The sequence below is a fragment of the Marmota marmota genome, unplaced genomic scaffold, assembly GCF_001458135.2.
Source record: "Marmota marmota marmota unplaced genomic scaffold, marMar, whole genome shotgun sequence".
Classification (NCBI taxonomy): Eukaryota; Metazoa; Chordata; class Mammalia; order Rodentia; family Sciuridae; genus Marmota; species Marmota marmota.
Genome location: NW_025999862.1, coordinates 522,482 through 644,491, shown reverse-complemented (window position 1 = coordinate 644,491; position 122,010 = coordinate 522,482). Strand labels below are relative to the sequence as shown.

The 122,010-nt window shown below is 36.6% G+C and overlaps 2 protein-coding genes across 6 annotated transcripts; both read right to left on the bottom strand.

The window, feature by feature from the left end:
* Positions 1-603: 603 nt before the first annotated feature.
* Pla2g12b (phospholipase A2 group XIIB) lies at positions 604-24,802 on the bottom strand. Of its 4 annotated transcripts, none has more exons than XM_015500507.2 (4): positions 24,429-24,802; positions 8,727-8,803; positions 4,780-4,945; positions 604-1,143 (listed from the first exon to the last, which is right to left on the bottom strand). In XM_015500507.2, the coding sequence occupies exons 1-4, from the start codon at positions 24,637-24,639 to the stop codon at positions 1,025-1,027; spliced, it is 573 nt and encodes a 190-aa protein (XP_015355993.1). In that variant the 5' UTR covers positions 24,640-24,802; the 3' UTR covers positions 604-1,024. The 4 variants fall into 4 exon arrangements, with proteins under 4 accessions (XP_015355993.1, XP_015355992.1, XP_015355991.1 ...); XM_015500506.2 differs by having other exon boundaries at positions 604-1,146; positions 24,429-24,800; XM_015500505.2 differs by having other exon boundaries at positions 8,715-8,803; positions 24,429-24,799.
* A 27,591-nt stretch (positions 24,803-52,393) lies between these two features.
* Positions 52,394-118,414, bottom strand: P4ha1 (prolyl 4-hydroxylase subunit alpha 1). Of its 2 annotated transcripts, none has more exons than XM_048809170.1 (15): positions 118,279-118,414; positions 104,213-104,320; positions 103,051-103,147; positions 101,365-101,516; positions 97,682-97,819; positions 88,698-88,937; positions 86,028-86,224; positions 83,085-83,261; positions 81,100-81,170; positions 66,342-66,441; positions 62,350-62,403; positions 58,854-58,919; positions 55,581-55,649; positions 54,690-54,786; positions 52,394-53,368 (listed from the first exon to the last, which is right to left on the bottom strand). In XM_048809170.1, the coding sequence occupies exons 2-15, from the start codon at positions 104,286-104,288 to the stop codon at positions 53,298-53,300; spliced, it is 1,605 nt and encodes a 534-aa protein (XP_048665127.1). In that variant the 5' UTR covers positions 104,289-104,320; positions 118,279-118,414; the 3' UTR covers positions 52,394-53,297. The 2 variants fall into 2 exon arrangements, with proteins under 2 accessions (XP_048665127.1, XP_015355989.1); XM_015500503.2 differs by lacking the exon at positions 81,100-81,170 and adding an exon at positions 79,706-79,776.
* Positions 118,415-122,010: the final 3,596 nt, after the last annotated feature.

Genomic DNA, 122,010 nt, shown 5'->3' with positions numbered 1-122,010 from the left:
GTGAGTGTGCTATGTTCTGAACAGCTGTTAAAAAAACAAAAAAAAAAAAACAAAAAACAGGCTTTGAGCACTGTGTGGTAGCTACTCAGGAGGCTGAGGCAGGAGGATCCTAAGTTAGCCTGAGCAACTTGGTGAGATCCTGTAGCAAAATAAACATTTTAAACCATGTGGCGGGGTTGTGGTTCAGTGCTAGAGCATTTGCAATCACCTGAGGAACATTTGCAAAACGCCAGTGTGTGGGCAGTAGCGCCAGAGAGTCTTTATTGGTGTGATTTTAATCCAGTCACAGCTGGGAGCTAGCTCACTCCCGCAGGTCGGAGGGTCTTCCTCCAGCTCTATCAAGTGCAACTGAGAACTTAGCATGACTCTCACCGCACTTAATACCCGGGGATACCAACAGGGGCGGCCACTGGAGGAAGAACTGGCACCTCAGAGCCCTAATTCCAGCTGGCCTTCATCAGGTAAGCCTCTGACCCCGTCCCCTGTTTTTCTCTCTTCGGCTCCAGTGGAAATCATGGTTGTCATTGGGGAACTTACCAGTATGGGTTCTGTTCTCTTCTAAATGAAATGGAAAGATAAGTGATAATGGAATTCATTCATCTCTTCAAGTTTTCTAAAAAGTACACTTTATTAAACGTGAGGTGCTGGCTGGCAACTGAAGCATGGGCCAGAGGAAAGTCATTGCTTTGCAACTGGTTGGACTCCCCCAAACTTCACTTAGGAATGTGATGATCAGGTCCAGGGATAGGAGGGTTTGCTTGTAGTTTCATTTTTAAGCTAAGAACTGAATTCCCAGGCACCCGTGCCTTGGCTGGGAGATCAGAGTTCAAGTGAAGAACAGTTTTCAGTCTCTCCACATCTCTTTCTCAATTTTCCTTGAGTGATTCAACTTGCTGTTTTCCTTTCTCCTGCTTTATGGTATCCAAACTGGTGGAAGAAAGGCTGACACACATCTACCACGTCAGCATCTCTGAGACTTGACAGCTGTGGGGTCACTCAGAACCAGGGAGGGATCAGCTCATGCTCATAATTCTTCTTTCTCCTCTTCTGCGCAGATGCAAGCTGCCCGTTGGCTATTCATAAAGGGTCGGCAGCCCAAGGTCCATACAGTATTGAACACGGTGTCAGCCAGAGAATCACAGGCTACTTGAAAAAGATGAAGAAAAATATAAAGGTGAACACGGAGGACTATCCCTAGTGGTATCATTGTGAGGGGACAATGTATTTTCAAAGATGACATGATACCCTCTGGGCTTCATGTCAAAGTGGGGGCAGTCATCTGAATACAGAATTAAAAGGAAAAGCATACATTTAAGAGAGACTTGTTGGGAGTTCATAACCCACTTGAATCAAAGTGTGAAATATGATATATCAAGAACTATGTAATGTTTTGAACAACCAACAATAAAAATTAAAAAAAAAATAAAAATAAAAGAGACTTGTTTTAGAAAAACAACCATCCATTCCAATAAAGCAGAAAACACTTTGAGATGTTAGTAATCGGAATCTTCAGTGCCACTAAGTTCACTGTTTCCCAAGATACTCCCTCAGATAACTACCATTGTTTCCTGTAGCTTTCCCTGTTCAAGTAAGTTCAATCATTCTCCTATTGAAAAACACTTGAGTGCATGACATGTCTGTCAGCCACTCTCTTAGGGGCCAGGGATACACAGACAAAAGGCATCATCCTCAACTCAAGGACCTCACCAAGATGTAGACAGGATGGGCAGGTCCACAGAGAGTTCCACTACACCATGATGAAAGTAACCCCAAGGCGGTGTGGGAGCCCACAGCAAAGGTCTCTAATCTTTTGGGGGCAAGGGTTATGAGGGAAGGCATCTCAGAGCAAGTTTCAACTTTAAGAATGATAAGGAAAATGAAGTCCTGATACATGCTTCAACTTGCATGAATCTTGATTGTGGAATTTACTACAATTGTATAGTAATAAAGACAGAGTGGCACTGACATGGATCAATGGAATAGAATTAAAAGTCTAGAAATAAGTCCTTACATTTATTATCATTTGATTTTTGTCAGAGTGCAAAGACCAATTTAATGTGGGAAAGAACAGTCTTTTCAACAAATGATGCTTTAACAACTGAATGTCCACATAGAAAAGAATGAAGCCAGGCCTTTTCTCATGCCATACACAAATATTAACTCAAACTGGATCACAGACCACAGCTAGAACAATGAATCTCTAAGAAAACACCAGTAAATCTTCTGGACATTGGGTAGGCACCCTTATTACTACACAGGACACCAAAGTACAAGTGACTAAAGAAAAATAAATAAGTTGAACTTAATCAAAATTTAAAACTTCTGTGCTGCAAATAATACCATCAAGAAAATGAGAAAAAAAATAGGAGAAAATATTTGCAGATCGTATCTGTTGAAGAAGAACTTGGAGAACTTTTATGACTCAATAATACAAAGATTAATAACCCAATTTAAAAGGGTCAAAGGATCTGAATAGACAGTTTTCCTAAGCATATAAGCAGTGGTCAGTAAGCACAGAAAAAGATGCTTGACATCATTAATTGCCACTGAGATGCAAATCAAAACCACAACGAGGGGCTGGGATTATGGTTCAGTGGTAGAGCGCTTGCCTAGCATGCGCGAGGACCTGGGTTCGATCATCAACACCACATAAAAAAAAATAAATAAACAAAATAAAGGTATTGTGTCTAACCAAAAAAAACAAATATTAAAAAAAAAAAAAAAACGGGGCTTGGGTTGTGGCTCAGTGGTAGAGCACTCGCCTCGCACGTGTGAGACCCTGGGTTTGATCCTCAGCACCACATAAAAATAAATAAACAAAATAAAGATATTGTGTCCATGTAAAACTTTAAAAAATATTTTTAAAAAACCTACAATGAGATACTACTTTACAAGCACTAGGGTCTATAATTAAAAAAAAAAAACAAACAGATAATAACAAATGTTGGTGAAGATGCAAACATTTATACATTGCTGGTGAGAGTATAAAATGGTGCAGTTATTTGGTAAAACAGTTGGCAATTCTTCAAATAATTAAACATAGAATTACTATATTACCCAGCAATTTCTCTCCTAGTTATATTCCCAAGAGAAATGAAAACATAGTTCCCCACAAAAGCTTGTACATCAATGTTCATAGCAGCAGTAGTTCAGCCAAAAGATGGAAATAACCCAAAGATCATTTGATGGGTACATGGATTTTTTTTTAAATGTTAAAGCCATACAATGAAATATTACTCAGCAATTAAAAAAGAATTAAATACTGATACTTTCTACAACATGGATAAACCTTGTCAAATGAAAGAAGTCAGTCATGAAAGACTGCATATTGCCTTCTTCCACTTATATGAAATGTCTGAATAAACAAATCTATAGAGTAGATTCTTGGTTGCCCTGAGCTGAGCAGGCAGTTTGGGGAGAGATCACTAATAGCTATGAAGTGCCTTTTTGGGGTGATGAATATGTTCTGAAACTTGTTGTAGGGCTGATTGCATAATTCTGTGAAAATACTGACAAGCATTTAAGTGAGGGAGTTGTATATGAATTATAGCTTAAAAAAGCTGTTTCGATACCACCAACAAATAGATGGTCAGGGTGTTCCAAGCAGAGGGGCAGAAAGGTTAGGGTCACCAACTCAAGTGGTTTGCAGTGGCAGCTGTCAGGAGAGAAATCCTGAATATCCAAAGTATTGGTGGAGGAGGTGAGCCAGGGCTGAACAGGAAAGTGCCACCCATCAAGAGAAGACTATTGAAAGACTTTAACAGGAGAGACAGGGTGGGAACATGTTGAGATGATCAGATTCACGTGCTATAAAAATAGTGCTGATCCCAGTGGATAGAACAGACTGGGGATGGGACGTAGAGACTGGGTTAATCTGCAGCAACCAGGCAAGTGGGATATCAAGGAGATATTTTTAGGAGAAAAAAATCAATAGGACATGGCTTGGAGGAGTCACTTGACCCGACCTGAGATTAACAGCAGGTTCTTTTTCACCCTTTGTAGATGCAGGCTAGAGTGACTGTCCCTTTTACAGGGCCCAATTAATTATTCACGGTTTCAGGTCCTTGCACTTTCAATCTAGGACTATACTCCAGACATCGATCCAAGAGTCTTTCTCCTGCTGGCATGCTCTGTGGTATGAGGCCAGCTTTATAAGCCTGCCTTTCAAACTTTACCATCTAAAACTATAAAATAATAATACCTGGATATAATGTCTTGGCTTCAGAAGCTGAGAGATTAAAACTAGGGAAATAAAATCACAGAGTCAGTGCTGGAAACGAAGTAGCTAAGTAGTATTTAAAAATAATGATTCTAAAATACGCAGAAGCCTTTACCCCTAAAAAAAAAAAAAAGTTTTCAAAAAATTCCTACCCTGTCAGCAAAATACATACGTATATAAAAGGGCTTAAAGCAAATCGAGTGGTCCTGTTAAGTAGCATGACTCTTTATATGGAAAATTATTTAGCAGTGGAATGGATAGCCCAGGCCAGTTGGGCAACTCCTCCTCCTGTCTTCAAGGGCAGACTTTTATTTCTCTGGGAAGGCTTTGGTGTGGTCCTGCCACCAGGAGCAGAGCCAGCAGCCCCTGGGCAGGACAGCAAAGCACTTTCGTGAACAAGTGCCCAGAATCTTCCCTCACCCTTCCTGCGTGGTCCTGTGTTCCAGAGAGCAAGCTCCATGAGCCCTGGCAATCTCTTTGAGTAAAGGGGGCCCTGGCCACCTCTCTGTGTGAAACAAGATCAAAACCCCGTCACCAGTGAATGTCCTTAAGACAACTACCTTCCACGTTGGAGACAAAGCCCAGGCTCCGTTTAAGGTCAGAGCAGATCGAGTGCAGGCACCATCGGAATTTTGCATCGCAACGATATTTGTTGGCACCGCAAGTGTCATAGCAGACGTCCAGCTGGTTGCAGCACTTGGTCATGGCTGGAATGCCCAAGTCCATCTATAAAAGGGAAGAAGAAAAAGAGAAGGACAAAAGTGCCACGTTTAGACCAAAGACCTTAGAAAACCTCACCCAGCTTGGGATTGATCCAGTTCTCAAATGTTGTTACATATTCAGATGGATTCAGAAACACCAACAGCCGGGTAGGACAGGCTGAGGGGCCCGGGCTGCTAGGTTTGGATTATTATTTGTTTGTTAGTTTAACCAACAACGCTGGGCCCATTTTTTATCTTTTTCTCTTGAGATGTCAGTAATTTTCAAGCCTGCAGGCAGCTACAGTGACGAAAATAGAAGCCAGAAGGAAAGTCAAGAGAACAGAGTCACTGGACCTCCAAATTCCATGAACACTTAGGTTAACATTTCCATCTAAGATTGTGCTTGAGAAAAGGAGTCCAAGACTAAGAAAGTATTAAAAAATTCCTCCATCAAGAGATCATCAGCCAATGAAATGCCACATCATGTATAACCATAAGAATGGGCTCCTAATAAGTTATACTCCATGTATGTATAATATATCAAAATATGCTCTAGAGTCATGTATATCTAAAAAGAACAAATAAAAAAATAAGGAACTTTGTGAATCAGAAAAACAAAAACAAAGAGCTCATCAGCATTTCTCAGGGACCCTCCCATACAACAAAGTGGACTGTGGTCAAACAACATTACGTAAACACACACACACACAGAGTGTTCCATAAACAACTCTGAATGTTGTGGTCTAAACTGAGTAACTAAGGTCATTGAATGCCACTCTAAGAGTTATGAAAAAGTAATTTATTTTTAGATGGTTTCAAAAGAAGATAGAAAGGATTTTTAGAGACGAGGACTGACTTAGGATACAGAAGATAGATAAATGAGCAGATCATATGAGAGCAAATCAATTCAGGTCTCAAACATCTTAGCAGGCAATAACGTGCGCGTATATGGGTGCATGTATACTTAAAAACCTTTTTCAGACTGGTGGGGTAGCTCAGTACTAGAGCACTTGCCTACTATGTGTTAGGCCCTGAGTATGATCCTCAGCACCACAAAATAAAACAAAACAAAACTTTTTTTTTTTTTTTTAATTAGGAAGAAGGTCAAGTTGGACTTCCAAAGTAACTAGTTAGATTTGATAAGGAATCTTGAGCAAGGAGGATTAAAAAAGTGACCTAAGAAGAGTAATCACTCTGTGGTGTATAAAGGATTGGGAAAAGTGTATCTTGATGTAAGTGGAGCATTTTAGAATCTTTTGCAGTTTTTCTAATAAATTAGACTTGGACTTGGATGGGAGCTGAGTAAATCTGGCTCCAGGGTATGGGTGAGGAGTGAATATCCAGTGATTATAGATCCTTTCCTCTAAGTTATATTTAAATGTTAAAAATTAAGGAGCTGGGGATATAGCTCAGTTAGTAGAGTGCTTGCCTTGCATGCACAAGGCTCTGGGTTTGATCCCCAGCACCAAAAAACAAACAAAAAATAAAAAAAAATAAAAATATTTTTAGTTGTAGATGGATATAATACCTTTATTTTATTTATTTATTTATATGTGGTGCTGACAATTTAGCCCAGTGCCTCACACCTGCCAAGCACTTGCTCTATCACTGAGCTACAACCTCAGCCCAAATGTTCTCTTATTTGAATTTTTATTCCATTTTCTATATCTAATGCAGCACAAGGACTTTAGCCATTAAAAATGCCCTTTTAAGCTGATAAACATTAAGAGTTAATCTAACACATTAGATGAGGCAAAGATCTGGGTGCTACAATTCTGGATAAATTCCCATTATCTGATACCTAAGGTAAAGGATTTTGCTGTCCCTCTCCCCCGAAACTAAAAATACATAAGATAGAGGCAGCTGTGCATTAGATGACTATAGTAACCATCATATAATTTGATTTAATTGGAGTTCTTGAACTAGTTTTAAATAATAGAGTGCATACCACTTGTTATTTTTTTCCACTTTAAAATTTGTGCATTATAGTTGTATATGATGATGGGGTTTGTTGTTACACATTCGTACATGCACACAATGTAACAGTACCACTTTGGCCAATATCACTCCCCAGCCCTTCCCACTCCCTGGTCCCTTTCCTCTACTAATCTCCCTTAGATTTTCATGAGATTCCCACCCCATACCTTTCTTTCCCTATACTCTCTAGTTTCCACATATGAGAGAAAACATATGACCCTTGACCTTCAGATTTGGCTTATTTTGCTTTATATAATGGTCTCTAATTTCATACATCTTCCTTTTAATTTTATTTTTCTTTACATCTGAATAAAACTCTTTATCCATTCATCAGTTGACAGACACCTAGGCTGGTTTCACAGTTTGGTTATTCTGAATTGTGCTGCTATAAACATGGGTATGCATGTATCAAGTATGGAGACTAATTCATTAGGATAAATACCAAGGAGTTATACTGCTTGTTTTTTTAGTCCTTAGTTTTATAAATAACCATGACTCATTTTCTACCTATTAAATTGATAGCCAGAAATGCATGGTTTCTGTAATATAAATATGTATTTGAAAGAATTTTCAAAGAAAATTTCTAAGAACATTGGTGTCCATAACTTTCTAATGGTTGTTGACAAGACTGGGCACCCAGGTTGTGCGGGACAGAAGGGATGGATATCTAAAGGGACACTTTCCCCAAGACATAAGGACTTATATGTTTATTAAGAAAATGTAGTCAATGGCAGTCAAAATTCTTTTTCTAACAAAATCAGTATATTAAGATGTGCTTCTGACATATAGATGAAAATCATATTGAGGAAAGGGGATTCTTTTATAATTTTATACAGGTGAGCAGCATTTTAATTAGAAGAATAAACATTATGCTGCTTAGAAAATTATTTCAAAGGAGCTGGATGTGGTGGTGCACACCTGTAATCTCAGCAGCTCTGGAATCTGAGGCAGGAGGATCACGAGTTCAAAGCCAGCCTCAGCAACTTAGTGAGGCTCTAAGTAACTCGGTGAAACCCTATCTCTACAAAAAAGATCTGGGGATGTGGCTTAGTGGTTAAGTGTCCCTGAGTTCAATCCCCAGTACAAAAAAAAAGAAAGAAAGAAAGAAAGAAAATTATTGCAAAATAAAATCTTTAAGTCAGTAGAAAAATAAAGGGTGGCCTTATTAAGACACAATGCAAACTCAGTTTATTAGGAAATCCCTCTAGCTACATTTTACATGAACTTCCTTTTCTATAGTGAAGAAGGTAGAAGTGCTCCTAAGAAGTCTTAAAGGAAACGTAGGGGGGGTCAACAGTTTGTGAAAGTATCAGTGATGTGCTAATAAACATTTAGCAAGCAGCTGGGGGTATGACTGCACATTTCTTTGATGTTAATACTCCAAACATAGCTGAGTTGACATTATCAATGTGAAATTAGTGGCTTGCAAAAGTCAGACTGATGTAATTAAAATAACCAGCTCTCAGTAGCAGTACCAGCACATCGCTGAAATGGCTCATTAATTTAATTTAAATAAGTCAAACTTGTCAGATCTATTTTAAATGATGTTTTGATACCCCAAGTGTGGGATGATGTTTTCAGTGGTGATTTCAAAGTACTAATCCACTATGAGAGGCTTACCTGAGGGACAGTTACCTCTGAGATAAGGAAATCAGATATCTTCTTTGAGAATTTTCTCCCTTCCCCCAGATCTAATTAAAAATACCTAATTATGTTGCTCAGTGAGACTTCATAAATGATCACTTCCATTAGCGATAACTCTTGGATTACTCTTAGTTAAACCCAATCAAGCAATATGTAATGTGGTCAGTACATACACTTTCTGGTACCTTGAGACCCAGGAAATAGGAGCTGCAGCCGTTGGGCTCCTGGGGTTTGTAGCCAGGTCTGGGCATTGGTGCCTTTCCTAGCAGGGGCAAGAGAGGAAAGAAGCAGGAAGAAATATTTAGAAATCAAACATTTGGGAACATTCTTTAGGTAAAGATTTTCTAAAAGCATATTCTGTTTTTCCTTTAAAAGTCATCGTTCCTCACCAGATATTCATATTAAATAGGTGGTGACAAGGATGATGTCATAAAAGAATAACCTTCAGAAAAATTCTCTGCTAATCCCAAGGAATTTTATGAGCACTTATTTAATAACAATTTTTAGTTCTAATGTTTCTCCAGTACATGACGTTGAAAGGCTTATGGCAAAAGCAAGCTAACTTCATGGTTTTAAATTCCTCTGGCTGCTGTACAACCACAGGCCTTTATGAGTGGAACACCAACTGGTCACATGCTCACGGAATCGGAATTTTAACAGTATTGCAAAAGCATTTAAGACTGACTTGATGGGCTGGGGTTGTGGCTCAGTAGTAGAGCACTCACCTAGCATGTGTGAGGCCCTGGGTTCGATTCTCTCAGCACCATATAAAAAATAAGTAAAATAAAGGTATTGTGTCCAACTACAACTAAAAAATAAGTATTGAAAACAAAAAGACTGACTTGAGGCCAGGAGCAGTGGCACATGCCTGTAATCCCAGAGGCTCGGGAGCTGGGGCAGGAGGTTCGTTGAGTTCAAAGCCAGCCGCAGCAGCTTAGAGAGGCCCTGAGCAACTCAGTGAGACCCTGTCTCTAAGTAAAATATAAAAATGGGCTGGGGATGAGGCTCAGTGGTTAAGTTCAATCCTCAGTACCAAAAAAAAGACTGAGTTGAAGGAAGTTTAGTAAGATTCCATAAAAATAGACCAAATGTTATAAATCAAAAAGCAAAGAAAACACCCAGTACAATATTTTAGGCATTTGAATCATTGAACAAAGCAGAAACAGTCTTTTTAAAAATTTTTTTAGTTGTACTTGGACACAATGCCTTCATTTTATTTATTTATTTTTATGTGGTACTGAGGATAGAACCCCGTGCCTCGCGCATGCTCAGAAAACGCTCTACCGCTGAGCCACAACCCCAGCCCCCAGAAGTCTTAAAGTTCTTCTTTCTTGGCTTCTCCTACATGGCTTTTGAGTTGTTCTGTGATCTTGTAAATGTGCAGAGAGAAGCTTTGTCACATGTGTCAGTGGTGATCATAACAGGTAAAAATAACCTTGACCTGAGGTGACCTCAGGACAATCATCTGCAATGAGCATTTTAACCCATTATCCCAGTAAGGAAAATGAAGATTAAAAAGTTGCATACTTATCTAAGATCATATAGTAAGTACGGGAAATAGGTATAAATTCAGATTTCCTGTTTGTCTCCAAAGGTTATATTCGCTACATCTCTGCCTCTTTAGGGGGGTAGGGAGTTACCAGGGATTGAGCTCTGGGGCACTCAACCTCTGAGCCACATCTCTGCCCTATTTTATATTTTATTAGAGAAAGGGTCTCACTGAGTTGCTTTGGGTCTTGCTCAGTTGCTGAGGCTGGCTTTGAACTTGAGATCCTCCTGTCTCAGCCTCCTGAGCGGCTGGGATTATAGGCCACTGCACCTGGCCATGTCTCTGACTCTTTTTAGGAGATGCAAGACTAAGCCCAAGACTGAGCAAACACCATAAGAATGAATTCTCAGAGTGAGGCACATGACAGGTAGGTTGGTTTTCTTTAATATTCTTCCACCAGGTATTTTATTTTAAATTATTCATAAACATATTTATGAAATATTTCAAAACTGAATAAAAAATCAGAGAAATAAACACTCATTTGCTCAGCATTATAAACATAATATACATTCACATTTGCCAACCTTATTTAAATTACGGCATGGGTGCAGGTTTGGGTACAGTTGAAGCCCCTTTGCACCAATCTTCCTATTTTAATTTTTAAATAATAAGTCTGTGCTTTTAAGTTGTTCCCTCCTTAATAGTCCTCAAAATTGTCAGGATTATTCTTGGACCTTCACTCTTGCATATGAAGTTTAAGAGTCAACTTAATAAATTATATAAGAAATATTGTCAAGATTTTGATTAAAAATCCATTGAACTTATAGATTAATTTGGAGACAATGGATTTTTTAGGATATTCAGTCTTCTAAACATGAGCATAGTACTGCCCTCTTTGCTGAGAGCCACAGCCAAGTCGGAATGGCCCCTGGCATTTTGCCAATAGTATTGGTTGACAGGCGAGGCATTACTATCTGTCTCAGCCGCTACTTTGGAGTTCTCCTGGGGATTCCCGGGGAGCGTGTGTGGAGTGTGCTGGTGGAGTTCAGAAATAAAGTTTGTTCCTGCTTCAGTGGCTCGTGATTTGTGCCCAGCCAGACTGCGGCACTCTTTACTTAATTCTTCCTTTAGTCCTTCAATAGAGTATTATGAATTTCTCCATATATCTATTTTATCTCTTATATACCTGTATTATTTAGAGCCTCACACAAGATAGAAAATCTCATCCACGGGCTGGGGCTGGAGCTCAGTGATAGAGCACTTGCCTAACATGTGCGAGGCCCTGGGTTCAATCCTCAGCACCACATAAGAATAAATAAATAAAGTGAAGGTATTGTGTCCGACTACCACTAAAAAATAAATATTAAAAAAATGTCATCCAGGAGTAAGGCTAATCAGGCTAGTATGGGAAATCTGTACTTTTCTGAAATCCAGGCTGCTTCTAGAGTTCTGGTCTACCAGCCTTAGTGTTTGTTGTCCTGGCTCTCCTGTCCAAGATGGCACCTCACTGCCCGCTCCATGTCCATATGACCAGCAACAGGGTAGAAGGAGTTAAAAGGGTCTAGTTCTTCTCTTTAATAAACACACTTTTGAACATTACACACGTCACTTCCTCCTACTTCCCTTTGGCTAGACCTTAATCAAATGGCAACTCCTAGTTGGAAAGGTGGGCTAAGAAATGAAGTCTTCATTCAATGTGAACAGCCAGGAACCTAGCAGAACACTGAGAGGAGGATCTTATTACTACAGAAAAGGGAAGAATGGATATTAGGGGACAATAAGAAGTTCCTGCTACAGTATGCTTGGGTATTTGATGCCATGGTACAACATGTGGTCCAAGATGTCCAAGATTGTGGTCCAAGTTGTCCCCAATGAGCCCCATGTTTTGGGGTTCATACCCTGTGTATTGTCACAGGATTGATTTGTGTGACTAAGAGAATATGGCAGAGTTGGAGGTATGTTGCTTCTAAGATAAGATTATAAAAAACTGTGGCCTCTTTCTTAGGCTCGCTCTCCCCCTGCCCCCCATCATCATCCACTCTGAGGGACAAGTCGTGGACAGCCATGTGGAAAGGCCATTTGGCAGAGAACGCAAGCCTCCTGCCCAATAGCCATATGAATTTCAAAGGAGATCCTACAGCCCCAGTCAAATCTTCAGAGATGGCAGGCTCTCTGGCATCATAACTACCACCTTAGGAGAAACTCGGAGCCACAGCTACCCAGCAAAGCCCCCAGAATGCTTGACCCTCAGAAATTGTGATATCATATTTGCTATTTTAAGCTGCTAGGTTGTGGGGTAACTTGTTACTCAATAATATATGACTATTACTGTGGTCATTATGATTTGGACTTTTTCATTACATTTTTTCTATGATTGCTTTATTGAAATATAATTCACATATCATGCATTTACTCATTTAATGTGTATAATTCAATGGTTTTAGAACATTCAGAGTGTGCAAGCATCACCACAATCTATTAGAACATTTTTATCATCTCAAAAGAGAAACACAGGGGCTGGGGCTGTAGCTCAGTGGTAGAGTGCCTGCCTCGCACATGTGAGGCACTGGGTTCGATCCTCAGCACCATATAAAAATAAATAAATAAGATATTTTAAAAAAAGAAAAGAAACCCAGTATTCATTAGCAATCCTTTTTCATCTCTCCCTGCTATAATAAACTTTCTCCCTCAATAAATGATCTGGTCATCTCACATAAACTACATCATACAGAATATGGCCTTTTGTTTCTAGATTCTTTCCCTTAGCATAATGTTTTCATGGTTTATCCACAAGACAGTTTCAGTACCTCATTTCTTTTTATTGCCAAAAATTATTCCATTATATAGATAGACCACATTGTTTATTCATTCTTCAGTTAATGGACATTCAGGTTGTTTTCACTTTGGGTTATTATGAATAATACTGCTACAAATATTTAGATACAGGTTTTAGTGTGGACATAAACTTCTTTTCTCCATAGGTGTGAGACTGCTGGATCATAAGGTCACTATTTAACATTCTGAGTTACTAACAGACTGTTTTCCACAGTGGCTACATTTTTACATTCCCACGAGCCATGTGTGTGGGTTTCAGTTTCTCTACATTCTAACACTTGTTGTTATCTACCTTTTTGATAATGGCCACCCTAGTGGGTATGAAGTGGTGTTTCATGGTAATTATTATTTGCTTCTCCCCAATGATTAATTATGTTGAGCATCTTTTCATATTCTTATTGGCCATTAGCATATCTTCTTTGGAAAAATGTTTATTCAAATCCTCTATCCAATCTATAATTGTGTTATTTTTCTTTTAACTATTGAGTTGTCAGAATTCTTTATATACATTGTAAACAAGAGCTTTTCAGATATATGATTTGCAAATATTTTCTCCCATTCTGTGTGGTATCTTTTTTTTCTACTTTCTTGATGAAATATATTTATTATTGAGATGAAATTCATGTAACATAAAAATTTCTTTGTGGGGGAGGTACCAAGGATTGAACTCAGGGGCACTAAACCACTGAGCCACATCCCCACCCCTATTTTGTATGTTATTTAGAGACAGGGTCTCACTGAGCTGTTTAGCACCTTGCGATTGCTGAGGCTGGCTTTGAACTCACGATCCTCCTGTCTCAGCCTCCTGAGCCACTGGGATTACAGGCGTGCACCACAGCACCCGGCAAAAATACATTTTAAAGTATACAATTCAATACATTCACAACATTGTAGAACCATTGCCTGTAATTCCAAACATTTCCATCACTCCCAAAGGAGACGTTGTAGCCATGAAGCAGTCATTCCCTTTCTCAGTCAATTTGGGGTGCTATAATAAAAATACCATAATAAATAAAAGTTTAGACTGGATGGCCTAAACAACAGAAATTTATTCCTCAAAATTCTGGAGGCTGGGGTTGGATCAAGGAGGCCAATTTTGAGGGAGTCTGGGAAGTTGGAGACTGTCCCCTGAGGGATTGAAAGAGCCCTTCCTCCACCCTTTACAAGAACCTGCCCTGGGAATGGGGTTGTGGCTCAGTGGTAGAGCACTCACCTAGCATGCACGGCACCGGGTTCAATCCTCAGCACCACATAAATGTAAAATAAAGATACTGTGTCCACCTAAAACTTAAGAATAAATATTTTTTGGGAAAAAAAAAAAAAAAAAGCCTGCCCCTGCTCCTAGGAATTGCCTCTCCCTACAGGGAGCTACAAGGTTGTTAATTAATGTGTCCTGGGCTGCTCCATCCTGGACTTCCCCCTTCAGCCCACTTGTCCCACCTTCTGGCCACCCCACTGAGCCATCAAGCATTGCCTGGGCCTAGGCAGGAAGGGTAGAGATAGGGGAAGAGAGCAGGAGAACAAAGGAAGCCTCGGACTTCTCCCTGGAGAAGTCTTTGTTACCCCTTTTTAAAATAAACCCTGCTTTATATGCTTAAAAAAAAAAAATCTGGAGGCTGGGAATTTCAAGATCAGGTGCCAGCAGACTCAGCATCTGAGGGAGGCCTCTTCCCGGTTTGAGGATGGCTGTGGTCCTCTTGTTGTATTCTCATGTAGTAAAGAGGCCCACTTTCTCTTCTAAGGACACTAATCCCATCATAGGGTCTCACTCTCATCCATACCTCATTACCTCCCAAAGGCTGTGCCCCATAATACAACCCCACTGGGGATTAGAGTTTGAACATATGAATTTGTCAGGGACAGGGACACAAATGCACTCCATAACATGCCTCATTTGCCCCTGTCCCCAACCCCTGGAAACCACTAATCTGCTTTCTGTCTCTGTGGATTATTTTTTTTTTTGGTACCAGGGATTGAAGGGGGAGGTCAGGGTGGGGTTACCACTGAGTCACATTCCCCAACCCCCTTTTTTAAAAAAGTATATTTTAGGGACAGAGTCTTGCTGAGTTGCTAAGGGCTTTGCTCAGTTACTGAGGCTGACTTTGAATTCATGATACTCCTGCCTCAACCTCCTGAGCCACTGAGATGACAGGCATGTGCCATCACACCCGGCAGTTTTATCTATCTTGATATTTCAAATAGATGAAATGGAACATGTATATTCTGTGCCTGCCTTCTTTCACTTAGCATAATGTTTTCAAAGTTCATCTATATTGTAGTTGTATTAGTATGGTTGACTAATATTCCATTTTATGACATTTACCACAGTTTATTAATTCATTAATGGACATTTGGATTGTTTCTACCTCTTGGCCATTATGAACAGTGCTGCTATGAAAAACTGTGTAAAAGTTTTGTTTACATATTAGTTTTCTGGCTGGGTAGTGGCTCAGTAGTAGAGCGCTCACCTAGCATGCGTGAGGCACTGGGTTCAATCCTTAGCATCACATAAAAATAAAATAAAGATATTGTGTCCACCTACAACTAAAAAATGAATATTAAAAAATATCAGTTTTCAATTATTTGGGTTACATATCTATGGAGCAGAATTTCTGGCTTGTAAAGTCTCTGTTTAACTTTTTGAGGAAACAATAGACTGTTTTCCATAAAAACAATATCACTTTTTTATTCTTACCAGCAGTGCACAATGATTGCAAGTTTTCTTTCTCTCTCTTTTTTTTTTTTTTAGTTGTTGATGAACATTTGTTTAATTTATTTGTTTTTATGTGGTGCTGAGAATTGAACCCAGTACCTCACACATGCTAGGCAAGTGCTCTACCACTGAGCCACAACCCCAGTCCACTGGTTGCAAGTTTCCTACAGCCTCATAATTTCACTATAGTGAACCTAGATGTGGAGTATTTCTCCTTATCCTGCTTGGAACAATCTGAAGACCTGAGTGTCTTTGAATTCTGGGAAACTTGTACCACAGCATAAATATTTTCTTTTCCTCTTTGTATTTAGTTTTTCCTCTTGGGCCTCTCTTTAAAAAAAAAAAAAATTTTGTTTTAATTAGTTATACATGACAGTAGAATGCATTTATGCACTTTGAGATATCATACACAGATGGGATATAATTTCTCATTTTTCTGAGTGTACATGTTGCAGAATCATATTGGTCATGCAGTCACATATATAGATACAATAATAATGGCTGTTTCATTCTACTATCTTTCCTGTCCCCACATCCCCTCCGCTCCCCTCCCATCACTTCCCTCTACCTAATCTAAGGTGATGATATTCTTCCCTAGTTGCCCTCACGCCCCCACCTCCCCCACCTCTCTTTACTACATGAGAATACAACAAGAGGACCACAATTCAATATTGTGAATTGGCATCCACATATTAGAGAAAACATTCGGCCTTTGGTTTTGTGGGATTGGCTTATTTCGCTTAGCATGATGTTCTCCAACTCCAACAGTTTACTGGCAAATACCATAATTTCAGTTGTCTTTAAAGCTGAGTAATATTCCATTGAGTATATATACTACATTTTCTTTATCCATTCATCTATTGAGGAACACCTAGGTTGGTTCCATAGTCTAGCTAATGTGAATTGAGCTGCTATAAACATTGATGTGGCTGTGTCACTGTAGTATGCTGATTTTAAGTCCTTTGGGTATAGACCTCTAGGGCCTCTTATTCAGAATGTTCAATCTTTTTCATCCTGTCCTTCGTGTGTCTTAATCTCTTTTTCATAGTCTTCATCTTTTTCGTATGTGCACTTTCATTTCTTCTCTATGTACTAGCAATCTTCATGAAATGCATTTTCTGTTTGACTTATTTTCTTTAAATTGGCTAATCCTGCTATTTAATTCATCCACGGAGATTTTTCTTTTAAAAACTGTAACTTTCATTTCTTAAGAGTACTATTTGATTCTTTTAAATTTGTGTGTTCATTTTCATTGAATTCTGTTAAAATCATAATTTCTATTTCTCTTATTTCTTTAATAACTTCAAATGTTCTTATTATAATATTATCTTCAATTCCTGGGATGCCAAGTCTCATATTTTTAGTGTCTATAGATTCTCTCACATGGGCATAATTTTTTAATAGGAGCTCATTTTCAGTAGGCTTGGTTTTCTGGGTGAATCGCTGTGTCCTGGGTCAACTAGAGAGTATTCCTCAATGCTTCTGTGGCCCCGAGAGGGCCAAGGTAGATGGGACATCAGTATTTATGTTAACTGTTTGGCTGGGAATGGTCACACCAGGACACTTGTACATTCTGTATGAATTCAGACTCCTCACATGTGCACAGACATGCCTGGGGTGGTGACATTTTGTAGGTATTCTTTATTCCACCTGCAGCCCCGAGTAGATGGGAGGCTTCCTTGGAACACTGGGTGGAGCTTTTGAAATCCCTTTTTTGGGGGGTTGGGGGGTACTGGGGATTGAACTCAGGAGCACTCAACCACTGAGCCACATCCCCAGCCCTATTTTGTATTTTATTTAGAGACAAGGTCTCATTGAGTTGCTTAGCGCCTTGCCTTTGCTGAGGCTGGCTTTGAACTCACTATCCTCCTGCCTCAGCCTCCCTAGCCAATGGGATTATAGGACTGCGCCACCACGCCCAGCTCTGTAATCCCTTTTAAACAGACTGGGCTGTGACTCAGTCGCTCAGCTCCCTGCAGGCTGTTGGGTTCCGCTTCCCCATATCACAGGTGAAGGTTACAGTTGATCAATAAAGTCCTGTGGTGTCTCCTGTGTTCCCCACTAAAAAAACCTGAGGGGGACAGTAGCTACGTCTCCTGTTCACCAGCTCAATTTTAATTCTCTTTGTTTGGGGGACTTGAATATTTCCCTTTACTTCATTCTAGTTTGAGCGTGTACTGTTTTGATGTTTCTTTTCAACCCAGTGTTTCTTGTTATTGGTAATGAACTTAATACTGGAGTCTGCCGGCCCACCAGCCATCCCAGTAGTACTGTTAAAGTTCTTGAGAAACGTCATTTGCCATTGATAATGCTATTAGCCTGCCATGTGGGGCAGGGGGCACAGGGATTGGGGGAATAGGTAGAGTATACTAAGCAATATTTATAATCAAATTACACACATGGAAACAACCACACCCATGCCACACAATTAAATGTGATTATTTCTTAGAAGTGAGACTACAGTGATTTTAATTTTTTAAATTTTTCTTCAGATTATTCTTTTACAAATAGTCTACATATATTGTGTTTATAGATACCAGGAAGAAAATTCTTAAGTTTTTTTTTTGTTGTTGTTGTTTGTTTTATTTTGTTTTTAAGACAGGGTTTCACTATTGTTGTTCAGGCTGGCCTCTAACTCCTGGGCTTAAGTGATCCTCCTGCCTCAGCCTCCCAGGTAGCTGGGACTACAGAAGGATCTACCACACCAGGCAGGAAGAAAAATTTAAACAGATAGACAAATATCTAAATTTGACAATGTGACGTCTTTTTAATAGCTTTGCTAGTAAAGGGCATTGGCAGCAGATTCCTACAGTTTCCTGGGCTAAGGCAGGAGGATCGTGAGTTCAAAGCCAGCCTCAGCAAAAATGAGGCACTAAGTACCTCGGTGTCCCTAAATAAAATAACAAAATAGGGCTGGGGATGTGCCTCAGTGGTCAAGTGCCCTGACTTTAATCCCCAGTAACTGCCACTCCCCCCCGCCCCCGCCAAAAAAGATAATGGAATGAAATTCCTATCTGGCCTACAGGTGGTGAAGGTTATTTTTATTATGTTTAATATTTTCTGTTAATATTTAATGTTAACTATAGGAATTCTACTTAAGAGAGAAGATTGTTAGTGTAAAAACAAAAGAGGATGGTTTGAGTCTAGGCAGAAATAATATACCAGATCCTCAAATTATAGTTTGAGTAGTTTACAGCTTGATGCTTTAAGTCTAAGCATCAATAATGTGCTATATCCACAACCTGCTTTTATTTTCTGGCTCAGACTGTTTACAGGAGCAGCGGGCTAGCAACTTGCAATGCTACTTTTGGGGTTGGCAAGTGATGGCTAAGCCCAGGCCACTGCCTGTTTCATGTAACCTGCCAACTCAAAGTGGTTTTTATATTTTTCAATGGTTGGGGGGTAAAGTCAAGACAAGGATAATATTTTATGACATGTAAAAGTTATATGAAATTCAAACTTTAGTGCCCATAAAGGAATTTTATTGGAACACAGCCACATTCATCTCTTATGTATTAGCTATGGCTGCTTTGACTGGAAAAAAAACAAAATGCAGACTGCTGTTATAATCTTGAAGTGAGGATGGTTTTGTAACCAAGACCTAGAACTCAGAGGCTGTAAAGAAAGAGACTTGATTTGATCTCATAAAATTTAAAACCTTCTGAATAAAGCGAAACACCATAAAGACTTGAAAGACAAACAGGAGGGAGGGTGGGGGCAGAGTTAGCCATGAAACCTGGGCTCTCCATCCAGCCACCCGCACCGCCTCCTGGGCCAGCCTTGCTCCACGCTGAAATGAACAGTAAAAACTTGTAGGGCTTTCCATCCAAGTCAAGGGAGTGACTGTGACCTTCCAAAAGGGTGCATCCATTCTCCCCACCCAGCTGGTTCCCGCAGAGGTGCTGGTGATGAAGCTCCTCAAGTGCTTCCTACCTCCAGAAGCACTTGAACTCAGCCTGACACACTGACAGATCAAAGCAGGTACAATGGACTCTGTGTTTCCATAGCTAAAATGGACTAAGCCACTGCATGAGGTGGGGTGACCCACTTGGCCTGTTTTGCCTGGGGCTGTCCCTGTTTAGTACTGAAAGACCCCCAGCCCAGGAGCTTCCAACCCCCTCTAACCTCAGCCAACTGGGAGGTTGGTCACCTTAGCACAGGAGCAATATATGTGCTTCCAAGGCTTTAAATCCCCTGGAGAATCTGTTGAAGGCTGTGAATTCATTCCGTTTAAAATATACGAACTCACACTTCATAAAAATTTAAGATTTCAGCAGATAAAACTGTCTCTAAAAATCAAAACAAAAAGGCTGACTTGCAACAAACTAAAAAACTTGTGGACCAAAGGGAACAATTAACAGAACTGAGAGACAATCTGAAGATTGGGAGAACATATTTGTAAGCCTTACATCCGATAAGGAGCTAATATCCAAAATATTAAAAGGAATCCAAACAACACGAGAGCAGGAAAACAAATAACCTGACTTGTGCATGGGAAAGGATATGAACAGACATTTCTCAAAAGAATGGTCAACAAGTACATGAAAAGATGCTCAGCCTCTCCAGTAAACAGGGAAAGGCAAACTAAAACCACAACGAAAGACTTAAAATGACTATTATAGAAAAGACAGTGGATACCAAATGTTGGTGAGGAGGTACACCATTGGTGAGGTTCCTCAGAAAACTGAAAGTTGAACTACCATATAATCCAGAAATCCTTCAACTGGTATATATCCAAAGGAATTAAAATTACCATGTTCCTTACAGCTTTATTCACAATAGCCAAGATATGAAAGCTAACAAAGTATCTATCAACAAATGACTGGATAAAAAATAAATTGGTGCATATGCATAATAAAATACTCCTCAGCTTTATAAAAGGAAATCCTGTCATTATTCACAACATGTGTGAAGCTGGAGGACATTATACTGAGTGGAATAAGCTAGAAAGACAAACAGTATATGATCTTCCTTGTATGTGACCTAAAAATAAAAATTGATCTCATAGAAACAGAGAAGAAAAGAGATGACCAGAGGTTGCAGGAGTGAGGTGTGGGGAGGAATGGAGACAAAGGAGATGTTGATAAAAGGGTACAAAGTTCCATTTATGCAGAAGGGATGGTTTAGTGATCTATGGTCCATCATGGTGACCATAGCTAATGACGATATACTGTAGATCTCAAACTTGTGAAAAGAACAGGTTGTTAATATTCTCACCATAAAAAATAAGTTGGTGAGGGGATGAGTATGTTAATCAGCTTGACTGAGTCTTACCACAAAATACTCATATATCAAAACATCATATTGTATTTCATAAGTAGACACTATTTGTCAACCAAAAAAAAATTTTTTTAAAGATTGATGTTTAAAGATACTTTAAAGATTTTTTCCCCCTTAGAACTAAATCTAAGAAGAATTCATTTCAAGGTCCTTTTATTAAAGTGTGACAGTGTGAACAGCATGTACAAGGCACAGAAACTCTGCTCCAACCACCCTTCTCCAGAGACCTTTGTAGGACAGAGAACATTTAAATTGTCATTGCTTCAAGGCACTTCTCCCCAGAAGCTGAGGGGATTCTGTTCAGCCACTGGGACTTGGGGAAGAACCTGAATGCAGTGAACCTGTTCGCTACTGTCTTTCTGATGATATTTATAAAATGTTTTGGATACCTACCATTCTCCATACATACCAATAATTCCTTATATACTATCTTTAACTCTCACAATAACCTTGTGAGATAGGTAATATTATTAACATTCTTTTAATTCATATGAGGAAACAGATTAAAAGAGTTAGGAAAATTGCCCAAAGTAACCAGCAATAGGACTTTCCTCCCAAATTCAAACTCATGAATTATTTGTTACTAGAATTTCTCAAAGTTTGATTCAAGGACCACTGTTAAAAGTGCAGCTCAGTGGTAGACCACATGCCTAGCATGTGTGAGGTGCTGGGTTCTACCCCAAACACAACCCCCCGCCAAAAAAAAGTGGGGCTCCAAGGTCCTACAACAGACCTACTGGAACAGAATATCTCTGGTGTAAGAAAAGAAATATATATTTTCAAAAATGATTCTCAAGGAGATCTTGTCTACTGGTAATAGATCCCCTTAATACCATCTGTGCCGTGTATGCTACTGAATCTCATCATATCTTTTTTAAATTTATTTTTTAATTGTAGTTGGACACAAGACCTTATTTCACTTATTTATTCTTATGTGGTGCTGAGAATTGAACCTAGGGTCTCGAACGTGCGAGACAGCGCTCTACCTCTGAGCCACAACCCCAGCCCTCTCATCATATTTATAGCCCAGTCCTTTAAGTACAATTTTTGTGTGTTGACATGGAAATGAATTGCTTTAACTACATGAAGTGTGGAAAGCTATGTGAACAAGCTACAATGGGCTGCCAGAATACAAACCCACCTTGACCTGCTTAAATAGTTTAACCTAGCCGCTGAAATTGTCTGGGAGTGACATCTTGGAATAGTGTGCTCTTTTACCTTGTCCTTTAGTCACCTTGAAAACGAATCTCCAGTTAAAATGCTGATGTCTGAGTCCAACCCACAGAAGTTCTGATTTAATTGGTTTGGTGTCAGATTGTTTAAAAAAAAAACCTCCCCAGCTGATTCTAATGTGTAGCCTGGTAGAGAACTACTGCTTCACACAGTGATAAGCACCTATCAAAAGTAACGTGTCTTTTTCTGGTACACTGTTGCTAAAATGTTCCTTCTGGTGAACTCGGTTATTAAAGCTGATTTTTTTTTTCTTCAGTGTGGACCCAGGACCTGCAGCATCAGGACCACTTAAGGTGCAAATCCTCCGAAACGCCAACGATCTGACCACACCCACCAATCAGAAACGTTAGGGGGTGGGGCCAACTGTTTAAATAAGCTCGGGGCAGGGGGTGTGGGACGCTTCCAGACAGCCGCAAACGTGGGAACCACGCTTCAGAGAGAGAAGCCTTGTGCACGAGGTATGTCACAAAGCAAACTAAAAAGGAACTGGGACACCGTGATTGGGTGTTACCTGTTGCTTGACTCAAAATCAACTTGGGAAGATATTCTGTCCTGTTTGGGCACAGTCTCCCGGGTCTCAGCTCCCTGGGGTTCCAAAGGCAACAAGACTTAAACCCCTGTTTTCCTAAGTGGCTTTCGGGCCTCTCTTTGAGCGGGTTCTGTTTTGCACAGAGTGAGCGCAGTTATTTGCCTTCTGTTATCTCTCTGTTGACTGTTCCCATCCCCCACCAGTTGCTGCTGACCTGGGCCGAGGCAGGCTAGAGGCTGTGCCACCAAAGTTTGATAAAATCTTTTGATACCATTTTGTTAGAAAGAAGAGGGTTTGGTTCTAGATATCCTAAAGAAAAAAAAAAAAAGGCTGTTATCTATTTGCTAAGCCACAGATATTAGTGAAAACACCTGTGTTGACTCAAATGCCTGGAGTGAGTTAACCCTTTCCTGCCTCATCAGTACAAACTGGGCGGGTGTAATCCAGACACCCGGCTTCTGCATTTTCAACCCACCTTGGATGAGTCTGTGGCTCAGGGTCCAGGTGGGTCCATGTACAGACCAGGCTGCTAGCCTGTGAAATTTTCACTGAAATAGTGTCCTTTTTAACCCTTGTGTCCCTATATGGTTAAAACTTCTTTACTACAAAACTTTGGGTCCTGAAGCAATGGTTAACCATTCTCTCACTTTTAAGTGTGTAAGGAAGCCTTCTCTCCTGCTAGTGGTGAATCCAAGTACGTAGCTGTTTTGTTTCTGGAAAGCCGGGTTTTATCTGTTGAGTGTTTGGAGAGAATATTTCTCAAGCCTGTTTTGTTGCTGGGCTAAATTATTGGCTTGCCATTGTCAACTCGAATCCCATGAGGAAACACTGGATAAATGACACCATCAAACTAATGAGACTGTAAACTCCAAAAGCATTCTCAGGCTGAGAGTACAGCTCAGTGGTAGAGCTGTACTTAGCAAGCGCAAGGCCTGGGTTCAATCTCCAGCACCACATTTAAAAACATTTTTCCTCCACTAATGAAATCACACCACCTCACCTGTGTGAGGCCCAGGGCTCTACATTCTGTTTCCCTTGCACTGAATGACTTCTGAGCAGAATCAAGGGAGGACTGGCCCCAGGGGCTCCTCTTGGGGAGCTTGATGTGTACCCTGGCTTTCATTCACCCTGTTTGTAACTGAGGCAAGAAAGGGGTAGCAGCTCCCACTGACCTACAATTCTGCTTCTGGTGCTTAGTTTGAGGAACAGCACCTGGAATCCCGCGTGGGCAGTAAGCCTCCCCAACCCCTGCGACCCTGGCTGACTGGGGCAGCAGTGCAGGGACCTCTACTTTGGGAGAGTTGGCAAATTGATGCCCAGAGGAAGGTGTGAACTGCAGCAGGGTAAGGCAGAATCTTTTCCAAGCTTTTAGAGCCACAGAATAAGTATCACTTCCTGGCAGAATTCCCTCCCAAGCTGCGGCTTGAGTTTTCATCTCTGAGAACTCCTCAGAGGCCCTCAGCTCGCTCTCCCCACTCCTTGCAGCCTTTTTCTGCCTCCCAACAAGCAGAGTAAGACCGCCCCTGGGAAGGTTTCCCTGATAAAATACAGGAAGCTCAGTGAAATTTGAATTCCAGATAAACCACAGATAATTTCCCCCAGAAGTAGATCTCAAATATTTCATTGGACGTACTTGACACATTAGTTGTTTATTTGAATTTCCGATTTCACTGGCTGTCCAGTATTTTTATTTGCTCAATCTGCAAACACCACCTAAGAGGTGGATAGTGGGTGACCGACTGCGGCCCGTTGGGGCTGCTGATGGGTCCCCCTGACCGCTTTTACAAGAAGAGAAACCGCCCACTTACCGTATCGGCACCTGTACTGACAGACTCCGTTCTTCCCTCCCAGCAGCTCCAGAAAGGAATCAAAGTAGCTGTTGACGGATTCGAAGCTGCCCCGGAGGTGCCGGAGGCCCCAGTCAGAATAGGACTCCTCTGCCTTGGGGCTGGGGTCGCTCTGAGCCAGGCCCCCTCCCAGGCTGAGCCATAAAACCAAGAAGCTGACGGCTGGCTTCATCCTTAGGTAGAAAGGTACCGAGTCCTCTTCTCCAGCCCCAGCCGGTGTCCCAGGAAGTCCAGGTCCTCAGCCCACCGGCCGGATGTGAGGCAGGACAGGAACGGGATTATCGGGCACTCTCAATCTGTGTGCTCCCCAGAGGTGGACTTTAAACACAGCTATGGAGGCTGGGATGAGATCAGGGCAATTAGAGGGCAAAGGTGAGGCAGTGGGAGGGCCTGTCTGAGGGATGGCCAGGGAGAGAGAACACTTAAAGTGGATGTCACAGCTGGGGACTGGGGAGATGCGTGCAGGAGCGGGAGCAGCCCTGGGGAGCCTGTTCCCCGGGTGGTGAACCTCTGTGAACCTCGGGGCCAGCCTCTTGACCCAAGAGCTGATTCCAAGGTCCTAGCCACACCTCTAAGCCAGTCACCTGGTCTCTGGGGAGATTCAGGAGGGTGTGTAAAGGGCCCGGGTGGGTTGACAGGGTCACCTTTACCAACAGTCAAGAGTGTGTGGCCCTAGGTGGTGTTCGATAGGACTTGGGATTGAGGCCTAGCTTCCCTCTTGGGATCTCAGATTTATAAATCTGCTATTTTGGCAAAGGTCCTAGATGAAGCCATGCCCGTGCTGGGGCATTGTGGTCACTATTTGCAGCACATTCTCTTTCTACTCATCAGTATTAGGTCATAAGATCCTGACATCTACCTATGGCCAAAGACTCGTTCTGGAGACACTCGGGTCTCCCAGGGGTGCTTTTTCTTTAAGTTACCTTACAGTCCAGGAGTATGGGCTGGGGATGTGGGTCAGTGGCAGAACACCTGGCCTGACATGTGAGGCCCTGGGTTTGATCCCCAGCGCGCACGCACACGCACACACACACACACACACACACACACACACACAAGCCCATATATTAACAAGACTATGAGAATCTAGGCTTTATGATTGTCAACTGAATCCTAGTGTTTTGGCATCATTTTCAGTTTAGAGTTTGCCTTTAGCCATGTGAAGAAATAACCATCTATAAGATCACTAGTCTGTAAACATGATAGTTTTTAATTTCTTTCTCAGTATCTGGAAAGCCCCTCAGAAAATAATGTGGTGTTGATTTACACATTCATATGTGCACACAATGTAACAATATAATATCTCTCCCCAGCACTTCATCCCTCCCTCCCCACAGCCCATTTCTTGGTCCCTTTTCTCTACTGATTTCTGCCCCTCCCGCCCCCTTTTTTAATTTCCAGGAGATCCATCCTTGCCTTCCTTTTTCTTTTCCTCTCTAGCTTCCCCTATGAGAGAAAACATAACAACCCTTAGCCTTCTGAGTTTATTTATTTTGCTTAACATGATGGTCTCTAGTTCAATCCATTTTCCTGCAAATAGCATAATTATATTCTTCTTTATGGCTGAATAAAATTCCATGGTGTATCCATTTTCTTTATCCATTACATCCGTTGATGGCCACCTACGCTGGTTCCACAGTTTGCCTATTTCGAATTGTGCTGCTACAAATATGCGTGTGCATGTATCACTGTAGGTGATGGTTTTAATTCTTCAGGATAAATGCCAAGGAGTGATACAGCTGGGTCATAAGATGGCTCCATGCCTAGTCTTTGAGGAGTCTCTATACTGGTTTTCATAGTGGTTGTACTGATTTACATTCCTATCAACAGTGAAAAAGTGTTCCTTTTTCTCCACATCCTCTCCAGCATTTATTATTCATCATCTTGATGACTGCCATTCTGACTGGTGTGAGATTAGATCTCAGTATGGTATTGCTTTGCATTTCCCTAATTGCTCATGATGATGAACATTTTTTTCATGTATTTCTTGGCCATTTGTATTTTCTTAGAAGCATCTGTTTGCTGATTTATGAATTGGATTATTTGATTTTTTTTTTTAATGTAAAGTTGTTTGAGCTGTTTATATGTTCTAAATATCAATCCTCTGTCAGAAGTAGCTAGCAAAGATTTTTCTCCCATTCTGTAGATTCTCTTCACATGCCCAATTGTTTCCTTTGCTGTGCAAAAGCTTTTTAAAAAATATATAAATTATACTTAATTTAATATATAATATTAATATATATATATATAAATATTAATGATCTCAGGGGCACTCGACCACTGAGCCACATCCCCAGCCCTTTCTTGTATCTTATTTAGAGAAAGGGTCTCACTGAGTGGCTTATGCAAAAGCTTTTGAATTTGATGCTACCCTATTTGTTAACTCTTGGCATCATTTCCTGTGCCTTAGGGGTCCTATTGAGAAAGATGTCACCTGTGCCTAAAAGCTGGAATGTTGACCCTACATTTTATTCTAGGAGTTGCATAGTTTCTGGTCTAAGTCCAAGGTCTTTGATCCATTTTGAGTTGATTTTTGTGCAGGGTGAGAGAGAAGGGTCTAATTTCATTCTTCTACATATTGATAACCAGTTGTCCTAGCACCAAAAGGTTGTCTTTTCTCCAATATATGTTTTGGCACCTTTGTCAAGGATCAGATGACTATAGATGTATGGGTGTATCTGCATCTTCCATTCTGTACCACTGTGTCCAGTTTTATGTCAGTACCTGCAGTTTCTGTTACTATAGGTCTGTAGTATAATTTGAAGTCAATTATTATGATGCCTCCACATTGCTTTTTTGGCTTAAAATTGCTGTGGCTATCCTGGGTCTTTTATTCCAAATGAATTTTAGGACTGGTTTTTCTAGTTTCTTCTGTGAAGAAGTCATGGTAGTATGGCCATTTTAACAATATTAATTTTGCCTATCCATGAACATAGGAGGTCTTTCCCTCTTCTGAGGTGGTCTTCACTTTCTTTCTTCGTTGTTCTATAATTTGCATTGTAGAGGTCTTTCACCCCCTTGGTTAGATTTATTCCTGGGTTTGTTTGTGGGTTTTTCTGTTTGTTTGTTTGTTTGTTTGGTTTTGAGTCTATTGTGAATGGAATTGTTTTCCTGATTTCTTTCTCAGCAGATTCATTGTTGGTATATAGGAAAGCTATTGATTTTTTTTTTGTATGCTGAATTTGTAATCTGCTACTTTGCCAAATTTATTAATTCTAGTAGTCTTTTGGTGGATTTTTTTGGATTTTCTAGCCATAGAACCATACCATCTACAAACAGTTTGACTTCTTCCTTTTCTAGTTTTATCTGTTTATTTCCTTCTCTTGCCTAACTGCTCTAGTTAGAATTTCTAGCACTATATTAAATAGGAGTGGTGAGAGTGGACATCTCTGCCTTGTTCCAGAGTTAAAGAAAATGCTTTCATTAAATTTACTATGTGGTTGGTTTTCGGTTTTTTCATATAAAGCCCTTAGGTTGATGAGGTAGGTTCCTTCTATCCCTAATTTCTTCAGTGTTTTGTTTTGTTTTATCATGAATGGGCACTGAATTGTTGAAGGCCTTCTCTGTATCTGTTGATTACTAAGTGATTTTTTTTACCCTTAATTCTGTTTATGTGATAAATTACATTTATTGATTTGCATATTTTAAACCATTCTTTCATTTCTGGCATAAAACTAACTTGTTCATGGCATACAATATTTTGTTTAACATGATTTCCTAATATTTTAAGTATTTTTACATTTAAGTTCATCAGGGATATCGGTCTGTAGTTTTCTTTCCTTAATGTGTCCTTATATGGTTTTGGTATAAACATGATATTGGCTTCATAGAATGACTTTGGCAGTGTTCCATCCCTTTCTATTTGATGGAATAATTTGATGCATTAGTTATTCTGGTAGAATTCAGCTGAGAATCCATCTGTTCCTCAGCTTTTCTTTGTTGGAAGGCTTTTTATTACTGCTTGTATCTCATTATAAGTTATTGGTCTGTGTAGGTTTTCTATGTGATCTTGATTCAGATTTGGCAGATTATATTTGTCTAGAATATAATACTCATTTCTTCTAGGTTTTCTAATTTAAAGGAGTATAAGTTTTCAAAATAGTCTCTAATGATCTGCTGGATTTGAGTGAGATATCTATGGTGATTTCTCCTTTTTCATCTCTTAATTTTATTAATTTGGGGTTTCTTTTTCTTTTGATTTAGCTGAGGGCTTATCAATTTCATTTCTTTTCAAAGAACCAACTCTGTTTCATTGATCCTTTGTACTTTTTTTTATTATCAAGTTCATTGATTTAAGCTTTGGTCTTAAATATTTCCTTCCACTGGTTTTGGAATTGGTTCTTCTTTCTAAAGGGCCTTGAGATGCATCATTAGGTTGTTTATTTGGGATCTTTCGGATTTTCTTATGTAGGCACTCACAGCTATAAACTGTCCTCTTAGAACTGCCTTCATAGTGTCCCAGAGGTTCTGGTATCTTGTATCATTATTCTCGTCCAAGAATTTTTTTACTTTCTCCCTTGATTTCTTCTATCACCCATTCATTATTCAAGACTCCATGTATTTATATAAAGCTGGAATGTTGACCCTACATTTTATTCTAGGAGTTGCATAGTTTCTGGGTTTTTTAATATTTTTTAGTTGTAGTTAGACACAATACCTTTATTTAATTTATGTGGTGTTGAGGATCGAACTTAGGGTCTCGCACATGCTAGGTGAGCACTCTACCACCGAGCCACAACTACAAACCCTATTTCTGTAGGGTTTTGTTGTGTCGATTTCTAATCCTATTATAACATGATAAGATGTAAGGAATCATATCATTTTTTTTGTATTTGTGTGCTAAAATATGCTCTGTTTGGAGAAGGTTCCATGAGCTGCTGAGAAAAAAGCATTCAGCTATTGTTGGATGAAATATTCTGTAGATTCTGTTAGATTCATTTAATTTATAGTATTTTTCAGGTCTAAAGAGTTTTTACTGAGTTTGGATGACCTATATAATGATAAGAGATGTGTATTGAAATCACTCAGTATTATTGTGCTGGGGTTATCTGAGGCTTTAATTTGAGTAGTCTCTCATATGCAATTAGTTGCACCCATGTTAGGAACACAAGTATTTATAATTATTATATCTTTTTGGATTGCTCCCTTTACCAAAATGAAGTGAACTTCTTTGTCTCTTCAGATTAATTTTGGTGTGAAATCTGTTTTGTCAGATGTGAGAGTAGCTACTCCTGGTTGTTTGGGGGCTCCATTTGCATGGTATATTAATTTCTATCCTTTTACTTTCAGCCCATGGCTGTCTTTGCCTATAAGGTGTGTCTCTTGCAAACATATAGTTAAGTCTTGCTTTATTCATTCTGCCAGCCTATCTCTCTTTTTAATTTTTTTTTATTTGTAGATGGACACAATACCTTTACTTATTCATTTTTTTATGTGGTGCTGAGGATTGAACCCAGTGCCTCACATGTACAAGGCAAGCACTTTACCACTGAGCCACAACCCCCACCCCAACCTATCTCTTTTAAGTGGAGAGTTGAGACCATATGCATTTGATGTTATTATAGAGATGTTAATTCCTGCCATTTGATTTATTTATTGTGTTTAATCTGGTCCTATTTCTCATTTGCTTAGCTACTCTTCAAATGAGATTTGTTCTTTTGTGAGCTCTGAGGTTTTTTTATTCTGTATGTAGTATTTCTGTAAGTTCTATAGTGCTAGTTTAGTAGTCATGAATTCTTTTAGTTTCTGCTTATCTTGGAAGGTTTTTATTTCATCGTTGATTTTTGAATGATAGCTTTGCTGTATATAGCAGTCTTGCTGACAGTTATTTTCTTTCAGGACTTGGAATAAATTGTTCTAAGCCTTCATGACTTGTAGTATTTGCACTGAGAAATCAGAAGTGATTCTTATAGGCTTGCCTCTAAATATGACTTGAAGTTTTTCTCTTGAGGCTTTTAAAATTCTATCCTTGTTCTGTATGTTAGGCATTTTAATTTAATTATGTCATGGAGAGGTTCTTCTTTGATCTTGTCTATTTGGAGTTCTGAATGCCTCCTGTATCTGAAAAAAATAATTTATTAAGTGAATTCAATTTTTTAAATAAGAAATGTAGCACCTTGGTAGGGCACTTGTCTAGCATGCTGGAGGCCCTGGTTTCATCCCCAGTATCCAAAAAAAAATAAAAATAAAAATAACAACAATGCCACCTAATATTTTAAAGCACTTACAATTTTTCAAACCTCTCCCCCCTCCCTCCCGCCCCCCATATATATAATCTCTCTCTCTCTCTCTCAGGATAAATGTCATTCCCATTTGAGAGGTGAGAAAACCAAATCAGAGGTTAAATGACTTGATCAAAACTGGGCAGACTGTCAGTAGTAAGGCTAGGACCCAGGCCAGTCAAAACAAAATTACAAAGCTTCTTTTCAAAAATCAGGGAAAAGATACCTTTAAAGATACCATAAATATAAGTATTTTTCTTTTAAAAATGTCTTTTTTGAAAAATGTAATTAGGATAATAGTTATACATGAATAATATAAACAAACATTAAAAAGTATTTTTGATGTTATAATTTTATATAATATAATATATAATATTTTATGAATATGTGATATCTTGATTATAAGATTTATTTGCTTTGCTAAAAATTCATTTGTTAGATTATCAAAATTTATATTTCAAATTTAATCAATATAACTGAAAAGTAATTTTACTTGCCAAGTAAAATAAGACAATTTTCATTTTGAGAAGGGATGTTTTTGCTGATATAACTGTGAAGGAAGCTATTAAGGATATTTTCTTCCCATTTATTGGTGCCTAAAATATCTTTGTGTATGGTAAAACAAATGTTAACATAGTATCTATAATTTTAACCATTTCTGAGTGTATAATGTGGTGGCAGTAAGTGTAATCATACCACCATCCATCTTCAGAACTTTTTCATTATCCCAAACTTAAAGTCTGTACCCACCAGGCATGGTCACCTGTAATCCTAGGAGGTTGAGGCAGGAGGATTGTGAGTTCAAAGCCAGCCTCAGCAACAGTGAGGCCCTAAGCAATTCAGTGAGACCCTGTCTCTAAATAAAATACAAAATGGAACTGGGGATATGGCTCAGTGGTTGGGTGTCCCAGAGTTGAGTCCCCTGTACACACACACAAAAGTCTAAACCCATTAAACAACTTTTCATTTCCCTTTCCCTATTCTCTGACAGTTTCTTATTTCTCATTCTTATGAATTGCTAGTCTATTATATTCTTCATATAAATGGAATCACGCAAAATGTGTCCTTTTGTCTGACTTATTTCACTTAGCATGTTTTCAGGTTTATCCATGTGGTATATATCAGTACATTTTTGTAGATAATGCTGCTATGAGTATTTGTGAACAAATACTCATTTGAGTTTCTGCTTTTTAATTCTTTGGGCTATATCTCTAGGATAGGACTTTTTGGATCATATAATTTTATGTCAAACTGTGTGTGTGTGTGTGTGTGTGTGTGTGTGGTCGGTCTTGAGAACTGAACCTGGGGCTTTGCACATGCTAGGCCTGTTAACTTTTTGAAGAAATGTCATAGGATTTTTTTTTTTTTTTGTAACAGGGATTGAACTCAGGGGCACTCAACCACTGAGCCACATTCTCAGCCCTATTTTGTATTTTAGAGACAGGGTCTCACTGAGTTGCTTAGCACCTCACATTTGCTGAGGCTGGCTTCGAACTCATGATTCTCCTGTTTCAGACTCCTGAGATACTGGGATTACAGGTGTGTGCCACCACACCTGACTGTCATAGGACTTTTCACAGTGGCTACACCATTTTTATATCACTGGTGAGAATATAAGATTCCAATTCTTCCACACTTTTTTTTTTTTGGTAACAGAAGAACTGAACTTGGGGGTACTTAACCATTAAGCCACATGCCCAGCTCTATTTTGTATTTTATTTAGAAACAGGGTCTCACTGAGTTGCTTAGCATCTCGTTGTTGCTGAGGCTGGCTTTGAACTTGGGATCCTCCTGCCTCAATCTCCTGAGCTGCTGGGATTATAGGCATGTGCCACCATGCCTACCTCCACATTCTCATTAATGCCTACTACTATCCTTTTTTTTTTTTTTTTTGTAACTTTCCTAATGGGTATGAGGCAGTATCTCATTGTGGTTTTGACTTGCATGTACCTAAGAATTAGTGATGCAGGGCATCTTTGCATGTGTTTGACTGTATATCTTGTTTGGAGAAATGCCTATTCCTGTCCTTTGCCCATTTTTTAACTACTTTTATTTTTTAAATACATGACAGAGGAATGCATCACAATTCTTATTACACATATAGAACACAATTTTCATATCTGTTTGTATATAAAGTATGTTCTCACCAATTCATGTCTTCATACATGTACTTTGGATAATGATGTTCATCACATTTCACCATCATTGCTAACCCCCTGACCTCTCCCTTCCCCTCCCACCCCTCTGCCGTATCTAGAGTTCGTCTATTCCTCCTATGCTCCCTCTCCCTACCCCACTATGAGTCAGTCACCTTATATCAGAGAAAACATTCACCATTTGTTTTTTGGGGGATTGGCTAACTTTACTTAGTATTATCTTCTCCAACTGCATCCATTTACCTGCAAATGCCATGATTTTATTCTCTTTAATTGTTGAGTAATATACTATTGTGTATATATGCCACATTTTTAAAATCCATTCATTTACTGAAGGGCATCTAGGTTGGCTCCACAGTTTAGCTATTGTGGATTGTGTTGCTATAAACATTGATGTGGCTGTGTCCTTGTAGTATTCTGTTTTTAAGTCTTTTGGGTATAGTCCAAAGAGAGGAATAGCTGGGTCAATGGTGGTTCCATTCCCAAGTTTCCAAGGAATCTCCATACTGCTTTCCATATTGGCTGCACCAATTTCAGTCCCACCAGCAGTGTATGAGTGTACCTTTTTCCCCATATCCTTGCCAACACTTATTGTTGTTTGTCTTCAAATAGCTGCCATTCTGACTGGAGTGAGATGGTATCTTAGAGTAGTTTTGATTTGCATTTCTCTAATTGCTAGAGAATAATGAACAAAAATGATGAACATTTTTCCTAAATTTGTGGATTGATTGTATATCCTCTTCTGAGAAGTATCTGTTCATGTCCTTGGCTCATTTATTGATTGGGTTATTTGTTGGTTTTTTGTTTTGTTTTGTTTGATGTTTAGCTTTTTGATTTCTTTATATACCCTAGAGATTAGTGCTCTATCTGATGTGTGAGGGGTAAAAATTTGCTCCCAAGATGTAAGCTCTCTATTCACCTCACAGATTTTCTTTTGCTGAGAAGAAACTTTTTAGTTTGAGTCCATCCCATTTATTGATTCTTGGTTTTAATTCTTGCACTATAGGAGTCTTATTAAGGAAGTTGGGGCCTAATCCCACATGAAGATTAGGGCCTACTTTTTCTTCTATTAGATGCAGAATCTCTGGTTTAATTCCTAGGTCCTTGATCCACTTTGAGTTGAGTTTTGTGCATGATGAGAGATAAGGGTTTAATTTCATTTTGTTGCATATGGATTTCCAGTTTTCCCAGCACCATTTGTTGAAGAGACTATTTTTTCTCCAATGCATGTTTTTGGTGCCTTTGTCTAATATAAGATAATTGTAATTTTGTGGTTTAGTCTCTATGTCCTCTATTCTGTACCATTGGTCTACCAGTCTGTTTTGATACCAATACCATGCTGTTTTTGTTACTGTGGCTCTGTAGTATAGTTTAAGGTCTGGTATAGTGATGCCACCTGCTTCACTCTTCCTGCTAAGGATTGCTTTAGCTATTCTGGGTCTCTTATTTTTCCAGATGAATTTCATGATTGATTTTTCTATTCCTATGAGGAATGCCATTGGAATTTTGATTGGGATTGCATTGAATCTGTATAGTGCTTTTGGAAGTCTGGTCATTATGATAATATCAATTCTGCCTATCCAAGAGCAAGGTAGATCTTTCCATCTTCTAAGGTCTTCTTTGATTTCTTTTTTTAGGGTTCTGTAGTTTTCATTGTATAGTCCTTTCACTTCTTTAATTAAGTTGATTCCCAAGTGTTTTTTTTTTTTTTTGAGGCTATTTAAATGGGGTAGTTTTCCTCATTTCCCTCTCAGAGGATTTGTCACTGATATACAGAAATGCCTTTGATTTATGGGTATTTATTTTATAACCTGCTACTTTGCTGAATTCATTTATTAGTTCTAGAAGTTTTCTGGTGGAGCTTTTTGGATCTTGTAGGTATATAATCATATTGTCAGCAAATAATGCCAATTTAAGTTTTTCTTTTCCTATACATATCCCTTTAATTTCTTTCTTCTCCCTAATTGCTCTGGTCAGTGTTTCAAGAACTATGTTAAATAGAAGTAGTGAAAGAGGGCATCCCTGTCTTGTTCCAGTTTTTAGAGGGAATGCCTTTAGTTTTTCTCCATTTAGAATGATGTTGGCCTGGGGCTTAGTGTAGATAGCCTTTACGATGTTGAGATATGTTTCTGTTATCCCTAGTTTTTCTAGTGTTTTGAACATAAAGGGGTGCTGTATTTTGTCAAAATACAGCTTTTTCTGTGTCTTTTGAGATGATCATATGATTCTTACCTTGAGTTTATTGATGTGATGAATTACATTGATTGATTTTCATATGCTGAACCAACTTTGCATCCCTGGGATGAATCCCACTTGATCATGGGGCATAATCTTTTTGATATGTTTTTATATTTGATTTGCCAGAATTTTATTGAGAATTTTTGCATCTATGTTCATTAGAGATATTGGTCTAAAGTTTTCTTTCTTTGATGTGTCTTTGCCTGGTTTTGGAATCAGGGTGATATTGGCCTCATAGAATGAATTTGGAAGTGCTCCCTGTTTTTCAATTTCCTGAAATAAATTGAAGAGTATTGGGATTAGTTCTTCTTTAAAGGTCTTGTAGAATTCGTCTGTGTATCCGACTGGTCCTGGGCTTTTCTTGGTTGGTAAGCTTCTGATGGTGTCTTCTATTTCATCACTTTATATTTCTCTGTTTTAATTGTGTATACTTCCTGATTCAATATGGGAAAATCGTATGACTTAAGAAATTTGTTGATGCCTTCAATATTTTCTATTTTATTGGAGTATAAGTTTTCAAAATAACTTCTAATTATCCTCTGTATTTCTGTAGTGTCTGTTGTGATATTCTCTCTCTCCTTCTCTTGGTTAGCAGTAGCTAAGGTTCTGTCAATTTTATTTATTTTTTTCAAAGAACCAACTTTTTGTTTTGTCAATTTTTTCAATTGTTTGTATTTCATTGATTTCAGCTATAATTTTAATTATTTCTTGCCTTTCACTGCTTTGGCTGTTGATTTGTTCTTCTTTTTCAAGGGCTTTGAGATGTAAAGTGAGGTCATTTGTTTGACTTTTTCTTCTTTTAAGGAATGAACTCCATGCAATGAACTTTTCTTTTAGTACTGCTTTCATAGTGTTCCAGAGATTTCGATATGTTGTGTCTATGTTCTCATTTACCTCAAATAATTTTTTAATCTCCTCTTTGATGTCTTCTGCAACTCATTGTTCATTCAGTAGCATATTGTTTAGTCTTCAGGTGTTGGAGTAATTTTTATTTTTTATTTTGTCATTGATTTCCAATTTCATTCCATTATGATCCGATAAATTGCATGGTAGTATCTCTACTTTTTTGTATTTGCCAAGAGTTGCTTTGTTGCAAAGTATATGGTCTTTTACCCATTTTTTAGAAAATATTTATTAGTTGTAGATGGACCCAATACCTTTATGTGGGGCTGAGAATTAATCCCAATGCCTCACACATGCACTCTACTAGTGAACCACAACCCCAGGCCCCTTTGCCAATTTTTAAATTGGGTTTTTTGTTATTGTCGTTGAGTTTTAGAGGTTCTTTATGTATTCTGGTATTAGTTTCTTATCAGTTACATGAAGTGCAAATATTTTCTCCAGTTCTGTGGGTTGCCTTTCACTCTCAATTGTGTTCTTCAATGTGAAATTTTTAATCTTAAATTTTTATAAAATCCAACCTTTTCATTTTCTGTCCTTTCTATGTCATAGTCATATCCAAGAAAGCAAATCCAAGGTCATGAAGATCTTCCTGTTTTGATTGAGTTTTATAGTTCCTTTTTTTTTTTTTTTTAAAAATAGCATGATAGTTTCACTTATTGCTGGGATTAAGGTCAGAGCATAATTTGGAATTGTGGCTCTTTTGGGTTGGCAGGAATATTAAAGTTCATCTTAACAACAGCTCTTCTGATGTTTAACCCTACCCCTGACCCCCAGAATTGATCCATTTTCTTGGTTGCTTTAGAGTTACCTATAATATTTTTAGTGTGTAAGCAGGGAGTGATTATTTAGTTTGAGAATTTAAACATGCTTTCTCCTTATATAAATTCCATTGTCAACTAGGAATTTTTCTCAGAATTGTAAAGAATAAAGCAAATGTATTCCTGCTGTAAGAGGATTGTTAAACCCAAACTCTTGGATGGAAGGATCTCTGTATTTAAAGGGTTTATTGAACAGTTATGGATGTTACCCAGCAAAAGGACCAGGTCCTGGGACAAGTTCCCCGACTACCCGCAGCAGGGCTGAGACATGGTGGGACGTGTGTCTGTCAAACCTGGAGCTAAGAGTATTCCTATTTGAGGAAGGAAAGTGTAAGTTGTTTACATTGAACCTACATAGGCTGTAGATAGGAGGGGCAGCTCAGCAGGCAGCAGGGAGAGCTTTGGGAGAGGAAGTGGTCCCAAAGAAGCCATGGTTGCCTCAGGAATGGCTAGGGTTAACAGGGAAGCTTTTACGTAAGCAGGGCATTGTGGACCCCATGGGATTTAAGGCAAGGTTTCAACATACATTTAGGGAAACAGTTTTTGCTGGATTTAATCTTAGCTGTAAACTGATTAACTTCTCTTATCTCTCCCCACCCCTCACCCCCTATCCAAACTCATCCTCTGGCTCTTAGAATTAAGTTTACAACATCTCAGAATTTTTTTCAGAATATGCAATACTCCTTTCTTTTCTGACTTGTTTCTATCTAGATTCTAAGGTTGGCTTCTAATGTGATGCATTAATCTTGTGTCAAGAGTCAATTTTTGAAAGAGAAATAAAAGATTGTTGTTGGAACAGATTAAAAATGAGTCATTTATTTACAAAATGGTTCTTTTTCAATACCTTGGAAACAAATGCAGCCACAAGAACAGGGTAATTCAGAAGTCAATCCTAGGAATTCTAGTTACACTCTTCATCTCTTTCTGTCAAACCCCTGGGCTCCAAATGTTTTCATCCCTCCACAAATTTCTCTGCCTCTTTTTACTTCCTGTGGAAATGGTCAGAAATCCTTTATATATGAGAAAGGATTGAAAGTAATGAGACCCTAGACCGATTTCATCAATAATGCTAATGAACGTTCACCTTCAAAGTCAGTTTTGGCTGAGTGTGGTGGCGCATGCCTGTAATCCCAGTGGCTCAGGAGGATCTCAAGTTCAAAGCCAGCCTCAGCAATGGTGAGGCGCTAAGCAACTTGGTGAGACCCTGTCTCTAAATAAAATACAAAATAGGGCTGAGGATGTGGCTCAGTGGTGGAGTGCACATGAGTTTGATCCCCAGTAATTCCCCCCAAAAGTTAGTCAATTTGGGAATCCAGACGGTTATCCTGGTGCTAAAAGTTGGTCAAATTTTTTTTAGAACTCGTTCATGAGTCAAGTATGCTGTTCTCTTGATCAGTGGGGCTAGATCTGTGCATAGTTCTCAGTCTTGTTTCACATTTAGGAAATTGTTAAAATATGTCCAGTTTCATTTCTAGAAATTCTAATTGGTGTGGGGGTGGATCCATTTTGAGTTAATTTTTCTGTATGGTATATAAGGGATCTTGTTCATTTTTTTGCATAGGGATATCCAGTTTTCCCATTTGTTGTCAAGACTGTTCTTTCACCATTGAATGGTCTTGGCAGCCTTGTCAAAATCATTTGACCGTATATATGTGGACCCTTTATTCCATTCCATTTCTCTGTTTATCCCTAAGCCAACACCATACTGTTTTGATTGCTTTAGCTTTGTGGTATGTTTTGAAATCACGAGTCCTTCAACTTGTTCTTTATCAAAGATGTTTTTGCTACATGAAACGGTGTTTATCTGTCACATGCAGTTTCTGTATTAATTGAAATGATCATGTTTATTTTCCCTTTTTCTATGACTATGGTATAGTACATTGGTGTATTCCAGGAATAAATCTCCCTGGGTCATGGGATATAAACCTTTTAAATTTGTGGTAGAGTTTGATTTGCTAGTATTTTATTAGGGATATTTTCATCAATGTTCATAAGGGATATGGGTTGGTAGTTCTCATATCTTTGGCTTTGGGATTAGAGTAATGCTGTACCCTTAGTATAAGTTAGGAAGTATTCCCTCCTCTTGATTTTTGAGATGAATTTGAGAAGGATTGGTGTTAACTCTTTAAATTTTTTGTAAAAATTATCAGTGAGGCCATCTGATCCAGGGATGTTCTTTGTTGTAAAGTTTTAGATTCAGTCCCATAGTAATGATAGATTCAGAATTTGTTTCTTCTTTATTCAGTCTTGGTAGATCTCGTGTGTTAGGGGAGTTGTACCTTTCATCTAGGTTATCAAATTTGTATACAGTTGTTGGTGTTTCCTATAACCCTTTTTATTAAAATTTGGAATTTTAGTAATTTGTCTTCTTTTTTTAGTCATTCTAACCAAAGGTTTGACAATTTTATTTCTATAGAATCAACTTTGGTTTTGTTTTTTCTCTATTTTTTCTATTCTCTATTAATCTCTGTCCTAATTTTACTATTTCCTTCTTCCTGCTAGTTCTGAGTTCAATTTTTTTCTAGTTCTTTAAGGTATAAAGTTAGGTTATTTATTAGAGGTCTCCAGGTTTTTGAGCACGTGTGTGCAGCTATAAACACTCCTCTTAGCTCTGCTGCTGTTGTTCCCATAAGTTTGGTGTATTGTTTTTGTTTTTATTCCTCTCAAGGTATTTTCTAGTTTCTATAGTGATTTTGGGCCACAAAACAAGACTTAAATTTTAAAAGGCTGGAGTCATACTAAATACCTTTTCCACTCCAAATGAAGTGAGCCAGGGTGTGGTGGTGTGTGGGAGCCACATTGAGTGACCACGCCTTCCAGTCCTGATGCACCATGGCGATCTGAAAGATCACTGTAGTCTGGCCTGGTAGTGCCGGGACTTGTTATTAGGTCTTTTCTCCCTGCTCAGATAGCAAGGAGGCAGTCTTTGTGGGAAGTGCCCCTAGGGTTGAGTTACACCCACCTGTTCCCGTGAGTCCTGCCCCTTCTGCACTTTTTTGGATAGAACTTTCTAAGAACAAGAGTCCCCCCCATAAAGCTCACTTCTGAATGTGTTCTTTTTCTCTCGTCAGCCTCTCCTGACTTTCTCTTGCTCTCCCTTTTGGGGAGGCTGAGGCTGAGAGCCGGGGGAACCGTCCTGAAGCTTGTGTAAAGGCAAATTGTGACTGTGTTTTATTTGGTGTCCCTGCAAATTCACACGAGCGACCTTAGTTCAGCTGCCTGTGCTGGTCAGGGGGCGGCAGTGACTGCACACCTATGATCCCAGCAGCTGGGGAGGCTGAGGCGGGAGGATCACAAGTGAGTGGAGGGTTCTGTGCATGTCTGGTAGGCCTAATTGTTTTATAGAGTTGCTCAAGTCCTCTGTTTCCTTAGTGATCTTCTGTCTGGTTCTTCTATCCATTACTGCAATCGAGGTACTAAATTCCACAATTGTAGAACTCTTTCTCCTTTCAATTCTGCCAGTTGATACTTAAAATATATATATATTTGGTTGTAGATAGACACACTATATTAATTAATTTATTTATTTGTATGTGGTGCTGAGGATTGAACCCAGTGCCTCACACATATGAGCCTAGCACTGTACCACTGAGCTACTGCCCCAGCCCCTAATCGATACTTTTTTTCCTGAGCTCTGATATGAGGTACATAATATGCCTATACTTGTTATGGCTTCTTAGTGAATTGACTCTTTTATTAATATTTGATGTTCTTCTTTATCTCTGGTAATAGTTTCTTATCTGGAGCCTGTTTTGACTGTCATTAGGATAGACATCTCCACTCTTTTATTTGCATGGAATGTATTTTTATATTGTTCATTTTCAGCCTATATTTATTTTTTAAAAAATTTTAGTGCATTGTAGTTATACATAATAGTGGGGTTCATTCTGACATATTCATAAATACATAGAACAGTTTTTTGTTTTTTTTTTCCCCGATTACAATTGCCAGTGCTATCCCTTTCACTCCTCTGGGCTGTGGCTGTGGCTCAGTGGTAGAGCGCTTGCCTAGCACCTGCGAGGCACTGGGTTTAATCTTCTATTTATTTTTAATTGGTGCATTGTTGTGTTCTGTGACTAAACACTCGGGGTCACTCCAGGTGAACTGGATTGCAGGAAATAATCGCCCAGAGATAGAAAAATACTTTTTTCTTTGGGTCCTGTGATGGCTCCTCTGACCTTAGGGGGGGTCCATGGAAAGAGAGAGTGAGAGCCTGTACTGAACCCTTCTATGGGGAGAAGCCATTCAAATGAGGTAAGAGGTCAGGTTTCAGGGGGTTGAGTCTAGCTTCCTGATGTCTGCTGTCAGCTGGTTGACTGACATCTACAGAGGCCACGCCCATCTCAGGAGCTGTGTGAGGATCCTGGCAGAGCAAATGAAAAGACCAGAGCGAGGCCCCCCAAACAGAGGGGCAGCGTGGGTTCAGTCCACTTGGTGCGCTCGGTGCTCATAGTCATACACACACAGCCGTGGCTGGCTTGCCACAGCTCCACACTCTCATCACTCAAGGCTAAGGGGCACTCGGTTCCTGTGTGGCAGCTCCCGACTGTGCATTATAGTTATACATAAAATTGGAATTATTGTGATCTTCGTACATGCACAGAGCTTAATTTGGTCAACTTCATTTCCTACTTCTTCCCATTTTCCTCCCCTCCGCTCTCCCCTGTGTCCCCCACTTTCGCTCTGCTGACCTCCATTCTGTTTTTGCAAGATCCCCCTTTTTATTCCTTTTGTCTTTCTAGTTTCTACATATTAGAGAAAACATTGAGCCCTTAACATTCTGCGTCTGGCTTATTTCACTTAGAAAGATGTTCTCCAGTTCAATCCATTTACCAGAAAATGTCATAATTTTATTCTTTATGGCTGGGTATAACTCCACTGTGTATATACCACATTTTCTTGTCTGTTCATCTATCGCTGGGCACCTAGGCTGGTTCCATAACTTGGCTATTGTGGATTGTCCTCTATAAACACTGGTATGCTTGTATTGCTATCCTATGATGATTTTTAGTTCTTTGGGATAAATACCAAGGAGTGGGATAGCTGGGTCACATGATGGTTTCTCTCCTAGTCTTTTGAAGAATCTTCATACTGCTTTCCAAAGTGATTACAATCCCACCAGCCATGTGTTAAGTATACCTTTTACCCACATCCTCACCAGCAATTATCATATATTTGTATTCTTGATGATTGCCATTCTAATTGGGGTGAGATTAAATTTGTGTATTTTTTTATTTACATCTCCCTTATTGTTAGGGTGTTGAATTTTTTTTTTTTTTCAAATTTGTGGCACATTTTCATTTCTTTTTTTGAAAAATGTCACTTTAGATCTTGTGCCCATTTATTAAGTGGGTTATTATTTTGGGGGGGGTTGTGGGTTTTTCTTTTTCTTTTTTTTAGAGAGAGAGAGAGAATTTTTTTAATATTTATTTTTTAGTTTTCGGCGGACACAACATCTTTGTTTGTATGTGGTGCTGAGGATCGAACCCGGGCCGCACGCATGCCAGGCGAGCGCGCTACTGCTTGAGCCACATCCCCAGCCCTGTGGGTTTTTCTTTATGTTGTTCTTTATATATTCTGGTTATTAATCGTCTGTCAGAAGAGTAGCCGGCAAAGATTTTCTCCATTCTGTAGGTTCTCTCTTCACTCTAATTGCTCCTTTGCTGTGTTTTTAAATTTGATGCTGTCGTTCTTACTGATTCTTGGTTTTATTTTTTGAGCTTTAGGAGTTTTATTAAGGAAGTCAATCTATTTTTTGTTTAGACTTAAAAAAAAGTTTATACTTAAAAAAAATCTAGACTAGGATTTTTTTTTTAAAGCCCATTTTGTCAATCTTTACTTTTTTCATTGGTGTATTTAATCCATTTAATTTATTCTTGCTATTGTGCTATTTGTTTTATGTATGCCTTATAGCTTTTTGGGGGAATTATATATAACATAGTAAAGTTATAACAATATAATTCAAATGATGGTAATATAGCTTCATTCATGTACAGAAACACTACTTTCCAGATCAGCTTTCCCTTTATCAATGTCACCAGTTACATCTTTATGCACGTTATACCCAAAGAATAGATCTATGACTTTTAGGCATTTGTCTATAAGGTAATAAAAAGTGAAGTTACAAACCAAAATTATAATATCTCATATATCTTATATTTGCCCATGTACTCACCTTCACCTGAGATCTTCTATCACCACATGGCTTTGAGTTACAGTCCAGTATCATTCATTGCAATCTGAAGGATTCTCTTTTAGATTTTCTTACAGGGCAAATAGAGTGGTGATGTATTTTCTCAGCTTTTATTTTTCCATAAATGTCTAAAATTTTCCTTGTTTTTGAAGGACAGTTTTGCCAGATATAGAATTCTCTGTTTGTGGGGTTTTTTCCTTTTAGCACTTCAAATATCTTATCCTACTGTTTCTGGCCTCCTGGATAGCTGCTGAGATGATAATATTGAGGATTAGCCCCGCTGCCTTGTATTTCTGTGAAGCCCTGGCTAGACCTGAGGCATGTCAATGTCTGGGCCAGTTGCTTGGCACTGGCTTTCCTGCTTGCCCACAGATCTGGTCCTGTCTGCAGTGCACACATGCAGGCTCTGTTGTCCCGTCAGGCTGCACTTACAACATGTAAGTTCAGAGTTAAGAATTTTGAGAACTTGAAGACAGTGATAGCAGAACATTAAACAAAGTTCTGTTTTTTTCCTGAGAGGAGGGCATCCATGAAGCTGGCCCTGACTGGGACCAAAACATGCTTTCTCTACCAGAAGTAGCACAGCATCTCTTCAACTGACATCTAAAGTGGAAGTAAAATATATGAAGTATTTCTTATCCTTATGTTGAGGACAAAAGAGTTTACTGTTTAATGTATTTGAGTAACAAACTTACAGAAATAGTAAAGAAGACAGCTAACAGGTACTTGGGCTAGGGCTGGGGCTCAGTGGTAGAGCACTTGCCTAGCACGTGTGAGGCACTGGGTTCAATCCTCAGCACCACATTAAAAAATAAAGTTTAAAAAACCCATGTATTTGCATGTAGGACAACTTGATTAGAAAGCATAGTGAATGAAGGGATCTACTATATGATAAAAAATGCTACAAACTCCAGTTAGTTGCCATCAGTAAGATTTTTTTTTTTCCTGCTGTACTGGGGATCGAACCCAGGGCCTATGCATGCTAGGCAAGTGAGCTATATTCACAACCTATTTACTTTTTTAAAAAATCCATTGTATAGGCCAGTCTCGGGGGTACACACCTGTATCCCAGTGATTTGGGAGGTTGAGGCAGGAGGATAAGTTCAAGGCCAACCTCAACAGCTTAGTGACGCTTTAAGCAACTTAGCAAGACTCTGTCTCAAAATAAAAAACAAAAATGATTGAAGAAATGGCTCAGGGGTAAAATGACCCTGGGTTAAATCACCAGTTAAACTTATGGACAATGGAATTTTTTTTTATTTCTAATTGTTATAAATTGCTAAAACTTGTTTACTAAAACATTTGCATTAATGCTTTGTATCCTCAAATTTATATTAAAATTTATGCACAAATAAAAAAAATCAATTGGAAAAATTGCCAATTGATTTCTGTTCCCTATTTTTCTGCTTGAAATCATACTTTTGACCTCGTGGAGTGGGAGGGGAGACCTAACATTCAGAACTACCAAACAGGAAAAAGAGGGAAAGAATATTTTTCACCAGAATGAAATGTTTTCCATCATAGTGGATTTTAAAGCATGTTCTCCATGTATGTGGCATGCTTTTTTTTTTTTGTCCTAATTGTTACAGATTTGGCATGGATAGCACATAGGTTGGTGTCTTCAAAAATAGTCAACCAGGTAGGATTCAGTTGCCTCCTGCAAAGCACTGATAGCTGTGCTTTGGAAGGGCAGATCTATTTTGAAGTCTGAGTAATTTCTTACACCATACACTGGAAGGGGAGAGTGTGAGTCTGTACAGAGGAACTCTGATGTCAGGGAGCGCCTCAGTACCAGGCGTGGAATGGTGAGGTTTCTTCGTCTTTCCAGCAGAGGGCGCTCTTTGTGAGCACCATCTGCAGTCAGTTGCACCCTGGGCGTTTTAACCACTGGTTGACTTGTGGACAGTTGGCTTTGTCAGAGCCCTGATAAAGAGATCTCCTCTCTTCTGCTGAGCTCAGTAAGCTAGAGGTGGCATTGGCATTCGTGATGGCAACACCTCAGCAGCTGCAAACACAACTCTAAAATACTTATTTTTTAAACCAAGTTTATAATAGAGAATCTGACCACTTAAGGTTTGGGGAAGATTCAACTCAAGTATCATTGTATCTTCATAAAGCAAGTTCACTTCTAAGACTAAATCCCTGGCGATCTGAGCAACATGGTTTTGTTATATGTTAGCCTAGTATGACTGACTGAGTCAAAGCTGTTTCTAGGGCATAAGATGCGAATCTCTCTGCTCCCTCCCATTCCCACAGTTTTCCAGGGCCAGGTGTGTATGTGTGCATGCATGTGTTTGTGTGTGCTTGTGTACCTGTTATATTCAGGATGTTAGTCTGTGCTGTATGCAGTAACCCTTACTGTGACTTTGCAAGCCTGCTAGAAGATGGAAAATGGGCAAACGGAGAGGCAGGATGAAGTGACCATACGAATCCAGAGGTTAAGGTAGATGGAGAAGATAGCCTCACATGGGTCCTACCCGGAAAGCCCTACATACATGGCAGAGAAGGAAGCCAGTCAGGGAATAGGAAGCACAGCATACTCTATTTACTCACCACTCCACCCTCCCCTGTGCTGGGGATGGAGCCTAGAGCCTTGCACAGTCCAGGCAAGCTTTCAACCAGTGAGCTGCAGTTCTAGCCTCAACAGTCTTTAATCACAAAATTTCTCTTCTGGAAAGCCTTCCTCTGCCTGGTCAAATCTGACCTTCATGGCTCAGTTTAACTTATTCTTGTATAAAATTTAGCTTAACTCTAACAGTGACCATCACCTATTGAGCATTTATTGTATGCCTGCCCTGGTACTATTACCACTGTACATATGAAGGTAATAAAAGCAGGCTGAACAATTTGTCCAAGGTTAGATTGTGAATGGTTAAACCAGACTCAAATTTAGGACTGCCTAATTCCAATGCCATTCCCTTAATCCGGACTGGATACTATTGCTCCTACTTTGTTGGTGCTGGTCCAGCCCTACTGTCGAAGGTCGCCTAATTCCTGTAAGCCTTGGTTTGCCTCATCCGGGGGAGCAGCAGCTGTCAGTGACTCCTGCTATGCTCATACTGTTCAGTCCTGCAGAACAGGATTGTCCCAGCTACCAGCACAGTAATAGTTTTGCCTAAAGGCTTTCTCTGAGCCGCCTCTGCTCTGTCTTGGTACAGATGGGTGGAAGTACCTCAGGGAGAAATGACCCTGGGGCAGTCCTACCAAATGCATGCTGGCAGCTGGTGTATAAAAACCTTTGCCATGAGCAGAGAGAGAATTCTGGGATGTATTTGTTTTATATTGTTACTGACAGTCCCTTGCTGAATTAAGGCCCAGGTGCCCACAGAAGTAACACACCATTTTGTTGTCTTCCTCCTTTTCCTGTCTTCTTCCCCTCTTTCCCTCTACTCAGGCCACCTCACAAGTATACTACTGGCAGCCAAACCCTCCTCCCCAGGGACTGCTTTTGGGGAAACCCAAACTAGGACACTCATTTTAGTTTTATTGCTAACTTTTGTTTTATTTAGACCTTCTGTGTATCCATGTTTTCTCTACTAAGGCAGACATGTTCTCTCAGCCTTGTCACACCCCTCCTTGCATCACAGTTAGCAAGGGATTGGGAACATTAGCAAGGGGTTGGGAACAAGGTAGGTGCTCTGAACAAACCCACTTGATTGCCAGGCTTTATTCCAATAATTTCTGGCCTGGGAGCTTCATATGCAATGGGCCACTGGGAGCTGTGATTGACGTCTAAGGCAAGTGCTGTAACAGGTAACCCTCAAGGAATTACTGGAGGTCCTAGAGAAATATGTGATCTCTAGTTTCACCATAAATCCAAGTTTTGGAGAATCCAAATCAAAGCTGGGACCTGGATGTGTATTTAATGACTCTGAGCTGCACATTAAATCTGAAACTACCACAAAGCAGCCCAGGGCTGATGTGGAGAGACTGAAAACATGGACTCCCCTTGATGTGGGTAAAAGGACTAACATGCATTCCCTTTGTAGGCCATGAATGATGATAGAAGGGAGGAAAGGCTATTTAATGTTTATTTAAAAGATTGACTATGTGTATAGAGGCCCCTGGGGAAAGGGTGACCTCTGTAGTATTTCTCTCCTTCACATAATTACAATACCCACAAGTGTTCCTCAGCAGGGTAGTTTTTAACTTTTAGAATGCAGAGTTCTACAACTAGCTCTCCTGTGACTGCCTTTTCTCTAAATTAAGTTTATGAGTTGCCATAAGGGCCCTCTGTCCCTCCCATCCCTTTTCAATAGACTTTCATTCTTCCCCATCCTTTACCAAATCAAGACAAACTTTTTCACCTGGGATTCCAGCAACTTCATGATCTGGTCCTTTCTTTTTTTCCTTCGTATTTTCCATTTCTTTCTATTCTGTATGTTTATCAGTGTTAATTTCCCACTTTTCCCAACTTTCCCCCATCTCCCCTTCAATTTCTAAAGCCTGTCTACATTCTGAATGTCCTCTGAGTCATGAGGACTTCATCCCTCAATGTCCCTACCTACCTACCACCACATGGAATCTCTTACCACCACTGGGCCCTCAAAGCTATGAATTATCTCTTTTGAACATAAGTAACATTTTATTTCTACTGCCATAACATCTTTTAAACCTGATTTGTATATAGTAGTTCTCTGATTTTTCTTCGTACTCAACTATATAATATGTACTTTCATCTGAGTGTGTATTACCCAGAAATGGAATTGCTGGATCATGTTAACTTTTGATTAGGAAATCAAGTTTTGATTTTCATATTTTCCACAGCAGTTATACTGTTTTATATTCCTTCCAGAAATGCAAGAATTCCAATTTCCTCACCTAGCTAACATTTTTTAAAAATAGTAATCGTAAAGTATTATAGTTCTGATTTTACACTTGCTTAATGACTAGTGATATGGCATACCTTCACATGTGTTTTATCTTTGGAGAAATGTGCCCATTTGCAAGTATTTTTCCCCCTTGGTTTTTTGGGTTTTTTTTGAGAGAGAGAGAGAGAATTTTTTAATATTTATTTTTTAGTTTTTGGTGGACACAACATCTTTATTTTATTTTTATGTGGTGCTGAGGATGACCCCAGCACCCTGTGCATGCCAGGAGAGTGCGCTACCGCTTGAGCCACATCCCCAGCCCCACCCCCCTTGGTTTTTAAATTAGGATTTATCTTTTTGCTTGTTCTTCTATTCCAGTTGTCTCTTTCTTCCAGTATCACACTATTTTGATGACTAACTTTGCAGTAAATGTTGAAGCATTATGAGACTTCTACAACTATTCAAGATTGTTGGCCATTTAAAGTGCTTTGGGATTCCTTATTCATTTTAGGAGGGATTTTTGTATTTCTGCAAAACTCTTGGGGATTTTGGTAGGGAATATATATTTCCATCCTTTCATTTTGAGCCTGTGTCTTTAAATCTACAGTATTTTACAGACAGCATATAGTTGAATCCTTTTTTTTTTTTAATCCTTTATGCCAATCTGTCTTTTTGATTGGATAATCTACACTACTAAATTTAAAGAGATTACTGTTAGGGAAGGATTTCTCTGTTTTGTCTTACAGCTTTTTCTCCCATTTTTTCCCCCCATTATTGGCTTCCTTTGTGTTGACTTTTTTTTTTAATAGTAACATGTTTTGGTTCCCTGGTTTTCCTTTTGTATAAATTGTGGTTTTCACGGGAATTACATGTAACATCCTAATGTTATAAACAATCTTAACCTGAGTTCTGGTGTGCTGTTGAATTGCTCTAGTGAATTTTTCAATTCGGTTATTATATATTTCAGTGTCAGAATTTGTTTAGCTCCATTTTACATATTCTTAATCTGATTTTGTTCATGTAGCATTTTCCTACACCCCGTAGTCCGTCCATGTTTCCCTTTAGTTCTCTGGGTATACTGCAAACAGGTATATTAAAGTCCTGTCTAGTCCTCTGAGGTCTATGTCTTCCCAGATGGTCTCTACCACCCTTGCTCCCTTTGAAGGTTAGGTTTGTTTCCTCATCTGTCTTTTCGTTTTTGGTTGAACCTGCATTCATGCCAAGGACAACCTCTGCTAGGAGTGGGCAATGTTCTGAGCCTTGAGATCAGCCAGGGTGATGGCTTAGAGTCCTGCAGGTTTTCCCCAGCTGCCTCCTTGCTTCCTGCAAGCTCTGAGTTAGGTGAGACAGACTAGTCCTTTAGGCAACTCCCAGACAAGTCAGAATACTGAAAATAAGTTCTGCTCGGTTCTCTCTAGTTCAAGGAGGACACTGGGAATTTAAAAATTTTACTTTAAACGTGATGGTTTTCACTGAAATAAGGAATTTTTCCACAATGTAAATAACACATTGCTTTCATCTAGAAAGTCTTGCAATTAAAAAAAACTGAATTAAATGTGTTCTTGATGTAATATGATTTTGATGTAAGGTCCTTAACGTTAAATAAGAAACCCCAGGGTAGCTCATCTACAAATCACACTCAGAGCACTTTTATTATTGCTTTTCTTGAATTTTCCGTAGACTTTTCCCATAGTTAAAGAAATATTTTAATATTTTAATGAGAATGTGGGAAAGATAGCACTGATTATTTTTAGTTAGGACTTTTTTTTCTGTTTCATGGTAAAAGTCTAAAAGGTGTTTTCAGAAGTCACAAACTTCAAGTAATTTTTGCCTTTTAAAAGTAAAAATAGAACATAACTAAGTTCAATTATTATGTAAATTATTTCATCTTTTAAGATTAGAGGGCTGGGGTTGTGGCTCAGCAGTAGAGCGCTTGCCTCGCATGTGTGAGGACCTAGGTTTGATCCTCAGCACCACATAAAAATAAAGATTAGACAATGGCAATATTATTATAAAGGCATCAAAGGATAAGATCAATACCTGTTAGAAGTTAACCATTATGTAGTTATCTTATATATGATTTAAATAATATCTAAACCCATATAAAACCACTTTGCAATGGAGATAAACTGTGACTTTGAAGTAGATAAGGTAATAATTCTGATTTTTGTGGAGTTTATGTGAATGATTTTCCTAAGAAAAGGTTAATTCTCCTGAAAAACACTGAAGTGTAAAAGTGCCTGTCACTCTATATTTAAAATGTTTTATTCTGAATTCTGTAAGGTGCTTAGCCTAAAACAGATTTTTAAAAATAAGTCTATTAGGAAATTAGAAGGATCGAATGACATAATTTAGGAAACTTTCCCTTGAAAGTTTTCAAGTTTCTCTGTGATTATCTTGCTTTGTACAATTAACTTCAATAAAATAGTACTGCAAAAGAAGTTCAAGAAGGCCACCAAAAGCAGAATAAAGGATAGGCTCAGGGTTACTGAGGAAACCAGAGTTTCCACTCCACCGGTTTCCTTTTACTTAATATCTGCTTGTACATTTAGTAAGTTACAAAACATCAACAGCAGGCTATTTTATCAGTCTTCCTGTGTCAAAATTTAGATTTAATTGAAGGTGATGTTTATATAGAAAATGAACTTAAAAACCCTCAAAAGTTAAAGTAAACAAAGAACTTGTCTACTGTAGTTAAATTTTGCAAAACACCATCAGAGTGGTAGGATAATATTCAAAGACATTAGAAGAATATGAAATTAACATTATTCTGATCTGGTAATTGATAATATTCTAGTGTTGGTAATTCACTCCTCTCTAACTTACCCAATATTATTCCTTCTAAAATACCTAACTTAACACAGTAAAAATAGGTGCTACCAAGAGAAAGAGATTTGCTCTTATGTTGCTGACTAATCAGATTAAAATGTCATTTTTCTGTTCTGCTTTCTCCTTGCAATCTTTATTTCACAATTATCTATTCTTGATCGAATGATTACAGTTACTCATGAAGATGTTTTGGTATTATTACAGTATAACTTTCCCATTCAACTATTTAGCCCATGATGTCTGGCACATACATTCATTATTCAATTATCTGGGTATAAGTAGTCACCTGGCATGCACCTTACATACAAATCTATACATGCTTATGTATAGATATTCAGATTTTTATCAGCAATAAGATTTCATTCATATACACATAAAAATTAGTCAATAAATTACATATTTTACTGCTTACAACCCTTTCACACAGTAAGATTTTTACTGAAGTAAATGGCTAATTGCTTCTTTCATCACTGTATTTCTCATTTAGCCAAAGAATCCTACAGTTGCCTTGGTCTTTTTTTACTAGGTCATGACCTAGCTATCATATTCACATATCCTGCTGTTTAGGATGTTCTGGTGGATACATCAGTTAACAATGAAACTTCTAAATTTGAAGGATAGGCCTAGGGTTGGTGAAGAAACCAGTTTCCACATTTTCCATGAGAGTTCAGCTCATTAACTTGAAAGGTCAGCATTAAAAGAAAAAGGAAAAAGAAAAAAAAAAAAAAAACTTGTGACAGCTAGACCCCAAGCTTCCTATTTTTTTTTTCCTCCTTTTTCATTGGAAGGAACAATCACTGATACTTATGAAACTATGGTGGGTTCTATTGAGACCTAACTCTGAAAGGAGTTTACCAATCCCCATGTGGGATTCTGGGTGAATATAATGAGATAATTTGTAAGGTCATGGAATATGCAACTTCCTTGTGAAAGTTATCTTACTTGCTAAAACACATAATGGCAATACATTTTATTTTCTATGCTTTGAATACCCATCTTATTTCTATACTTTTGAATTTGTTGCTTCAATCTTGATTAGAAATTTTTGTTGTTGATGTTCTGGGGATTGAACTCTGGATATCATTTATGCTAATAAGCATGTGCTCTAACACTGAGGTACATCCCAACATCCTCAGCCTAAAAAAGTGAAAACAAATGAAAATGCTAGACTTAATATTTTTGTCTAAAATACTTGGGGTGGAACAGATGGTAGCTGAGAGAAAGGAACTTTGTACTTCATTTATACATAGGTAAAAATAATAGCTACTTCCCCACAGAATCAAATGGAAACCTTCCTTACATATTCAAAATGCAAAAGGATAAAGAATCAGGATTCACCACAAGTAAAAAGTCGGGGCTAATTAACATAAGTTCACAGCTTTCTATTATCATACCCTATTTCTGAATAGGAGAAAGCCTTAAGTACCATTAATGTAATAACCCCAAAACTAACCAAAGCAAAGCTCTCTAAAACAAACTTTTTTTTTCCTGTTGTTTTGGGGATATAAAACCTGGAGCCTTGTGCATACTAGGCGAGCTCTACCACTGAGCTAAAATCCCTAGCCTAATGGAAACACATTTGACCGATTAATTTATCTGAAACTTCAGAGTCTTTGGCCCATAATAATGTGTTATCAGTGTGAGTGAAAACCAAGAGTTTATAAACCTAAATCTTGTGTATTAGGTAACATAAATTAGAATCAAACTACTATTGCTATATTAGACGTTCGATTTAAATAAGAAATACACAGAAAACAAACATTTTAAAAAAAGATTTAAGATCATAAATAGGTCGTTGTCACAACACATTTCAGAATTTTTAAAAAACATTTTGGTTTTTTAAGAAGTATTTTTTAAAAAATCAATTCCCTCATTGAAAGGACCTGTACATTTTTAAAATTCCAGTCTTATAAGGCACAATATTTAATCAGAATGCCAACATCACCACCCTGCTATAGTAGGAATAAGATGCAAGGTACTGGCACGAAGAAACAACAAAATTTCCGGGAAAAAAAAATCAGTCATTTAAGAAAAATGAAAAAGACAAAAATGCCTAGTGTTATGGAAGACTTTCTGTTAAAAAAACTTAAGTATTTTAACTCATTTAATTCACTAAAGAGGAGCTATGAGAAAAGAGGGGCAGTAGCAAAATACATTTTCTTTAAAAACTTACCAAAACCAAAACAGCTTTGAATAGTGTATGGAGGGGGCAACCATCTAGAACCCAGATCAGAGCCCTAGATTATTACTATTGTCTGAGCAGATTCAGAAAATAAACAGGAAGACTTGGTTAGTATGACACTGTAAGGCATTTGTTCTGGCCTACTACACAACAATGGAGATATAGTGGAATATTAAAATCACAATTATATTTTATCCTGCCAAAAAAATTCTTTAAAATATAAAATTCTTCATTTTTAACTTTGCCTCATTTCCTGTGGTATCAACTGAACTTTAAAGTTCTATGCAATGTGGTGATTTACTATTTTAAAAGGAAAAAACCCACAAAGTGATTGTCCACAGATGAAACACGGGATGAGGTTCATGACTGAATCAATCATGGAGTGTCAGTCAATTGTAAACTCTCAAAGGTTAGGACTAGGAACTGTATCAGACACTAATTAGAGTACAACAATAGGAATGGAAAGGGAAGCCTATTTGTCATTCCAATTCTGACAAGGTACATGGTCTTCGAAATTCTTGTCCACGTTCATGAAGCCATTTATTGGATACTGTGAGGAGGAAAAAAAAAAAATTAATTTTCTTCCCTTCTAAATGCTGGTCTGTAACAAAGTTTCAACAAGGACTAGGAGTTCAAGACCCAAACCAGATAAAGGCAGACATTACTTTAAACACTGGGCCTGGAAATATATGATTTTGTTATGTACTTGTATGTGTGTATACATTTGAGTCTATGTGCGTTTCCTAAAGCTTCCAAAATGAGGCATGAAATGAGTACAAATAGGATTCAGATTGAAAGGTAAAACAATGCCCTGCTCTAAATATGACATCCAAAATAAAAATGAATGTAAACTCTCCCATATAGAAGAGCAACTCTGATCAATTACTATTATTATGTGCTCATTAATTTTCCTTGGTTCCTAGATAATTAATTTCTTTGGGATATATTTTTTAAAATTTTATCCTTCGGAGTGGGGTTGTGGCTCAGTGGTAGAGTGCTTGCCTAGCATGTGTGAGGCTCTGGGTTCAATTCTCAGCACCATATATAAATAAAATGAAGGTCCATGACAACTAAAAAAATATTAAAAAAAAATTTTTTTTCCTCCTTCATCTCCAGTATCATAAACTACATACCTTATTTCTTAACTGCTTTTTTACTATCCCTTGAATCTGACTGCTATTCATCAAACTGTCACTTCTTCTTATTTTTATTTTGGTACCAGAGACAACTCAGGAGTGCTTACGTACTGAGCCACATTCCCAGCCCTTTTTACTTTTTAAGATGGGGTTTTGCTAAGTTGTCCAGGCTGGCCTTGATCTTGCAATCCTCCTGCCTCAACCTCCCAAGTTGCTGAGATTGCAAGTACACGCTACCACACCCAGCTCTGGATTTCTTATCTCTTGACTCTTTTATTTGTTCCCTAACCCTTCTGCTGCTGCTTTAATTCAGGCTCTCGATTCACCATTGCCAATTTAGAGGAAAAGAGCCTGCAGAAGGCTTCCCCAAACTTAGGTTATAAACAAGATATGACTCCCTTTGTATTAGTGTGTACTGCATGATACTGCTTGAGATTCTATACTAAGAATTCATAAATCAAACTCTAAGCCTCCGAGGGGAAGATGTTTTATCACCTTTGAGTCAATGTTTCTTATAAGAACAGGTGGAAATGCAGTTAAAAATATCTGTCATCAAAATTCTGATCTGAAAAAATGAAAATTTATATAAAGATCAGGGACTTCCTTGGTTGAATCCCATACAATCAATGTTAGTCATATGAAGCAAATCTATGGCAGGAAGTGCTTTTGTTTTAAGGTGTAGATTACGAGTTTTGAAATAAGACGTTCTTTTCATGGAATACAAGAAATATTTACCCCATTTGTTTCCAACTAGCACTGGACAGGCTGCATGCCGTGTACTATAATCTCCTTCTCCACTGGCGAACAGATTATACCAGAAAACAGCAGTTCCCTGTGGGAAACAATTCAAAATTATCCCCAAATAAAATGCCAGGTTAGCTGAGGTTGAGGCTCAGTGGTAGAGCGTTTGCCTAGCATGTGCGAGGGCCTGGGTTCGATCCTCAGCACCACATAATAAATAAATAATATAAAGGTATTGTGTTCAACTATAGCTAAAAATAAATTTTTACAAATGCCAGGTTATAACTTTTTTTTAAAAAAAATTTTTGGGATTACAGGTGTTCAACATAGCTGGGCTCTTTTTTTTTTTTTTGGTTTGTTTTTAAATAAACATTTCTTTTCCCTTTATTTTCATGTGGTGCTGAGGATTGAACCCAGTGCCTCACGCTGTGCTAGTCAAGCACTCTACGACAACCCCAGCCCTACGTTATCACTTTCTATAGTTAAATATTTGTTATCCTCTGGGGAAGCATTATACTTCCCCCTAATTTAATTCTGAAAGTGATAAAATCACTTCAGAAACTTTCCTTGATTATTTAAAAAAGTTAATAACACAAAGCTTCTTGACGAGAGTATTTGCTAAAACAAAGATAATGAATCTAGTCATAGCAATGTGAAGAGGAAAAAAATGTCTGAAAACCAATGTTAGGGATAAGAACTTTTAAATACCAATCCCTGGTTGTTACTCATCTCACAGTAATTTGTGCCATAAATCTAGAGATAATATATCCCTTAAAGGATACTACCTTTAAAAAAATTTAACAATCAGACCATGAAATACAAGTGCATCTCCTTCTCAGGGGAAAAACAGACAAAAACAAAACTCCCACAACAAACCCAGCTTACTTTTTTGGGCCAAACACTAGCTCCTACTTCAGGAAAAACAGTGGCTCCTCCTGCAGACACATCACTCATCTACAAGAAACAAGAGGGCATCATCAAAAGTGTTATAAAGTAAAACATGCCAATGAGGAAAACGTGATATTGAACTTTAGAACACCAGGGACATATAGATAGGCACTTCTTTTATATCAACAGGGAAAACGAAATGACTTGAAACCAATAAATCAAGTAACAGGCATAAACATCTATTTTATTGCATTAACATGTAATCTCTTGGGCTGGGGTTGTGGCTCATCGGTTGAGCGCTCACCTCAAATGTGTGAGACCCTGGGTTCGATCCTCAACACCACATAAAAATAAATAAGTGAAATCAAGGTATTGTGTTAAATAAATAACATGTAATCTCCATGGAGACAAGAATGTCATTTGTTTTGCACTTCTGATCTTTAGCTTCTAGAATAGTAACTCAAGAACTGTAGGTACTCAACAAATATTTCTTTAAATAAAATTTAAACAAAGAAATCAGCTTTATCGTTCTCATGCTAGGTAACCAATTATGTTAAAAATGAAAGGGTTATATTAAGTTAGTCATGAAGGAAACATAGAATTAAAAACAAACATTTCAAATTAACAAGCACATGCACCAAAATAAGGTAAAGTAAGTATAGATCATATCATGAATTTTTTTTTTTTTTTTTTTTAAAGCAACACAACAGGGGCTGGGATTGTGGCTCAGCGGTAGAGCGCTCGCCTAGCACAGGCGGGACCCAAGTTCGATCCTCAGCACCACATAAAAATAAAAGGCATTGTGTTGTGTCCATCTACACCTAAAAAATAAATATTAAAAAAAAATTAAAAGCAACACAACACATTAGGTTTTGCTTTGTGATAACAAAAGTCTATGTGTAATATCACCTTATCTAAAATAAGACTTATAAATACAAAGATAAGATTTTGGGGGGTAATATTGCCACCCCCAAAATACAAAGTATGATCTCACATCAGACAGACTAAATCAAGGAAAAAAGTATTAATGAAGGGTATTTCACAAGAATGAATGTATAATAATGAAGAGCTTATCTCTTAAGCAATGAGAAAATCAACCTTGGAGATATTTAAATGTTATGCATGATAGGAAAAATAAATATAAATGCAATGTGGCTCACCTGGAAATAGTATTTAAATATAAGAAATGAATACTAATCAAATGCTATTCAACTATTTTAGAAAAATACGGAGAGTGTATACATTAAGAAGGAAAAAACAATAATCTAACATAATCTAATAGACCAAATAATATAACATCAATATTCATAAAGCAAAGACATATGAGAAACAAACCCAGAAACTAAGGAAACACAAATGGCTCTAAAACCTCTGAAAATATGTAAGATCCTAAATAAACCTTTCTAAGAGAAATACAAAATTAAATAACTGCCAATTTGGTGAGTGGAAGATATACAGATCAAGTAAGTCTGACAAATGTATCACACTTAGAGGTAGGACGATTTGGTACAACCTCTATGGAGAACTTACTTCTAGAAAGTATGTAAGCTTTCACAGCATAAAATTATACACTGTACCAGTTTCTCTTCTGGTTTTTCCTCGGTGATATTTCTTTCACTTTATTTTATATGAAACTTAGTAATGTACCTTACCTCCTTTCAGAAACTAGATGGAGTTGTGAGGGAGATGCAATTCGGAAGACAGGAGAGAGGGGAGGATAAGAGGGTGAGAAGGTGGAATGGAGGCAGGGAGAGAGGAAGAAAATAGACTGAGCAAAGACAGATATTGATAGGGAGCAAGATACCACAGATAGCAAAGATAATTCTATAAAAGTCTAATAAGGGTAAGAGATGGAAATAATGAAATAAGCAAAACTAAGTCTAGTTATAAAATACATCTTTAAAATTAAAGGTCATAGCCTTGTAGCAAATTATATTTTCCAAATATGTATTGTATTCCAAATATGGATGTATTCATCACAGTATGCTTCATTCTACATGTTTTTTGTTGTTTTGGGTCTCACGCATGCTAATGTTGTGGATTAGCATGCATGAGATCCAAGATTGAGCCTTGGGTCTCATGCATGCTAATTCACAACCATGCTACTAGTGAGTTACACCCACAGCCCATACATTCTCTTTTTATATGACACTGACACTCATCTCAGGTGGTCGAACTTATATTCCCTCATCTTGAAGCTGGGCAGAGCTTTATGATTGCTTTAATTAATATAATAAAGAGCAAAAATTACACTTATTACACTGAAGGACATTGAGGGTAGGTTATAAAAATGCCTTGTACTTTTGCATTGTTCTTTTGGGATGCTTGGTCTTGCAATCCAGACACTATGCTGTGAGGAAACACAGGTCACATGGATTGACTAGACGTGAAGTATGCTGTACAAAGAGCCAGTTTCAACCTCAGCTTCAAGATGACCCTAATACCAAACATCTGACTGCAAATGTGTGAGAAATCTGGAGCAGGAACCATGAATTGAGCCAAGTCAACCTCATAACCATGAGATAATATTAAAAGGACTGTTATTTAAAAAAAAATTTTTTTTAGACTTTGGACATTTATTTTGTTCATTTATTTATATGCGTTGCTGAGAATTGAACCCAGTGCCTCACACATGTGAGGCAACAGCTCTACCACTGAGCTACAACTCCAGCTCCAAAAGGACTGTTATTTTAAACCACTTAGTTTTGGGGTGATTTGTTATGCAACAATAGAAAAGTAGAATATGACTGAAACTTAATGGGTTTAAACCTCAACATCACACATACCAATTTCATTTTACATTTATGTCTATATAAAGTTTTTAAAAAGATCGGTGTTTTGAAACTAACAATGTCAGAGTTGTTTACTGCTGATAGCACATTGCAGTACTCCAAAAGCCCTATTTGATCTGGGTACCAGTTACCAGATGTGTTCACTTTGTGCAAAATTACCAAGATATATACTTAATATGTATATTCTTCTGACATGATACTTCAATAAAAATTCTAATTTAGAAAAGTTTACTAAAATATGTGAATATATGGGCTTTTACATATATTAATTATACATCACAAAACAATTCTATTAATCATTAATATTTGAATATTAACTAAATTTAAAGTTTTTCAAATTTCTACACTGAACTTCTATATTACAAACTAAGTTAACTGTAAACTAGGATGTTAAATAGGAATAATGCTGAACAATCTTAGTTGAGTACATCTAAATATTATGTGATCAAATCCCAACTTAAATTTAGCCATAACTTACATAAAACAGCCATGTAGCAATTCTGTTTCCTGTCCCCAGCTCTTTGAAAGCATCTGGCTCATCTTTCTGTGAATGCAACAATGAATTCAATGATATAAAATTCAATAATGCAAATACTCTAATAATAACTAAACATCAGTAGTAATAAGCTGAATGATAAGCCAAATTGTTCCCTTATAATGTCCATAAGCATACACAATAGCTGCTTAAATATCTGTTGAGACTGGTACTTCCATCATTAGCGGGATAAAAACAGATTTGTTAGCCTAAACAATAGTAGCCAGCATTAAATGACTATAGATTATTTAAAAGACATTACAGCCACCTCATAGCTACATTCATGAAGTATATTCTCTATGGATAAAAAATTTACACGGAGATTAATTTTCAGCTTATAACCTCCTCAAATACTTATTGCAATTCTGATTGTCTTTCTTTTGGATAGTCAACAATAATGAGGTTGAAGACTTCATATCTATCTACTTAAATCTAAATTAAAATACATAAAAATCTCTTGGCATTTATAAAAATGTATCTTTCACACAAATTTGTATACCGTTGTTTGTAATAACCCAAAATTGAAAACAATCCGAATGTTTTTTGATTTGTGAATTGGTAAACTGAGGTGCATCTATGCTATGGAATACTACCAAGCAATAAAAAACTCACTGTTGATGTGTGCCTCGAGGAAATTTTATGCTTGGTAAACAAACACAATCTCAAAAGGATACATACTGTATGGTTCCATTAATATAACATTTATGAACTAACTGAAATGGAACAGATTATTGGTCACCAGCAGTTAGGGATGGGAGGAGGAAGTTTCTTTTTTAAAGTTTTTTAAAATTTTTTATTCTAATTTGTTATATATGACAATGCATTACAGTTCATATTATACATATAGAGCACAATTTTTCATATCTCTGGTTGTATACAAAGTATACTCACACCATTCATGTCTTCATACATGTACTTAGGGTAATGATGTCCATCTCATTCCACCGTCTTTCCTACACCCATGGCCCCTCCCTTCCCCTCGCCCTATCTAGAGTTCGTCTAATCCTCCCTTGCTCCCCCTCCCAACCCCACTAGAAAGTTTCTATGTAGCTTTAGAGCAGTACTACAAGGGAACACTGCTGTGACGCTACAGTGATGCATCTTGACTGTGGTAGTAATTGCATAAAGCTACACCATGTGCTAAAACTGCATAGAGCCACACAGAAACAAGTGCACATAATTGGTATAATATGCATACTCTTGGTGGATGCGTTAATGCCAAATTCCAGGTTTGGATATTTGACAATACTAAAGTTATGCAAGATATTAACATTGGGGGAGGATGGATGAGGGGGTGCATGGGACCTCCCTGAATGTATGTTTACTACTTCCCATGAATTAATAATTAAAAATAAAAAGTTAAAAACATACAACTTAGTTTTGTAATTCAAGGATTTAACTGTATAGTTTTCTACACCATCAAAAACCTTCATATCTTTGAAAACTGAAAATAGAAGGAAAACAGGCTTTACATGTCTTGATAGAAAAAAGGCCCAAGATTTGGGGATTAAGCCAGTAGAGGGTTTTTATAAAATATAGACTGTTTTCTGTGAAAAAGAATCTACCAGGCTGGGGTTGTAGCTCAGTGGTAGAGTGCTTGCCTAGCATGTGCGAGGCCCTGGGTTTGATCCCCAGCACCACATAAAACTAAATAAACAAAATAAAGGTATTGTGTCCATCTACAACTAAAAATATTAAAAAAAAAAAATCAACCCTTGTTTCATAATGGTGATCAAGAATGCTGTGGATACATGAGGCACATTCCTTAGAATTCTGTCATTATAATAAAGATTAAATTAAGATTGGTAATGCTATACTTTAAAGCCGAATATATAAAAGAAGTAAAAAGAGACTAACATGTATTAATCTTAAATCAAGAGTACTTGGCAAGCAGCACAAACTTTTATAAACTGCTTTAATATTATTATCCTCTATCCTCTAAGCTCTCTAGATCTTTCTTGTTTTTTTGAGATAGTGTCTTACTATGTTGCTCAGGCTGCTCTGGAATTTCTGGGCTCAAGTGATCCTCCTGCCTCAGCTTCAAGTAGCTGGGACTACAGACACACACCACCATGCCTGGCTTCTTTTGTTTATTTTCCTGTCTGAAAATGCGTTCATGTAATTGCTTCAGATCTATTGGTTCAGAATTCATATGAATTCACTTCATCTGTCTCTATTCTGTTTTGAACTTAGCCATTACAATTTAATTCTCAATTATTTTTTAATTTGAAACTTCCCTTATTTTTTAAGTATAAAAATTCCTTCTTATAGTTTCTTTTGTCCCATTCTCTAAGTACTATGTAAGTATTTTATATTATGTATCTGATAAATTTTAGTATGTAAAATCCTGGGGATATCTGTCAATTGCTTTAGTCCTACCAACAGTGTCTTATTTATTACCAGTTAGTGATTTTTAAAAAGTGTTTATAGCTTAAGTGCTCCAATGAGGATTGTCTCTCTCTAGACAGGATATGAATTTGTTTCTGACACAGCAAGGAATACCACCTAGCTGAACACTCTGTTCTTTTCCAGAGTAGTAAAAATTCAAAACGCAGATTCATGTGAGGGTAGGCCTATACTTCTAGAAGCAGCGTCCCATACCACCCCAGCCAGGATAGATTGTTTTTAAACCCACTTTTTCCTTCACTGAAGGTGTAATTCTTCTGGAGATTTAGGTGTGATACTGGCGGTTCAGGTGCAGCAGCTCACATTGTGGCAGATCCTCTCCCTGAGCTGGTAATCTGGGTTCTTGCAGGTACGTGCCTCTGGCATCAGCTTTTCTGTCTCCTGTTAACCATCTAATTTTGGTCTCTAGGTGTCTTTGTTCAGTTTGTCTTTGGGAATATCCTTTACTTTCTTCCAAGCTTACCAATGCACTTAACCAAGTATCTTAAATACTTTCTCAGGTATCTAGGTGTTTATACTCTGCAAAGCCTTTTTAGCAGTAAAATATTCGCTCTGGATTTATAACACTAAAATAACGGAATAAATATGTTGACATTCTCTTCTTGACCAACTCTACTCAGGTCCCTCCAAAATCTCTCTTCAACTAGGCCCCAAATTCCAGGCTTCTGTGTTCACTTCTGCATTTAAGCAAGAATCCTGCTAAAGTTAATTTAGCCAGGATTACCCATCCTCAATATCTAATCAGGTTCCTCATCTTTTATCCCCTAAGTGAATATGATCTCTCTGCCCTTTCTGCAGCAAGATTCTTCTCTTACCTCTTCCATAATTTTTCATTTTTCCTTACTGTATTTGGAGTTAAGCTCTCCCTCACTGCAAAATCTGACTGCAGTGGTCCCTATACTTATCTAACTCAATAGTCCTCTATTGAACTAAGTCGGCCTTCATCTTTAACAAGGGTCATGAATAATTTTTCTTTAACAATGTAATACCTAAGCTTCAGTGGATTTGTTAGGTCTCCATTTCTTTTACTTACCCGTGCAAAGTCAAAATGGGGTTCATATTGTCCTCCAACTCCATAATTTGCGACCTGAAGAAATAAAGTATGAATTAAAGAACTGTCAACATTAATGCTTTAAAAAAAAAATTCTGTGAGCCCGATTTTGGCCTTTTATATGGTTAGGAACTTCAAGAGAAATAAAAAAGCATTTAAAGTCAATGAGAATTCCAAAGAAAATAGGAATGAAAAACTAAGGATAGCTACTATGTGCTATTTTTAGAAACTTAGTTAATGTGATTTTCTCTTTTGCTTTTGCAGTGAGGAAGCACTTAAGCATATTTGAGAGACATGCTTTTTCCAAATACATAATTTAAACTAAAATTTTGAGATTGCTATTTATTTTCACAAATACATTTTCCTTAGAAATTTAAATTTTAAAAAAGTTTCTCAAAGCACCAAATGCTAGCAAATTCCCAATGTACTTTAATAAATTCCTTTCCTTGAATATTTTTTCTTCTTCTTTTTTTTGAACCCAGGCCTTGTGTATGCAAGGCAAGCACTCTACCACTTGAGCTATATTCCCAGCCCTTGAATATTTTTTCTTTGCTAAGGTAAAATGGGAAAAGGTCTACATCTATTTAGTCATTTCTGCTGAAGGACCCCAACAACTTCAGTTGGTTATGACAATATCTCAGTGTGACAAAGAAGGAAATAAGATATTTGTTCTGGGCTGGGTGCAGTGGCGCATGCCTATAATCCCAGCAGCTCGGGAGGGAGGGAAAGAGAAAGGGGGATCGAGAGTTCAAACCCAGCCTCAGTGAGGTGCTAAGCAGCTCAGTAATACCCTGTCTCTAATAAAAATACAAAATTGGGCTGGGATTATGGCTCATGGTTGAGTGCCCCTGAGTTCAATCCCCAGTACCCAAAAACAACAAAAAAGATACTTGGTCTAATTTTTATGTTCCAGCTCTCCTATTTACAATGTTTGTAATGTTGGATACATCTAGTTTTTTTATTCGGAAAATGATGCCTTCCTTAATTCCCTCCATCACAACATAAAATGCTGACAAAACCAAAGGAGAATGTAACTAAAAGAGTGTTGCTGACAAAACAGGAGATCATAATTAGAAGTACTGCCCACAGAAAGTGCAAGTCATGTATATTATTCTGGACATTTTATTTTTGTTTTAAGTAGGTGGACCAATCTGTTAGAAACTGCAAACCAATCTGTTAGAAATCCACAATTTGCTTGGAAGAGGTTATAAAGGTTATGGAGGTTACAATAAAAACAAGATTGGAGAAGAAGACGACAAAGTGGTTTTTTTTTTTTTGATGATAATAATCAGATAACCATAGAATAAATGACAATTTAAGAACATATAAATATAGGCAGTTCTGCTTTACACAGTTCTAAATCTCATTTACTATGGCTTATCTACACCAGGACCCTAAAACACAGTTCAAATTTCAGTTGCCATGGTATATTAACTGTAATTGCATAAAGTAAAACTTCGCTGCTATTTCTTCAGTCCACAAGTAACTATGTAAAATAAAAGCTACACATCATGATCAATAATCAGTCATATCCAATCTTTCAAAGGCTGTCAGTGACTGGTCACTGTGCATCTGTTATTTTTTGTTTTAAATTATCATGACAAGTGACTTGCCAAGACAATTCAATAGGAAAAGAACAGTCTTTTCAATAAATGGTTCTGGGACAATTGATATCCACAGGAAAGAAATGAAGTTGATTGCCTACCTCACAATATCATATGCAAAAGTTAATTCAAAAATCAAAGACCTGAATGGAAGAGAGAAAACTATAAAATTCTTAGGGATCAGTGGTATAGCGCAGTGTCAGTGTGTGCTTAGCATTTGTAAGGCAAGGGAGGAGGGTTTAATTTCCAGTACTGAAAATAAAAACTACACAACACTTAGATAAATGCACAAATGTAAATCTTCATAACCCTGCATTAGGCAATCATTTCTAAAAAAGCATAAACAACAACAAAACCCTGACAAATCAGATTCCATCAAAATTAAAAATATTTGTGCCAGTAGATGCCATTAGAGTGAAGACAGCTCACAGAATGGGAGCAAATATTTGCAAACCACATCTGAAAAGGGACTGGTATCCAGAATATATAAAGAACACTTGACAAACAATTCAATCTGAACATGGGCAACAGATTTGAACCTCTTTTTTTTTTTTTCCCAAAAAGATATAGTAAATGGCCAACAGCACAGGAAAAAGATGTTCATTATCACTAGCTAATAGGGATATGCAAACAAAAACATGAGACAGTACTTCAAACTCATTAGGATACCTATGCTAAAAACAAAAAACAAAGACTGACAATATCGACTATTAAGGTTGTGAAGAAACTTTAACCCCCATATATGGCTACTGAGAACATAAAATGGTTCAATCACTTTGAAAAACAATTTGGTATATCCCCAAACGCTAACCACTCTGGAAAGCAGTATGGAGATTCCTTAGAAAACCTGGAATGGAACCACTACTTGACCCAGTTATCCCATTCCACAGCATATACCCAAAGGACTTAAAAATCAGCATACTATAGTGATATAGCCACATCTATGTTCATAGCAGCTCAATTCACAATATCTAAGCTATGGAACCAATACAGGTGCCCTTCAGCAGATGATAAAGAAAATGTAGTACATATACACAATGGAATACTACTTAGCCATAAAGAAGAATGAAGTTATGGCATTTGCTGTTAAATGGATGGAACTGGAGGCTATCATGCTAAGTGATATAAGCCAATCCCAAAAAGCCAAATATTCTCTCTGATATGTGGATGCTGACTCACAATTAGGTGTGTGTGGGAGAGTAGAAGTTCAGCGGATTGAATGGGGGAATGTGGGGAAGGGAGGGGGAATGGGAAAGACAGTAGAATGAATCCCACATAACTTTCCTATGTTCATATGCAAATACATGATCAATGTAACTCCCATCATGTACAACCACAAAAATGGGAAGTTATACTCCATGTATGTATGATACATCAAATTACATTGTGTCATGTATAATTAAAAAGAACAACAAAAAAAAAATGTTACCATATGAGTCAGCAACTCCTAGGCATATACCCAAGAGGATTTAAAATACCTGTACATGAAATGATCACTGCAGTTATTCATAATAACAAAGTAGAAACAACCCAAATGTCCATCAAGTGATGAACAGATACATGAAATGTATTCTACCTACAAAATGGAATATTATTGTGCCATAAAAAGAAATAAAGAAGGGCTGGGGTTGTGGCTTAGCAGTAGAATGCTCACCAAGCACGTGCGAGGCACTGGATTTGATCCTCAGCACCATGTAAAAATAAATAAAATAAAGGTGTTGTGTCCAACTACAACTAAAAAAATATTTTTTAAAAAAAGGAATAAAGGACTGATATATGCTTCCACATGAATGAACCTTGAAAATATAATGCTTAGTGAAAGAAGTAATATACAAAAGGTCACATATTAGACGATCCCACTTATATAAAATACCTAGCAAAAGCAAATTCAGAGACAGAAGGAAGACTAGTGGTTGCCAGAAGTTCAGAGAGGGGGAATATGGTATTACTATTTAAAGGGCATGGTTAGGGTTTCTTGCTAGGATTGTGAAATTTTTATGGTATGTGAATCACATTTCAATTCAAAAATTTTTAAAAAGTCAAAATTCATAGTGGCTACCCTCCAGACAGCCTGGGGAATGAAAAAAAAATTATAATGTACTTAGTAAGTTTTAGTGTCACATACTTTCCATTTCCTTGTACATTCATATTCAATAGTACTTCATGTTTTGACAAAATTCAAAGGTCATAGAACAATTATAATTTCTCCCACTGATTATTAAAATCACATTGCATGGTTTCAGGCAACAGTTACTTTTTACAGTTTCCAACTATCATGCAAATAAAGAACTGCCTGTTCAGTGTCCAAAGTTCTTATCTGAAGCCTTTCTTGAAGAACTATAAAAATAACTTGCAAATATGATTACCTACCTGTAATTCCTCTGCTGTGGAAACATCGAGTCCTGTTAGATCTTGAATTCTCATATTTATTCGAGACACTACAGGGTCTTCATAGCCAGAAAGCCAAGCACTAAGGACAAGAGAATATTAGTTTTACTGATATTGTTTTATTACATGAAGATCAAGAGCTGTAATGGGGAATGGGAAAGACAGTAGAATGAATCCCACATAACAAGAGTAATGGGGACTAAACCCAGGGGTTTTGTACCACTGATGCATATAACTGGCCCTTTTTCTTGTTTTGAGACAGGGTCTCTTTAACTTGTCCAAGCTGTCCTTGAACTTGTAATCCTCCTGCCTCAGCATCCCAAGCTGTGATCATATGCCATTGCACCTGGCAAGAGCTGTAATTTTAAAAATCATAACATATAGAACTATAAACGCTTAAAGGCATTTAGGTGATTTGCTTGTTTGTGCTTTTTATTAATGAATATATTTTTTTTTCTAAAGAGAAAGAGAGAGAAATTTTTTTTTAATATTTATTTTCTAGTTTTTGGCGGACACAACATCTTTCTTTGTATGTGGTGCTGAGGATCGAACCCGGGCCGCACGCATGCCAGGCGAGCGCGCTACCGCTTAAGCCACATCCCCAGCCCATGAATATATTTTTTTAAAGGATGTCACATTCTATAGTTAGAGACTGAAAGGAAACTATTTTTATCATTTTAGTGTTTCTATAAAAATTGTTGGATTAATGTAAAGAGACCACACTGAGAATTTCTTTCCTTGAAACAACATCTCACTATGTTCCTGGCCAATCTGTTAACTCCTGGACTCAAACAATCCTCTTGCCTCAGTCTCACATGTAGCTGGATTGTGGGCAAGCATCACTGTGCTCTGGCTTACAATAGCAATTTCTAAAAATTCTAGAAAAATACATTTAAACCGAAAACAACTGTTTCATATAATGTATAGGAACAAACTGGGGTGGAGGTCAAAGGGTCTTTAGTCATATGTATATAATAGTAATATTTTATAGGAAACAAATTCATGTATTTTATTTACTTTATTTAAATAAGTTTTATAAAAATATCCAAACACACCCACTAAGATAGTTATAACAAACTGATGATAAGCATTTATAGAAACTGGAACCCTCATACATTGCTGGTGAGAATGTAAAATGATCCACCTATTGTGGAACACAGCTTGGCACTTCCTCAAAAATGTCAAGTACTACCTGGAAGAATGGCACACACCTGTGATCCCAGCTACTCTGGAGGCTGAGGCAGGAGGATTGCAAGTTTGAGGTCATCCTTGACAACCTAGCAAGATCCTGTCTCAAAATAAAAAGGGCTAGGGATGGAGCTCAGTAGTCAAGTGCCTCATGAGTTTAATTCCCAGTACCACAAAAGGAAAAAAAAAAAAAAAAAACCAAGAGTAACCATATTAGCTTATAGCCATCTATGCAAATTAAATATTACATACAGAAATGTTCAGAGCAGCATTACTAACAGCCAAAAAAGTAACAACACAATGTCCGGGGTGTGTGTGTGCATATATCCATAAAATGGACCTTTACTGTGCTGTGAAAGTACTGATATATGCTATAACATGGATGAAAACTTATAAGCATATTCAGTGAAAGATGCTAGATTCAAATGGCCACATATTATATGATTTCACTTATATGAAATATACAGAATAGGTAAATCAACAGATGTAGATTAGTGATTGCCAGAATAGGGTGGGGGGAATGGAGAATAACTCATATTTTGGGGGTGGGGGGACAAAAATGTTTTGGAATTAGATAATGGTGACAGCTATACAACTAAAAAGATTAAAAATCCTTGAATGCACATTCAAAAGGGTGAATTTTATAGTATGAAAACTATTTCCATTTTTAAAAATATAACCCCATCATAAGGCGCTGGGTTTAGTTTCCAGAACATAAATGACAGAACCCCAAATTCAACTATATCCCCTTTACATATATTTTTAAAAACATTTTTTAATAGTTGTAGATGGACAGCATGCCTTTGTTTAGTATTTTATAGTGCTAAGGATCAAATGCCTCACAAATACTAGGCAAGTGCTCTGCCAGTGAGCTTCAGCTCAGCCCCTTCACATACATTTTTGCCCAGTCTATTGGCCCTTTTCTTTCTTCATTTCTCCTCTCGGTAAGCTTAATTCCATGGTTTGTCATTTTAACAATATTCTTGCTATGGGACTAAGTTTAACTGAGAAAAACAATCCTGCATGAATTTTTTTCTCCAAGCTATACCTATGTCACCAAACCATAGTCACAAAATAGGGCAGATATGGTCCACTAAAAAAACATGAAAACCAACTTCAAATGGGCCCTTACTCTTACTTCCTTCTCTATTCTGGACCCCAACCCACCCAGCTTCTTCTTTACTCTGCAAATAACAGAGAACAAACCACACAACTTGCATACATTTGTATCCACCTGTTCCTTCTAGTTTCCTAGAGGCTAACCTAAGGCTTACCTTTTCCTTTAGATTCCATTACCTCCATCTCAGGAACTGATTAGCCTTTCTCTCTATGATCAACTTGTTCTCTCTCTCATACCCACTGCCCTCAATTGTGGTGCTGGCAACTGAACCCAGGGCCTTCTACATGCTATGCAAACATTTTACTGTTGTGCTACAACCCATCTTCCTTAATAATTCCCATATCTTTTAACTGGGCTTAAGTCTCATTAATATAGAAAAAAAAAATTCCCACAGTTGTCTCCTTCTCACCAGCTACCCAACACCTTATTCCCCTCTTAATCAACTTTTTCAGACTCATAAATCCATTCTAATCTAGTTTTAGTCCCTTATCACTCCATTTAAATTGCTCTTGATAATGTTACCCATAATCCTATCATGCTACTAAATCTAATAACACTAATTCCTGTTGTTTCTCCCCTTGGTAACATTTGACAGTATTAATTCTTTCTGGAAACTCTTCCTCAAACACTCCTTCTCCAGATATTCCTATAGTGTCTGGCTCCTTTACAGTCACCTCCTCCACAGCCTTCTACCTCCCTCCCAGGACTTCACCACTTCCTATGGAACATGCCGCCTCTAGCCCTAAGGCTAGTGCCATGCTTTTCTCTTTGCCCAGAATATTCTTTTGCTTTGCAAAATCAAGGCTGTGGATAGCACCTTAGATATCACTTCTTCAGAGAAGCCTTTCTTGGCCTCTCTCCCTGTCAGACTAAAGTCAAGTCTTCTAATACTCTTTTTTTTTTTTTAAAGAAGACAAGGAAGAAAGGAGGAGGAGGAGGAGACAGAAGTTTTTGCTAATCACATGAAACTGGCATAAATAACATCCTATTAGAATTAAGCGAGGATAAATACTGTTATAAAATTTCTATTTCTCACATCAATTTCAAAGGAAAATATATTTGGCTTTTTGATCATATGGACTGATGTCAGTGATTTTGATCATATGAACTGATTTCAGTAATACCGTGTGTGTTGTGTGGTATCAGGGTTTGAAACCAGGGTTTGTTCTACCTAACACTGAGCTACATCACCAGCCCCTTTAGCTTTTCGAGACAGGTCTAATTCATCCAACTTTTAGTCTTCCTGCCTCAGCCTCCTATGTAGCTGGGATTACAGGCTTGCCCCACCATACCTGGCCAATAAAACCATTCCCCACCCCACTGCATCCAGTAGAACCATTTTAAAAAAATAGTAAATAGCAATTAACATCATCTCAACTGCTAAGACATTGTCTTAAAGGCAATTATAAAATCATATAATAACAACTGGCAGGATTAGGACTGTGTTGTAGAACACTAAGAATCATCTCTATTTTAGCTGTTATATCAACAATACACCTTGCAGTTTTCTCTCCCAGTTTTACTCTCTTTTGGAGTACAATAAATAATATAGATTTATAGGTAGGGAAGTATTATGAAATGCAGCTGTTCCAATTTTCTAAATTTTATTCCTTCAAAAGTAAATGGGGGGGCTGGGGTTGTGGCTCAGCGGTAGAGCTCTCACCTAGCACGTGTGAGGCCCTGGGTTCGATCCTCAGCACCACATAAAATATTGTGTCCATCTACAACTAAAAAATATTTTTTAAAAAAAGTAAATGGGCAATTCATGATTGTTAGGAGTAATTCTTTGAGATACTTCCAGTTTTCTAAAAAGCAAGGTTTCTGAATAAGTTCTTAAAACTAGTTTTTCATTTTGGTACAAGAGCTTATAAGCATTATACATTTTGATCTGAATTTTAGTACTTTTTTTTATGACTGTACTTACCTTCAATGAGGATTAATGTTTTAGTTTAAAACATTCTACTTAGATTTAAAAACTGAACTGAGATTTTTTCCACTTGTATACATTAATGTGTTAACCTAACATACACATATACACTTGTATATGAATGTACATGTATTCTAAAAGTAAGTTACTTTTACCAGTAGAATAAAACTAAACTCAAGAAAAAACTCTGAGGAACAGTTTGGTTTGCCTTAGAAATCCTTTTCAAGGTTGGAGAGAGCAGGTAGTTTGTTAAGAGTACAATAAAACTACCTATAGTCTAAACATCTGTCAGTCTCACACTGTGTCAGATTGCTCTGCAGCACAGGTCTCTAGAGGGATGCATATCAGACACAGCATGCTGTTGGGTGGTCAGTCAACGCTATCTGCAATCTTTCAATAACTTTTATTTTCCACTTTGTGCCTAGTTTTTGTACCAAAGTAATCAACACATTCAAGAATATCTCCCTCTATAGAATGCCCAAATAATAGCCTTTGTGCCACTACACTAAGAATAGATATACACTTTCATTTAAATCTCCCTTCATTAACTGAATGCTGTAACTACATCTTCAAAGAATTCTTCTATCCAGCTCTGAATGCTTCTACCTCCATGTATCCCTGTAGTTATTTCAGAAATAACTGCTCACACACATTATCTGCCACAGCCTGGTTCATCTATTGCAGGTCATATGCCCTATTCTCAGGCTACAGGGATCAGAAGGATCCCATCCTGGTGGGAATCCTCTTCAGGACTATTTTCTTAAAGGACTTATATTCTGCTGGCACTCCTTTTCTTTCCAAGAGGGAAGAAGTATTTTTTCTTGTGTATGTATTTTTTTTTAGTTGTCAATGGACCTTTATTTATTATTTGTGTGTTTGTTTATATGTAGTGCTGAGAATCGAACCCAGTGCCTCAAACATGCCAGGTAAGTGCTTTACCACTGAGCCACAACTCCAGCCCTCAAAGTTTTTTGCCTACAAATATTCTTAATGTTTTCTTGAAGTTAATAAGACTTCTTCACAAAAGCAATCTATTTTTTGGCACCTTTGCTACATACTGGAACTACAATGACTTTGGCATCTGCTGGATGCTACTAAATGAATCAGCTTGATAGTTGGGATAATAGAGGGTGTCATCAGCTATACACCCAAAACTCTCCTAGGTTTCTCATAGTCCTTTAAAGAATCTTGGAGTTAGCAACTGCCTGCAGCCTGAAGCACATCAGGGAAGGCCACCTATGAGCATTAGGAAGTGGAGAAAGCTGCTGCTTCAAAATGCTTTTGTTGTTGTTGTTGTATAAAACATTTTATTTATTGATCTTTTGGGGGGAATGTGATACATCACCATTTTGTATTACAGCTGAGCCTTAATCTTGTAGCTTTGTCAAGTTTTTTTGGCTGGCTATGTGAAATACATTCCTGGACTTCTGCCCTCCTAATTTGTTCCTGGCCATCATCTTTCACCAGATCTCCCACATGCAGCTGCTCAAGTTCCAGGTGATGCTCTGCCTCAAATTTGCTTTTATAGTACTATGCTATCCTTCCTTCCTAGTATTAATCACAGTAATAATTTTACATTTATTTGTTATTTGACTATAGTAGATATGTTAATTTGACTCTTATTTCCAAATACATATAAATGATGCCCGTTTCTGCTCACCAGTACAACTATAGAACCTACAATGTCTGGCATATAGTAGATGCTTAGTAAATATTTGCTAAATGAATGAACATATTCTGTACACTTCTTAAAACAAATCCAAGATTTATCTTATTTTACCAAATTTCTTTGTCTGTTGATCTCTTATAAATTTATCAGGACTGGCTGAGTAGGTTTCCTTAGTGAGCAGAATGGGAAGAATAAAAGAGTATTATTGTAAATTATATAGGTAACATACAGGTAATAAATATTAAGAATTTGATGGATTTTTTAAATTTAATAAGCAATCAGCAACTGACTTATAGTTAGCGGCAATGCAAAACTGACAAATATTCTAAGAAAGCTTCAAATTAACACATCTTGATAACTGTTCCTATTCTATCCTAGAAAACTATTACCTCAAAAATCTGTTACCCAAAAAGAACCTGACTTCTGATATCTTCACTCCCCTTCCTTGCTACCACCAATTTAAGTGTCTAGGCCTATCTTTTTCTTATACTTTAGTGGAATCATTTCCTTCTGCCTTACAGAGGCATACTCCCCCCACCTCCCCTTTTGGGCTGAGAACTAAACTCAGGGCCTTGCACATGCTAGGAAAGCAATTTGCCACTGAGCTAAATCCCCAATCCCCAGAAGCAGACTTTTCTATGATGCTTTTGAGTCTATCCTACTATCACATACCTTATTCTAGCAGCTGTAGCCTCCCTTTTTATCTTTAATCTCCTCCTTGCCAATGCTTGTTTGTTTTGGTACTAGAGAATGAACCCAAGAGCACTTTACCACTGAGCTATTTTGAGACATAGTCTCATACAGTTGCTGAGTCTGGCCTTGAAATTGAGATTCTCCTGTCTCAGCCTCACTGAGTAGCCAGAATTATAGGCATGTGCCACCACACCCCACTCTAGTGCTTGCTTTTTATTCTTCACTGTGAAGTCTCCTGCTACCAAGAGGAAAAAAAAAAAAACTTTCATTTTTTTGCTCTTCTAGAAAGTTTTCAAAGCTCTCACTTTACTCATGTAAAATTACAAAAACAAAAAAAAATGTTTGTTATATTCAACAAATGGTCATGGAACACTGGATAGCTACATTCAAAGAAGAAAACTTCATACTATATTAAAAAATATTTTACTCAAGATGTATGAAAGAGTCAGGTGTGATGACACGTTTCTAATCCCAGCTACTCCAGAGGCTGAGACAGGAGAATCACAGGTTCAAGGCCAGCCTGGACAACAGGGCAAAACCCTATCTCAAAAAATCAAAGGTGTGTGTCTGTAGTTCCAGCTATTGGGAGACTGAGGTGGGAAGGTTGCCAGGAGTTCAAGCCAGCCTGTATAGCACAGCATGACCCCACCTCAAAACAAAAAACAAAAACCACACTCCACCATAAGATATAACACTTAACCTCTACTGGGATGGCTACGATCAAAAAGACAGTAACAAGTCAGGGGCTGTGGCCTATACCGGTAATCCCAGGGACTTTGGAAACTGAGGCTGGAGGATTGCAAGTTCAAAGCCAGCCTCAGCAACTTAGAGAGGCCCTAGGCAATTTAGCAAAACCCTGTCTCTAAATGAAAAAAATAAGAAGGTCTGGAGAAATGTAGCTCAGTGGTTCAGCACTCCGGGATTAAATTCCTAGTACAAAAAAAAAAAAAAAAAAATCCAGGCACAAGTATGTCAATCACTAGACATGATAGACATCAAAAACCTTTTTAAAAAAAATTTATACAATTTAGTGGTTCTTGATATATACATAGAGCTGTACAATCATTACCAATACTTAATTCCAGAACATTTTTACCACCACAAAAGAAACTCAGTGCTCATTAGCAGTCACTTCCATTCTTACCAAATATCTCATTTATCAGAAAAATGATTTGTAAATATTCTATAAGTTACCTTTCCATCTCTTGATTGAATCTGTGGATGCATAAAAAATTTTTTTCTGATACAGTAAAAAAAAATCTGGAAAAACTAGAAACCTAATAAATTGTTGGTGGGACTATAAAATGGGACAGCCACTTTGGAAAACAGCCTGACAGTTTCTCAAAGAGTTTAACAGAGTTACCATATGAATCAGCAATTTCACTTCTAGGTATAAACTCAAGAAATTTAAAATGTTTGTTCCTACAAATCTTGTAAATATTTATAGCAGCATTATTGTAATAAAATTTATATATATATATATATATTTGTACATTTGTGGGAATATCTCTGGATAAATTCCCAGATGTAGAATTGCTACAACTTTTATATTCTGAAAAACTATATCAAATTGTCCTTTTAAAAAGCTGCACTGATTTATACCTGTTTATTTCATAAATACTTAACATCAATCTTTTTATTCTTTGTCAATCATAAAGGCAAAAATAATTTTAATAGTTTAAATTTTCTTAAAACTTTTAAAATTTGCACTTCTGATTATAAAAGATCTCAATGGAAGGTTTGGAGCTTAGCCGTTAAAGCCAATAATGATTACAGGTTAAAAAAAAAAAAACTTGTCATTTTAACCGTGATTCTATTGTAGTCACTGCAGAGGAAAATGAATGACACATGGGAATCAATCCTGCAAATATATCTTTGCAAACATTACTATAGACCTATCAGGTAATTTAAAAATCTAGCTGTTATTCCTGCATTTAATGTAATCATCAGAAATCATGGTTTCTTTTTTCTAGTACCCAGTGCTTTACCTAAATTAATATGTAAAGTTATTTAGGGGTGGGGATGTAGTTCAGTAGTACAGCACTTGCCTAGTGTGTACAAAGCCCTGGGTTTGATTCCCAGCACTGCAGAAAATAAAAAGAAAAAAATAATTTAGAAATAAGTAAATAAGATTACAGAATTTATTTATTTATTTTTTAGTTGAAGTTGGGCACAATATCTTTATTTTATTTTTATGTGGTGCTGAGATCAAACTCAGAGGCTCGCACATGCTAGGCGAGGGCTCTACCGCTAAGCCACAATCCCAGCCCTAGAATCTATTTTAATAGGAAAAAAATCATTTGAAGCTGGGCATCTAATCCCAGCTACTTAGAAGGCTGAGGAATGAAGATCATAAGTTCAAGATCAGCCTCAGAAATTTTGCAAGACTCTCAGCAACCTAGTGAATCACAGTAAAATAAAAAGGGCTGGGGATGTAGTTCAGTGGTAAAGTGCCCCCGGGTGGCTCAACCCCCAGTAGGAAACAAAAACAATCATTTGAAGATTTTTTTTTTTTTTTTTTTTGTACAACTGTATTAGAAAATGTCAACTAAGTTATAGTGTTTTCCCCATAACACAGTTTAGTGCCAGGAGGAAAAAAAAAAATTTGCTTCAAATAACTTCATACAAATCCCTAACTTCCATTAAAAGCTAAATTGCCCAGGGCTGGGGTTGTGGCTCAGTGGCAGAGCACTTTCCTAGCATGTGTGAGGCACTGGGTTCGATTCTTAGCACCACATATCAATAAATAAAATAAAGGTCCAGTGCAAACTAAAACAATAGTAAAAACAAACAAACAAACAAAAAAAAAACTAAATTCCCCCAAATATCTTCCTTTTGGCCTTAAAGACAAACTTATTAGCCAAGTCGTACATTTAATTAGGGTACTATTTTTTTTTTTACATTATCATTTTTAACATAATTTTTTAAAAAATCACAATAATGCTTTATTGACAAACAATATTCTCACACTAAACAAGCACAAGTGAATAAAACCATTTTGGAGGTTTTGGAGATTGTTACAAATGTCAGTAATATAGTTTGAACACCATCACTGCCTTCTTCTAACACAACACAGATGTGAAAATTAACTATGTACAATTAGCTAATATAAAAATCACTATGCAAATTATCTTTTGCCTTTGTAATTTGGGGCTCAAAATGCCAGGGGGCAAAAATTCCAACAGTTCTTCAAGTGCTCTATGGTTAACAAACTGTTGTTAACAGTGGTTCTCAGATTGAAATGGACAGATCTGTAGTCTTGTTAATTATTCTACTATTAACAAGACTACATACAGATCTGTCCATTTCAGTTCTTAGTCTGAGAACCACTGTTCAACCCATTAAAGGACAGTGTTGTTAAAAATTTAAGCTAAGATTATGTTAAAATTTTTAAAAATCTGAAATTATTTAAAATTATTTGTAATGCTTACATATTGTAAAAGTACTTTTATATCTGGATCTGCTCCTTATTAGCATGGTAAACTAAATTCTGAGCATAATATAAACATTTTATTTGGTATCATAAATGTCATATTGTAGGAAAACATTACTTCAGAGCAAAGAAATTAAAATCATTTCTAAGAATAATTCACCAAGGGCTGGGGATGTGGCTCAAGCGGTAACGCGCTCGCCTGGCATGTGTGCGGCCCGGGTTCGATCCTCAGCACCACATACAAACAAAGATGTTGTGTCCGCCGAAAACTAAAAAATGAAACATTAAAAAATTCTCTCTCTCTCTCTCTCCCTCCCTCTCTCTCTCTTTAAAAAAAAAAATAAGAAAAAAAAGAATAATTCACCAAATCATAGATTTTTCTACCACTTTAAATAGATTGTTGTTTATTATATATATCACTATTTATATTACTTCAACCGAACTTTATAAGCTCATCTAATTTGTCTTTTCAGAACATGTAACTGAACGTTTACCTTTCAAAACTTCAATTTCTTAGCCAGGCATTGCAATTTAGGAGGCTTCTGCAATTTAGCAAGGGCTACAGGTGTGCACTAGCATGCCTGGCTTAAATCATGTTTTAAATTATAAAGAACTTTCAAAAATATTTTGCCAAAGAAAATTCCATTTGCTGGAATGCTGGAATAAATTTTACTTCCACAGAAGATAATGTACTCTCTTAGATATTTCTCAAAATACAGTTATTTGAAATCACCTTCCAGAAATTTTCAGAATACAGATGTTCCCAGAGCAAAAGAAAGCATTATATTAACAGACATCAGAACACATAAATTTTCTTCCATTTATTACCTGAGATGCCTTTTTCTTATACAAGAGAAAATATTTATTTCACTTACAGGAATTTTCAAAATTAAGATTTACAGTGATGGGTGGCAAATGACTCCACATAGCTTTAAAATAAATTTTCAAAATAGAAAAAACAGATTTTTATTTGTTAATATAAAACATCAGGGGGCTGGAGTTGTGGCTCAGTAGTAGGGCACTTGCCAAGCATGTGTGAGGCACTGGGTTCGATTCTCAGCACCACATATAAATAAACAAATAAAATAAAGGTCCGTCAACATCTAAAAAAAAATTATTATTTTTTTTATATATATACATATACATATATATACATATACATATATATACATATACATATATACATATACACATATATACATATACATATATACATATACACATATACATATACATATATATATATAACACAACATAGGACTAGGGGATGTAGCTCTGTGGTATAGTGCTTGCCTAGTATGCACAAGGCCCTGGGGTTCAATCACCAGTACCACCTACAAAAGATTTGTGGGCTTGTGTGTATATATATGTATATACACACATACATATACATATATACATACACACATGCATATATGCATATATACAGATTTTATATATACAATATAATAGAAATTATAATATATATATAATATGTATATAATTATATAAATAGAAAATTTCCAAGAAATGTCTTCAAAAACCCTTATTAAATGTTGTTTTATATGCTTCCTAGAAACATCCAAATGTGAAGAATTAAGTACTTATAAATTTTATGATAGTAAAAAATGTCTAAAACCATGCAATCATCTCTGATGAATTACCTAACAACTTGTTTTTCTTTTTTTTAAAGAAGGGGTTCATTTTTGTGGAAATGAACAAGGTTCTGTAATACAATGGAAAATTAGTATAACTTAAAATCAGGTTAATAACAGTGATCAGAAGCACTATAAATTATTCTCAGAACATGTCTACCCAAGTTGGTTTCTGCAAATCGTTACCATCTACTGGTGTTCCTGAAAGACAAATGGCTCCTACAATTAAATCAAAATCATATTAAAGCAAATTTAAATTTTCTTCATGTCTTCTGATCGAGTTCTGGATGCTCTACTCCAAAATATGGCACCTGGCATATGAGGAAATAGCAAAGCCAGAAAATCTCTGACCTCCTCCTATTCTTTACCCATAAAACAGGCCATAAAATAATTCTCTGACCTTCCTCAAAATAAAAATATTTTCATTCCAAAGATACCCTCCTTTATACCTGAAGGAAAAGAACTTATTCTTATCCTTAAAGATTCAGAGATGCCAAGAAGTATCTGAACAAACAGGCCTTGTTAAATTCACTCTTGTTTATCACCATTAGATCATATGCTACTTTGTCCAATCATGCTTTTCTAAAGGCTTTAATGTAATGTAACACTTTATTAAATAAATTTGGATGCTCTTATTAATCTCTTTGGTTGTAGTGACTCAGCCATAACCTAGTGAGAGGTGAGAAAAAAACCTTTTCTTCCCTATTCTTACTGGGCAGGAGGACAAGTAGTGGTATAGGGTAGAGACAGGTAGGAAACTAGAATATGTATATGGTGATGTTAAGGTTAGTACATGAAGGACATAAATATATGCTCAAAAAACAGAAAATGTTCATGAATGTATTATCTAATCTTTAAAATTATTTAACAATTATCTGTAAAATAATTGTTAAAAATCTATGTAATTCTTTGCATAATTTTTAGTTGACAACTAAAATTTTCATAAATAATTTCAAATGATTTCATTCTGTCACAATGAAATATTGGTGTTATTTTGGTTTTGGTACTGGGAATTAAACCCATGAGCGCTTTACCATTGAAGTACATCCCAGTTCTTTTTGAGACAGGGCCTTACTAAATTGCTGAGGCTGCCCTTGAATTTATAATCCTCCTGCTTAAGCCTCCCGAATTGCTGGGTTACAGGTGTGTGCCTCTGTGCTTGCTTCTAAATTATATATTCTTAAAAATCATTCCAGTGATCTATCAGCTAATAATCAGAGTCTCTTTAAATATTGTCAAAAGCAAGGAATCTAAAACTGACTTGCAAATGTTTCCTTATGTAATAACTCAAGGTGTTTACTTTCTTAATACTTACAGCTACTATGTGAACTAGAGATTAACTCTTATTTATAATAGAGTCCAAATTAGGCCCTATTCTATGGAGAGTCTTCGGGATCTTCTCTTACTTCAATATGAGAATACAAACTTTACATATAAGTTAAAGAGTTTAGGAGCCTTACCAGGCACTCTGTAATCTAATAAATTACTTTGGAAAATGTCATCAACTGCCCCATAACCATGTCTGTTTATTGGTCCATCATAAAAATTCAAGCACAGATGTCATCAAATACCTACACTTAACAGCTGAGGTCTCAGAAACCATATCAAGGATTTTGTGAAAATTAAATTCAAGAAAGAAAATGGTCCAAATATGACCAAAGTTCTCTCCATTACTCCCTTACCTCTTAGATACTCTGTACTGTGCTGTGGTCAATTTTCCAGTCTCAGGGTCATGTACTGTAGCTCGGCTCAGCTACAAAAAAAAGAAAAAAGAAAAAAAAAGAAAGGACAAGGACTTACTCCAGTAGCAGGCAATTTTGGACTTTATTCCTTTTCTTTTGTTTTGCCAAGCCACAGGTGATTGGAAGGATTCAGATTGGTCTGGATGGTAGATATAGTTTCAAATCAGCAAAAAACATTTAGAAAGGTGGCAATAAGAAGAGCCACTTCTAAATCAAGAGAAAAAAGGGTTGTTGACAGATTCTATGTTGTAGATTTATTGTCCTTTCACTTTAAAAAAAAAAAAAAAATCATTTGAAACTGTATGTAAATGATTTTTGGCACTGGATTTCACAGGCATTTTCCCAGATCCAGAAGTTTAATGTTCTTCAAATATTTGGGGGGAAAAATAGTCTCTGTAAGTACATTTTTTTAAAAGAATTTAATCTTTATTTTTTATTTATGTGAAGCTGAGGATTGAATTCAGTGCCTCACCCATGCTAGGCAAGTGCTTTACCACTGAGCTTCAACCCCAGCCCTGTAAGTACATTTTAAAAAACTCTCACCAAGATAACTGTTTTTCACTGTCTCTGCAAAGTAAAAGGCAATTAAGTTCAGAAGTAATTTTTGGAAGCTTGAGTTCAGAAGCATAACTCTGTTCTTTCCATTGCCAACTTTTGAGTCAGCAATTTTTTTTTTTTTTTAATATTTTATTTATTTTTTAGTTTTCGGCGGACACAACATCTTTGTTTGTATGTGGTGCTGAGGATTGAACCCGGGCCGCACGCATGCCCGGCGAGCGCGCTACAGCTTGAGCCACATCCCCAGCCCAGCAATTTTTTTTTTTTTAAATAAAATACTCCAACAGGAGAAATACATTACTTTGTAATGACAAAGTAATCTTTATAAGATGTAAGGGTAAATGCCAACACAATCACCATGAAAGATGATGTGAATCACTGCAGCACTTAGGAATGCCAGAGAAATGCATAAGCAAGGTCTATTCCCAGATTAACCAGGCTGCTAATGAAGGAAATAAAGAAAAAGCAGCAAAGTGGGGAAAAGAAAACAAGTATCAGGCCATTTCCTGGATATTTGATACCTGATCTTAAGATACAAAGCTACTAATTCCCTAAACATAACAAAACAACTAACAATTGAAAAGAGAACTTCTAGTTAAAGGGAAAAGCCTGTGAAACACAGAGCAGTTTATCTGTGTGTTATCCTGTTTACATATAAGGTGGCAACTTGAGCTGGAGACTGAAAATGACCTATTTCCCTTAAATGAATAAAAATTCCTGTAGGATGTACAAAACACTCATTAGAGGGCAAAATATGCAGCATACACATCTCTTACCTTTTGCTAATTCTGTAATGTACCGTCTCCAAGTCTCCTGTTATTGGGTTTGAAATGGTGGCTCGCCTCAGCTGTGAAGCCAACCATCAAAACAATTGCATTACAAGACAAAAAATGAATCACATTTATCCAACCAGTCAGAATTCTGGTGTTTTGTTTTGAAAGGAGAGTAAGTAGAGGAAATAACTCCATACACTTCCATTCACCTTGTGTTGAGCAGTGAAAGTCAGTTGGTTTCTTAGGATTTTGTATATTTTAAAAAAAATTATTATTTTATGTGCTTTTATGTTGTATGAATAAAGGATTACAAAAGAGATTGGAATATAAATTTCTTTCAATGGTTAGAGGATCTGACAGTGAGGAAAAGAGAACTTTCTAAAATTTAAAGCATAACTTAAAGCTATAAGAATGGCTATTTACAATTAGTGATCTATTCCAAATTCTCTGATTTTAATTTTTAGTGACAGAACTATTTACAAACACTAATACTGTTTAGAATTCATTTTAAGGTCAATCTTTCCTCCTTCAAGACATCCACTTAACATATACAGTGAAATAATTTTGGACTGAGGAGAAAGGCAGATGAAAAGAACTCATAAAAGATGACAGCCAAGATATTATTTCAGACGAGATCGGGTGCATTCAGGGTGGCATGGCCATAGACTATTATCTCAAACTTCTTTTTTTAAAATAAAAAGGGTGTTTCTGAGGTTAACAAAAGAGTATGAAATTTTATTATTAAAAAAAATCCAAATTACGGAATCTCTGAATACAGAGTCTTCAAATCCAGAGATGAATTCTTAATATTCTACCAAGATAATTTAGTAAACTAAGTTTACTGACCACAAATAAAGGACTAAAATAGAAAGAAAATAACAGAATATGATGTAGTTATAAGTAGCATTCTGATAGTAGATTTATAAAAATTTCAGTGTTGAGTGCCCATCTGCATTAGACCAGTCATTTCAGTTACAATGTAATCTCTGACTAAAAAATACCAATTTGGAAAAGTAATCAAACTTAAAAAATTCAAAGTTAATTTTGCAGTACACATACCCACATAATTACCTTTATGATATAACAGGGGTGAGCAATTTTATTTTTAGAAATAAAATTTTCTTGTAATATAGCCACATTCATGTATTTTAAAGCCACACTTTATATATTTTCTTTGGCTGTTTTTACACTGCAATGACAAAGTTGAGTTGCCTATAAGGCCTAAAAAGTATTTTCTATCTTGACCGTTACAGAAAAAAAATTCACCAATCCCTGTGTAAACAAGTAAATAAAAATATGCCCACGATTTAACAAAATCTTTCTGAAACTGATAGCAGTTTGTAGTTTACTATCAATAAGATGAACTGTTTTAAGAGCAAGCTGATAAAAAAAAAGGCGAGAGCATAAAGGCTATCCTTTCCCACATTATCACACAAAAAAAGAACTTCTATTCTGAATAGTTTGTAGGACTGGGTTTTAACCTACGTTAAATTATTTTTCTTATCAAGATAGGTTAAAGTCAAAAAACTATGATGTCAACCTTTAAAAATTAGCATGATTCTTGTGCCCAATTATATTTTTCTGGTATTAATGTGTCTAAAAGAGAATCAAAATATTTCAAAAGTCTTTTTTTTAAAAAAGAAGATATTTTTAAAAGTTAAGTTTTGACCTCTGCAGTTATTAAGACTACAAAATATATGGAAAAGTTCTTCAGTAAGACAGTGAAAGAGATTTGTTAGGTGTGAACAGTGTGAATAAAAATCTCATCTATAATTTTCATAATTCAGTTTCAGAATTACTTGTTTTGATAACAAACAGAAAAACTGGTATACATAGAGCATAATTAACAACTCCATTATGTTTAAGTGATAATATCTAAAACTATCTGTGAAGTTATTGCCTTATCAATTATCCTTTCTATTATCTTACAAAGGAAAAATTATAGGCAGGTACAGTAAACTGAGGAGAAAAAAAGAAAAAGAATTTACCCTGGGTTTTGCTAGATCTTTGACGATTTCAATTTCTGCATCAGAAATAATATCATGGAAACGAATAATACGAGGTTTGTCCCACTCATCCTCTTGTTTGGCGGGAGCCAGAATAAATTTAGGATTCCGGTTTCCATCATGGTAGCGGCAAAACAGCTTTTTTTGTCTGCGAGGAGTCTAAACATAAAGTTAAAAAAAATGCTAAGTATATTATATTTGGTAATATTTTAAATAGCTATTCCTTCACATATACATAAGAGTATCTCTGGAAAAATACACAAAGTACTCTGCAAATACTTTGCATCAAAAAGGACTTTCAGGGCTGGGTCTGTGGCTCAGCAGTAGTGTACTTGCCTTGAATGTGTGAGGCACTGGGTTCAATTCTCAGCACCACATACAAATAAAATAAAGATCTATCAACAACTAAGGGAAAAATATTTTTTAAAAAAGACTTTCAGGGCTGGGGATGTGGCTCAAGTGGTAGCGCGCTCGCCTGGCATGCATGCGGCCTGGGTTCGATCCTCAGCACCACATACAAAACAAAGATGTTGTATCCGCCGATAACTAAAAAATAAATATTAAAAAATTCTCTCCCTCTCTCTCTCTCTCACTCTCTTTAAAAAAAAAAATCAAAAAAGACTTTCAGGACTTAAAATTTATTAATGATTATTTTCTTGGGGGAGATATGAGTGTAAATAGGAAAAAAAGTAGGGTTTTAACAACTCCTCATCAAAATAAAGTTCAAAATTACAAATATGAAAGAAACAAGGAAATGTTTATGGAAATATGAAATGAATGCCACCACTGTTCCAGACTTCAAAAAGTAACTGGGTCTGTGCGCGTGGAACACGCCTGTAATCCCAGCAGCTCAGGAGGCTGAAGCAGAAGGATCATGAGTTCAAAGCCAGTCTCAGCAATTTAGCCAGACCCTCTCAAAATAAAATATAAAAAGGGCTGGGGGAGGGCTGGGGTTGTGGCTCAATGATAAAGTAATTGCTTCCATGTGTGAGGCACTAGGTTCAATCATCAGCACTGCATATAAATAATAAAATAAAGGTCCATCAACAACTAAAAATATATGTTAAAAAGGTATGTGGGTGGGGCTAGGATTGTGGCTCAGCGGAGAGCACTCATCTAGCATGTGTGAGGCCCTGGGTTCGATCCTCAGCACCATATAAAAATAAATAAATAAAATAAAAGGTATTTAAGAAAAAAAAAGGTTGGGGGTGGGTTGGGGTAGGGTTGGACCCGGAATGTGGCTCATTGGTTAAGCAACCCTGGTAGCAAAAAAAAAAAAAAAAAAAACTGGAAAGTACACAGAAAGTGAGAAAATACCTAGAAGAAAAGGGACAAAACCAAACAGGTTTTCCTAAATACTTCACAATTAAATGCTTGTAGTGGTAATAATAATAATAATAATAATAATAATATTTAAACTACAAAGGTGAAACTGGGCCATTCTGTAAAAGAGAAAACAAGTTATTAAAGAAGCCAGGTGCTTTTATTAGGGGGCATAAAATATAGCTGTCATCAAACATCTATACCTTAGGGGCTGGGGTTGTAGCTCAGTGGTAGAGTGCTTGCCTAGCGAGTGCTTGCCTAGCACATGTGAAGCAGTGGGTTTGATCCTCAGCACCAAATAAATAAATTAATTAATTAATTAGAGGTACTGTGTCCAACAACAACAACAAAAAAAAACTTAAAAAAAATCTATACATTAATGAAGGGCCTTACACGGCTAGACAAGCATTCCAACACTGAACTACAACCCCCCCTTTAAAGAAGTCTCTAACAATGAAATGAATTAACCATTTGATAAAACAGATGCTCCTTTGTGGGCAAAGTCTACGTGTATTTGTTACATTAAACTACTAAATCAGTAGGCTCCTGTTTTCTACCTATAATTCTATTTTGCTCTCTTATGCAAAGGTTATTAAGGGCAATAAAAAAGTCTGCTTACTGTTGGAAATTTGATGATTTTATAGAACTATTGTAATTTTTTTTTTAAGGTGTGATCATGACCTTATTCTGAATCCTTATCTTTAAAAGATACACACTGTTAAAGTTTGGATCAGTTTGTTATAGTCAAGAAAAATTCAAAACATCTTTCAGAAGTCTACCCTTTCTCTAAAAATTTACTAATTATTTTTCAACTGAACACCACTACTTAAAAGAAGTTCCCATGATCAATTAATTTTGATAATGTATATTAAATTTATAATAATGCAAGTTATTGTAAAAAGTTTCTGAGAAGTCCTCAGGCTAAACAAAAACCTATGTTCAATTTTGTTCAACTGATGTTCCTTGGAACATTTTTGGTTTGGGCCCCAAAATCTATTGATATCCTAAAGAGCTGGCATTTTGAGTTCTAAATACGTAAAAATCAATATACAATAAATAAAGGAAAATTTATAGATATATTTGGGCCTCTTAAAGAGTAAATATTAAAATAAATCTGTCAAATGTCTGTTTTAAGTATTTCTTAAATAGACTAAAATATTTCACAAAGGAATCTTTTTAAGATTAAATAGGATCAAAACTACAAGAGATTATTGTACAAATGAATCTTTATGTCTCATAAAATCAGATTATAATTTCAACATAAGATGGCTGAAATCTTTTCTGCTTTAAATATAAGAAAATATTTCACTTTCCTTAAAATTATTTGATCCTTCACCCTATAAGCCTCTTTTGACCTGTGAAAATGTAATATTACCACAAATGCATATAATGGAATATGATCCACAAGTTTTATGTTTTACCAACAATTGGAGCATATAATAGTGTAACATCCACAGCAAGGTAATGTGGCATACTATAATATTTTACACAGTCATTCTGAATTTTATCTCAGACTTAAAAGAACTCTGGCTCTCTCTTGCACAACGTACATACATACACACACACATTCTCTTACATACACAATTGACTTTTCCACTTTACCATTTTGATACCCTCCCCACGGCACAGCATTTCGTACTTCTGTCTCTCTGGCAGGTAATCCACAGCAATCCCTTTTTTCTTCATTGTGGTTTTCTGATCAGACTGCTCATCTGAAGCAGACTTATTGACATCTTTTTCTTTAGCCATTATATACTCAAAATATTTTAAGTTACCATTAGCTCTCTGATGTTCAGGATCTATTTATTACAAGAGAAATAAAGCATGTCCATGGGTAAATTTACAGTTGTTCAAGCATCAGAATACAGTAACATAAATATAGCAGACCATATAATTTATCTTCCAAACTAAGATGATTTAAAGGAGGAATAAAAATTATTATATTGTAACAATAGATATAAAATAGTACTGTGCCAAGTAAATGATATACAATCATACTATGTAAAAACAGTTGGAAACAGCCTTTTATTCAAGGTAGCAATTATTGCTTCTACTTTGAGAACTTACTAATCAGCTAAACGAACTATGTTCAACTTGATGTCAAATGAATCTTGAAATCTTACTCATTTTATTTATTTGAAGAATTGGAAAAGATCTTTCTAAGACTGAAAAGTAATCACTATGGTGAAGACAAAACATACATGGTTGAAAAGCAAATTTTTCCACAGATATATTATTAATGCAGAACACGGTCTACATCTGAGGGCTAAGTGGATTACAGTCCCAACTTTCTAAGTAAGAAGGAAAAAGGAAACTAAAGATATAATTCTCAAATAAGCCAGAATCCACTAACTGCCTCAGAATTGCTAGTGATAATTTTAGCTACCTTTCAGTAAAGAGGAAGAAAAGAAACATACCACCCATCTGGGGAAAGTGGGGGGAAAAATCAAAGCAATCTAAACTACTACTATACACAGATTAAAAAAAATGCAGAATGGTAAGTAGAGACTTCATGAGGTGTTTAGAAAAATCTAGTACTAGACTGTATAATATTTCTGTCCTTCAGAAACCACTCACAATATATGTCATGATATACTATAAAAGCCTATTTTTTGTAAAATGGAAAAGTGTATATTATGTGCAGAGGAGTATATACTACATTGAAAATTTGTGTGTATCTTTGGGTAACTGGCTCATGGATGATTCTTCTATATATTTTTCTATTTTAATTTTCTACAATGAGTACAAAGTATGTTTTAATTCAGGAGGAAATTCACTGAAAGACACTGAAAGAAAAGGAAAGGATAATTGAACTAATATCTATTTGACTTTTTTCCTAACATATACAAATATTCCTATTCACAAAATAAATTTTTACAAAGTTTTAAATCTTCATTATAGCCAGGTACACTGGCACATGCCTGTCATCCCAGTTCAAGGCTCATCCAGCTCATTTAGTAAGACCCTGTCTTAAAATAAAGAACAAAAAGGGTGGGGATGTACTTTAACGAAGAGTGCCCTGGATTCCATCTCCAGTACGGCAAAAAAACAAAGAACTTCATTATATACCAAAGACTTCCTGCAATTGTTATATAAATTCTGGACTCCATATCCAGATATTATGATTGAGCAGATCAATATAAATTAAGAAATTATGGGGGCTGGGGGTGTAGCTCAGTGTTAGAGCACTTCCCAGCACATGTGAGGCACTGGATTCAATCCTCAGCACCATATAAAAATAAAATATTGTATCCATCTAAACTAAATAAATACATAAATAAGGAATTTTCATTTCTAACAAGTGTCCAAGTAATTCTAGTACTAGACCATATAGTGTTCATGGTCCCTGGACCATACTTGCAGAAAGAATACATCTCTGTAGAAAGTGCTAGTGGTAAAATTCTCATAAAATGTAATTTTTTTTTTTTTTTTTTAAGTAGAGGTGACTGAAACCAGGGATGATCTACCACCAAGCTATATACCTAGTCCTTCTGACTGGTTTATTTTGAGATAAGTTCTAAGTTGCCTAGCTGGGCTTGAATTTAAATCCTCCTGCCTAACCTCTTAAATTGCTGGGATTACAGACATGCACTAGCACACTGGTCTTATTTTTCTAATAGCTGAATATGAAATTCAACAAACTGATAACACTCTTCAAAGGAAACTCATTAACATGTAATATGGCAACATGGTAAATAAACATTTTTAATTATATTTTTATTGGTGCATTATAATTATAAATTATAGTGGAGTTCACTGTGATATGTTCATACATACACATAATTTGATGATTTCATTCACCAGCACCTCCCCTTACCTTCCTCCTTGATCACCTTCCTCTATTCTTCTCCCTTCTATTTTTATGAGATTCCTCATTTATATTCCTTTTTCTCTCTAGCTTCTACATATGAGAAAAAGCATTCAACACCTGATTTGAATCTGGCTTATTTCACTTAGCACAATGTGATGAATAAATATTTTTGACTAAATTAGACAAGATTTGGTTTTGAAATTCCTGGAAAATATAGAGCAGAGGAACACAGCCACTGTTGTAGTACTATTAGGTGAGAAAAACTGGTTGCCATTTACTTTGAGAATTAACAGTGAGAGGATAAAGTGTATCTAACAGATATGGCTCTTGAATTCTAATAAATAAAAAAGCACCAAAGATATATCGATGAGTGAATGGGTAGATACTTACATACATACACAGATGATATATATCCCCAACCCAATATAATTATAACCTTAAGTTACACATGGATAACATACCTAGTTCAAGAAGCTTCTTTGTGAGCAAAAGAGCCTTATCCAGATCTCCCTGCTGGTATACTGCATAGCTCAAATAATCCAGAACAGAGACTTTATCTATGGTAGAAACCTCGCCTTCATCCAGCTGCCTTAGTGCTTGATCCATCCATAGTTCTGTATGGTAATAATCTGCCTCTGTATAGGCCACTTTGCCCAACTCAAAGCAGTCCTCAGCTGTTAGAAAAGATTTGTGTTTTACTCCTATGAAAGAAAAAAAATAGAGAACTTTAGGAATCTTTACATTACTTTAAATTTTATTTAGGACCACAGAGCTTTCAAAGTGCGATTTAACTTTACAATAATCCTGAGGTAAAAAAGGCAAAAATTATCCTAATTTTATAACAAAGGAACAATTTACAAGGTAATATAGAATGACAGAGAATACACTGCTGGTAAAAGAGGACACAGCACTTAAAGAACCCAAGATTTAAATCATCAGCCATTATACCCAAATGAAACATCACTGAAGTTGAAATATACTCTTCTCTAACACACAGCAATAACCATGAGATGTATCTATCTTATTCTTAACCAACAATCTGGGCAAGAGATGAATGTACAGTAAAAGAGGCAATCCTGTAAAATGTTTGCTTTTTAAAAAATGGCATTAATGATATATAATTTAAAAATCATGGTCTACCCACTTAGATTACAATAGCTCTTAGAATATATAGAATAATGCAACAATCATCACAATCTGTTTAAAACTGTTTGTATACTATAAGTGAGAGAAAATATCCCCTATAGAATTCCATAGGCATATCCTAAGGGAGGTTTTAATTTCAAATTTATATTGCCTGCATGGTCTGAAAAACTAAAGCAAAAAAATTAACATGATCTGAGTTGGCAATGTTATAGGACATCTAGCAACATTTATACTCTGCAAAATGTACCCTTTTCCCAAGCTTTGCAATATTCCTACAGGTGACGCAGAATGAACACACACAATCCAAAACGGCAAAATACATTATAAGCCATTATGAATAAAATCAGAAATTATAAAAAAGCACTAGATATACCCCAAGATCTTCATATATTAGAGATTAAGAATATAAAATAACTGCTTAAAATGTTCGAATAGATTATGTGAATGATAAAGATACCTGCTGACATTTGGATGTTAAATGTCTCCCAAAGGTCCATGTGTTTAGGGTTGGTCCCTAGATTGGCAATAGGGAGGTGGTGGAAACTTTGGGGAGCTTTGGGGAAATATCTGTGAAGGAGACTGTGGGACCTTGGCCCTTTCCTCTTTGCTTCCTAGCTTATGAGGTAAACAGTTTACTTTTCCCCACCATAGCCATCTAACACTCCCCACCAGAAGTCCAAAGCAATGGGGTCTACCTGATGCTAGATTGGAACCTCCAAAACTGTGAGCCAAAATAAACCTTTTAAGTTAATTGCCTTAGGTATTTTTGTTATATTAATATAAAGCTGCCTAAGATAGTAGCCTACAAAGGACCAGGCAAATTTAAGTGGGGTGAGGTGGTAACTTCCAGTTGTTAAGTACAAGTTGAGTATCCCTAATCTGAAAGAAATGCTTCAAAATCTGAAACATTCTAAGCACTGACACAACACCATAGTGAGAAATCCCACACCTGTCCTTATATAACAGGTCACAAAGTGCAGGCGCACTAAAAAGTTGTGTGAAATTATCTTCAGGCTATATGTATAAAAGGTTTATTAAACATAAATGAATTTTTTTTTGTTTAGACTTAGGATCTATCCTAAGATATCTTATTATACGCATCCAAATATTCCAGAATCTGAAAAACTCCAAAATCTCAAATACTTCTGGTCCCAATTTCTGGTTTGAACTTATTTCAGATAGGGGTTACTCAACCTGTATAATCAATGCTATTAAAAACTCACTGGACAGATTAAATAGTGGACCACATATAACTACAAAGAGAATGATGAAACTAGAAGAGCTAAATAAATCAGCATGTGATTAAACTAGTCAGAATACAACAGAGAGAGAGAGAAAAAGAAATGAAGTGCTAGTTTTAAAACACAAGGAATAAAAAATAAAGTCTACTTAGAGTTCCAGAAAAAGAAAAAAAAACAGGAGATAATATGTGGAGACATTAAAGACAGAGTGGTAGAAATTTTTCCAGAGTTAAAACACCTGAAACTTTAGATTCAGGAAGCACAATGAATTGCTCACCAAATGAATAACATATATACAAAGGTTTATTAAGGATGTATTTCAAGAAGGAGAAAAATTTGCTCAAAAGAAAAGTTTGAGGTACAAGAATGATTAACAAAGAAACTGGCATACATATGAGCCAATCTAAATTAAACTAACAAATTGGCAAAAATATCAAAGTTTCACAATATCTTTTGGGAAAAGGGTCATATACTACTGGCAGAAATGCAAATTGATACAAACCCTATGGAGTGTATGGGGACAATATTAGCAAAATTATTTATTTACTCTGAATCAGTGGTACCCCTTCAAGAAAAATATCTGTAAAGACTAGTTAGCAAAAACAGAAAATAGCCTACTAACGAGGTTACTAGCAGCATTATTTTTTTTAGCAGGAAAGGACTGCAAATAAACCAGATTTTCATCAATAGGGGTGTGGTTAAATAAACTGTGGAACCTCCACAAGAGAGTAACGTGAATAGCAGCTGTAAAGTGAAGTGAAGATATTTTTAGAATATAAAGTAATATTTAGGAAATATAAGTTAAAATACCAAAGTACAGAACATATTCACAATATACTTCCTTTTGTGTAAATGTTAACTGTGTTACCTTTTGTGCATATGTCAAGAGGAAATAGGAATATGTATACTTAGTTTTTCTATTTCAATACTTTAAAAAAACAAAATGGTTACACACAGGAAAACAAAGGGAGTAAGATGAAGAGTACAGAAATTAAAGTGAGATTTCTATAAATGTGCTTTATTAGTATAGATAGGGAGATTAAAGAATATGAAAGTTTTATATAATTAAAGGGAAAGGTCAATAATCCTTAAAAATAAAGAATAAAACACTGATTGAACCCAACTGTAAAACATGTTGAAGGCAGACAACACAGAGCAATTAATTATTTTAGGTGTCTTCAAGGTAATATTTTGACTTTTCATAACTGGTGTGATATATATACTAAGGATTTAAAAAAAAAAAAAAAGTCATGGACTGGGGTTGTGGCTCAGTGGTAGAGTGCTTGCCTAGCATGTGTGAAGCACTTCAATTCTCAGCACCGCATATCAATAATAAAATAAAGGTCACTGACAACTAAAAAATATTAAAAAAAAAAAAAAAAAAAAAAAACCAGCTGTAGTGGTACATGCCTCTAATCCCAGAGACTTGGGAGGCTATGGCAGGAAGATTGCAAAGTTTAAGTCAGCAACTTATGAAGAATGTGTCTCAAAAATAAAAAGGGTTGAGGATATGACTCAATGGTTAAGCATCCCCAGTTCATCCCAATACCAAAATTAATAAGTAGTACAAAAAATACTGCAGTGAGTAGTCAATGTTATTAACAGCAAAGGCATTATTATCCTCTGATATTATTTTGAGCATATTATAGGTAATACAAAGAAGTGATTAAGTTAATGTCATTAGGAATCAAAATTTTCACTAGAGAAAGGAGATACAAGCCCTGTAATCTTTAATTTGAATCAGAACTAATATGAATCCACATATGTCCCATCTCTGTTCATTAAAAAGACCCGGAATAAATGACAAACAGAAATAAACACCCCTAGAACCTAGCTAGTCTGTTCCTTAAGTGCTATTCCCTGTTAAAAGGAATCAAGGGTTGTTGAAAAGCCTGATTCCAGCTTTGGAATAGAATTTATAAGATAAACTTGGAAAAAACTATGCCCAAAAGTAAGAAAGTTTCCTAGCTATCAAAGAATATGATCATTTCAAAAAGACAAAATGAGATGACAAGCTAATCTGAAGAAATTCACATTGGCAAAATAAGGTAATCTGATTCAATGAATAAAACAGACTGAAATTTAAAAATACTACATATAAAAATGAGTTCATGATATTTTAGATGAAGATCACTGGTCACTAACAAAAGTTATTAGGATATCAGCTAATTATGCTAAAAACTGATAAAGAGGAATGTTCTTGTTATTACAGAATTCCAGCTAATCAAAGTAGATGAAATGAGGAAAATCACCATTTTGTAACCCTGAATGAAATAGTGGCTCTAGGCAATGATCATCAAAGCTCCAAAAACCATGAGATAAAACTCAGAAAAACATTATATGGAAGGATCAGGCTCTCAGTACCTGAAGCTACTCATCAATCAGCATCACAAAAAGTGCAGGAGACATTAGGTGTCCATTCAGATAATTCAATAGAAAGTTCACAGCGCCACTTATGGAATTAGTGAAATAAACCTAAACTGAATGTAACCAAGCCTCAAGCTCTAACCAGTTTATAGGAAAGGAGAGTTAGAAAAAGAAGTTTAAACACCACCAAAGAAGAAATCAGCCAATTCCAGGATGTGGGACATTCCATAGAACATATGTCCATATTTTCCATACTTACCAATAGCATGAAGAATTAGAAAAAGAAAAGAGAAATTTAACCCAAAACTCCAACTATAAAAAGATATCTTTGAGATCATCACAGAAATTGAATATTGACTAGGTATTAAATTATTAAGGGAATAGTATCCATTTTGTTATGCAGGATAATAGCTAAGTAGTTATGTAAGTTTTTTAAAAAATCTGAACAGTTAAAATATGCATACTGAATTATTTGTGAATAAAATAACAGAAATGTCTAGGATTTGTTTTTAAAATATTCCAGCAAAAACAACAAAAAGGAGGAGTGAAGGAAACAGATAAAATACCAAAATATTAAGAACCTTTGGGGGGCTGGGGCTGTAGCTCAATGGCAGAAAGCTTGCCCAGCATGTGTGAGGCCCTGGGTTCGATCCATATAAAAATAAATAAAATAAAAGCGTTCTGTCCATACACAACTACCAAAAAATAAAAAAAGAACCTTTGGAGCTCTATGATGGATACACGAGGCTCATTATGTTACCATCTTTATTGTGGGGGGCATGTGTGTGGGAAAGAGCAAGAGTGTGCACTTACATGTGCACACGAGTGATGTTTGATATTTTCTATAATAAAATATTTGTAAATAATAAAAAAGGAGAAAGCCAAGCTAATCACTTACGCTTAATAACTGATTATTAGTGTACTCCCAAAATGAAGATGAAGTTCCATGTTTTGATGTTTTTCCCCTTAACTAATTCTTTACCTTAACACCCTCCACTCTGGAATACTCTATCTTTGGCCATCTGTGTTGCTGTAGCAAAATACTGGTGACTGGGTAATTTATAAAGAACAGAAATTTATTTTCTCACAATTCTGGAGGTTGGGAAGTCCAAGGTCAAGGTGCCAGCAGGTTTGGTTGTCTGGTGAGGGCTGCTCTCCACTTTAAGATGGCACCTTGTTGCTACATCCTCCAGAGGGGAAGAATGCTGTCTCTCACATGGCAGAAGGCGAAAGGAAAATAGAGCTGAATACTGCAGCTTCTTTTATAAAGGTCTTAATCCTGTTCATAAGGGAGAAGCCCTCATGGACTGATTCCTAAAGGCCCCATTTCATTGGCAATTGCTATGGTTTGGATTTAAAATGTCCCACAAAAGCTCATGTTTTTAAAGCTTGTCCCCAAAGTAGCAGTGTTCAGAGGTGAGGCATTTAACAGATGATTGCCTCCTAAGAGCTCTAACCTCATCAATGGATTTATAGGTTAACAGACTATTGGGAAGTGGTAGAAACTTTAGGAGATGGGGCCGAGTTGGAGGAAGTAGGTCACTGGGGGAGTGTCTTTGAAGGATATATTTTGTCCTCAGCCCCTTCCTTTCCTTCCTTCCCTCTGCTTCTCAGCTACTACGTAGGCAGCTTTTCTGCACTACATACTTCTGCCATGATGTACTGCCTTGCCACAGGTCTAAAAGCAACAGGCCAAGCGACCATGGACTGAAACCATGAACCAAAATATATCTTTTTGCCTTTAAATTGGTTTTCTCAGGTATTTTGTCACAGTGATGGAAAATCGACTAACAGCCATTAAGTTTCAACACCTGAATTTTGGAGGGAACACATTCAAACCACAGCAGACACTAAGAAACTAACTCGGCAGTTTAACATGACATAATTCCAAAAACTAAAACAAGTATATTAAATTTTGGCTTCCCTATGATTTTTTATTTCTGAGAACTGGTGATGCATAGTATAGCAATTATGAGTGTTTCAGGGATATGCAAAACATGTATGAGAATAGTATACCATCAATACATGCAGGTAGCATCAGTAATATTTTTTATGTGACCTAACACTTTGGCTATGTTACTTGAACAAACATAATTAAGAGCATAGGCTTTAGTGAAGTACCTCTGCTGGTCTTATTTTTGATCTAGTTACCATTATTAAAGGAAACTAGGAATCAGATTCTTAAAAGAAGAAAATAAATGATGTGCAGCTTTGAAAGTAGAAGACATTGCAAAGTAGTAAATATGGGGGTAGGAATAGGCTCGACAATGAGAAAAAATGAAATGACCAAAGTTATACAGCCAAAAACAGACCTTAAAATGCTTTCATATAGGGGCTGGGGTTATAGCTCAGCGGTAAAATGTCTGCCTCACACATAAGGCACTGGGTTCGATCCTCAGGCACTGGGTTCGATTGTGTCCATCTTAAAAAAAAAAATCTTGGGGCTGGGGCTCAGCAGTAGTGCACTTGCCTGGCATGTGTGAGGCACTGGGTTCACTTCTCAGCACTGCATATAAATAAATAAAATAAAGGTCTATCAACAACTGAAAAAAAATTTAAAAAAAAAAAACTTTCATACAAAGGGTAATAGTTGGAATCAGGCCTATAAAAAATTAATTGTAAATTCCTTTGGTTCAAAGGAAGAGGCATTGATGACTTATTAATATAAGTATCAGACTGAATATTTTGAGACTCTCTCAAAATAAAAATAAAAATAAAAAAAGCTGGAAATAGCTCTGTAGTAAAGGAGTCCCTGGGTTCAATCCCCAGTACAAAAAAACCAACAAAAAGATCCTAATTTATTGTTACAATACAATCACCTCATGCACTCATGACTTAAACTCATGTTGTTAAACCATACAAATTTGTTAGTTATCTGAATATGACATGCTCGACTTTTCAGCCTTTGTGTATGTTCCCTCAGAATGGAACACTTTTCCTCGGTATGACCACTTCTGCCTTCCTCTTCCATTTTCATGGCTAATGCTTTGTCCATTAGATCTCTTTTTTGGTGGGGGGAGAGGGGGCACCATGAATTGAACCCAGGGGTATTTATCCCCAGCCTTTTTATATTTTATTTAGAAAAGGGCCTTGCTAAGTTGCTGAGTCTGGCTTTGAACTCATAATCCTCCTGCCTCAACATCCCAAGCCACTGGGATTAGAGGCGTGCACCCCCACACCCAGTTAGATTTCAATTTTTAAAATGTTGTCTTCTCCAGGAAGTCTTCCTTAACCCTCCTTATCAAGTCCAGAATTAGGTTTCCAGTTATGTGCTGCCATGGTATGCATTTACTGTAGTATATGTATTCACTGTAGTATATCTTGAAAATATAAGCACCCTGAAAGGCAAAGGTAGAATTCTTTCTTGTTCATTATGTATGCTTAGTTCCTAACATAGTAGCTGGTACATATTAAATAATTAATGTCTATTAAATGTGGCATTTTAAACCAGAACTTTTTTTGGGGGGGCAGTGCTGGGGATCAAACCCAGGATCTTGTATATGCTAGTCAAGCACTCTATCACTGAGCTACATCCCTAGTCCTTCAGAAGTCGATTTTTAAAAATAAAGTTATAATCTTATTGAAAGTGTTACAATATATAGTATTAGCAGAAACAAATTTGCAATTTTGTACATTTTGGGGAATTTGAGTTAATGGAATTATATTCCAGTTTAACAAATTTTATTTAATATTATACCATGTTTAGCTTTACCACTTGATACTTTTATCCCAAATGAAGCAAGAGAAATAACTTTTTTTTTTTTTTTTTTTTTANTCATATTCAGATAACTAACAAATTTGTATGGTTTAACAACATGAGTTTAATTCATGAGTGCATGAGGTGATTGTATTGTAACAATAAATTAGGATCTTTTTGTTGGTTTTTTTGTACTGGGGATTGAACTCAGTGACGCTCAACCACTAAGCCACATCCCCAGACTATTTTGTATTTTATTTAGAAACAGGGTCTCACTGAGTTGCTTAGTGCCTGTTGCTGAGGCTGGCTCTGAACTCATGATCCTCCTGCCTCAGCCTCCTGAGGCACTGGGATTACAGGAGTGTGCCAATGACTTGGGTACAAAGCATCTTGACAAACGACTCATCCCATTGTTTTTTCCTTCCTGAGAAAACCAATTTCAGTATGAACAGAGGCAACATATTTATTTTTTTCAGATGACAGTGACAGGAAAAAGTAATCATAGCAAGCCTCTGTCTGAAAGAAAAAGTGAGTAAAGTAAATTATCATGAAATAAGACATAACTTTAAAAAAGGAGAGCTTTGCCACAAAGGTTAGAAAACAGGATGTTCCATAACATCTGTGTATACTCAACACATCTTGGCTCTTAATTATTAAGCCTATAAACTTTGATTATCAATTCCCTTACAGTTTTACAAAACATTCTAGTAAGAGATGTTCTAACCTAGAAATATGATTGTTTCTTTTTCTAAACACTAAAATTGCCTACTTAAGTTAGTTCCCATAAATACAAGCTTTCCCAGTAACAAGCTAGAAGAACATCCACCACTATTAAGTCCTAGAAAAAGGGACAGTTCTTTTGTTCTCAAAGGTTATGAAACAAACTAAAGTTTAAAATCTTAAAATACAAGTCTTTTTAAATTAACATTATCCTAGTGGACTGAATAGAGCAACCAGGTGATAGACATTACATTGACTGGAAGAATGACCTTACCTGGAAGATTTCCCTTTGAAATGGTATCTGTATCCAGATTGTAAGTGTCCTGGAGACGCAATAGAGCTTTGGCTGCCCCAACCTGATCTTCATCATTAGGAAAGTATTGTCTCTGAATGGTTAGGTTAGAGATAAAGCCTTGAAATAGGAAAAAAAGAGATTAAATTTGTACAACCTCATAGACTTCTAAGAGTCTTTACAAGGATTTTTAAAATTTTATCATTTTCTACCATTCTATGAATGTTTCACGTGTTCATCAAGAAAACGTTAAATACACTGAATGAGATTTGACATATCCCTAATTTGTTCGACCTTCCCAATGTCTTCTAAGGTTAAATTATTTGAGGTAACTGCACAAATTACATGAGTAGAGAAAGATCAACTAACACATAATTGCAAGAAAACAACAATACAATACCAGCCAGCCTGGAAAACAAAAAGTGCCTCCATTAAGCTTCAGAAATGAAATATTTATGAATTTGCAAAGGATATACCTTGGCAATAAATTAAAACTTTCAGATAACAGATGGTACGTAAAATCTGTGCTATTAAAAAATCTGTGCTCTGTTTTCTTCCATGTACCACATGTTATATAGCATGTAAACATAAATTTTAGTGGGATTCTTTGGAGGACAGAAAATTATAGATTTAAGATTAACAGTTAAGCTGGTATACCGAAATATATTTAGAAATGTTAAATTATCAAATACAGTGATAATCAATCAAGATTTGATATATAAAACCTTAATTTAAAGATGATTTATAAATAATATAGCAAAAATCAAACTAACAAATCAATTACTGATAATGATATAACTCCTAAGAAGGATGGATGCTAAATACTCTTTGAGAAATCAAAACCAAAAACAATGAGTTTAAAATTTTTATAATGTAAATGTCATCATTGTAAATAAAAAATAGGTATGAGATTTCTCTCTTATTAACTTTTAATCAGGGGCTGGGGATGTAGTTCAAGTGGTAGCGCGCTCGCTTAGCCTGCATGAGACATTGGGTTCGATTCTCAGCACCATATAAAAATAAAGATATTGTGTCCACCTAAAACTAAAAAATAAATATTTAAAAAAAACTTATAATCAACTATTTGTATTTTGGTCAGCAAAAGATCAGGCATTTTTATGTTAATGGAAATATACAAATATCAACTAGCTGGAAGAAGGCTAACGTTCATATAAAGTTTGAAACTATCCCTCAGTAACAATTTCCACATGGAATTTTACAGACAAATTTCACAAGTCTTACAGAAGATCACAATGTTTTGTGTGTGTGTGTGTAGCACATTATGGGATAACTACCACAGATTAAAACACCAAAGTCTACAGGTCATTATTTTCTTTTCCAGCCTTGTATACTGCAGGTCATTACTTTAGAATGAATGATATGTGTGTTTATGTTTGTGTAAACATGTTATGCATAGAATGAGGGGGGTGGAGAGAGATAGGTGGGTGTTATTTCTTTCAAAATGTTCTCATGGGGCTGGGGTTGTGACTCAGAGGTAAAGTGCTTGCCTCACATGCGGTGAGGGACTGCGTTTGATCCTCAGCACCACATAAAAATAAATGAAATAAAGATAGTGCCCATATACAACTAAAAAAAATTTTTTTTAATGTTCTCATGGTGTTATATATATAGCAAAGAAAATAATCACAGACATTTCCCCTCATAGTGAAGTATTCATAAGTACTTGCAATTACTTTTCAAGATTTCTGGTCTTATGCATAATACAGTAGTCCCCTAAACATAAAGAGACATTCTAAGACTGAATATTGCCTGAAATCATGTATAATACAAAACCTATGTAAACTATGTTTTTCCTATGCATATATACACAAATTTAATGCTTTTTCTATCTTAACAAGTACTTATGATATCACACTTTTGTAGTTTGAGATGCAACTATAAAACAACCATGTTTCTTTTTCTTCACAATTTCATGGAAAATTCATTTTTACTATAGATCCTAGTAATTTTGTGTGCAATTTTTTCAACTTCAGTACATGATTTTTTTCCTATCAAGTCAATAACTTTCACTTAAAAGAAATAACTTTCACTTAAAGAAAATACTTTATGTCTTTTCTTTGGCACATCCAAACTGTCATCACTACTCTTGCACTTTGAGGTCATCATTAAGTAAAATAAGGGTTATCTGAACACAAAGCACTATGATACTGTGACAATGAACTGGTAACCAAGAGAATTACTAAGTGACTAAGGTTGGGTAGCATATATAGCATGGATACACTGGACAAAGCTATGATTCCTATCCCAGATGGAACAGGATATGACAGCATGAGATTTAATCACACTACTAAGAAAGGCACAAAATTTAAAACTGTTTATTTCTGGAATTTTCCATCTAGTATTCTTAAACTATGAGTAACTAAAACTGCAGAATGTAAAGCTGTGCCTAAGAAAGGAATAATATAGTTTACTTCATTGCCTAAAACACTGGTAAGTACTCCTGGAGGATTTTTTGGTTTGTTTTTTTTTTTGGTGGTACTGGGGATGGGACCCAGTAGCATCCTACCACTGAGCTATATCCCTAGTGTTTTGGGTGGTTTTTTGTTTGGTTGTTTTTTTTTTTTTGGGGGGGGGGTGTTGTTTTTGTTTTTTTGTTTTGAGATGAGGTCTTTCTAAGTTACCTAAACAGGTCTCAAACCTGTGGTTCTCCTGCCTCAGTCTCCCAAATGCTAGGATTACAGGTGTGCATCACCATTCCTGGCTATCTTGGGAGTATTTTTATTTGAGACCAGCTCTCTTAGAAATTTTTTTTTCTTTTTTTCTGGGTACCGGGAATTGAACTCAAGGGCACTTAATCACTGAGCCATATCCCCAGCCCTATTTTGTAATTTATTTAGAGACAGGGTCTCACTGAGTTGCTTAGCTGGCTTTGAACTCACACACTCCTCCTGCCTCCACCTCCAAGCTGCTGGGATTACAGGTATGTGCCACCATGCCCAGCTTAGAATATTTTATCTCTACAGCTGACTCAGCATTCTTGCTCCCTCTTTTGGCCACCTTATTACATTCAACAAATATATGAGCCCCTAACTGTATACTAGGCATAATCCCTTTACCTCCTGCAATTCTAGACTAAGTTTTCTGTTACTAAAATATCTAAAACACCTGAACAATTTCAACTACAATTTTACTGTTTCAACTAGGAAGACTTATTCATTATTGGTGTTTGTAGTCTCAGTTTTTAAATTTATTGCCTATATTGAGTAATAGAGTAATCCTAAACTCAGAATAATAGGTAGAACATACTAACACTCTCTTTACGATACCACTCCTGATATTTTAAGAATTGAAAATAAAAATTTATATAGACATCTTTAAAGTCTGAAAGTAATCCTAAATATAAACGATTACCCTCAGAAATGCCAAATGCTATTTGCCAAATAATCTATTCACTTCTGTAGATTTCATAACAAAATCACCAGTGTTAGTCACTAGTAGCATAAATTACTATTTTTTAAATCAAAGTATTCAGGATCTTGACTAAATTAGCTCTGATCTAACCAAATGGAGTTGGGCAATAATTCACTTCATTTACAACATTGATGTTCTAGGAACTGAATTTATGACAAATTTTGGCATTTCTATAGGTGGTGAAAGTATGGCCTTACCCTTTTTTTTTCCCTCATTAGATTCCTCAGACTTACCATCTGACATATCTTTAAGGATCAGATTCTCCAACTCACTCCACTCAGTGTTGAGTCGTTTCATTAACTTGAATGCATTTACAGGATGCCCAACAAATCCTTCTGGATCTTTTGTTGCTGTGCTAGTTAGCTGATCTAACTTCTCTGCCCATCTACAGATGTTAAGACATAAAAATGGAGTATACACACAGTCAAATAAGGAAAAACACAATTTAGTAGCACTTGAAAATAGAGACTAGAGGCTTAAAACTATTAACTTCTTTTTGGGCTGGGGTTGTAGCTCAGGGGTATAGTGCTTGCCTAGCCAATGTGAGGAACTGGGTTAGATCCTCAGCGCCACACATAAATAAAATAAAAGTACTGAGTCCATCTACAACTAAAAATATTAACAAAAAACTTGTTTTTAAAGTAAAATTATAAAGGTTCTTTAAAAAGTAAAATGTTCTTATTAGTAAATCCAACTTGGCAGAATCAAAATATAACTGTAAAAGATTTTTGGTTTAGTTTTTTGTTGTCGATATTGTATGTTTGTTTATTTATTTATTTGCAGCACTGAGGATTGAACCCAGTGCCCTCACATGCTAGGCAAGTGCTCTACCACTGAGCCACAACCCCAGCCCTCATGGTTTAGTTCTGTTTTTTTCCAAATAGTAAACAGAACCTACCTTAGTAAAAGCCGAGATTTGATACTTCTAGTACAAGTAAAAAAAAAAAAAAAAAATTCATTTTCCCATAGGTCCTTAAGGCCAAATAACTGACGATTACAAAGCACAGATAAGCTCAACCAAATTCAGCAACATGTTCATTTAAATCAACTTACACTAAAATTTTTTGTGTGGGTGGGTGGAGTGGGGATGGCATCTTGCCACGTTGACCAGGCTGACCCAGAACTCTTGGGTCCAAGCAATCCTCCTGTCCTACCTCAGCCTCGGGAGTAGCTGGGTTTATGGAAGTAAGCCACTGAACTTGGCTTAACTAATGCCAGAGTTTTACATTCAATATCTAGAAACTAAACAAAAGCCTTAATACTTAGCTACTCATTGAACAAAGAACAGGAATTCTCAGGTCAGGATTAACTATAATCTGAGTCAATTAAAGATAATTAGCATTTGAGAAAAACTACATCAATTAAATAATATTAACTATACTTACCACTATTGGCTCAAAAATGAAGAATGAAGGATAAAGAGAACTTTATCCAGGTGGCTTCATTAGGGGTTGGGGCAATAATAGGATAGATGATATTTTGAAAATATTTGGCACCATTTTGAAAAATGGTCAGTCAATTCCTCATTACCCATCATATCCTCATCTCAATCCATGTTCTTCCACATAAACCCGGACCCAGGCTTTAGCCCTTGTTCACTATACTCTTGCTTTAGCCATTTTAACTTGTTTTCTAAAACTCAAAGATGGTTTTTATTTCTACTCAAAGTTTTAGCTTAAAAAAAGAAAACATACAGGTGGAGGTTTGTTTGTTTTGTACCAGGGATTGAACCACTGAGCTTAACCACTGAGCCACATCCCCTATCCTTTTTTATTCTGAGACAGAGCCTTGCTAAGTTTCTGAGGCTGGCTTTGAACCTTGGATCCTCTTGCCTTAGCCTTCCAAGCCACTGGGATTATAAGTGTGCGCCAGCACACCCAGTTTGGAGTCAATCTTAATAAGTAAAACATACTACTTACTTTTTTATTTGTTCTAATTTGTCCTCTTCGGCCTTAATATAATCTTTCAGAGAAGTCACCAGATCTTTCTCAGTATGGATCAAATCAGTCATCTGACCTATAAAGGAAAGAGGAGAAGAAGGTTTTGCTCATATCCATCTACACAATATTTTAGAACAAGCTCAGAATGATTAAGAATGCTTCATTCTATGGGAAGATTTAACTGGCATAAATGAGATAGGTTAGAGAGGATCATTTTTTCCCTTTTTATAGCACTTGCCTAGTATATGAGAGAGGCTCTGGGTTCTATCCCCAGCAAGATAAAAAAGAAAAGAAAGAAAGAAATTAAGGAGATAAATCAAAATAAAGCCCCAAACTTTATTCTAATCATGTGTTCCAATTTTAATTTTCAATCTACTTAATTTTACAAGCCTTGTCTGTGTTGGCACATTGTCTTTTCATTGACAAAATTGTTACAAAACAATACTACTTTCCAAGGATCAATGTTTGCTTTTTATCACTTCCTTCCTCACCTTTTGTTTTCAAGACTAGAATTAAACAGAAACTACACTAAAAAGGTTGCAAATATTCTATTTTTAGTTATTTATAAGGGATTGAGATTACTCATCATTTTATATGATGAAATCAAATATTATAAATATTTGTATTTTAGCTTACAATTCTATAAGGGTCAAAAAGTCAACAGAATGAAGGCAAACACCTTATTTAAGGCAATTAAAAGTATATACATGAAAATATAAAAGGATACATTTCAAACTCTAAGGAATTATTCTGGGAGCAAGGGGACATGGGGAGATGTACTACAGTCTGTGTACTATACTTGTTTCCCCCCACTTTAACCAATATGCTATTTTTATAATACTTTTATATAAGATCTATAAAAATTATGATGCAGAAAAATAATGTATTCACAGTAGATTTTTAATGGAAAAAGATTAGAAAACAATATGTAGGATATTTGTTTATCTATGCATCAAAAGACTATATGCATTAAATTATTTGCTAGATAAAAAAATCAGTAATTTTCTTTGGCATGCTTTTCTAAATTTTCATAAGCTTCTAATCAGAATATTTATCATGGAACTGCACTGTATACGTTTCTACTAATTTAAAAACACTTAAAAATGGAAAATTTTAAATGCGAAATATAGTTAAGACTTACCAATTGAAGTAAAAAAGCCTGGATGGGCCAAAGACTGGGGAAGTAGAATCCCTATGATTAAAATACACCAGATCATCTTGGAAGACTTAATTTTACAGGTTCACACACCTGCAAGAGAAATAAAACCATTGCAAAAAAAAGAGGAAGAAGGGAAATGTTATTTATCTTTCCCATTTAAATGTTGTTTAAATCCAGATTCCAAGAATTTTTTTTAATCTGTAAATGGACATAATACCTTTATTTATCTATTCTTATATAGTGATGAAGATCAAACTCAATGTCTCACACTTGCAAGGCAAGTGCTCTAACCCCAAATTGATGTTAATTATCATAAACTCAGTGGATTAAACAAAGGGGAAAAGGGATCGGGACTAGGAATAGGAAAGACAGTAGAATGAAAAAGAAAAAATTCTTATAAATTGATATAATAATTTAATTAAATAATTTAATGATAGTTAACTTCTTATTTTTCATGTAGAATACTACCTTGATATTTCATGTTAGAGAAAAAAATTACATTTTTTATTACCTGATAACTTATGCTTAAAAATTTAATCTGAATTTTTTTCATAATAATACAATCAGAGTAGCTGAATAGCAGTGGCTCTTCATATAACCTAAGATATGTTTTCTCTGTGATATAGATAAAAACCATGATATTCCCAGAAGATATGCTTTATTAGATATTGCCAATATATTTTAAAGATGTCAGAATATGTTTTAAAGGAAAAAAATTTCAGAGCTTTCTAATTAATCCTTAAAATTCCTAACTTGTGGGCTGGGGATATAGCTCAGTTGGCAGAGTGCTTGCCTCACATGCACAAGGCCCTGGGTTCAATCCCCAGCACCACAAAAAAAAAAGAAAGAAAGAAAATTCCTAACTTGTTCCATCTTTCTCTGTATGGTTTTAAATTTTTAAATAAATTCAATTAAAACTTGTGCATTTGGGGGTAATGAAAATGTAGGGACACATGATTAAATAACTCTGATAGTACTGAATCATGAATATTAAGTAGGTGAATTGTATGGTATATGAATTATATCTCAATGATGCCTAAAAATAAGAAAAGAAAGTTCATAGTTGTGAATTTTTTTATTTTTTAATCCTGGTAGCAAAGCCCTTCTGTTTCTCTGTGCCACTGGTAGCAGTTTTTTCTAGTGAAAATTCTATACAGCAGATGAGGATATCAACTAAACAACATAAAGGTTTTAACTTGATTTCCCAGATGTCCTACCACCACTCTTCTCTCTCTCCTTCTCTACCCAAACATGAACTTTAAATGCTTCTGATTACCTTACAGGAGAATAAACCACCATTACAATACTGTTTGCCCCAGTAACAGGCTCCCACTGGTTATTCTAATTTGTCACACTGTTCTCTTTGTATAGGCACCTCTGATTTCCAGTGTGAATTTACCTAAACCAACAGGCTGAGTGGAGGCCACAGTGAAAGGTCCCTATTCCAGCTGAAAAATAACACTACTTTCCCTGTAACTTGAATCTCAATAAAAATAGATCACCACAAAAAATGACATTCTGGAAGAACTCCTAAATCTCCTCCCTCAAGTTTGCTGCAAACTTCCAGATACTTCCAGAACCACACAGTAGTGAAATGCCCTGCTTTCTTGGCTGCCATACAGTGATTTTGGGAAGGCTTCTAGAATGTAGCAGATGCAGACACTTCCTTTCCTGGGTTCCTGCCAAAGCACAAGTCTTTTTCAAAACCCGATGCTGTCTGAAGAGTCTAGAAGTTTCTCACTGTTTAAAAAGATTTCTGTCATCATTTTCTTCATGAATAAATGCTATTTCCAAAAAATACAAATGCTTTGTCTGTACTCACAGAAAGATAATCACAAATGTTGTTTGAACTTTTAACTCTAATAAGAAAGTTTAGATTTTTTCAGATGAGATTATTGTTTCACTGCTAAAAATATACTGTCATGAACGATTCTTTGTCAACTTTTATTGTCCTTAAACTTCAAGAACCATTAGCTTACAGAACTAAAAAGATTTCAATGGTGCTTTTCTTCAAATACAACTTGAAAGTTTTATTTTAAGAATAACAGAGCTTACATAAAAATCCAAAGCATTATTCACATAAAGAGTAAGTATTTCTTTACCTTATGTTATGCTTTAAAATAAAGTCTACACAGGTTTAACAGTTATAAACAATAAAACAAAACAACCACAGAGTATCTCTGAAAGCAGATAATTTCTAAATTTACGAATAAGAAAGCAATCTAGATAATTTACACAAATTCCAGGTGATGCTGATATTACTGGGACTAAGGATCATACTTTGGAGAACCACTGGATACAAAAACCCTTGTAATTATGGAATTCTTCCCTTAAATAGCTTTTACATCAACTCACGTTTTGTAAAAATATAACTGAAATTCTAATTACTGTAGGGAATGGTTCCTCTAATCTGTTTTAACACTATGTCTCATTTACCCACATTCATTCAGAAACCTTAAGGAGTATGTTAATGTGCTTTATCAATCACAGATTTTTAAAACAATGATTTCCTTACTCATAGTGTTTTACTTCCATCATTTCCATTCTCATTCAGTTATCAACTTGCAAAGTAAATCATTATAGAACATCTAAGAGTCAAGTGCCCAAAGACAATACAATTTTATATAAAAAAAAAAAAAGGAGATATGTCTCCTGTTCTAAATCTTCAAACAAGCTTGAATAGAATATAAATAGATCAAAGCAGATGCAATCTCCTTTAGGAAAAAAAAAATGTCTCAGGTAGGCCTGGATAAAAGCAAATTGCAAAGTGCACGAATTATTCAACATCAAACTTTCCTAAAGTGCTTCTTCCAGGAAAGTCCAGCCCCACAAACTCAATAGGTCAATCAAACCCTCAGAATAGACTTTAAGAGTTCTACTACACTGTAAATATTTACAATGTTGAGTCATCAGGATTTATTGAATTTTAAGTATAAATTATTCAATAAATTACTAGAATTGGGCATCCAGCAAAAAAAAAAAAAAATTCTATTATCCTTTCGGTTTCACATTTTTTCTTCCAAGAAAAACCTGCAACATTTCCAGACAAATTATCCAACAATTTTAAAAGGCAGACTCAAGATGCTTGATATCCTAAACTTTAAAATTTTTCACAAAGCTCCTTTTAACAAGTCTCTCCACACCTTCCATACTTGTTCTAATTATTTTAGAAGGCTCCAACTTTGTTTTTCCTCATACAGATCTCATATCCAACTGTTGGTTCTCCTGTCACAGTGTTCACTTAAATCATTTTGACAGTTTTCATGATCAACACAAAAGACCAACACAAATTCTGGCCATTACAATGTGCTATGTGTCAAGATGTGGCATGCCTTTTCTATCAAAGATGGAATGGATTTTCTGAGACAACTAAGAGTGATTACTGATGCAAGTAGTTTTATTTTTGCTTTTCTCTGTAATCCCTTAGCAAATTGTCATTTGTTTAACTTAATTCCATGAATTCCAGTCATACTTTTGTTCCCAAAGAATGTGAGCTAGTATCTAGTACTTAGAATCTGATGGACAAGAGCTTTAATGCTATGATCAACTGCTCTATCAAAAACTCAAGAAATCTTGCTAACTTCTTTTCCACACCTTTCTTACTTGAGCAGTGAACCGAGTTGCTGACTTAATTAATTCCAACTTAATAGCATTTTAAGACTCATACTGGGAGTCAGTTCCAAGTCAAGATATTGCCCTTTATTAAAAGTGCAACATGGGGGATCATTTAGAAGTTCTTCTATCAGAGAAAACCTTAATATAAAATCATTTCAGAAAACACACCTCTGATTTTGCCTATTATACCTCCATTACTCCTATTCTCTTCTAGAAACTGCCTCTTCTACCCTTTTGATGCTGCTCTCCTCTACCTTCAACTCATCCTCACAGTTTTAGCAGTCATGTTACAAACAGCATGATCCCTAACTAAGTGGCTCATAAATTTCTGGAAATTTTGGAAAGTGAGAAAGAAATGGCACTCACTCTTTGAACTATATAAAGTAAGTTCAGGAGAAATTAGAGATCAAGCTCTGTCATATAGGTCCAAAGAGTGGATGAAGCAGATATACAGAAAGACAAGACGACGAACAAGATGGAGAAGAAAAAATATATTCTTGAAGTCTAATCATACTCTTAATCTCAATTTTTTAGACAATTTCCTATTTATACTTACAATTACCTAATGTGCTAGGAGTTGGGTTTTTATTGAGCCCAGAGTACTAAAAAATAATCTGTCTCCTCATCCCTGTGCTTAATGCAATATTTCTCAATAACTGCTTTTTGCTTGTTAAAGAGATCCAAAAATACTACTTCTATATCAAAGGTAGTTTATGAATATGTGACTTAATCTACTTTTTTAAAGATTTAAACTGGAATTCAGGTTCACTTCAAGTTAAATTAACTCGATATTTATTCTTTTATTTATTTTTTTAAGTGCCAGGGATCAAACCCAGATACACACACACACCCCAGGCAAACATTCTACCACTGAGCACATGCACAACTTAATGTCTGAAGTTCTGCTCAGCTAGGAAAATCAGATACTCCTAAATCAGAAACTTTTTAATGTAGGTTAATGGAGAAGTTTGACAAAGATATCAATCTTATTATTATTAAAATGGTACCATTCTTTCACTAACTTTGAGACTATGTGTTTTAAACTACATAACAGTTGAATATTCAACTATTTCAAACACCTTCTTAGAAATACATACATTCCTAATATGCAAAAAAGGTCAAAATTCTTGCTTCCAGGATAGAGAAGCTAAAAATTTACAGTAAATCAGTAAATGTCAACCTTTATTTGATGGTTCTTTTAACAGGAACCAGGAATAAGCCAAAGGGTAAGGTGTAAATATGAAGGTCAAATGTGACTGCCAGCAAGTAATTTAAAAAGCAATAATTTATATCAAGGTGCTTAGGTTACCACCTGGAACACAGAACACACTTAAAAAATGTCAATTACTTTTGGATGTGGGGAAAAACTCAATAATAGCTGAATTTGTCACCAAAGATGTCTCATGGGGCACAGAAACAGAAATGACCTGGAGAAGAAAGCTCAATTTCAACTCTGGTTAAGATAGCAAGAAGGAACAAGTAGCCCAGACCCCTAGAAGACAGATGCAGGTCCTTTATGTTTTAGGAATTTTGAGAAGACAATAGACAGAGGCTGAAGGAAGAAGGAAAAGAAAGAAACAGTAAATGATATATACATTCCTTGATGTTGCTTAATCCAAATATTATGTTGTTATGTCCAAATATTAACTTAGTCTAAAGGTTTATCTCAGAAATAAAAAAGATTTTTTTCTTCTTTTGCATACAAATATCCAACAGTTCCAGACTGTCTTCTATTGAATTGCCATTTATTTTTCCCAAAAGAATTGACCATTTTTGAGCATCTGAATTCTTTTTTTAGTTATTTAGGTGGACACAATATCTTTATCTTTAATGTAGTGCTGAGGATCAAACCCAGCGCCTCACGAATGCGTGGCAAATGCTCACCCTCTGAGCACAATCCCAACCCTGAGCATCTGAATTCTTATTTTGTTCCATTGATCTACACATCTTTTCTCTAAAACCATACTGCCTTGATTACAGTAGCTCTATATCAAGTTGAAATCAAGTAGTGTTTTAGCTTTTTTAGTTCCTTTGCTTTTCCCTATAAATTTTAGAATCAGCTTGTGAGTTTCTATAAGAAATCCTGCTGAAATATGGACAGAAACTGCATTGAATCTATATATTTCAGGTGGATAACAATGTACATTTTTAATAGAGCTTCCAATCCTTGAGCATGGTATAATCAGTGTTTTTTAATTTTCAGCATACAGATTTTGTAAAGTGAATTCTTCAAATATTTCATGTTTCTGGTGCTGAGATGGTAATTTTTTTAATTTCAATTTCCAATTGCTCACTACAAGTATAGAGAAATGCAACTGATTGATCTGTATTGACCTTCTATCCTGAAAATCTGCAGAATTCACTTATTTACCATAGCTGTTTTTGAAGAGCCTTTTAAGTTTCTACATAGAGATGTTGTCTGATAACAGAGATTTCCCTTTGAAATACACTTTTTAAAAGAATGAAGACAAGCCACCAACTGGAAAAAAATTACTTCCCTATCACATAAATTCAAGTCATTCCACTCCTAGAAAAGAAAGCATATGCCCTGCTAAAGATTTGTACATTAATGTTACAGATTTATCACAGTCAAAAATGGGGAGGGGCTGGGCATGTGGCTCAAGCGGTAACGCGCTCCCCTGGCATGCGTGGGGCGCTGGGTTTGATCCTCAGCACCACATAAAATAAAGATGTTGTGTCCGCCGAAAATTAAATATTAAAAAATTCTCTCTCTCTCTCTCTCTCTCTAAAAAAAGGGGAGGGAAACAGCCCAAATGTCCATCAACTGGTAAATGGATTTTTTAAATTATGGTAACTTGTACAATCTACTACAATTTAACAAACAACAAAAAGAAATGAACAACATGGGTGAATGTCAAAATAATTATACTGAGGGCTGGGGACGTGGCTCAAGCGGTAGCGCACTGGCCTGGCATGCGTACAGCCCGGGTTCCATCCTCAGCACCACATACAAAGATGTTGTGTCCACCGAAAACTAAAAAATAAATATTAAAAAATTCTCTTTAAAAAAAATAATAATAATTATACTGAGTGTAATAAGCCAGACTCATACTCTATAACAATATATATATAGAGAGATTATACTAAACAATCCCATTTATATAAATCTGTAGAAAATACAAACTAATCTCAAGTGACAGAGAAAAATGGTTTCTTAGGGATGAGAAGCAGAGGAGGAACTGCAAATTCATAAAAAAAAATCTTAAGGGTGATATTTTTACTTAACACCATCACAATTCTAGTGTTCACATGTAACTTATTTTTTTTAGTTGTAGATGGACACAATACCTTTATTTTTATTTATTTATTTTTATGTGGTGCTGAGGATCAAACCCAGTGCCTCACATGTGCCAGGCAAGTGCTCTACCACTGAGCTACAACCTCAGCCCTAGAGTGTTTTTTGTTTGTTTATGGGTACTTTTTTTTTTTTTTAATATTTATTTATTTATTTATTTTTAGTTATTGGCGGACACAACATCTTTGTTTGTATGTGGTGCTGAGGATCGAACCCAGGCCGCACGCATGCCAGGCAAGCGCGCTACTGCTTGAGCCACATCCCCAGCCCTATGGGTACTTTTTTTTATTTGTTCCTTTTAGTTATACATGACAGTAAAATGTATTTTGACATATCATACACAGAGTATAACTTCCCCTTCTTATGGTTGTACAAGTTACACTGGTCATGTATTCATATACAAACATAGGAAAGTTATGTCAGATTCATTCTATTGTATTTCCCATTCCCATTAGGCCTTCCTTCCTCCCATTCCTGCCCCCCTCCAATCCAGTGAACCTCCACTGCCCTCCCCCTCGACCCCCACAAGGTCCACTGTGGGTCAGCATCTGCATATCAGGGACAATATCTGGTCTTTGGTTTTTTGCGGATTGGCTTATTTCACTTAATATCCTCCAGTTCCATCTATTTACCAGAAAATGCCATAATTTTATTCTTCTTTACAGCTAATATTCCATTGGGTATGTACCACATTTCTTTATCCATTCATCTGTTGAAAGGCACCTAAGCGAGTTCCATAGCTTACCTATTGTGAATTGAGCTGCTATGAATATTATGTGGCCACATCACTACAGCATGCTGATTTTAAGTTCTTTGGGTATTTGCTGAGGAGTGGGATAGCTGGGTCAAATGGTGGTTCCATTCCAAATTTTCTGAGAAATCTCCATACTGTTTTCCAGAGTAGTTACACCAATTTGCAGTTCCACCAGCAATATATGAGTGTCCCTTTTCCCCCACATCCTCACCAACATTTACTGTCACTTGTAATAGTGTTTTTAATCAATTAATTGAGACCTATTCTCTAAATATCTTTGAGGTTAAAAGAAATGACAGTAAAATTTGAAACTATGTAACTTTGAGAATGTCTTCATGCAACCTTTGAATATGAATAAATCTGTATGAATTTAAAAGGTGTTGGGACAGGATTCTCTGGAAATGAGGCAATAACAAAGGTCAATATAGCAATGCTGAGAGATCCAAAATGTTTTGAGGTCCTAAATTCAAACAAGTAGATTTTAGAAACACTAAAATAAACACTTATTGATTAATTTTTGAAGGAACTAGATCTATAAATACAGCTAATCTTACAGTGTAACAATAGTTCTGAGCCTATTTAAAACGAGTTAGTTGATATTTACTGCACTCTTATATAAACATATAAACACATCCTCCATTCTGTATGTTATTTCAAACAAGAAGCTATTATTCTTTAAGCACAATGTAAAGTAACAATATCACTATGTGCAATAAGACTTAATGATCACAACACAGAACCCAGAAGAACATTTCCAGGACAATTTTTCTAGAAGTAAACAACAGTGCAGTCTTTGTATACACATTTTCCTTCTTTAGTGAAATAAACATTTCACAGAACAATTTTTGGTTAGAAAGCTTGAGAAATTATTTGGACAATAGAGCTAGGGAGCCAGGTGAAAAATCTTATTCAGAAAATAGAAAACAGATTAACCACATCTTAGTGATTAAAACTTTATAATTTCCATTTCTATTACTTATTCCCCAGAAACCTTACTAAATACCTTCCAAAAATTTAATGTTTATAAAAATTTGGGGAGGTGCACCAGGGATTGAACTCAAGGGCACTAGACCAGTGAGCCATATCCCTAGCCCTATTTTGTATTTTATTTAGAGACAGGGTCTCACTGAGTTGCTTAGTGCCTCGCCATTGCTGAGGCTGGCTTTGAACTCGAGATCTTCCTTCCTCAGCCTCCTAAGCCACTGGGATTAAAGGCGTGCACCACCACCCTGGCTAGTAATTTTAAGATGCTCACAGAATCCACTTCTGTCACTGTAGACATGAATAACAGAACACAATAGTTTTCCTTTATCCACAGGTTCACTTTCTGTGGTTTCAGTTACCCATGGTCAACTGTGGCCTAAAACTATTATTTTAGTGCAATGAGGAATTAAGACATTTTGAGCACAAGTGTAGTGATCTGGCAATTTGGATATACAAAGAGAATCCATAAAGTGCTTCCAAAGTAACATTCAAAATTTTGAGAGACCATATCACATGACTTTTATTATAGTATAGTTATAATTATATTTTAATTTATTGTTCTATTTTAATTTATTGTTCTTAATCTCTTACTGTGTGTAGAGGAAAAAAAACAATATATGTACAATCTGATACTGAGGCTTCAGACATCCTTGGGGGTCTTAAAATGTAACCCTCGTGGATCAGAGAGTACTACTATATACCGCTCTTCTACTTGATACTTCATACGATGTTCAAAGCTTTTTTCATGACTTGTAGTTGTTGACTATCAATTCTTGGGTCTTATTAAGTTCCAAAATCAAAGTAAGTTTGATTCCTATAACTGAAACATCTGTTTAATTCATTCTGCATATATTACAGACAAATACCCACAGGTACCTATAATATTACTCAAATCTCATTCCCAATACAAAAGAGGTTATTTATGTATGCTTGTATCTCTGAACATGATCAATTCAGGCCAGGATCCATTAGTTCAGAGTAGAATAGCCAAAACTGGTTAGCAACCCCTTTCTTAATAGATGGATTATAGCTTCAAGACTCAGGTATACTTTACTCAACTTCAACCCTCCCAAGGCTATATTGCCAAAATGCCACTTTTCTTTACCCTGGTCTAACTCTCTTCTTTCCAGCCTTCAATTCCCTTTTTTTTTTTCTGATGCCAGCTGAAGAAAATGTACATAAAAGACTATTCCTTATTGCAGAGGATAAGAATCTAGATAGGTGCTTCCTTTCAGCACTGACTGATTTAACAGAGTAAAATAATAGCATTATTTTAAGTATTCATGTTCTGTTTTTTTCTATGAAACATTTTTCATTACTCTTTTGATACTCCCAGTCATTTAAATTGAATGGAAAAGACTGTTAATTACTACTAGCCAGGAATTCAGGTTTATTTCAACTCTAGATACTGAAAACATTTCTAATACATCATCAGAGATGATGAAGGAATACGAAATATGAATCAGAGCAGGTGACCTGAGTCCAAGTCCTAGTTTTGCCATTTACTGAATTCTTGAGCAAATTACTTGACTTTTCTGAGTCTTGTTTTCTTTATACTGTGAAATGGAGATAATATAAAACTACCTCACAGAATCATCTTCAGGCATTATAATATATAAAGAAACTCTTCCTAAGGTGCTTTAGTTATCTGGCAGATCATATAAGAGGACTTTCCAAGTCTTTTTAGAGTCCAGTCCAATCCCTGGATGATTAGAGGAAGAAAAGAATTACTGACTGCTATGGTTTAGATGTGGTTTGTACACCAAAGGTTCATTTGTGAGAAGCCTGGCCCCAATGTAGTGATGTGAAAGGCAGTAGAAACTTTAAGAGTTGGGCCCTAGGGGCTGGGGTTGTGCTCAGCGGTACAGCGCTAACCTAGCACATGTGAGGCCCTGGGTTCGATCCTCAGCACCACATAAAAATAAATAAATAAAGATACTGTGTCCAACTAAAAAATAAATATTAAAAAAAAGAGAGAGAGTTGGGCCCTAGTGGGAGGTGGTTACCTTGTTGAGGCACTGCCCTTAGAAGGAATTAATGCTGGTCTCAGAGTAAGTTTGTTTCCCCAGAGTGGGCTGTTAGAGAGAGTAAGCCTGAACCCTCAATTTCCCTGGCTTCCTGTCTCACCATGTCATCATTTTCACATACACTTCCACCATGGTGATGTCATCTACCATGAGGCCCTCACACCAGAGCTGAGCAGAAGCCAGTGCCACGCTTTTAAACCTCCAGAAGAACAATCTAAATCAGCCTAATTTAAAAAAAAAACACCCTGTCCTATTTTCTCATAGCAATAGAAGACAGACTAGTATATGAATAAGGTTTTAGTGTCATGTGTTTCTTTCTTTAGAGAATACTAATGGTCATACTGATCATCCAAGGAATGATCAGTATAAAGTTCAAAAACTGTTGGGAGTAACCTAAATGAGAAGCCTTTTGAATTCTGTAAATTTTTATTCATGCACAATATTTATTTGACTAGAAGACAGGATAGCTTCAATTTATACAAATACATTTCACCAAATAGGAAGAGAAATTTAACAAGTTTCACATATATATATCTACTTTGTTTGACTCATCTCATATATTTATATACACACCCATTATTGTTTAATTGTAAGATTCAAGATCTCACTGTAAGAACAGCAATGAAGTTTAATCCAAGAGTGATACAATTTATTTCTGTTTACCTTCATGCCTATTCTACTTTGAGTGACAAACCAAATATGTCACAATATGGTGGGAATACACAATATGATGTACTATCATTGACTTGGCAATTCAATAATTCTAACAATCTATTAACTTTTCTTAAAACCCTTTAAGCCAAGTGGGTTGGGGTTGTGGCTCAGGGGTAGAGTGCTTACCTGGCATGTGAGAGTCACTGGATTCTATTCTCAACACCATATATAAATAAAATAAAGATCAACTATACACACACACACACACACACACACAAACAAAAAAAAAACCCTCAAAATTCATGCCTAATTCAATTTTCAGAAATATTCAAGAAATTCAAGATGCCTAGATAGCCTTAAACATCAGCTTTGCATGCCTTTTATTTTTTCTAGAGTATCTTATAATAAGAGTTCATGAGTAAGGAGAAGGCAGAAATGGTATATAAAATCCCATGTTAGAGCATATTTGCCCTTTCTGACCTAGGACCACACTTTCCAGCAGTTTTCCAAAGGATTCCATGACCTTGAAATAAGTTGAGAACCACTACTATGTATATCCCCTAGGTCAATAAAAGAGCAGTAACTACGGTCCAGTTCATAATCACTAAATAAAATAAACATCCCTTCCACAGAAATGAAGACTCGCAAACTTTATCACTACTCTAACTCTTGCTTTATCCTTGGAATAAAAGAAGGAGTTTGAATTTAACTGCTCTATAAAAGATGCTGCTTGTCAGTATACAGTTCACTCTGCAGTAACAGAAAAGGTTAACATCTCCTTACCAAAAGCCAAGGTCCCTCTCTTCTACAACATGGACTACACAGGTGATATAGTTTTCTTTTTTCAATGGTTGTTTAAACAATAATTAAAAGTTGTACACAATTTTCATCTGTTTTACCAACTAAGTACCAAGACAAAAAATGGCCAATGTAATTATCCTCTTATCAAAAAGACCTGGCTTTGAGTAATTTAAAATTCATTTCAGTATGTCAATGGAAACAGCATTACCCATTTTAAGAGAGAAAAAGTAGTCCTTTTTCTTAGACTGTAAATCCAAGAAGCTTTTGCCATTAGCTATCAAAAACACTGGTAGGACTTACAAGAGCCAATAATCCAAAACCAAAACTGACATGATTTTTAAAGGTAAGTGGTAAAATCTATTCTTCTAAAGAAAAAGATAAAATTTAAGTTTCATATTAAGATTACTTTAAGCCAAAGTTAGAGAAAAATCACAGAATGACTATTCATGTTTCAAATCAAGGTAAAATATATTCAAGGTTGTTCACTTTTCAGCTTCTTGGCTATTTTCTGCTTAAGGTACCTATTTTCTCCATATAAACTAGATCCAAAGAACCCTTCAAAGTATTTAACTTCCAATGTTCCTGCTCTGCATGCTGAATATTTCATCTGATTATTTTAGGAAAAGACTAGCCCCATTCATAAGCTACATCCAAACCTACAAGGGCAAATACGTTACTTCCCAGAACCTTAAAAAAAAAAAAATGAGCAAAAGTTGATGAAAGAACACTGCTGCCACGTCTTTCCCCCTCCCCCACTCACGTAGTGGCCACTTCATCCCTTCAGAGTGCATTCCAAGGGAAAGTCCTAGAGCCACAGCTCTCAGAGAAACAGTTAAGTAGAAATTGGCAAACGTCTTAGACATTTTAGATCAATTCCTAAAAGGGGATTTAGCTGCTTCTTTATCCCTTTAAGACAGTGCAAAATTCCAAGAGTCTTCTCCACTCTGCGGAACGCATGTTAGCGTCTAAAAATTGAATTATGTATTTAATAGGTTCGATTATTTAGGAGAACTATTCTCATTCTTACCGTACCATCCCTCCTCCCCTAGAAACATGTATCTGGAGGCCAGTCATATAATCCAACTCAAAATTCTCACACAATCATGAAATGTTTGACTTAAGTGGACTTTTAAACTCTGCAAATTCTCGAGGGCGGGGAGAACTCATGTGCCTTTAAAAAGATTTATGGGGACGAAGAGGGAAGCAGCAGCCCAGCTTCCCCAACTGGGAGATGTGACAGCAACTTCCTCGGCTCCAGCAGCCCTAAACTCGGTGCCCCCGGCTACGTGTGGCTGCTGAGGCAGCACCCCCGGCGCGCAACAGATGACTTCAGCCCTAACTTTCAGAGAAGGTCCGCTTCCCGGACCCGACGATTTTTTTCGATAGCGCAAAATGCCTGGAGAGCTTCAGCCTCAGCTGTAAGCTGTAAAGCCCACTCTCCATTGCCACATGCTAACCATCTGCGGCTGTGGCAGCCAAAAACCCACGCCCCACCCTCGCGTTCCTCTCAGCTTTGTAGGGAGCACCAGGTACGAAGGGAGCTTGGAAAAATCAACAGGGCGATTCCTGCCCGGGAAGGAACATTCAAGAAAGTCCTGGTCCCTGGGGCGGGGACAGAGGCTGCTGCAGCCCCAACGGTCAGAGGCGGGATGGGGGCAGAGGTGGGAAGGGGAGCCCCGAGGAGAGCAGCCGGGCCTGCGGGGCAGCACGAGGGCACTGGGAGACCGGGACCCGTCTCCAGCGGAGAAGGTACCCAAGCTGCTGTAGTTAAGCGGAGACCCCCGCCCCCCAGCCACCCTACCACAGCCGGGAGAGCACGGACCGCTGCGGCAGCGCGAGGTGGACCCGGGCTGCCCCTGGGCCACAGCCCTTCTCCAAGGTCGAAGGAGCGTCTCACCTGGAAAGTGGGACGGGAAGGCGGCGCGCTCTTCAGTTCCTGTCGCCTGCACTCGGGCCGGCTACCTACTCCCTGCCCTCAGCCCGCTGGCGGCGCAACTGGGCAGCAGAGGGAGCCAGTTAGCCCTTTTATAACCTCTAGGCCGCGACGGCAGCTCCGGGGAGGAGGCAACTGCAGCCCTCGCTACGTGAGCTCGATCACACCAGCGCCCCCAGGACTGCGCAGGCGCCTCAGCTCGAGCCTCCCTCCCGCCCCCACCCGCGGCGGGTGCGTGGAGTCGAAGGCGGAGAGCAGGAGCTGGGGCTGGTCGCGCCGCCAAAGCGGGCAGGCCTAGGGAGTAACGCGCGTGCGCAGTGGTGTCTCCACGCTGTCGTTCCCGCGGATACCACGGGATTTCCCCGCTCCTGTTCAATTTCATGGTCAGCGCCAGGTCTGAGCAACGAAGCCACCAGCAAAGGCATATCTTTAAAATGAAAAGAGGAACAAGGAAGCATAGAAAATATAGCAGAAAGGAATCCTGGAGTGGAAAATAATACAGTGCGTCCAGTCTAGTGTCTCAACTATCTTGGCTTAAAGCCTTTTTGCTTTTTAACCTCCCTCTCATATCTCTATAGTCATTTTATAGGAATCTCACTCTATCTCCCATCTTTATTCTTTATCAGCAGATAGTAGGCTAAAAGCTCCAGAGTCAGATTATCTGGGTTTAAATCCTGCTTAGTCCTTTGTAACGTTGGGCTTTAACCTTTCTCATATCTTTTTCCTCAACTACAAAATAGGAATGACGGTATTATCTGTCTCCTAGGATTAGCATGTGAAAATGGATATAAAGCACTTAGAACATGCCTACCATACAGAAAGGATTTGATAAATATTATAATTTATTGTAAGTAAGTCCTCTAGGGTCTGGGGGTGTAGCTCAGTGGCAGAGCACGTACCTAGTATACATGAGCCCTGGGTTTGATCCCCAGTCATGCAAAGAAAAGGGAGGAAAAAGAAAAAAATATATACTAAGTACTCTAAGACACCAAATAGTGCATTGGATCTTAGTCATTTCTAAAAGAAGAAAGCTTTACTATCAAGGAGCAGCAAAGGTGATTTTCCTCTTGTCAATGAAAAGAAAAAAAAAACTTCCCTACAACATTTTATTCATTAAAAAGTGTTCACACAAAGTTTTCCATATGTACCAGAAAGTATATTCAGGAGGTGTGGTTGAGTATACAGATATCAAAATAGATAAAGCCTACTTGGGAGCTTCAGGCAACCAAAAAAGTAGATAAGGTGATGCCTTAATCAGTGGTTCTTAAAGAGTGGTCAGGGTATCACAAGGTCAAAATTCTTTTCATGTTAAGAATTTATTTGCTTTTATGGCAATACAGTGGGGTTTTCCAGAGACTACAGATCCTGTGCTCTTGCAAAGGATTGAGTGCAGAGCATCTATCTTTTAAGCCAGACATTACATTTGCAGAAATGTAAAATAGTGCCAATCTTCTTACTTTAGAAAATGTATTCTATTTAAAAAGTTAACATGCAACTTTTTAATTGTTTCTGAATGAATTAATAACTCATATCCTAGACAGATATGATCTACATAAAAGCTTCTTGTTGCCAGGCACAGTGGTACTCGCTTATAATCACAGTGATTTAGGAGGCTGAGACAGGAGGATTGAAAGTTCAAAAACAGCCTCAGCAAATTAGTGAGACCCTGTCTCAAAAACAGGGTGGGCATGTAGCTCATGCTAAGCATCCCTGGGTTAGATTTAAAAAAAAAAAAAAAAAAACTTCTTGTAGTCCTCAATATTTTTTAAAAGTGTGAAGTGGTCAAGGAGCCAAAAAAACAATGGCTTCAGCAGATTTACTGTGAAGTTAATGAAGCTCCAGCTTCAGGGATACTCATTTGCACTTCCCCTTTCCAAGTCCATAGAAGGAGTCCTAACAATATGTTCAAATAGTCATATGCTTTTGTAAAAATTTTAAAAGCAAAATATTTTAACAACAATCTTTAGTCCTTAGTGATTTCACCTCTTCCACACTTCCTCTTGTCTAGTGGAGTTGGATAGCTAGCAGACATTTTTTAAATGAAGCTAAAGTTGAATTAGGAATACATTTGGTTTGAGTTTAGTGGGATATATTTTTGTAACCCACAGTCTCTTTCATGTGCAGTTAAGATATTGCCAGCTGTCCAGGCTTCCAAGAATACTCCTTACCACCCATTGTGTTGACCCACCCAGGATTGTAAAACAAAGGTGTGGGATTAGACCTCTTAGAATTATTTGAATGTACCCTGTGTGCTAGCATCAAAAAATATGTGTGGGCTGGGGATGTGGCTCAGTGGTAAAGCACTTGCCTAGCATGTGTGAGGCCCTGAGTTCCACCCCAACAGTTCAAAAATTAAAAAATAAAAATATATTGTTAGTGGGGGAAGAGCAGGGTTGAATTTTAGGGAGCTTGAAGCTAATTTGTTGGAAATTCTTCCTATTCGGTGTGTAAGTTTTTAAAGTAAAGATTTAATGTTTACCAATGCATAGCCCAAAAAAGGAAGTTCTTTTCTTTTAGAATGTAATAAGAACATCCACAGAAAACTAAAGAATGTCATTCCCCCAAAGAAAACTGATGTTCCCTGAATTCTGTTAAGTCATATATTTAACAACCCTTGGGTATTTTCCCAAATTTGACAACAATCCTAAAAATTTATATGCATAATCAACAATAGTTGTGAAGCTTAAACTTTTCTAACCTATTTCTTTGTCAAATATTATAATATTTTAACCAACCACACAAAAGGAAAAAACTAAATTTTCTTTTTATCTTCTCTATAAAAGTTGTTAGTGAATTATTAGCATTTGAAGCGACAAAGAGTATAAGGTATAAAAATGTAGGGAAAGAAAAGTAATACAGAGATGTCTAGCAGCTAATTAATAAAATTATTATGTTCTTCTAAATTTTATGATGTTTTGATTGTCTTAATCCATTTGGTGTTGCTGTAATAAAATACCTGAGACTGGATACTTTATAAGGAAAGTGGTTTACTATAGCTCACGGTTGTGAAGGGAATAAGACCAAGATCAGGCTCCCACATCTGGCAAAAACCTCATGCCACATCATAACATGGTGGATGGCATCTGGTGGTGAGAGCACATGCTAGAGTCAGAAAGTTCACATGATGAGAGACAAAGCCAGAGGGCAAGCCAAGAAAGTTGAACCCAACTTTACAACAACTCTGTCTCATGGAGACCAATCCAATTCAAGAAGACCTAATCCCTCACAACATTGATCCCTTCTGAGGGTGGTGACTCCAATTACCTAGTCACCTCCACTAAGCCCTGCCTTCTAAAGTTCCACTACTTCCAAAACGCCACATGAGACTTTGGGGGATAAAACATAGCAGTGAGGGCATTTTAAAAAATATTTGTCGTTTGTTTGCTCCCCCCAAAAAAACACTTCAATTGAAATCTACATGACTATTCAACCTGATCATCCCTGCTTGGTTATAATGACAATGAGAGAGTAGTAGAAAAGAATAACATGAATCCCTTTTGAATGGGCAAACATTCGAGCAGAGCTGATCTAGCCTTACTCTAAACCACCAATAAATCTCTTCCTCTTGCATCTGAAAAACTTGAACATGTCCATCAATCAATCAATCAATATTTTTGAATAAGGCATTAAAAATTTGATACACATATATATATTCATTCTTAGGAAAAGACTGTTCAGTAACTATGGTAACAACTA

Bases quoted from the DNA above. Each gene is read 5' to 3' on its own strand.
- Pla2g12b (XM_015500504.2), bottom strand. From the start codon at position 24,639: ATGAAGCCAGCCGTCAGCTTCTTGGTTTTATGGCTCAGCCTGGGAGGG. The intron at 4,946-8,714 runs GTATGTACTGAC...TCCCTTTTATAG, and splicing joins GTCTCAAGGTACCAGAAAGT to ATGGACTTGGGCATTCCAGC. The intron at 1,147-4,779 runs GTAGTTGTCTTA...ATCTTTTTCAAG, and splicing joins CTTTGTCTCCAACGTGGAAG to TAGCCTGTGATTCTCTGGCT.
- P4ha1 (XM_048809170.1), bottom strand. From the start codon at position 104,288: ATGATCTGGTGTATTTTAATCATAGGGATTCTACTTCCCCAGTCTTTG. The intron at 103,148-104,212 runs GTAAGTCTTAAC...TTTCCTTTATAG, and splicing joins AGGCTTTTTTACTTCAATTG to GTCAGATGACTGATTTGATC. The intron at 83,262-86,027 runs GTAAAGTGGAAA...CTTTATGTTTAG, and splicing joins GTGGGGAGGGTATCAAAATG to ACTCCTCGCAGACAAAAAAA.